Genomic DNA, 121896 nt, shown 5'->3' with positions numbered 1-121896 from the left:
TGAGCTCATTAAACAAACATGACAGGGATACTAAATCAATGTTCTACTCTAAAGAAAATACATTTCACGGGCAAGTGATAAAATCCTGGCAAATAAGTCTGTGAATACATAAAATGTAATCGTTGTACATGTAAATGTACTGAGCCGGCTGTGATGCAGACACGCATGTCCTCGTATAAAGAGACATTAATTTCCCACATACGCGCCGTAACAACCCCAGTGGTAGACGGCTCCGTCTTTAACACCTGCGCTCCCAGTTGCTCCCAGTTTCCGGGACCTCTCCGCCCGGCCTCCGTTCCCGCCGTTCCCACGCCTCCCCCTGGCGGACACGCGGGAACTGCGCGTTTAACCCCTTGCGGCTCTGCCCTCGGATGCAGGCCTCCCCGTTCGGTTGCCGAGAACTACAGGTGATCTGCTCGTCCCCTCACGCCGTCCCTCCACCAGACTCAGTACGGCTCCTGCGTCTGCGAAGAGACCGTCAGCGACCCGTTTCCGAAAGAACCACCCGGGAAGAAATCACCTTCGGTTCCGAAGGCACAACTGTCCCTGAGATCCAGCCCCAGCTGGGGTGCGAAGGAGATGACCGAAGCCCCCGATGTCGTTCACAAGCCACCGTCAGCTGGTTCGTTCCTGCGGCCGTCGGGGTCCCCGGGGCGGAGTCTGGAGGAGAAAGCACATCCCCTGCCGCGGCCCCGGGGCCCCAGCGTGGACCAAGCGCGGAAGTCACCGCGGGGGTCACGCTATCGGCTGGCCGGCCATCTCTCCCGTGCCACCGCTCTTCCAAAGCCGGCGGAGAGCACGGAGAGCAGTGAGACGAGGGTTCGGGGTGGAGGGTGGCCCCGGAGGCCCGTCCTCTGGCGTCCAGCGGGTGTGAGCCTGCTCCCGGGCGGCTCGGCTGTCCACTGGGGCTCCCGGGTCAGGACTCGCGCTGCGGAGGCGGAAGGAGGTTCGGAGCGCTGTCCCGACTTCCGCCCCGCCGGGATCCGCCTCCGCAGCCCGCGGTTCGGTTCCGAGTTCTGACGGCCGGCAGGATCGCGGGGCTCAGGCCGCACCCTTGACCTCCACCCACGGTCTTAGGCGCGTCCTCCGTGTCCCGCGAAGTGCCACGGCCGCCCTGCAGCACCCCGAACCTTCCCGCTCCCTGCACTGTCCCTCTGGGGGTTGGTTTCCAGCGCCTTCTCCGATCAGACCACGGAGCCGGCCCGGTAACCCGCCCCGTAGCTGTTCCAGCCCGCCCGCAGGAAACCGGCTCGGAGCAGCGGGCTCCCGACCTGAACCCGCCGCGTCCGGCGCTCGCGGTTGAATTCGCGGGCTAAGAGCGCGAGCCAATGGGCGGCTGCGCTCGTGTCCCCGCCCCAATGCCAGCCAGTCACGACCGGCGCTCGAAGGAGCGCGCATGCGCAGGTGGCGGCGGGTCCGCGGCGGTTTTGCAGTGAGGAGGTCCGCGTGCGTAAGCAAGGGGCTGGGGCTGGGTCCCGGCGGGGGTCCCAGTGGGTCTGGGGGCGCGTCCTGCTCCCGCGTGGCGTGGAGGTCCCCCTGGGCGGGGCCCTCGGGACCCGACGGTCAGCCTGTGGGGAGGCGGGTGGGCGGGCGGACGAGAGCCCGGGCTCGGGCCCCGCCCACCACAGAGCGGCGCGGAGGACCGAGACGCCCCTTAACCGGCCAGGGACTCGGCCGGGGACCTGCAGTGACAGCCTGTCGGAGCCAGCGGCGGCGCCCGGAGCGGAGGATGGGGCGGGGAGGGTGGACCGGACCTGTTCCTGACGGGAAAGCGCTCCCTCGACGCGCGGGTCCGCGATGCGCGGGACGGGTCTCGCGGTCCCGGCTGGCGCCGGGGGGCGTGGTGGGGGGCGGGAGGGGGGCGTGTGGGGGGCGTGGCTTCGGAGTGTTTGTGGGCGGAGCCTGGGGGCGTGGTGTCGGGACTCCAGCCCCTGCGAACACAGGCGGGGCCAGGGCCTCCCTCTGCGCGCCCCGGCGCTCCACCCACCCGCGTCCCCGCCTGTCCACCGCATCCCCGTGTCAGGCACCCGTGCGCTGGCAGACGCAAAACCTGTCAATAAAAGGCGTGAAAGGGGTTCGCCCGAGGCATCTGTCTGTCCTTCTCTGAGCGGAGACCGTGCGCCCAACCCCAGGCACTTCTGTGTTTCAGAGCTGCCCTTTTCCCCGGGCCAGCCCCGCGAGCCCTGAGCGCGCAGGGACCATGCAGAGGGCCTCGCGCCTGCGGAGAGAGCTGAGCCTGCTGGCCACCGAGCCTCCGCCCGGCATCACGTGCTGGCAGGACGCCGACCAGCCGGGGCTGCGCGCCCGTAGGTGCCCGGAGGGGTGTGGGTGGGGGGCGCCCATGGCCCCGCCGAAGGCTGTGCTGAAATGTGCACAGCTGTCCCTCCGCGAGCAGGGAACCCTCCGGCCTCCCGGCGCCCCCGCGGCCTCCGCCCCAGGCCGCCCCCATTTGTAAACTGTCTGCTCGGCATCTCCTCTTGGACCTTTGCTGTACTTTTGCCGATGGGTAACCGCGGTTGGGGCATGAGCGCCTCAACGCCCCGCGAGGCCAGACGGGGACGGAAATGACGGGCAAGTCTGTGCCCAGCGCTTCCCAGCTCGAGCCGACCTGCCCGGGGTGCTCAGGCTGGCGCCCTCACTGTCTGGGCATGGCCGTGGCGGCAGCGCATTTTGGGGACTGGTTAAAGCCCTGAGCGCATCGCCGTCCCCGCCGGCTCCTCCGGCTCCTCCGTAAGGCCGTACGCGTCAGTGGGCCACGCGGGGCGGTCATTCAGATGATCCGATCGTCTCTTCACTTTCTCTCTTTCCTTCTAAGAAATCGTCGGTGGGGCCAACACTCCTTATGACAAAGGCGTCTTCACGCTGGAGGTGGTCGTCCCCGAGAGGTTAGTGTGGGTCAGATTCTGCACCTGCAGGGCTGGGCTGAGCCCAGCGGCCAGAGGACGGAGCGGCGTGCGAGCTGGAGGACCTGGGCGTTAGTCTCTGTGGTCGGGGCTGGGTGCCGACTGTGAGACGGCGCAGGGCCTGCTCCAGGGGGTGGGGGCGGGGGTGCTGCTGCACCACCCTCTCACGTTCCCCGTGTTTGTCACCTGCCACGAGGAACATCTGGGGTGGGGGGGGGGTGGCCGTCTTTCCAAGTGGTCGCCGGGACGCCCTTCGTGGTGGATTGAGAAGCAGCGTTTTAATGAAATTCCTCTGTTGTCCTGTGCTCTCGAAGGTACCCGTTTGAACCGCCTCAGATCCGATTTCTGACTCCAATCTACCATCCAAACATCGATTCCGCGGGGAGGATTTGCCTCGACATTCTCAAGCTGCCGCCAAAAGTGAGTGAGCGGGGGTGCGGGGCCGGCAGCAGCGGCGCGGGGGCTGGCAGGTGGGCGCCGCAGCCCCTGGCCCCCGCTCACGCGAGGCCCTGCCACCTGTGCGCAGGGGGCCTGGAGGCCGTCCCTCAGCATCGCCACCGTGCTGGCGTCCGTCCAGCTGCTCATGGCCGAGCCCAACCCGGACGACCCGCTCATGGCCGACATCGTGAGTGCCCGTGCCCCTGCCCGCGCCTCCGACCCTGGCGGCGAGGCTGCCGGGCGCAGGGACCCGCCCCGGCGGGTCCTCTTTCCCTCCCCCAACTCCCTTCCTCGGGTTTGCCCCAGTCCGCAGAGTTCAAGTACAACAAGCCCGTCTTCCTCGAGAATGCCCGGCAGTGGACGGAGAAGCATGCGAGACAGCGACGGACGGTGAGGCGTTCGCTGGGCTCTGACTCTCTGCCGCCCCCCCCGGTGGGCGGGTGTGCTGCAGAGACACGGAGAGACGCGCAGGCGCGGCGGCATCCTCGCGGGTCTCTGCGCCGAGCACACTGGCCTCGGAGCTCAGCCACCAGCAGCTTTTCCCCGACAGTTGTCACCCATTAATGACACCAGGGAGCAGGCAGCCACTGGGTGATGCAGATCCCTGGGGTGTCGCGGCCAGTGAGGGGCGACTCCCACTCGGAGTCTTTCCCTGAGACTTCTTGCTGACACCGTTTGCGGGAGGCGGGCAGGGGTGAGGGTGCAGGAGGGAGGGGCGTGGAGTTTCTCATCCCGTTTGCGGGGGCAGGAGGACTCCCCACTGGAGTGGCGCTTCCTGTTCCCGAGCGCACAGTGCAGGAGCGCAGGGTGAGCACCCCGCTCCTGCCGAGTGGCAGCGTCCTCGGGAGTGAGCCGAGGGGTGGCGAGTGCCCCTGTGCGGCGGGAAACTTCCGAACAGGAAGCCGAGGGAGGGAGCGCGCGACCCGGAGGCAGCGGAGAAGGCCCTGCCGGCGCTGCCCGGGGCCCGGGGCCCGGTGGCTCCGTCCTGGCGCCAGCCTGAGCCTCGGGTGTTCCTCCTCAGGCTGGCGAGGAGGAGACGCCTGGAGCCCCACCAGCGGCCGGCGACTCGGCAGCACACAGCCCGGCTCAGAAAAGGAAGGCCGGGCAGCTGGGAGGCAGGGAGAAGAAAGCCCGCCCCGACGTGTAGGGGCTGGCCCTGGCCGTGGTCCCGGTCCCGGTCCCGGTCCTGGTCGTGGCCCGGCGGAGTCTGCACTCTGGACCAGGGCAGCCTGGTCGGCCCCCTGTCTCACCCGGTTTCCTTGTGCGTGATGACATCGTCGCGTCTGTGCTGTGTAAAGCAGGCCTCCTGTGTTTATGTATCCTGCCCGTTGCGGGTTCTCTGGTGGAGTTTGGTTTATTTAGCTTGTACACATGTATCCTGAAACTTTTTAAACCTGAAAAATAAATAGTCGTTTACTGTTGAGTGTGTGTGTCCTGAATGTGCGTCTGGGAGCCAGCTGGCCTGGCCAGAGCGCTGGCCACACGGCGAGAAGGCGGAAGCAGCCTCAGTCGCTGCCCTTCCTTCTGCCGACTGGCTCACCGTCCCCACCACTGTCACCGTCACCTCCGGGGCTGCGGGGCACAGGCTGCTGTTCACCTCTGCAGCGTCCTCGCTGCGAGTTGCACGGCTGGTCGGAATCACGGCGGGTGGCCTTCCGACAACCGCCCGCTGGACACTCACTGTGGCCCGCCCGGGTCTGCGCCAGTGTTCTGGGGTGCAGTGGGGAGGCATTCAGACGTGGACTAACCCAACAATTGTGAATTTAAGCAGGGTTCTCACAGCCCCTACCTGCCCCTGGCTCCGCGCCCTGCTCGGAACAGTGGGGCGCTGCACCTGCACCCCTGCTCAGGACTGTGAGTGCACCTGGCTCGTCCCCGTCGTCCTGTTAGGTGACAGAAAGCAGAGGGGACAGAGGTCAGGTGAAGTGGAAGGGGGTTGCCCTGCTGAGCGGAACTTGGAGACGTGGAGGACGGCAGGTAACAGGACTGCCGTGTCCCTGTGCGTGTCCCACTGCGGTGACTGCCTGGCGAGGTGCCGTCACGGCGGAGAAAGCGCCTGAGAGGGCAGCTCCGCCCGTCCCCGTGAGTCCCCTGGCCCCCACCCCCCGGCCGCCGCAGGACGCCCGCGGCACCGGCACCGGCTCAGGGACGAGAAGTGGGTCCACCGCGACAGCACGGCGGAGACCAAACACACCCGTTCCCTTCGCGCCCCGTCTCCTCGGCCCCCGACCTCCCCAGAGCCCGTTCCTGTTTCTTCCTAGAGCCCGGCACCCGCGGGGCCCCAGGCTCGTCTCCGCCCACGTGTGCTGCGTCCCACTCGGGGCCTGGACGCGAGCAGAGCCCCACTCGGGCCAGAGCTGCCCAGGAGGGTGCTCTCTGCTCTCCTGCCCGTGAGGCCTGGGGCAGCATGAGCTCCGGGGCTGGGGGCTGGGGGCTCCGTCTTCCCACCCACCGTCCACAGTGGCGACTTTCTCAGGCCGTCTGCTCCTGCTGTGCCACCGGCACCAAAGCCTTAGGGACTTCCCTCACGTGGCTGGCCGTGGACCAAGTCCCGTGACCATCGGGCCACACCAACCCCCAGCTCCGAGGCCAGGAAAGCCGGGCTTGCAGTGGCAGAGGGACTCGGGGGCAGGGGAGGAACAACACAGGACGGCGGGACAGACCCCACCCGCTGCTCCAGCCCGGGCAGCCCTCGGCTGCCATCCCTGCCCCCACCCCAGCACCAACCTCTGTCCTTGCGCAGACACAGCCACTACCTTGTCTCCTGGTCCCCAGTGTGGCCCTCTGCAGTCCACGTGTCCTGCAGCCACGAGATCGGTCTTTTAATGATGCAAAAGCCGCTTTTACTTCCGTCCTTGGAGTCCTCCCAGTAGCTCCCTGCCTGGCCCCTGCCCCTGCCCCTTTCTCCGCACACCCTCACAGAAGCAGCTACACCCCACACCCCACTCCGGCCACAGGGCCACGCAACCTGAGCACACCCGGCTCTCTGCCCCAGCGCCTGCACCAGCGCCATCCCCTCCGCCTTCGTGGCCGTGATAGTGTCGGCTCACAGGAAGGCAGCCGCCCAGGAGTCCTTGCCCGTCCCTTATGAAGAAGGCACTCTGGCCCTTGGCTGCTGCCACCGGGGTCGTTTCCCACGCCCTGCCTGAGAGCACGGCCAGGAGCTGGCCATCGTGGCTGCAGGGGCTTCTCCAGGCGTCAGCGACACGGAGCCGCCGGGTCTTCACGGCCGCTCGCCCACTCCGACGTGGCAGGCGCCAGGACTGGGCGGCGGAGCAGGGGAGAGAGAGAAAAGCCCGAGGAAGGGTGGGAGGGAGGGTGGGAGCCCTGGGGCGGCCACCTCTCTATGCCCCAGTTTCCCCTGCACAACGCGGGCGCCAGAGACCTGACCCCCGGGCTGTTGTGAGGGCCGGCCGAGAGGGAGCGCCCAGCAGGGGACAGGGGTGGGGACCTCGGTCAGCCCCAGGTGGCCCCCAGAGCCGCTCCGCACCCATCTTCTCTGTTTCTCGGACGGGTGAGCTGAGCGCCCCCAAGCCCCTAATTAGGGAGGAGAGGGGACACCGTGACCAGTCGCATAAATGCCGCGGGTTCCACGCTCCCTCCCCTGGGCCCTCCCCTCCCCACGCGGCACAGGAGCATCTAAACCAGCGTGGACTGTGACAAATAAAGCTCCTTCCGGACAAGTGTGTGTTTTCCCGTCAGTGTGTGCCCCCCCTATCCCCACCCCCCACGCTCCCACCCAGGCTGTCTTGTTTATAGGCGGGGCAGCCTGGGGGAGGCGAGGACAAGGACGGAAGAAGAGGGGGGCTGTGGTTCCGAACCTGTTCCCCAGGCCGGCCAGCTGCGGTGCAGCTGGACGGGGCTGCCCATGAGCAGGAGCAGGCAGAGGCTGGGGATGGGCACAGAGCAGCTACACCCAGAAACAACGCTCTCCGCTCTGTCCTTGCTTCTTGGGACATCTCCCCCACCCCCACCCTGGGCTCCTGCCAGGCCCCCCAGGACGCCCATATCTCTCCCCAAGTTTCAGTTTCTATCAGGGGTGACTGGTGACCCTTCCTTCCATTCCCGGCACCTCAAGCAGGACCTTACAACTGCACTTCAAAGATGTCCTGCAGGGACAGCTTCCCCCCTCCACTCCACCCCCACCTCCTCCCAGCAGAGGAGACCTCCTGGGGCTGAGGCTGAAGTCTGCAGGTCCCCTGCAGGCTTGGAAGTTGCCTTTGAGGGGCGCCAGAGCAGGGGGAGGCCCCTGTGGGGGAGCATCCAGGTTCCCCCACCTGGACTCACCACCGGCCTCAGAATGTGACCAGGAGGCTCCTCCTCCAGGGTCCCGTGAGCCCCAGGGTCGCCCACAGGCTCCTGCCTGTCTCCCCTGCTTGCCCCTCCGGGAGCCGCCCCATCTCACGTGCTGCCAGCTGAGCAGCTCCCAGACCCCACGCCGGGGGCACCGAGCCGCCCACAGCCCCCAGCACTCACTCCGGGCCCGGCACTCGCTTCTTCACGCGAGGAATCTCCTCTCCCGGCTTCAGCGGCCTGCAGAGTGCAGGAGCCGCCCCATCTCGGTTTTCCGCTGACGGCGCAGACGCAGAGGTTAAGGGAAACCCTCAGACGGACACGCCTGCCAGCACCGGCAGGTCTGGGGCTCCCGCCCAGGCCTGTCTGGGTCCAGGGGCAGAGCGTGCGGACCTCAGGGGCAGGGACGAGAGGACGAGGCGGGTCCCAGTCACCCGCCCACCTTCCCTCCGGGGCTCGCCCGTCTTCCACGTTCACACCTTGTCCGCAGTCACCGCGAGGGGCCTCCCCCCAGGACCCCTCTCCCCTCCTGAGGGCCCACCCCCACAATCCTCCCTGCCCAGCCACATTCCCGGTCAGCAGCTGCCCTCTTGGGCCTCACACCGCATGTGGGCAGGGGGAGGCAGGGAGGGGGTGTCAGGAGGCCTACCTGCCAGTGGCAGAACTCGACCACCTCACCTGAGCAACCAGAAATCGCGGCGTCGCTGCTGAACAAGCCCCGGAACTTTCGGGGCTTCAGCTTTTGGGGCTCCAGCCCTGCACACAGGGACAGGACAAGCCGTGGGGCCCGGGGCGCACCCGCCTGGGGGTGCCCCCTGCCTGGGGGTGGGCAGGGGCGTCCGCCCCGCCTGAGCCGATCAGAGAGCAGCCGAGGCGCAGGCAGAGGGCCCAGCGCGGGGAACGAGGGACCGAGGTGGGCGTGGGGTCCCGGAAGGGAAGGGACCGGCACAGGGCAGGGCGCGGGCTGGCGTCCGGGCCTCCGGGGCAGTTCTCCCGATCGCCTCCGTGTCGCCCAGGGGGAAGGAAGCTGCGCCTCCTGGCCAGGGGTCCCCGCCAGGTGGGGGAACAGAACCTTCTCGGACGTATTTGGATAGGCTAATTCCATAATCCTTTTTTTCCAGCAGAAAGTAACTGAGCACCAGCTGCGGAGGCCCCAGAAAGGGCTGTGGTCGCCGGTGGGAGAGGCACTCTGCGGGCCCTTCCCGCCGCGCCCACGGACAGCCCCGCTCTGCCGGAGCGGCCACCACGCAGACCTAGAGCCCCAAGGGCCTGGCCCCAGTGGCCGACCGCAGCTGGCTGCCGACCCGTGGTTCGGCCTCGTAGGGAGAAAGAAGCTGGACGGGGCGGGGGGGGGGGAGGGGGTCTCACCCAGTCCCTCAGGACACTGGCCTGGGACATCCTGAGAGGAACCACGGCCGTGGGCCGGGGGACAGAGCGGGGAGCTGGCGGGGGCGGCCTGAGGAAGACGGGGGGACCCCGTCTGCAGCAGCCGTGGGCCCCGAAGAGGCAGAGTCGCTTCTGCGGTTGCTTTCTGCATCCCAGGACACGGGGTCCCCAGGGTGGGAGCCTCCCGGGTCTCAGCTCCGACTCCCGGCTCAGGCCCCGGCGCCTCTCCTCCTGGGAGACCCGCCCTCCTGTGCCCGGGCACCTGAGTGTGCCTGTGAGAGCTGCAGGTGGAGGGGGCCAGCCTGGACTTCCCGCCACAGCTCTCACCTGGGCCCCCGGTGCACGCCCGCCCCTGCCCCATGGGGCACCCTCCTCTGGGAATTTATCTTACAGATATTCTTTTCAAAAAAGATTTTATCGACTTATTTTTAGATAGAGGGATAGGGGAGGAGAGAGAGAGGGAGAGAAACATCAGTCGGTTCCTGTCTACATGCCCCCAGCTGGGGACCCGGCCCACAACCCAGGCAGGTGCCCTGACCGGGAATCAAACTGGTGACCTTTTGGTTTTGGGGTGATGAACATCTTGCTGGGCCTCCCAAGCCCCTGTCCAGGGCCGTTTTACAGATGGTCTTGCTGTGGGTTCTTATCCTGCAAAGGGGCCCCCCTGTTGTCTTGGGACACCAGCCTCCTCTGAAGCAAGGCTTGGGGGAGCAGGCCCCCGAGGCGGAGAGTGGAGAGCAAGGGGACCCAGGAACAGGAGAGCATGCTGACCTTTGGGGTCAGGAGGCCGAAGCACAGGCCTGGGTCCGAGTCCTTGGAAGCCCACTGGCTCCTGCTTCCTCCACACGACTCTCTCCAAGCAGGTGCAAGCACAAGGGGCGAGGGCCGCTGATTCTGGCCCCTCAGAGCCTCGCCCTGGGCCCCCTCGGCGGGGCCCGAGGTGCCCGAGCTCAGAGGCCAGGCTGAAGAAGAGCCTTGACCCCTGACTGCTCCCCCAAGACCGCCCCTCAGGTCCCCCAGAAGCAGGACACGCACGCTACTTCATGGTGCTTTATTGTACAGAAAAATCCCAGTACGTACACTTTACAGTTCTTACACTTCACACAGCCGCGGCGGGGAGGGACCGAGGCCCGGGAGTGACGGGGGTGGGGTGGGGTAGGGGCCATGGCTGCCCCAGAGCAGAGGTAGTTACAGGGGAGCCAGAGAGGAAGGAGCTCCGGCCCCTCACTCAGGCTCCTCGGTGTCCACAGCCCCCAGTCCTTGAACCTTGCATGCCCCCCCCCACCAGAAGCAAAGTTGGGAAGGGGGCTGGGAGGCTGGAGTTGGGAGAGGAAGGCCCAGCCGGGGGCTCTGTTCACCCTCGAACCTCAGCACGGGGCTCAGGGTCTGTGCCCTCCCGGTGTGTCTGGGTGCCTCAAGAGTCCCGGTTTCTCCGCCTCAGGAAGTTCTCCGCCAGCCGACCTGGGAGGGGTCTCAGCACCCGGAGCCCCGGCCTTTGACGGGTCCTTCCCCTGCAGGATGCCGCCTTGGGAGATTCTGGGAACCAAACGAAATGGCCTTACAGGCGCTGGATTATTTAGTGTGCAGCTCAGCGTCTCAGCGAAGTCACACGGGATCGTCCTCGTCTTCTGGTCACGATGGAGATGCCGCGGGGGCGGCCCCCCTGCTCCTGGAGAGTCAGAGGCAGACACCCGCCCCGTCGCCGCCGCACCTCCCGCAAATGCGGGGCATCTACGAGGCCCTCTGACGAAAGAAAGAACTTCTGGGAAGATGCCCCTGCTCTGCCCGCGTCTTCCGACCAGAGGGGCCGAGGCCCGGGCACCTGCTCGGGTCCTCGGGGCGACGTGATGCTGGTGGCGCCCCAGAGGCGGCAGCCAAGGCGCACCGGCCCCTTCCGTGGGAGCGGCCACCTGCCTGGACAGTCCACAACCCCAGGACCTCCAGCACGCGGCCTGCACCCCACTCCCCGCGGCTTCCTGGCCCCGAGGGCGGGGTCCGGGTGACTTCCTAGAAGTCGAGGCTGCCGACGTCCCACCGACTTTGCAGCCCGGGGCACCTTGGAGAGCATCTCGCCACCCGGGAGCCACCTGTTCGCCGCGCCCAGACCGGAGCACACCCCTCCCCTTCGAGGCTGCCGTCCGCCCCGGGAACGGGCGCCCGGCATTCCCGAGTGGCCCGCCACCGCAGGAGTGGGCAGGCACACGGAGAGGGCCGGTCCCAAGGCCAGCACACCCACTCCAGGGCCTGCGAGGGTCCAGGCCCCTCAGCAGGTCGGCGGGACTGAGGGAAGGGCCCGTGCTGCTCCCGGTTCAGCCACATGGCTGCAGCGTGGCCCGTGCAGACTGTGGCCTCGGGTCAGCGCCTGCCCGGCCCGGGAGCAGTGGGGGGACCACGGAGCGGCTAGGCTGTGAAGCCAAAGGGCCGTCTCTGGGTCGTCTTGGCAGCGGAGCCCTGGGAAGGGGCCTGGGGGGCTGGCTGAGGACCGGGGACTCGGGAAGTGGGCCGTGTTCCCTCAGTCTCGGATTCCAGACCCCTGTCCTGATGTGGCCGATGTCGGGGTGCCCTGGGACCGGTCTCCTCCCGATTGTCTTCGTGTGTCTGCAGAGTGGTCCTGCTCTGACTGCCTCGTCCCGAGTGTGTGTGCCTGGTGGGAGGGGCCTCCCTGGGGTGCTCAGAGGCACCAGGCGAACTGCAAGGTAGGAAGGCGTGATGGGTCAGGCAGAAGGGTCCTGGCCTATTGGGCCCCCAGTTCCTGTAATGCTTCCTACAACACACACGTGCAACAAATGCCCCTCCAGTGTGCTGGCTGAGGGCCAGCCCCCTCAGAGAAGACGGGGCCCAGGATGTGGAGACAGGACCCGGCTCTGGCACGAGGTGAACAAGAGAGAGCCACAGGGTGGCAACTCAGGGCCCAAGAGCAGCCAGAGAGCCCCTGGCGGGCTGTGTGCGCTTGCTGGAACCCGGGACCCTCCCTCTGCGGACGCCGGGCTGGGGCGGCGGCGGGAGGCCGGTGCTGCCTGCCCCTGCGTCAGGGGCTGCGGCCAGAACCACAGGGCAGCCTCCTCCCTGCGCTTCGCAGGCGGAGACTCTGCCAGCGGGTGCCTCCCGCCTTACCCAGGTCCAGATCCTGGGACAGGGGCACCTGGTGGGGTCCCCGGGGAGCACGCGGCCCAGCCCCGGGAGAGAGCAGTGCTGAGAGGTCAGCCGTCCACGGACACCGAACAGGCACACGCGCCCTGTGTCCGACGGCCGGGCGGCTGGGGGAGATGGTGGCGGCGGGCCCCCTGCTGCAGGGACCATCAGAGCCTGCGTGGCCTAGGGCCTGTGTGCTGCCGGCCCTCACGCGTCTCCGCAGGGCAGGCGTCAGGGCAACGGGTCACAGGGCACGTGGTACGTGCGGCCCACGAGCGGCGGGGGCGAGGCCCACACAGCCCCTGGCCATCCCTTGAAGGGCTTCTCCCCCCGAGAGCCCCCTCCCTGAAGCAGAGGTGAGCGGGTGGCGCCCGGAGGACGACCCAGAGGAAGCCAGGCCACACAGCCCACGCCGGTGAGGGTCACGGGGCCTCCTCCTGGGCACGACGGGCTGCGTGCGGGCTGGGTCCAGTGTCCAAGCAGCCGCCGTCCCTGGGGGGCGGGAAGAAGCTGATGGGACACAGGGGTGGGGGGGGCGTTTACATGTAGGAGGCAAAGGCGGAGCCCGAGCACGGGCTGCCCCTGCCCACTGACGAGCACCCGCCACCCGGTGCGGCCCCCTCTGCTCTCAGCAGCAGCTCCCTGTCCATGGAGGGCTGCTGGTTCTCAAAGCGGGTTCCCTCTGGCTCCACACAGCGGCCGCCTTCCAGCCCGGTGGCCCCCTGGGAGGCCAGGGCCACTGTGGGGAAGCCGCAGGTCTCCGGCCCGGGGGAGCGCGCGGCCTCAGAAGCTTCCAGGGCGAGGTCCACGTCGGAAAAGGCCACCAGGGCCTGCGTGGAGTCGCAGGCGCTCTTCTGCAGGTGGCCGGCGGCGGCCGAGACCAGGGGCCGCGCGGCGCCCCCCCGGGGCCAGAGCCGCCCCAGGTCCTCGCGGAGGCGGGGGCTGGAGAGCAGGTAGAGCAGGGGGTTCAGGCAGGCGGGCAGCGGCAGCACCAGCAGCAGGACCGACTTGACGGCCTCGGGCGCCACGGGCAGGAGGCCCAGCGTGGAGGCCACGCTGAGGAAGGCCACGGGGCAGTGGAGCAGCCCGTCGGCCAGGATGAGCCAGGCCACGTGCCGCGCCAGGGCGCCGTCCCCGGCCGTGCCTGGCGCGCCCCGCGGCAGCTCGCAGTAGAGCCGGGTGTGGGCGCAGGCCGCCACCAGGAAGCAGAGGGAGTGCAGCACCACCAGGGCCACGGCGAAGCCCGGGGCGGCCGGCCGGCCCTCGGGCGGCGTGTAGGGCAGGCAGAGCGGCGAGGCCCCGTAGTCCCCCACCGAGGCCAGGGGCAGGGCGGCCGCCAGCCCCGCCAGCACCAGGCAGCCCAGCGCCCCCGCCCGCACGCCGCCCAGGGCGGGTGCCTTCCCGCGGGCCCGGGCGCAGGAGGCGGAGGCGCTGCACTGCAAGGCAGCCAGGGCCAGCAGCAGCGCCGAGGCCTCGGACCCGAGCACGGCCAGGAAGCCCGTGGCCCGGCAGCCTGGCCCCGACTCCCAGCGGGCCCCGTACTCGGCGAACCGGCCGAAGGTCAGGGCGTCCACGGAGGCCAGGAGGCCGCAGGAGACGCCGGTGACGGTGTTGGCCCCGGCGATGGCACCGACCACGAACTTGACCGGGGGCAGGGGGCCGGGCCCCCCCGTGAAGACACTCAGCAGCACCAGCGCGTTGCCGAGCAGCGACAGCACAGCGACGGCCCACACGGCCAGGCGGACGGCCCAGCTCTCAAACAGGTGCTCGCAGGGCTTGAAGGGGCCTGTGGGGAGAGGGCAGGCGTGGTCCCAGGCTGCGGGGCCCCCGCTGGGGCGGGGACGGCCCACGGGAGAGACTCACAGCGAGCACACGCAGAGCACACGGACACGCTGCCAGCGCAGGCAGCGAGAGAAGGGTGGGCACGCTGCCCTTCCGCGGGAGCGGCTTCAGGGAGAAAGGGAGGGGCAGGCAGGCCCCGAGGAGTGGACAGGCCGTCGGGATCGGGCGGGGGCTGGAGGAGAGACACCTGGGGGCAAGGGCTGCCCCAAGAACCACCGCCCTGTGGCCACGGCTCTGCTCGCCCGGTCTGGGCCCAGGATGCCCCTGAGGGCCCCGCTGTGGGTGGCCCTGACCCCCTGGTTCAGGGCCAGGGACACAGACCATGGTCAATATCCACAGCGTCTCCCCGAGGCTGGAAGGCACACCGAGGACATTTGAGGCCCCCAAGTCAGACTGGAGGGGACTTCGGGGGTCTCCGGCCTGGCTCTGCCCGGGGCCGTCAGACCCTCCTCTTCCCCTCTGGGCCCTGGGTCCTGGGCTCTGATCGCCTGGTCATTCTGGACGTACTGTGTCCCCATCCCTCCCAGCTCCAGGCCCCTTTCTGGCCGTGCATGGCTACAGGGATTTGAAAAAAAAATTTAGGAGCCATTTTTTTCCCTGATTACCAAGCAATAGATAGTAATTATAGAAAATCTGTAAACTACAACATGGAAAAATGAAAACTACTGATGACCCTACCTCTCAGAGGGAACTCATCTGTTCGGCATGTTTCCTCCCATTAAAAGATACATACATACACAGAGAGTTTTAAACTCCACTGGGGCTTTGCTGTGTATAGCTTTTATTCTTTTAAAGTTAAAATGTTGTTAGGTACTGTTCACCACGCCCCTCATATTCCTCTAAATACACGATCTACTTGGCCATTTGTACGAGCCATGTTAAAGCAAGTTCAAGTTGGACTTTGTCCTTGAAACGTCCTCTTTCACCTGCTGACTCTCGGTTTTCAGAGCTGAAGTTTCTGTCCAGGTGGGGAAAAAACAGCGCCAGCTTCCTGCGCTGCGTCGGCGCGCGCCTGCCCGGGCAGCCACTAGGGGGCGCGCGGCAGTCGCGGGCGCCGAGGGCAGGTGTGGGCAGGCGCGACTTCAGCCTTGGGGGAGGGGGCGGTGAGAAGCGCAGAGGGGCCAGAGCCACAGAGGGGCGGGACCGTGGGGCACGGGCGCGGGTGACACAGAGAAGCCCGCTGCCCCCTGCTCCTGGCTCACGCCGAGCAGCTGCTGCCCTGGCCTGGGCACTGCCTGGTGCACCCAAGGGTGATTTGCACCGAGGGGAGAATATTTTCCCTCTTTCTTTACGGAAGACGGGTTTAGGTTAAACTCTAGAGGAGCTTCCGAGGCGGTAAGGGCTGGCCGCGCCCCAGGTAGTTCCCTGGGGGCGCCGGGGTGTCCCACCCTGGGGCGCTGGGAGACACTCTGGGCCTGAATGGAGGGGCCCAGGGGGCGGGGAAGGTGACCCCGCAGAGTCCCGCCCCCTCCGGGGTCTCTCCGCGGGTCTCAGGCTGGGGGAGTGGTCAGGAGCCGCCCACACTCCCCCTGAGCAATGCTTCTCTCTTCAATGGGGGGGGGCAGCTCTTCCGGGATGCGAGGCCTCTGATTGGTGGATCTGGAAGGGTTTCTTCGGCCTCCCCCCGCACCCCTCCTGCCCAGGAGTCACGGAGGAGGCTGCGCTCCCCGGGAGGTGGGCTCTGGACGCGGAGAGCGCCCGCGCACACGGCCACACGCACACCCGGCTGGCCCCGCCTCCCCGCCCCGCCCCGCCCCGAGGCCCCGCCCACCTGGAACGGGGCTGCACTGGACGCTGGGCTGCGGCCTCCTGTCCTCCGCCTCCAGCTGGAGCTCGTCCAGGTCCAGGTCATCTGGCGGGAAGACCGGAAAGCGGCTTGGGCCCGGGGCTCCGAATGCCCACCCTTTACCTTTACGGAGTCACCCGCCTCACCCCGCCCAGCACAGCCCCTCCAGGCCCCCGAGCTCAGGGTCTGCCCCTTGCGACCCGTGCTGGGCGCTCCGCGTCCTGGGCTCTTCGCGGAGACCTGCCCTTCTGTGACCCGGCTCTGCGCCCTGTCCAGGCGAGAGGGTGTGCGGGTGCTGCCTGCATTTGGGGGGGGGGTTGCACGCAGCCTTGAGGACAGGAGCTGGTGACCCCAGGGCCAGCCTGGCACTGTCACTCCCGGTCCCGCTGGAAACCCTGCGCACTGCAGAGGACCGCTTCCGACAGCTGGGGTGCGGGGACCTCAGAGGGCGGAGGGGCGGAGCAAAAAGGAACGAGGACTCACGGGGGTGGAGAAGAGTGTGGGGGTTGCTGGGGGAGGGGTACAAGTGATCACGGGAAAGAAATACAGTGAGAAGAACGTCTTCTTAAGATGGAGAAGTGAGCCAGAGTGTGTCCAGAGGAGGAGACCCCGGGGACAGTGAGCGGAGGCCACGGGTGTGAGGCAGTCCGGCTGCTGGGACGGACGGTGAGTGGGAACACAAGGACTGTCCTCAGAACGCTAAAGGAGCCTGACCCCCGTGGCTCAGTGGGCTAGGCGTCATCGCGTAAACCGAAAGGTCGCTGGTTCGATTCCCAGTCGGGGCACATGCCGGGGTTACAGGCCAGGTCCCCAGGTGGGCACGTGGGAGAGGCAACAACTGACTGATGTTTCTCTCCCTCTCTTTCTCCCTCCTTAAAAATAAATAAAATCTTTAAACAGAACAGAACGCTGACGGCCTGTCAGGCACGAAGGAGCCGCCCTCCTGCTCTGTGTCCCCCAGGAGGGCAGATGATGCAGGACAGACGCCGGCCTGCAGGAGGCGGCCCTCAGGTTCCCGGGGAGAAGTCGCCGTTCCCGGTGACACACGTGAGTCCCACGGTTCGGCCGGTCCAGCCAGCGGCGCGAGGAGGTCCCCACGCGGAGCCCAGTGTCCGCTGCGTGCCCGGTGCGGGCACAGTGGACCCGACGGGGCCGGATCTCCAGCAGCTTATGGGCGCAGACAGGGAGCACCCTCACGGCTCGTGGGCCGGCCCCCTGGGGCATCGTCGCACAGACAGGAAACCCGGGCTCGTGGAAGGGAGGTGGCTGGCCCCGGCCTCGGCCGGTGAGCCGGCGAGCGGCAGGGCCGACTCCACGCCCAGGCGTGTCTGACCGCAGAGGCCGGGGCTGGACGGGACGCTTGCCCAGGGAGGGCCGATGCGGGGGGTGTGGGGGAGCTTTACAGAAGCAGGAGCTAGGGCCCCTTTCGCCAGAGACGCGGATGCAGGCCGCCCCTAGCGGGAGAAAGGGCAGGTCCACGCTGACCCAGACACCGGACCCCGCCGTCCCGCCCACCCTTCCAGTAGGGTTCTGAGCTGTCGGTCAGCGGGAGAAAACAGGACTAGAAAGGCAAACACATTGCTAAAGAAGGTCTGCACTGTGTTGGATACCAGTGGACTTTTTTCTTATTCTCTGTTACAATGTTTCCTAAATGGTGGCCGGCTGACTCCAGCAGAGCGGGGCCGGAGGAGGGAAGGGACGGACATCTCAGGGTCCACAGATTGTGTAAGGATTTTGAAACAATCTGAAACGTTTATGCAGGTGAAACTCCCGCTCCGTGTGCAGGTTTGAGAGCCAGTGCCCCGGGCCCTTCCTCTGTCTACAGGGGACGACGAACAGGTGACAGTGGCACTGGTCCCCATGTCTGGCTCCCACGGTTTCCTGTGCAGACCCTTCCGCCCCACCCAGAGGGTTCAAGTCTGCCCTGGGAGCGGTCCAGGAGGCGGGCAGCCGTGGAGCGGCTGCAGCCCAGACTCCGGGCGGCCCAGGCTGCCGTGTGCCCGGTCCTGGCATTTCCTTCTCTCCCCACCTTTCCTCCCGCCAGCGCCTGCTCTCCGGAGCGGAGCCCGGCTGCACTCTGAAGTCCAAGTGCATGAATGAAACACACCGCGGAGTCCGTCTGTCTGCGGCTGGGTGTCCCAGCCAAGGGGCTGAGTAACCGCTCTCCCGGCGCGGAGGAACCCGGGCCGGCCCCAGCCAGCGGCAGCCCCGGCTGTGCCACAGGAAGCGGAGCCCCACCCTGGCTCCCCCGCCCTGAGGTCCCCGCAGACCCAGGCCTAGCGGAAAGTTTCACCTCGAGCAAGAAGAGTTTCCATGGCTCCTTCCAGCGCCTGACGCCCGGACGTCCCGGGGACAGCCCAGCTGCCGGGCCTTCTGCCTGGCGCTCACCCTCCTCAGGGGGGGGGCCTTAGCACATGGTGGGGGGCTCCCGGAGCCCCCCGTCACCTGTCCACATGCTGCCCCCCTGCACCAGCTGGCACAGATCTCGGGAGCGCGGCGGCGGCCGGAGAGGTGGACCCTGGGCGCCACCTGTGGTGTCTGACCCGCCCAGAGGGTGTGTGAGGCGGGTCTCACTTCACGGAGCCGGAGACCGAGGCTCAGCCCCGCTGGGGGACCTGTCCAAGGCGCCCGGCTGCTGGCGGTCAGTCCGTCGGGTTTAGAGCCCAGATCTGCCTGCATCGCTGGGAGACGCTCTCCTGCACACTTAGCTTTCATCTTTCTGCTCACTTCTCCGTGTTGGGGGCGGGGAGGGTTGGAGCTCGGACAGGAACACAGAACTCTGCCTGTCACTGGAGCCGGGGGCTGGTCCCTGTCCTCACCTGAGACACCTTCAGGAGGTGGTCTCTCAGGTCCCCCTTGGCTGCCTGCCCCCACCTTTTTGCCTTCTGCCCAAATCTTCCAGAAATGGGGACCCATCTGGCCCCGACGGCCTCGGCTGGGGTCCCCTTCTCAGAGAGGCCCTCGGGCACCCAGTGGCCGCAGAAGGGTCCCGCTGAGACTCTCGGGGCTGGCTGGTGGGGCAGGACGAGGCAGACAGTGTCCTCCCTGTGCTGTTCTTTTGGACTGCAGGACCGAGGTGGGGACTTTTTCTGGAAGCAGGTTGAACTTAATCGACCTAATTCAAGCCTCCTCCTCGGGAGAAATAGGCGAGTTCCCGAGCATGCCCTGCAGCTGGAGGGCTGCGGGGAGGCCGTGTGGGCAGGGGACGGTGCCACCGGGCAGGGAGGCAGGGGTGCGGGATGAGGGGCTTTGGGAACACTAACGGCATGCCTCCATCACCGGTGTCTCCGGCGGGCACACTGCTGCCATGCGGCCTCGGAGAGACGGCCCCTCCCTGAGTCCCCTCTCTGTGTCCCCAGGCCCCCGGCCTGCCCGCCCTTCCCCACAGATCCCGCCTGCGCCTCCCAGGTCTCCGTCACTCACAGTGGCTCTCGGCTTGTCCCGCGAGAAGTCCCAGGGGACTCTTGGGAGCCTCCTCATCCTCTGGGTGGACGCCGTCCGCCTCCCGCGGCCCGGGGGCCTTAAAGAGGCCCGCGCAGAGGCCACCGTAGGCGCAGCACTGGTAGGCGTGTGGCGCCTCCAGGACCCTGCGGGGCGGGGAGGGATGCGGCTGTGTCAGGAACACTTGGGGCCTCATCCCAGGCTCCCCACACCCAGCGCCTGCCCTCCGACCCCAGAGTGCCCCCACGCCCTGCAGGTGGCTTCCTGGCACAGTGCTAGAGGGTCAGCAGCCTGGCTCCAGCCTTGCAAGGTCTGGGCACATTTCAGTCCGGAGAATGGAGTTGGGGCCATGGACTTGCTGCCCTCAGCAGGCACAGAGTGGGGGGTGGCCCCCCAAGGTCACACAGCACCGAGGGGCTCTGGTCCCCTCCCAGCGAACACCTCTCCTTTAAACTGAAGGAGACAGGATTCTCCTGGTGACCTCTGTGCTTGCGTTCAGGGGGGCCTGCCCCTGGCCCCCCCACCCTGGCACATTGAGTTGGATGGGTGCCCTGTGAGGGGACCCTGGGTGCCATTAGTGCCGGATGGGTGATGCACCCGGGGTTCTGCTCAGCAGCCTCGTTCTGCCCTGGCTCCGGGGGCCCAGGGGCAGCTCAAATGCAGGGAGGGGGCGAGGGGCAGGGAGGTGTGGGGGCCTTCCCATCGTCTTCCGTCCTCATGGGGTCCCTGGGCCTGGGGCTGGGACGGGGAATGCTGTGGGGGTGGGGGTGGGGCAGGAAGGGGAGGGGTGAGGCCTCTGCTCAGCCTGGACACCAGGCATTGCTGGTGGCCTCCGCGTGTCCCTCACGGCCTCTCAGCTGCCCCGGGGCAGACCTCCCTTGGGGGTGGGGGAAAGCCAGGCCCTCACCTCAGTTTGGGGAAACTGTCCTTGGAGAAGGCCTGAGACAGAGCTGGGTTCCCTTTGAGTTTGAGGTGCACCAGGCCCCCCAGCCCGGCCAGGGGCAGTGCGGTCAGCTGGTTGTCTCTCAGGTCCCTAGGACAGTGGGCGGTCAGGGTTGCTGGCCGTCGGGGGACTGCGGGGCCAGGGCCACGCTGAGGGTGTGGCCGGAGGGGAGGAGCGAAGGGCCGACGGTCACAGGCCGGGAGGGCAGCTCTGGGTGCTGGGTGGGGAGGGCGGCCAGCAGAGGCGCCGGGCACCACGCACTCGCTCGCTCGCTCATGCGCTCATCAAACGTGGGCGCTGACTGTCCACCAGGGGTCATCCCACCTCGGGGGTGACCGGGCCCCTCGGCTGCTGCTCTTGTGCCAGGCGGGAGTCCCATCCAGGAGGCCCTGCCCCACCCCTGCCTCTCTGACGACACTGGAGCCCAGAGCTGGGCCTGGACACAGCTGGCCGGCTGCTGGTCTGTTCCCTCTGCAGCCAGAGGTGAGGCCAGCTGTGTCGTGCCCCAGTCCCAGAGGGAGGGAGGGGGGAGGGGAGCCCTGCAGCCCAGGCCTGGGGAGCGCCGGACAAGAGGGACTGTGGGTGTGGGCACGGTGGGCCCCTGAGGCGGAGCCGGGGCTAGCCCCGGAGGGGTCTCAGTGAGAACCAGAAGGGGCCCCCTGGGGGCACGGGGGGGGGGCGCGCCTTCTGGACAGGCAGCCGGCCGGCAGCTCCCCTGGTGCAGATCGGGCCCTCTCCTCAGCGGGCGGCTGTGCATCAGCGGCCCTTCCAGCTCCGACTTCACCGCCAGCGAGGTGGCCAGCGCGATGCGCCACCTGCCGTGTCCTACCTAACCCCGAGGCCCGTGGCTCCCCCGCCCGCAGAATGGCAGCGCTCCGTGGGGATGCCCACGCTGGGGCCCTGGCTCCCCTTCTGCCTCCACCCTCCGGTGCGGGGAGGGGCTCGGGCCGTCAGCACCGGGCAGGGGCGGGGCAGGCTGGGGCACAGGGAGGCCCAGGCTCCCAAAATGCCGCAGAGCACCCCACAGCCTGCAGGGGGCGCTGCTCTCTGGGAACAGGCTCGCAGCCGGTCAAACGGCCGGTCCGTGCCTGATGAGGCTGGAGCCCTCGGCCCCGGGACCTGTGGTCAGGCACCCGCACCGGTGCCCGCTCTAGCGTGGGTCCTGCTGTCCCCCACCGGCCGGCAGCACCCAGGACGGGGACACGGGGGCACTCACAGCTTGACCAGGGAGCGCAGGGTCGAGAAGGCCTCTGGGTGGATGGACCGGATGGCGTTCCAGCTCAGGTCCCTGCGGGCGGGCGGAGAGGGTGTGAGCGGAGGGACGGGACCGTGGAGGACTCCCTGCCCCTCCCCCAGTTCTCCTGGGCTCACCCTGTCTGAGCTGCCCCTGCAGGCGAAGGCACCTGCAGCCTGGCTCCCGGCTGGCCGTGGCCCCCAAAACGGGCCATGGCAGCCCGACCTCAGAGCCACACAGCCCCTGGGGGACCCGCCGGGGATGCGGCTGGAGAAGCTGTCTGGGAGGGAGAAGCTGGGAGGGGGAGGGGGCACCTGGCCTGCTGTGTGTGTGCTGCGGCTGTGTGTGCAGGGACCTGTGTGCAGGGACCTGTGTGCACGTCACGAGAGCAGTAGCCCTGAGCCTCCCCCCAGACGCCCCCCCGCCCCCCGTGCACGGGTACTCACAGGGCCCGCAGGGAGCTCAGCTGGCGGAAGGTGTCGGCTCCAACCTCCCAGATGCGGTTGTGCTGGAGGCCGCTAAGGCGTCAAGACAGGCTGGTGACTGGGGGCTCCAACCCTGGCTGCACTCCAGGACGAGCCCCCCCCCCAAACACACTGGGCAGAGAAAGGACAGCCCCCACTCCTCCTGGCGCAGAGAGTGAGGGCCTAGCCCAAGGCAGCCGCCGGCATCAAAGGGATCGGTTGCTCTGGGTAAGTGGGTCAGCAGACAAAGCCACAGTGCTGGCCCTGTGGCCCAAGAGAGAGTCCGTTCCCAGGGCTCCCATCGGGCCTGGCGCCCCGCCCAGCGACCTCACCCTGTGGGTCCTCCAGACCCAGGTCCAGCACCAGAGCCCCTCCCTGCCCAGCCCTCGCACGGCCGGTGACTGGCCCCGGCAGAGCTCAGTGGACTGAGAGGCTGGGGCCTCGGCACCTGCAGGGGTACCTCGACAGGCCCTGACACCCTGCCCGGGCCCCCAAAGGCACCGATCGCCCCGCGGAGACCTGGGACAGACCCAGGAGGCCCTGCCAGCTGGAGAGCAGGGGCCGGGTGGCTGCTTCAGAGAGAATCTTTCACGTGACTCTGTTCCCTGTCAGGTCGGAACCCAGGCCCCCAGCGTGTGTGTGTGTGTGTGTGTGTGCGCGCACACACATTGCACGGACGGCGTGCACACGCGAGAGCGCACGTGTGGCTGGGGGAAGTGACAGTGTGCTCTGAAGGCAGGCCCTTCCCGGGTCCAGCTCTCCGGGCCGATGTGCTCTGGTCCCTCACTGCCCTGTTGCTCTCGACCCTCAGGGAGCCTCCTGCAGGCTCCCCGGGCACCGGCTCCTGGCCGGTCAGCTGCTGCCCAGGCCTCGGGCCAGCCCCCGCCCCCACCTCAGGGAAGGTCGGCACGCAGAGCCCTCCCCACAGACCATCTGGAATCTGCTCACGCCCGCCCCCGGCCCCACTCACATCTCCTCCAGCTTCTGGCACCTGTGCAGGCTGGGCAGCTCCTCGATGCGGTTATGAGACAGTTCCCTGGGGGAGGGGGTGGGGGCCGGCGTGACGCGGGGCCAGGGGAGCAGCCGGGTCAGGCAGCTGAGGCCGGGCGGGCCCTGCGGGGACGTGGCTGCCGACGCACGTCACTCCGGGACCCCTCCCTGACCAGGAGGGGCCTCTGCAGCCCAGGGGCACCAGGGGCGTGAGGCGGGGCTGCAGGGGGCTGAGCCGGGGCGCGGGGGACACTCACAGGATGCGGAGCCTGGGCAGCTGCTGGCACATCCCGGGCGGGAGCAGCCGGACGCCGGCGCGGGTCAGGGTCCTGCGGGGGAAGGAGACAGGGACAGGGAGGAAAGTAGGTGGTGGGGCCCTGGGAACCGAGTGCCAGTGTCCCCCACCCCCGTGCTGCAGGGGAGAGAGGACGGGAAGGAAGGGGAGGGCAGGGGCTGCCCGGGGAGGGGCAGGTTGGAGAGCAGCCTGGTGCAGGGACAGGGTGTCCCAGGAAAGACCAAAGCCAAGGTCATCCTTGGAGGACATTTTCTGGATGCCAGGGAGTCTCAGGGGACAACAGAGGCACAGGGAGCGTCTCTCCCACTGTGCCGTGGGTGGGCTGGGCGACGTGGGTGGGGAAGGGTGGGACAGGGGACCCCGAACTTGTCCCATTCATTGTCTCAAACGGTCTCAGGGTCTGCTAAGCCCCGCCCCCTGCCCCCCCAGGGGTGAGTGAGAAAGTTCAGGCTGACACTCAGCTTCAGAAGGCCAAGGAGGCAGCCTCTCACCCCCTCCCTGCTGCAAGGCCTCAGGCACGCACGGCTGGGGGAGGGGCCCTGCAGTCACTCACCCTGAACCACCTGCCCCCCGCCCTGCCCGCAGTAGTGCCCCATCCAGAGCCCCATCCAGAGCCCGCCGGGACCTGGGGGCCCAGCCAGGCGACCTCTGGAGCCCCCAGCAGGAGGCGGCCAGGTAGGGGCTAGCAAGACCAAGGACACCCAGGTGGGCGGAGCCCGGGCCGGGGGCGGGGCGGCCGGAGAGCCACTCACAGGGCCTCCAGGCTGGTGGTGCCTTTGAGGTCCGGGAACTCCTGGAGGTCCGTGGCTCCGTTCAGGGACCTGGAAGCAGCCACAGCCTGAGGGCGGGGTCTACCGGCGCCCGGCCTGGGGGGCGGGGGGCTCTCCCCGCAGAGACCTCCACACCCCGCGGGGGGAGTGTCCTCCTCCCCGCCGGCCCCACAGCCAGCCGCGCTCGGGCTCCGGCCCTGTTTGGACGGTGACAGCCCGGTGCTTCCGAGAAAGCTCGGGCTGCGGGGTTTGCTGCTCAGAGCCCCAGACAGGGGCTCCCCGAAACTCTTGCCTTCCGGGGTTTCCTCAGCACCCCTTTCTGAAGCTGCTCCAGACGGGAAGCTCCCCCCACCCCCACCTTGAGGAGACGCGAAGCCCAGGGACCCGCACTGGGAGAGGGGGCTTCAGGCCCGGGGCGGGGGCGGGGCAGAGTCCCGGGCTGCTGCCCGAGCAGGGCCTGCGGCTCAGGGGCCCAGGGCCCGGCCGTGTGACGTCCTTACAGCCTGCGCTCAGGGCGGGGCGAAGGGCGACACGGGACACCCAAGGGAAGCGCGTGCTTTACAGACGCTGCAGTGAGGCTGGGGGTCACCGTGGGCGGTGCTTCCACGAAGGGGCGGTGCTTCCCAGAAGGGGCGGGGCTTCCCCGAAGGGGCGGGGCCTGGGCTGGGAACGGACGTGGAGCGGGAGGGAGGAAGCGAGCGGTGCGGCCCGGGCGCTGGAGAACCTGGAGAACCGCAGCCTGGCCCCGGAGTTTTGCGCAGGTGCTCCCGGTGCGGCTACCTGCAGAGGCCGGTCCACGGCCCTGCCCGGGGACAGGCCCCGCCCACCCACGACAGAGAAGGGAAGAAGCCGCGGGGGCAGGGAGGCTGTGCAGTCCCCACATCGGGGAAGGGCCGGAGCAAGGGGAGGCCGGTGCGCCTCTGGGGTCTGAGCCCGGGGGTGGGGGGGGGGGGGTCCCGGCTGGGGCTACTACGCACAGCGTGTGCAGCTTCGGCAGGTCCTGGAACGCCGACCTCCCCACGGACTGGATCGGGTTGTCGTAGAAGTGGCTGGAAGGGCCCAGGCACCGAGCTCAGCGATCCTTCCGCCGGGACCGCGGCCGCTCTCCGCTGTCTCCCCCAACCACGGAGCCCGTGAAGGGCGCCCCCTCGCGCGGCCCCCCGGCCCCCGCCCGCAGACGCCGCCGGAGCAGCCGGGACTCACATCGCCTGCAGCAGCGGGTTCCCCACGAAGGCCTTCTCCGGGATGGCCCGGATGTTGTTGTTGTGGAAGCCCCTGGAAGACAGCGGGGTCAGCGGGGGCGGGGGAGGGGGCAGGGACGCCTGTGACCTCAGGGGGACACGCGGGCTCCAGGGAGCTGGCGGACCGCCCCCCAGAAAGGCCGGAGACCAAAGGCAGGGCCACCCGCGGGGAGACCCAGGTCCAAGTCTGCTTGGGACTTTTCTTCATCCATCCAACACCGCCCCCCACCCACCTCCCTGACAGGCGTGGGGGTGGGGCCTGAGGAGGCCCCAGAGCAGTTCAGCTGGGGGGGTCCTGTCCATCAGCACCACCACTGTCACTCACTGTCACCCCCTGGAGGGTCCCTGGGGGGACGCGGAGGGTGTGTGGGAAGAGGAGACCAAGGTGGAGAAAACAGGACTTCCAGGGGACCCGGGCAGGGCTGGGCCCCAGAGGGACGCCGGCCTGGCCTGGAGGCCAGGAAACCAAAGCACAGAGGAGGGGGCGGGGCAGGAGGACAGGCAGAGGGAGGGGTGTGGACAGGCTGGACACAACACAGGGCCGTGCAGACCCGGGCGGATGCCCGGGGCCCTGAGGCAGGAGCTTGTGTCTGGTTAGCTAGGGAGGACCTTCCAAAACACGTGCTCAGGAAAAAATGACACAAAACCAGTGAGTGCTGGGCCACGCAGCACAGAACCCCGACGGGGCAGCCACCCCCGTCTCCGCGGCGATTCCAGCTTCGCCGGGGCCTCTGGGTCACCTCCCCTCGCTCTCGGTCCCCCTGGGCCCCCAGCTGTCGCTGACCCTGGGCCTCCGGCCAATGCCACCACCTGGGCCGGCTGTGTCGGCGTGGAGCTGACGCCGGGGTTCGCACGTGTAGGGGACAGAGGCCCTGTCCCCAAGCAGCTGTCCCTCCAGAGTCACAGGGACATAAGCAGATGGACAGACAAGGAGGAGGCACGAATCCTCCAGCCCCTGACACCCCGGTCTCTGCTCGAGTGTGTCAGCCTCTCCCGTCCCCTCCACGCCCACACTCTCCTCTCAGTGGTCGGGACTTCACCCTCCTTGCCTGCCTGGCACTGAGCAGAACTCAGCCTACGGGAGACAGGGGACCTCCAGGGGTCCCCTCCGACCCGCCGGTCCGGCATGCATCTCGGACCAGGTGGCGGGGCAGCGTGAAGGCGCCACTGCCGTCCAGGTGGCCGTCGGCGTGGAGACCCTGCCTGAGGCCCGGGCCCCTCGGGTCGCCCTCGGTCTCTCTCTGGCTGCCCCCTCCCCAGTCGGTGCCCCTGTGCTCCTGCTCCCACCCCGCCCCACCCCCAGCCGCCCCGGCCCCCCGGCGCAGGGTGCGGCCCCCGGCGCAGGGTGCGGGGCGCGGGCGGCAGAGGCACTCACAGCTCCTGCAGCCTGCCCAGCGTGCGCACGGCGACGGGGAACTGGCGCAGCTCGTTGTGGTTCAGGTCCCTGGAAGGAAGCAGAGGCCTCGTCGGGAGCGGCCGGGGCGGGACTGCCCGGCTGCGGGTCCCGCCGGCCCCGCCGGGAGACGCGTGTGAGGACACCTGTGTGTGCGCGTGTCCTCCCGCCCCTCAAACCCGCAGCGAGCAGCCCCGCAGCGAGGGGACGAGGGGACAGGGAGACGGGCCGGCTGGCCAGGAACTGCCCCTGCTGGCCAAGGAAGCCCTTGACGCCTCCGGGGACACCCGTGGGGCAGGGGGACGGGTGACAGAGAGAACCCTTAACCCCTGTCACCAGCTCTTAAGGCATTGAGGGTGTCCTCCTCCAGATCTGGAGGCTGATGTGAAAAAGGTGCAGGGCGGTCCCGCGGGGACACTGTGGGGCTGGCTCGGGGCCACGGGGACCCTGGCGCGAGCCCCCCGCAGCCTGCTGCCAGACCCACGCCCCGTCAGCCAGGGCCCTCCTTGGCCGTCTCTGGCCGGGAGGCTGCCGGGCCCGGCCTGGCCGACGGGGGAGAAGGCGAGGGAATGCGCAGCTGTGTCCGTAGGGAGACGTGGGAGACCGGAAGCAGCAAATGTCAGGAGGCCCCCTGCCCGCGGCATGCCAGCGGGGCGGCCGGGCGGGCCCACGCGGGTGTGCATGTGGGTGTGGCCGGCGGGGCGCAGGCTGCGTCTGGGGCCGCTCAGACGTGACCTCTGCTCCGCCAGCCCCGCCGGGCACCTCGGGAGGCAGAGGCCCGGGCGAGAAGTTTCCCGTGGAGAACACGCCAGGGACTAGGACCCTTGCACACTGGAGGTCATGGGCAACCTCTGCATCGGCGGAGAAGGGAAGGGGGTGGAGCCGGCAGGGAGGGGTGACGGCGTCAGGGGACGTCTGTGCTGTGCAGTCGGCGAAGGACCGGTGCCGGCTCGGCTGAGCCGAGGCAGCGTTCGGGGGTGGGGCGGGACGGGTGTCTCCCTGGACCGCCGCCCTCGGAGGTGCCGGCCACGTGCCAGCCCCTCGGCGCTTGCCCGGGGCGGCGCCCCCAGCCTACGTCGTCAGGCAGGTGCCGCTGTCGTGCCCACTGCACGGGTCGGGAGAGCGGGGCGCGGCGGCGTCACATGTTCCCAGTCACACCCGTTCCCACACGGCCGTGACCTGGACCCAGCCGCCCTCCTCCTGTGCGGCGGCTGCCCCGCACCGGCGCCGCCAGCCGGGCGGCTCTTTTGGCTTCCGCTGTCGGCACATCAGCACCCTCAGCCGCTCCGCCGCCCTCCCGCCAGCTCTCCGTGGCTGAGGCCGGCAGCACCGACGGGAACGTCTGCACCGCCCAGAGGGTCCTGCTGGACGGCGGGGAGCCGAGCCGGGACGCAGCTGAGGGTGCTGGACCGACTCCCCGGAGGAAGGGGGGGCAGGGGGAGGCAGGCTGCCGCCGGCCGGGGTCGGATGGCCCGCCAGCCCGTCTCCTCCTCCACAGACTCTCTGCCCCCCCACCAGCTCTCCCGGGGGTGCTCTCCCGGGGGTGCTCTCCCGGGGGTGGCCAGGCCTGAGAAGCCTCGTCCTTGACTGCCCCGTGGAGGGGGGGCACCTGCCGGGAAGAAGCACCCGCCTTGGACCGTTCCAGGGCCCAGAGACGACCCTCTGCGGCTGCAGCCGCTGCCCACAGCGCGGCCTGTCGGCTCCGGCCGCTCAGCGGGGAGCCCGCCCCAGCCCTGGGGGTCCGGAGCCCACACCCTCAGCTGCTACACGTCGTCGGCCGGGAAGACCTTCCAAACGGCACCGGCGACTTGGCCGCTCTCCTACCGAAAGTCGGAGACGGTTCCTCCTGACGTCAGGGATGGGCTCCGGCGACCGAGGTGGTCTGTCCGTCTGTCTGTCCCCTGTGCATCTTCACGTCTGTCCCCGCGTCCTCGGCCGAGGAAACCCGACGCCCCCTTCGAAGCCCGGCTCCAGCAAACCTCCCCTCCCGCAGCCGCGTCCCTGCAGCCGGAGTGGCTCCCGCCCCCCCCCCCACCCCCGCCCCGGCCGGCCTTCTCTCCGGAGCAGCTCGCCTCGGGCGGGAATCAGGGTGGTGGTGGTGATAACAGCGCTGATAATCACCGTAATTACTAGGTAACTCTTGCGGTTCTAGGTGATCTGCGCGTACTAATTCTTCCCGTTCCTCGCCAGCCCTCGGAGGCAGGTGCTGTGCTTACCTCCGTTTTGCCCACGAGGAACTGAGCCAGAGAGAGAGGCCTGGGCTTGGCCCCTCGGCTGAGGGTGGAGGCCCTGGGTGTGCAGCCCGGGCGGCGTGAGGCGGGGGTGGGGGGGGCCGGGGGGGGGCCTCTGTGTGCACACTGCGCCCCGGCCGGCCGGGAGCCGCCGCCCTCAGGGAGCCCGTGGGCCCCCTTTCGGGGCTCCCAGGCCTGGGCGCAGGGCCACACGTGCGGGTGCTCACGGCCAGGGGCGGCTCCCCCAGCTCCAGGGCCGAGGCCTGCGGACGGGGCTGCTCGGGCCCTGTGCCCCCGCCCCACCCCCGCCCGGGGTCAGACTCCGCACGCAGAGCAGAGCCCTCCCTGCAGCACCCCCACGAGGCTCCCTCGGTCCGGCCCTCCTGCAGACGGGTGGTGTCCGACACCCTCGGCCTCAGCCAGAACACCCGTCCCCGGCTGCTTCAACAGCCCGGAACCAGCCAGGAGCCCGGGAAGCACTAACCGCTCCGTCGGCCGCCCTGGGGAGCTGGGGGCAGACGGCGGGGCCCCTGCCGCCCCGGCTCCGTCTGGGAGCCCCACCGCCGCGGCCGATCCTCCCTGCGTCTGCTCGGCCGCTGCCCGCCAGACCCACCCCAACGGGTGGCCGTCCCGCGCCATCGGGGATGCAGCTGCGAAGGCAGAGCCCTGAGCTGCCCAGGGCCACACTCCCAGCGTGTCCCCCCCGCCCCCACCCCGGCCCTGCAGACGCAGAGACGCAGAGACGCAGAGACGGCCGCCTCCCAGACTGTCTGGGGGCCTCGCTGGCTGCGGGCGCAGAGTGCAGAGCTGCGGGTCTCGCTGTCACGCTCGCTGGCCAGCCCCCGTGCCAGACCGGTAAGGGGACGCGGGCTCAGAGCCCTGGCGCAGTTAGGCCCGAGGGGCACGCTTCCCACACACGGCAGAGATGCGCGCTGGCAGGCGCCCCCTCTGAGAGGGCCGTTTACGGGACAGTGAGGAGGAGGACGGGGGGGAACCGGGGCCGCGTGACGGCCCCCAACTCTGCACGCTGCGCTGCACGGGCCGCACTGTCCCCTGGCCGGGGGACGCCGCCTCCCTCCCCTCCCCCTTTTACAGGACGTCGGTCACCCGCCTGGACTCTGCGGTCACTGGTCGCCGCACCAGCGGACACAGGAGTTGGCCGCTGTCACGGCCTGGACAGAGGGTCGGTGTGAGTTGCGGTGCGGGCCTCACGCCGATCCTGGGGGTCAGTTTGGGCTCATTCCCGGGTCACAGACGAGGGCCCGAGGCAGAGCGCTGTTGGGGAGGACGGCGCCGAGACCACGTGTCCTGCGCCCTCGCGGGCACACGGAGCCCCCGGCTCGAACCCGAGTCCACCCACTGGGGGCAGAGGCCCGGGGAGCCGGGACTGAGGGAGCCGACGCTCTGACTGACAGTGTCGTCCCGCCTCCAGCAGGGCCGCCCACGGATAAGCGCGGCGGTTAGTGAAGCTGCCGTCAGGTCCCCCGAGAGACACAGGCGCTGCCTCCCCTCAGCCCCCCAGCCCCGCGCTCTTCCTCGCCGGGAGACCAGCACCCGCAGCCGGCGCAGCGGGCTCTGCCGGGAGCACCCGGGACCCGAGACGCCGGGACTCGGAAGGGAGGGAGGAGTCTGCCCGAGGCCGGAGCCGGGTCCGAGTCTGCGCGGGGACCGCCTCAGCCCAGGGGCACCCGCTGCCCCTGCCAGGTGTCCGGGCCACCACCGAGAAACCCCCTCTTCTGCTCGCTCCCCGGCCCCATCACGTCGGCCCGGCACCTGCACGCCGTCCTCCCGAGACAGCCGCCGCGCTCCGCCTCGGGCCTCTCCAAGGCCTTTGAATCGGGGTCTGTCGACGCGTCCTACCCCCCCAGCACCCTCCCCAGAGAAGCCCCCGTCACTGCAGATGTGACGCCCCAGGACCCAGGTTGGGCAGCACCTGCCTCACGTGGCCGCCACGGCGACCTGGAGGCTGTGGGGGGGCGGTCCTGTCACAGCGCCGTGCCTCCAGGGTCTGTCCCGGTGACCCTGCCTCGCAGGTGTGACATCGGGACGTCAGGACGCAGGGTTCCAAGCCACGGAGCTCCCGGGGGGGGGGGACTCTCTCCTCGGGGGGGGGGTCGAGTATCTCCAGACGGTGGCCACGCACGCCCCAGAGACTCAGCGCATTCACAGGACGAGGGACAGCAGCGAGTGGGGGGTCGCCGATTCTGCTGGCTCCTCCCCTCCGACGCCGAGGGACAGACCCACCGGGGGACCTTGGCCAGCAGTTCCCACGGGCGCCCGCCGCCTCCGGAGCCTGCGCTGGGAAGGACTGTCGATGACTCGTCACGGTCACCGACTGCAGGACAAGCGCATCGGGCAGCTCAGTTTCCCGCCTGCAGGAGCCGCGAGGGCTTCCGTGGGGAAAGCCAGAAAAAATGACGTTTTACACGGAGCAATAAATTCCTCTACAGGCCACGGAGCCCCACAGATTTGCAGCTACTAAACCCGCACACGTGGGGTGATGACGGACTGGCGAGGAAGGGTCCCCTCGACCCACCCAGAGCCTGCGTAGTGTGGCCACGGGCGCTGGGCGGGAGGCAGTGACCCAGCCCCAGTCCCGGCCCCTGGACCGCCGGGTGACCTCGGCGAACCGTGCCCGTCTGCCCCGGTCTCCTCACCTGCGACACCAGGGGACACAGCTCCCTCCTGGACAGGCGGGTGGGAGGGGGAACAAGCGAGGTACGAGGCGCCACAAAGGCTCAGAGCGAGCCTTTGAGAGAAAAGCGCCTTCACTTCCCATCGCACCGCCTGACCCGCATGCTTCATTTCGGACCACGAGGCAGAGCCCCGAGAATGCCCACCCTGCCCTCCCAGGCCCCTGCATCACGCGGGTGCTGACTGCCGGTGCTGACGAGGGGGAGCTGGGCCAGAAGGCGTCCACCTGCCATGGCCCCAGGCCCCCTCCCAGAGAACGCCCAGCAGCCCGGGGCCCTGGTTGGTCGGATTCGCTCCACGAGGTGGTGGCGGGGCCCAGAGCCCGTGACCCAGGCCCGAGGGAGGGCCCCCCCGGGTTCCGGCCGAGGGGCAGATACCGGACGCCCAGGTCTGGGGTGGGGGGCAGGCCCATGGGGTGGCAGTGCATCTGCTTGGCTCTTTTCCGGGGGGGGCACCGATTCTATTGGCCGGTACAGCCGGGGACTCCAGGAGCATTTGCCTGCGGCACAGAACGGCACCCCGGTCTCCGGGCTGCGTGTCACGTGGACCGAGCACGGGCCCGGTTTCAGGTGGCCGAGGCAGAACCTCCCCAGAACCACTCTTGCCCGAGAACTCCGCTTCTCAGCCCAGGCGCGGGGGAAGGCCTGCGGCCGACGGGACCCCCGAGGCTCCAGGTCTGGTCGGAGCTGCCAGGTGAGGAAGCAGAGCCTCACGGGCGGCCCACCTCTGATTCCGAGTTTCTCCGCCAGGACAGGCACCCTGGTGGGGCTGGGGGCGGGGAGGGGTGCCTGCAGGACAGGACGGTGTCGCCCTGTGCACCAGGCCGCCCCAGAGCGCAGCGGGGCTGCAGCCTGAGGCTGCGTGCCTGCACGGTGCGCGGGGCACAGTGGTGCGCGGCCCCTGGGCCCTGCCCGCCCCTCTTGGGTTTGCGGGGTCTTTTGGAGCAAAAGAGAGCAGGGGGCACACTTGCCGGCCGACTCCTCTCCCTCCGAGGTTGCCCGCTGCTGGGCGGGTGGGGGGAAAGAGGCCCAAGGCCGCAGCCACCGGCTCCAGCCGGCCGGCCAGCAGGGACAGAGGCGGTGGCGGAACCCAGGGCGCCTGGCCCCAGGGCAGCGCAGGTCGCGAGCCACACCGCCCCGGGCGCTTTCACAACAGGTAGTGATGCTGCGCGTGGGGGGGTGGGATGGGGGGACGTGTCCGTGTCGGGTGGAAAACATGGCAGGCTTAGCTACATGGCATGGGAACTGCGTGTGTGCGTGACCACGCGTATGCTTGCCGACACCTGGCCCCTCCTGCACAGGTGGAAGGGCTGGGCGTCGGAGCCAAACCCTAGATGGGGCAGGGGGCGGGGGCTGGATCCTCCCTCTGCGGCGGAGATGAGAGCGGTCTCACAGGCAGAGATTTTCTGCCCGAGGCAGAAGCGCCCGGCTGGGAGGAGCGCACATGAAAAGCTGCACAGTAATAATGAGGCTGCAAAGCTCGACAATTACCCAACAATTAAAAGCTTTGACTCTGGCTTTCATGCTCCGGCCCCGCCCCTCCCACATCTGGCTGCCCCCGGGCTCCCAAGCGCTGCTCTGCGGACGGAGCATAAAGAACACACTTTCCCCTTTTTAATTGGGGATCAGGAGCTGGAAGCGGAGCTGATCCCTGGAGGGTGGGGAGGAAGGAAGGGGTGGTGCCCAGCCAGCCAGCCAAGGGGGGGCCGGAGGGAGGAGGGGTGCAGGGCGAGGTCCCCAGCGGCCACACGGCAGCCGGCCGCGGAGACCGGCGCCGTTCCTGCGGCCTCTCGGACTAGCGACCAGGGCGCAGGCCAGGGCCGAGGTCGCAGGCTGGAAGGACCCCCTCACGCCCCAGCGGCCCACCCCTGCTGCCCCCTGGCTGTGTCGAGGGGGGCGGGGCACCCCTCCACCCCTCACCTGGGCTTCCCTGCCCGAGCAGAGCAGCGGGAGCCGGCTTTGTGGGGCCCTGCGCCCGGCACATCAAACGCACGGCGGGTGCGGGGCGGCAGGCCGCTCTGTAGTGCAGCCAGCCCCGGCCGCACCCGGCGCAGCGTGCCAGGGGCTGGTTGAGAAAGAAACGGGCAGCGTGCCCCGCGGTGAGGAAACCGCTGCTGCCAGTCGGCTTCTCAGAGGCGCTGGCCCTCCCCCAGCACGCGGGCCCCCGCGGCTTCCCAGCAGGGCACGCCCACACCCGGCCCCGCCCGGAGCTCTCTCTGGGGTCCCCACGCACCCGGCAGGGCAGAGCTGCCCGCTCCCATTCCACGCGAGCGGCGAAGGACGGCCGGGCACCGAGCTGGGGCTGATGTCCATCGGGCCAGCGAACGCACCGCCCCGGGCCCGCTCGGTCCCCAGCAGGCGGCGCGGCCCCGGCGTCAGAGCCCTGGCTGTGACTGCCCGCCGCCCTGGGCGGCTGCGGGGGGAGCACGCGGTCCCATCTCTCGTGGGGCGGGAGACAGGTTGCGTTTCCTGCCGACAGGCTGGGCACCCCTGCACCCGCCCCCAGGCGTGAGGTCAGCAGCAGGGACAGCTGGGCCGGCTCTGACGTTCTCCCAGCATGCACCTTGGCTTCAGGCACGGGAGAGGAGGGGACCGCCATCCTGCCCCACTGCCCCCCGAATCACAGACACGGACGGCCCAGCCTCTGGGACACGCGCACCCAAAACCCCCCCACAGGCGGCCTCCCCTGGCCACCACCTGCCTCCCAGAACTCCCCGATGCCGCTTCAGCTGCTTGAGGACCTGTCCCTGGGGGAGGGGGGGGCGCCCAGGCGTGGGCGTGTGGAGTGCAAGTGGGGGTGAGCGGAGGGTGAGAACACAGGCCGCAGCCCAGGCACCGAGAGTCCTCCCCGACCCTGGTGGCTGGCTGGCACCCGGCGCTGGGGGCCTCCTCCCCGGGGGGCACAGTCCGCCTGTCCGAGGGGGCAGGGGGCATTTTTTCACTCATTCACCCAGGTGACACTGCCGGGGGGGGCGCGTGGGGAGCAGGCGGCAGCCAGGTGCCAGCACCCCGCCCCCGGAGCCCGGCCGCCGCGGCGGGCGCGGGCAGGACGGCGCACGGCCAAGCCCCACACTCACAGTGTCTCCAGGCTGCGCAGCCCCTCGAAGCTGTGGGTCCCCAGGTGCTGGATGCGGTTGTTGTGCAGGTGCCTGTGTGGGAGGAAGGAGGGTCGTCGGCCGGGGCCGCAGCACCGAGCCCGGGGCGGGGCAGGGCGGGGGCAGGGCGGGGGCAGGGCGGGGGCAGGCGGCGGCTCAGGGAGGACGCTGGAGGCTGCTGCACAGACAGGATGACCCCGGTGGTCCAGCCGTCCACCCCAGAGACAAAACAATTGACTGAGACCGACATCGGAAGTCGGAGTCTCCGAGGCCGGGCTGACCGCAGGCGACCCCTTTCCGACTGCTGGTTAAAGGGAGACGGAGTGGAGAGCCCTGGCCACAGCTGGTGCTGCTCCTGCCGCGTCTCGGAGAGGCCTAGTTCGGAGGGGGCTCTGGTCTGAGGCTTCCTCTCTGGTCCTGCTCCCCGGGACCCAGCCTGCCTGACTCAGTGGCCAGACGCACTGATGGCAGCCCACAGCCGACCGCGGCAGACAGCGTGTAATTAAGGGCCAAGTGTTCTGTTACAGGGCTGCAGACAGGCGAGTGCGGTGGCGGGGACTGGTGAAGCCAGAGCAATCAGGGAGGGCTTTCTGGAGGCGGTGACCCGGAGCAGGGCCTTGGAGGGAAGGAGATCTGGACAAGCGGAGGGAAGGGTGTCCCAGGCACCAGCGTCCGTAGCGACAAAGCGCAGGCTGGGGACGGGCCTGGCCAGGGTGCACACAGGCTGGGAGAGAATTCTACGATAAACAGCTAATTGAAAAGAAGCGACCGGATGCTCTTCTCCCAGTTCCTCATGAAATGAGTGGAATAGCAAAACCCCCACTGCGGCCCCAGATGCTGCGAGCAGCAGCAACAAAGCAAGGACAGATGTAACCCCATGAGAGCAAACTGCAAAACCCAGTGGCAAAGGGACTGCACGGGCACGAAAACAAAACCCTGAGGATTCTCCCCAAAACCCTCGAGTGCGCAGAGAGGCAGCTCTGTGGACGGCCTTCCCCTTGGCGCTGCTTCCTGAGCCACGCGCTGAGTCAGGGTCCGGGCGGAGGCCGTGACTCGGGCGTTTCACGGCTCCCAGACCTGCGGGCCGGCAGAGCTGGGGGTCTGGTGAGGCTGGACGCCTCCCCCGAGCACCCCTGCCTCCCCCCGCCAGGGCTCAGACACGTGGGGGGACCCAGTGTCCCCGCAAGACTGGCCCACAAACCGTCGTTGGGAGGGGGGACCCCACGGACCAACAGTGATGCCGCTGGGACCAGTAGGCAGCTTCCCAAGTGACGGCCCCAAAAGGGGGTCGCATGGCGGTTGCCAAACAGCAGGGAGGAGACACACGGACGCAAACGGCGGCAAAGGTCAGGCCTAGCAGAAGATGCCGCTCATGGGAGAGGAGCAGAGGAACACCCCCGCCGCCTTCTGCCGCAGACCGTCGGCTGAACGGCCGTGTCCAAGACGGGACTTTAGGAATGAGAGAAAAGTGACGTCCCGGGCCGGGGAGCCCATGGAGGGCAGGAACTACACCCCAAGACCCTAGTCCTCGGACCTGAAACAACCGCAGCCGAGAGTCAGAGGAAGTGGAGACCTCGGCGAACGGGGCGGTGGGGGGTGGGTCGCGGGCCAGGGTGGTGGGGAGTGGAAGTGGGGGATGCAGTGACTCAGCGCGGAGTCACGGGGTCCGGGAGGGAGGGGCCGGGCGGAGAGACAGAAGGTGCCTGCGGAGGTGGCACAGGAGAGGAAACTCCCCAAGATGAGCAAAGCCTGCAGCTGGAAAGCGTCCGTTGTTTCTGGGGAGCTGGATGCGGGGGGCGTCCCACGGGGGGTCCGGATCCCGGGTGAAAGGCAGAAAGGAAATCGTCTACTTGGGAGAGGCGGGCGGGCCTCCGGATGCCTGCGGGCAGACCCGCCCAGCAGAGGGGCCAGGGCTGGGCCTTGAGGGCCCCGAGAGTCCCCCACCCTCGTCACAGGCTCCACCAGGCCCCAGGGGGACAGACCCCTCCCTCGGGGAGTGTCCGATTTCCTGGAAACACACAGCCCCACCTTCTGGGTGGGCACTGTCCTCCCCACCCAAGGGGCGAGCTCCTCCCCAGCCCCTCCCCAATGCCACCAAACTCTGTCACTTCTTCCTGCCCCCAGTGGAACTCTAGTCTCTGGTCCCCACCCCTCCCCCTCCGCAGCATCTCCGGTCCAAGTCTCAGCTTTGCCAACACCCCCCCTGCACCCCCGCCTCCAGCTCCCTCCTCCAGACCACTTGCTCAGCCCAGGGTGCTGGGCCCCTCTGGCAGCCGCCTGGGGCCAGGCGCTGGGGCTCAAGGCTCAGGCGGAAGAGCCACTGGCGTCCCATCGGGTGCCGCCCTGGGGTCTGGCAGAGCAACAGGAGGGGGCTGCCTCCAGCCAGACCCCTGACCGTCCCCTGAGCGCCGCCCCGTCTGGCTCCCGGGCCTTCCTGCAGCTCATCCCCCGAAGGGCATCTGCTGCCGAAGCCTGTTTCCTCCACTCCCCTGAGCCGGGGAGGGGGGCAGGTGGGGGACAGAGTGGGTCCCTGGCCCCGCCCCAGAGAAGAAGGGGTCGTCTCTGCCCCTGGGCTGGGCTCCTGCGCCCATGGGCCCCCTCGCTGCCTGGGTCCCAGGCCCTCCTCGTGCCCAGCAGCACTCCCCACCCCTTGATCTGCGGCGGCCGAGCGTCCAGCCCCCTAAGGCCCCACACACTTCCGAGTCCTTGACTCCCTTGCTGGAAACCCCAGCCTTGGGGAACCTCTACACCAAGTCGATTCTTCCTTCAAACGGCCCCTCCAGGGCCGCCTCCCCTGCAGCCCTTGGCCACCTCCCCAGCCTGGCCTTTGGTTGGTCAGCGGAGCCTCCTGCTGACCTTTCTGTCTTCAGTCCCCCGGGTGCCCCCTCCTTCCCATTCACCTTTTACCCTCACTGGAAACCCTCACGCGCCCCTCGCCCACTGGCAGACAGTCACCCCTGATGCCCAGAGGCCCGAACCCCGTCCCCAGCCTTTTCTCCTGGACCCCCCCCCCCAGTGTCTTCACTGATACCGCTGGGTCTTCCTCTCTTCCCTGCGAAACCTCCTCACCTGTCCCCACCTGTCTGAGCCAGGACCGCCCCCCTCCGGGCCCCCTGGGCTCCGACGAATCTGACGGCAGGAGCTGTCCTTCCCCACCTTTCCTCCGCTGCTCCCACTGGACCATCGCCCTGGGGGGCAGCGGCTGTACCCCACACTGCGCCCCGCACCCGGGCGCTGCCAGGGACCGTCCCGAGGCCCTCACTTCCCCGTCGCCCTGACCCCACTCCCTCGGGGGGCTGCCGGGTGTCACGGAAGCCGCAGCCAAATACCTGCGGTGCCGGCCCTCTGCAGGGGCTGCCGCCTCCCAGGAGGGATGCGTGGCCGCCCGGTACCGGGGTGCGGCCCCCGGGAGGCTCATCCGGGGTCTCCAGTCGCCCAGGCCAGGGGCTGAGGCGGAGGGGTGCCGGCTGCCCCCAGAGCAGAGCCCCTGACTAACACACGTGTCCCTGCAGCAGCAGCGGTGGGTGTGGAGCCCACAGCAATCACGCACGACCTCGGAGCCCTCCGCAGTCCCCTGTGAGCCCGCCCACCACTCACAGCAATTAGCTGGGAGCTAATTTGCCTCGACAGCCGCCCCCCCCCGGGAGGCAGGTTTCGCCCAGTGCCCACTGCTGCCAGGGCTGCTGTCTCCCAGGTAATCACCCCTCGGGGCGGGCTAATTACCGGTGATGGCTGCTTCTCCGGGCCTGGGAGCCGTGTAAGTCCCTGGGCCAGAGCACCAGCCGCCCCGCCTCGCCACCCGGCCCCGGCGGGGTGGGAGTCCCTTGAGGAAGTCTGGGCCCAGGTGCCCACTCTCCAGGCGCCACCACCGAACACAGCGTCCCTCCAGCCTCTGGCCTCCGAGGACCTCCCCTAGCTCTAGTGGCACTTGGTCTCAGGACAGCCCCGTGGGGTCAGCGGGGCACAGAGGGCACGCAGAGCGGGAGGGCAGGGCCGCAGAGTGGGAGCAGCGCCCCCGGGCCCCCTGCGCCGGGCGTGCGGCCGGGCCCCTGGAGCAGCGGGGCGGAGCGCACTCACAGCACCACCAGGCTGCTGAGGTTCCGGAAGGCGCCGTCGGGGACGTGGCTGATGCGGTTGAGGGCCAGGGTCATGGCCTGCAGGGCAGGGAGGCTGTTGAGGGCCCTGACGGGGACCTCGGTGAGGGCGTTGTCGTCCAGCCACAGGTGGCGGAGGCGGGACAGCCCCTCGAAGCTCCTCTCTGGGACCAGGGAGATGAGGTTGGCGTCGAGGCGCCTGGAGGGAGAGAGGGAGACCAGGGTCAGTGGGGCAAGACGCGAGCCAAGGTGGGGGCCGGGCTGGGAGCACAGCCAGGACCCCGGCCAGCTCCGAGGAGATGCCCTGGGGATACGCTGTGGCCCAGGCCCCCGGGGCCCAGATCCCCTCTGCAGGGCCCCAGATTCTGCCTCCATCGCGGCCCGAGGTGCCTGACCCCCGTGCGGTGCCGTCCTGCTTCCCCTCAGGCCGCAGCTGAACGCACACCCCACGAGTGGGTGGCCCATGCGCCCCCACATCCCTGGCTCCCACCGCCCCCTGCTCTGGGGGGTCTCCGTCCTCCTGCTGCTGTCCACCCCACGGCCACGAAGTCCAGGTCCCCCCACGGACAGGGAGAATCCCCCTCTCCGGGCCGAATCACGACAGCGCTCCCGGGGACGCGGCTGCTCCCTGACCCCCGAGCAGCACGGCCCGGGCCTCGTCCCTCCAGGGCCCCGTGGTGGGACGGGGGCTCCCTGCGCAGCTGATCGGACACGCTGTGACCTGGTGGGGCCCGTCCTGTCCAGAGAGCCCCCCCAGCACGGCCACCACCGCAGGCGCGGTCCTCCCAGAGCGGCCACCCTCCCCTGGACGCTCTGGCTGAGGCTGGGTCACCCGGGGCTCTGGGCACACACGGACCCCTGAGCCCCCCCTCCCCAGTGAGTCTGGCTCGGAAGGGGGCACTGGGCCTCTCTTTGTGAAGACCACCCTAGGGGCGTCCACGCACAGAGGGGCTGGGTCGGATGAACACCAGGAGGTGAAGAGTGCCCCCGTCCCCCCCAGAGTCACCGCTCAGTGACAGAGTGGGGAGCAGGAAGGGCTCCAGGCCCAGGTGAGGCGGGATCGGGGGCCCAGGAGGCATTGGTCAGGGGAGGGGGCAGTGTCTGGCAGACGGAACCAGAGAGCTGCGCTGCAGGAGCCGCCGGGGCCGGGAAGGGGGCAGGCGGGGGACAGGAGGGGGGAGGGCCGGGGGAGGCGGGCCAGGCAGGTGGGCCGAGCTCTGGAGAAGGCCCAGAAACCGCCACTTGGGACTGAAAGAGCCTTTTGAGCCGCTCCCTCGCAGGTGGGACGGCGGCCCGGACGGCCGGGTCTGGCAGGAGGGAGAGAGCGGCCACACCAGTGAAGCCCTGGAACCAGGTTGGCAGCCCCAGCAGCCCCCTCGCCGTGCGTGGGCCCGGGCGCCCCAAGTGGTTCCTGGTGATCTCTCCTACCTGCTCGCACACAGCAGGTGAGCGGGCCTCTCGGGCCGGTCGGGGCCTGCCCGGGCTCCGGGAACCGCTTCACCCCGGGCGCCCCCCTCCCCAGCCAAACTGCTCCCCGCCCCCACCCCGAGGGCTGCAGCTGAGGCTGAGGCTGAGGTGGGGGTCCCCAGGGGCAGGTGGTCGGAAGGCTGGGCCACAGATGCCCCGAGAGCCGGGCAGGCGGGCCCCTCTTGACGAACGGGAGACGGTTAAGTGGAGCAGCTCACCCACGGGGACCCACAGAGCGGGGACGACGGAAAACTCGGGGCCCCACCCTCTCAGGCCCCGCCCACAGATAAGCGAGAGCACAGCCGGTGGGAAGACCCACGGCCCGACCCACCTGCTGGGGATGGGGGCGGGGGTCGGGGGGCGGCCTCTGCACCAGGTCCCCACGCCCGGGTGCCCCCGCAGCACGAGCACCCCACAGGGCCCCCGCAGGGGCCCCCTCTAGTTCCACCAGGCCTCTGCCGCCCCAAACCCTGCCCCTCCCCCTTCTGGGGCTCCCTTCCCCTCGGGGGACAGGGGTGGGGGCAGCTGAGAGCCGCGGCAGCGGCCCCCTCCACGGGGAGGGTCTGAGTTTCTCATTTCTGGTTTATGCCACCGAGCCAGACCTTGCCCTCTCACGGCCAGCCTTTCCATGGGTCAAAGGTGGGAGGTTCAGGCGGAGGCCACGCCGGGCCCAGCCGTCCTCCCTCCTCGGTCCCACACCGAAAGCCCGCCCTTTCTGCCCAGCAGAGGGGGACCCCTGAGCGCCCCTCCCCCTTCCCTTATGTGAATGGGCAGCCGCGTGTGAAAGCAGCTGGCTCCTGGGGTCCCCGCCGGGCTGTCCGAGAGGAGGCCCGGAGCTGGGCTCTGTGGCTCCCCGGCCCTGCCCTCAGCCGCGGGCAGCTGGCGGAGGGACAGGCAGACGGGTTTTCCCGGCGCGCCTCCCCAGGGAGGGCTGTGGTGGCGGAGGGGGCGGAGGTTCAGGAAACACAAGCAACATCCCCGGCTGTAAAGGCACTCAAGTGCCCAGCAGACTCTGCAGTGAGAGGCCCCGGGGAAAGCCAGCCCAGCGGTGACACTTCGAGCGGCGCCCCGGGCGAGGGGCGGGGGAGGGGGGAGCAGCCCCCCTCGGCGGTGGCTTCCCCGGCACGGGGCTCCCGCGCCCTCACAGTCGGTCTTCTCCGTCCCCGCCCCAGGCAGCTTCCCCGTGGACCGGAGCGAGAGCCGGGCGCTCACGGCCGTGTGGTGCTGACCCTCTGCTCCCAGGCTGCCGTCCACCCGCCCTCCATCCACCCAACCATCCCTCCATCCTTCCATCCGTCCACCCATCATCCACCCATCTGTCCGTCCATCCACCGGCCCACCCTCCCATCCACCCATCATCCACCCACCTGTCCATCCATTGTCCATTCATCGCCCATCCGTCCGTCTACCCACCCCTCCATCCGCCCGTCCATCCACGGGTCCGTCCGTCCATCCACTCACACGGACTACAGACCCCCACCCCCACCCCCACCCCCACCCCCAGCTCCGGTCTTGTCTCCCTCCTGCTCAGAGACACCCAGGCTTCAGACGACCCCAAGCCCTTCATCTTGGGTTTTGAGACTCGTGCCCCGAGCGACTCTCTCCCCAGCCCCCCCCTCACTTGCCAGAAGAACCCCCACTCCCCATGTCACCCAGGGAATGAGCCCCTCTGCCTCCTCCTCCCCCCGAGGCCTCACTTAAAGCCCCTCTCCTTCGGGAGCCCGCTGACCGAGCCCCACGGGGCGCGGGCCCCTCCCACACGCGCCCCCCCCCGCTCCTCACCCACGGAGCCACAGCGCCCCCCTCCCCCACCCACCCGCCCTCCCCGAGCTGCCGCCTCCAGTCTCGGAGGGAAACCGAGGACGCAGGCCCACACCGGGACACGTCCCCACGGGGGTTCGCAGCAGCACAGCCACGCCCAGCAGAGGAAGCAGCCCCGTGTCCACCCGCCGAAGGTGGACACGCCAGGGGCAGCCCAGCCGCACGGCACGGCGGGATGCTGCTCGGCCCCGGCAAGGAAGGAGGTGCACACGCGTGCGCGTGAATGCACACGCGGACGGACCGTGAGAGCCCCGAGCTCGGCGAGAGGAGGCGGACATGGAACGCCGGCTCCGTTTCTGCGACGTGTCCAGAGACCAGAGCTGTCGGGGGGCGCTGTGGGAAGGGGGCCAACCCCCGCGAGCCCCGGTTTTCTGGGGGGGCGGGGGGTGACAAAAACGTTCTGGAATCGGTCTTGACGGTCGCGAGAGTCTGTGAAGGGGCCGAACACAGCGGGCCGTGAGCTCCCCAAGGCCGCAGCGGCGTGGCTCCGTGGACGCGTCCTGAGGTTCCCGGGACCTGAGGCCACGAGGCTGGCGCGGGCCCCCGCGGGTGCGGCTGGGAGGGGCACTGAGCCGGCCGGGGTGACGGGGAGACTGCACGTGGGGGGGGCGGGGGGCCGTGTGGGCAGGCGGCCCCCCGCCCGAGCCACATTGTGTCTGGGTGGCACAACTGTGGGTGATTTTCAGTTTCCTCTTTTTGGTTTTTGTGTTTTCTAAATTTTCTACAATGAGTCAGAACAGAAATAAACATGTTGTTTTAAAAACAAATGGCGTCAGTGTGTAATTAAGGCCCAGACGTGGGAGCTGGGAGGAGGCAGCCGGCGGAGCTGGGGGGGCGCGGGATGCTGCCAGGGGGCCGGGAACGGGATGGGGGGGGCAGCCTCCGGGCGGCATGGAAGGACGGGCCCCGCTCTGGGCCCCATGTCGCCCTGGCTCTCCTGCCCGGTGGGGCGCCGGGTCCTGGTGGCAGAGTTGCCTGGCCGTTGCCGTGGTCCAGGCTCTCTCCTGCCGGGGTCCCCTCACTGGCCCCCACTCAGCTAGGGTCCCTGAGCAGGGCTGGACCCCATCAGACTCAGACACTTGGCAGGCCACACAGACAGCGACAGGGAACCCCTGCCCTGGGAAGGGCACAGCGACTTTTGCAGACTTCACAGATGCCAAAGGTCACCCCCTAGTGTCCCAGCCCCGACTGCTGAAGCCAGCTGTCTAGACAGTACCGAAAGGGACTTAAGGCTCAGGGTCAGATGGAGGCAGTCTGGGAGGACTTCCTGGAGGAAGTGAGTGCTGCACGGACATGGGAAGGCTTGAGGGTAGAAGAGGGTAGGTGTGGGGAGCTGAGGGGCATGGGGAAGTGGCCTCACTGGCATGCGTGGACAGCAGCAGGGGCACCACCAGAGACCGGTGTGACTCAGGGGGAGAGTTGCCCCAGCTGGGCCTGGGGGCAGGTGGCTTCCGGTCAGAGGAGCAAGACTGCTCACCAGGGGTGTCCAAGCCTGGGGCATCTCTGGGCCACACGGGAAGAAGAGTCGTCTTGGGCCACATGTTAAACACGTTGTGACACGTAACCGCAAACAAAAGCTCGTCAGGTTTTAGGTACATGTACGATTTCACGTGGGGCCGCACTCACAGCCACCCTGGGCTGCACGTGGGCCGCAGGTTGGACACCCCTGGCCCAGTGGTGGCCGGGTGGTGCCAGGACCTGGGGCCCCCTTGGGTGCCACCCTTCAGCAGGTCCCCAGGCCTGTTCACCCCCACACGGGGCAGAACTGGGCACCAGGGACACAGTCTCTCTCCACCACCCCACTCCCCCCTTCCCGCCCCTCTTCCAGGTGGCTCCGCCCCCCTCCAGGTGTTCTGAGGGGCTTTCACTGCTTGCCCCTTCAGGCCCTGGGCCCCTTCAGGCCCCCGGTAAGCAGATGTGCAGCAGGGGGGGCAGGCAGGGGACGGGGCTAGGGCGTCCCAGCCGGGCTAGGGCCTCTGGCCCCGTCTTCCTCCCCACCCCAGCCTGGGGCTCCAGAAACTACGGACACCCCAGAGTCAGCTCCAGCCTCCCCTTCAGGGACCCCTGTGTTCCCCACGGGGGCCCAGGGCCGAGGGGCTGCAGACAGGACCCTCCCTCAGGAGTGGGCGATGCCAGGAGGTGCACGTCTTGGCCTTGCACCGTGTGGCCTTTTAGAAGAAGAGTGTCACTCCGCACGGGCTGGGTGGCGGCCCCCGCGCACCCTGACGTGCGGACCCCGGCCGCACGGCCGCCCGACAGCGCGGCCCCCACCCCACGCCGCAGCCTCGCATGTCCCAGGCCCCAGTCCGCACCTCTCACCTTCGACCCGTGAGCCTCCCTCAGCCCTCACTGCCCTCCAGCGCCGGCTGCTGCCCCAGCACCCCTCCCCCGAAAGGGACAGTGGAGGCAGGAAGGGCCTCCCCACCACCCCATCTCAGAGCTTCCGGGAGGAGCTGATTCCTTAAAGGACGTGAAGGGAGGGAAGAGGGCTTTGTGAGGGGGCAGCGGTGACCTCTGCCCCGCGGGCCACCGGGGCCCCTCAAGGCCCGGCGGCCCGTCAACCGTGCACCCAGAGCAGCTCACCCCCAGGTGCGTGGGCCCCACCCTGCCGCGTCGCCCCAGACCCCGTCCAAGCGCACGGAGCCCAGCCCAGGCCTGGCCTCGCTCACGGGCGGGTGCAGGGAGGAAGGGGCCCCAGGTCCGAGGGCCAGCGCCAGGGCTGCCGAGAGCTGCAGGGACAGACCGACTCGCAGCACAAGCCACCTCGGCGCCTCCTGGGCGACGAGGTCACAGAGGCTCCTGAAGGGGTCACCCCTTTGGGAGGGGGGTCTCGGGTCTGCAGGCCGGGCTTGAGGTCCGCTGGCTGGGAGACCCCGGGTGGTCACTCCCGCCCCGCTGTCGGTCCCCTCCCCTGCAGGAGGGGCAGTCAGTCTCGGTGGCCACCCACGCCCTCCGGCTCCCGAGGCCGAGGTCCCGCGGTCTGGGGCAGGCTGCCTCCCACCTGGTGGCCTCGCCGGTGGCCGGAGGGGAGCCCGCATGCTGGCCGCCCTTCCTGGCCGCCGTGTGCATCTCCACACTCCAGCCGGCGGCTGGCACGCACCTGGGCCTCCCAGGCTCGCAAACGGGTGGAAAGTTACTCGTGGACTCGACAAGGACCACACTTTCCCGGCCCTGACCAGTCGGCTCTCCCCGGGACGGCGGCCAGCCTGGAGAAGGGGAGCCGCTGGCGGAAGGGGCCACAGGCCTGTGGGCGCTGCCCCCGCCCCTCCCTGGCCGTGGTCCCGGCCTTCTCTCACCTCCGCGCTCAGGTGGCGGATCGACAGAATCCTGAAGAGATGCCCTCGCCCCCAGGAGACTCCCAGTGGATCCGGGGAGGCGGTCAAGCCCCTCTCCCCACCCCCAGGCCAATGAGGAGCTTGTGTCTCTGAGGGACTTCCAGAGGAAAGAACTCTGGCTCCCTCCCCGGGGGTGCAGGCAGCTGGGCAGTTCTCCCCAGAGTCTAACCTGGGTGTCTACAGCCGCATCCCCAAGAGGCCACCGGCATCTCACGGCCCCTAGGCTGGTAGGTTTGGTTGCAACCAAACCAACCCAAACCTCGCCACCCTCCCGTGTCTGCGGGTGATGGCGGGAAAGTGGGGGCCCTGGCCTCTGTCCCCTCCTGTGGGTGGCAGCCATCCCATTTCCTGGCTCTGCCTGGGCCCCATGTGCTCCCAAACCATGCCGAAGCTATCAGCCCCACAGCTCTTCCCGTGCGGGAGCTCCGGCCTCTCAAAGGTCTCGTAGGCCCCGGCCTGCAGGAGCTTTGGGGACTCGGGGGGCCGGGAGGCTGGGGGACCCACAAGGAGCCGGGCCGAGGCCTTCCCGGCGGGGGGCACAGCACCACGCCGCTCCTGGAGGCCCACTCGGACCAACTCTGGCCCACACCAGCGTTTCCGGCGGGAAGCACCGCCCCGGGATCCCAGGGCCCAGCCCACCACGGACACGCTGCCAGCAGCGGCCAAGTTGCCCGTGTTCGGTCCTCCGTCCCACGCAGGGGCCGCCGCGCGCCCACCCACCTCGGGGCGGCCTCTGCCCCAGACGCACATAGCAATCAACTCCCGGAACCCGGGGATCCAAACGCAGCAGCATGTAATCACGGAGCCCGAAATAGCCACGCCGGGGAGCCATCTGCCACCTAGCAAGTCCCCGGGGACCCACCGCGTGGCGGGGCCTCGGGGCCCCCCGCCGGCGGGCAGGCAGGCTGGCCAGTGCTGATGGCACCCACTGGACCCCAGGGGCCGCTTGGGGGGTCTTCTCCACGGCAGACAGGGCATCTCCAGGGTGGGGCCTCGGACCAGAGCTGCCCAGACTCGGGGTCTTGCCGCCCCCTTGTCCTTCCACGGCCCCCTCCTCATCCCCGCACCCCAGAGTTCCGAGAAGTGCCTCCCGCAGCATTCCCCGCGCCCACGGGGCTTCTGGAAGGGTTTCCCCAGGAGGCTGTAAGCAGCGAGGGACTCCAGCTGGGCTCCGTGCTTGGCCCCAGGAGGCCCCGCTGGGTCCCGCCCCCCCACCCCTCCCTGCTCCATCTCCGACCCACGGGGGGTCCTGAGCAGGGCACTGCCCTCCAGGTCTGGGTAAGGTGGGCTGTCACTGCTGATGCTGCTCTCACAGTGAGAAGATGGACCAGCCGCTCTGGTGAAAAACTCCCCAATCACCCTCCACAGGGACATGCCAATTAGGCACAGCCAGCCTCCTGCCCTCACCACAGGGAGTCTTTGGGGGTCGTGATCAAGGCAGAGCGGGGTGCTAGGGATCCACGCAGACGCCCCCTGCCCCCCAGATGACCCACACTGTCCCTTTGTGTGGGCTGCACGCTCGTACCCCTCCAAAAGCCACATGTTTGCAGTCTACCCCTTGTGATGGGATTGGGCTGTGCTTCTGTCCCCTCCCCTTTATTAGGGTCAGACGAGGTCACGAGGGGTCCCCCTGGGGGGTCAGTGCCCTTGTAAGTTGGGGAGAGCTTGCTTCCCGGCTCTGTTCCCCTCCACCCGAGGGCCAGCTCGGAGTGGCCGCCTGCACCCGGGCACGGGGCCTCCCCAGAGCCCCAGCCCCTGGACTGCTAGGGATGAGCTTCAGGTGCTCTCAGGCGTTCCCTTGCGGAGGGCGGGCCAGTGCGCTCAGGAGCCCCACCTGACTCGGGGACAGCGCCCGTGCGCCCGCGGGAAGCTCTCCTGCCCCTCGGCTCGGTGTCCTCCCGGGACCCCGGCTGCCGTTGGCGACGGGGACCTTGGCCCCAGGGAGGGGAGGCACCTTGCTCGCAGCCTCACCGGGCCCGTGACAGCCCATCTGGGACCCAGGCCTGCAGAGCCTGGAGCCTGTGTCTTCAGGACACAGCGCAGGCGAGGTGGCGCCCGGGGCTCGGGCTCCCTGGGCCCCGGCTGCCTCACCTGCACGGCTCTCGGGACTCAGGGAGAGGCACGAAGAGCTTAGTGTTTCAAAGTGCCGTGCGTGGGAGCCCCCGGCCCCGGCCCCGGCCCCGCCCCCACGCACACTGCTCCAAAGCCGGGTCCCGGGGGGCGGGGCCCGGCTCGGGCTGACAGGCCATGCCGCCGGACCCCGGGCGCCCGCCCACGGGGATCTCAGCTCAGCTCAGCTCAGCGGCGGCGGGCCCCTGTGGCTGCCCCTTGCCCTCAGGCATGGCTCCTGGAGGGGACCAGGACCCGGCTGTGCTTCTGTCCCCTCCCCTTCAGTCCTGCCACTGTGTTTTCCCAATTCTCCAGGCCCAGCCCCGCCCCGCCCCCAGGCCTTTCTGAGCTGTTTTCCTGCTTCTCCCCCCCCACCCACCCCCGTTTCTATTTCCCCCCAGGCTTCCTGCGGCTTCCCTTGGCCTGGGCTCAAGCCCGGTGTGACAGGGCCGTCACTGTCCCCCAGCCCCTCCCACCGTGGGGGCTGGGTGCTGTGTCCCACGGGGAGCCTGGGCCCCCAGCCCAGCCCCACTCCCCACCCCCCTGACCTGCTTCCTCTTGCCCCGGGATCCGGGGCCAGCTGGTGGGCGAGGGCCACGGGACGGAACCTTCCCTGGGGTGCCGGGACTGCCCGGGGGGCCTGGCTGCTGGGGGTGGGCTGAGCGGGACGTGTCCCCTAGGTGCCTCCTGGGCTGCCGCTTCTCAGCGGGAAGGGGGACGTTTCTACCTGCCGGTGCTTGTGGGGTGGGGTGGCGCCCAACGCCGGCCACCCACAGTGGCTTCCCCGGCAGTGCTGGCTGGCGGGTGCTGGCAGGCAGGACCCGGGCGCAGCCCAGCCTCCCTCCCCACGGGCTCTGACCTTGGAAGGCCCCTGGGCCTGTCCGACGGCAGGGGTGACGAGGCTTCACGAGGGTTTGTGGGGATGGACGCAGACAACAGACAGAAGGCGCCCTGGGCCGTGCTGACGGCAGGGGGGGAGGGGGGCTCCAAACACTGTCATTCGCCCTCACGCTGCCCCTGGTGCCTGACAACCTGGGCTGGTTTCACTGTCACCGTCCCAGACGGAGGGGCCTGAACTCAGTGGGACAGCGCGTCACCTGAGGTGCCGGCTTCCGAGAGCTCGGGCTAAACTCCTCTCAGAACGCACAAGGCGGGGTACCACCCCTCCCCCCAGCACACGCCCCCCACTCCCACGTGTCCGGCCGGCAGGGCAACCTGCTCTTGTGTCCCCGATGCTCGGGGTCGCCCGGCCGCCGGGGCCTCCAAGTCGACTCGCCCAAGGGAGACGTCAGCACCTCCCTTCCCGTGGGCCCACCCTGCCCACCCCCGGGCGTCACTCCGGCTCCATCGCCGCGTTCCTGCCGACTCGTGCCAGGTGCCGGGCTCTCGGGGACCCCCTCGCGTCCGCCTGGGCGCCAGAGCCCCTGGTGTCCCTCAACTGCCACCTGCGGTCAGCGCCACCAGGGGCTGCTACAACGGGAGCCAGAGGGGCCCGTCTTCGACGCGTGGTAACTCACTCATCCCCCCCCACCCAGGCTTGGCCTCCGTTCTCCTGCTGTGGAAGCAGATGCCCGGGGACGAGGCGCCCGCCCCAGGTCGTCCGGGGAGAACGGACACGACTCCAGGCCTGACCGCCGACTCCAGGCCTGACCGCCGGGCTTCCCGACACTTCCAGAGTTGGCCGCTGCGCCCGCCTTTCCTTCCGCTGGTTTCCTTCCACTGGAGCCACGCTCCCTCGGTTCACAGGCCCCTACGCTGCCTCCGCCTCCAGGCTGTCCTCCAGGACTGCCGCCGGTCACTGTTCAAAGATGCAGATTCCACCCCACGGCTCTCCTGCCGAAATCCCGCAACAGCTGCCCCGGGTCCAGATCCGCAGCAGCGTCTGCGCCCACCTGTCCGGCGTCCCCTCTTTCCGGTTCCCAGTCTCCCTCCCCGACTGCCCGTCCCACCTGTCCCCAGCGCACACGGGCCAGCCCAGCTCCGCCCCCAGGCAATTCCCTGGACTTCGTGGGGTTCTTCTCAGCTGTGCCCTTGAACCTGCGGCTCCCTCTGCCGGGCACGCCCTTCCCGGCCACTTCCCTTCTCAACTCTCCCTGAGCCGTCGGAGCGCAGCTGGGTCTGGTCCACCCCCAGGGAAGCCTCACCCACACGCGGGCCAGCATGAGCCGTGACCAGTGGACACGTGGACACGCTGGCCACAGTGCCACCACTCCCCAGAGCTGTGTGGACCCCATTCCGGCCCCCCTCACGTCTGCTGCGTCTGAGCTCGGTGGCAGCCCTGGAGGGGGGCAGGGGAGACGGCCACCCCCAGTTTGAAGGTGGAGAAGATGGGGCACAGAGAGGGGCGTGACGGAGCCGTCAGACCACATCCAGGACGCGAGCCAGCCGTCCGCACAGGCGTGGGGGGCGGCCTGCGTCCCCACCCGGAGGCACGAGGGGGCGGGCAGTGCCAGGTGGGCACGCCGGGCGCAGGTGGACGGTGACGGTCCCATCCACCCACCGGCGGGGCTGCCACCCCCCAGAGCCCAGGGGTCCACCTGCAGAACCACAGAGCCCCTCGTGCGCCGAGGCTGTGCTGTGCACCCAGCACCACCTGGCCTCACTGGTGTGCGGAAGCCCAGTGAACGCCCCCTTCTCCCCGGGAAGGCCTCGTTGATGCTGTGGACAACACGGCCAGTTCTGCCCCTGCACCCCGTTTCCGGCTGCCCCTGCTCTGCTGGTGCCTAAGCAACCCTGCGGTCTTCCCTCTGGGGGTGGCGGAGGGGGGAGGCAGCCCTGGCTTTCCTGGCCTTGGGTCTCCTGACCGTGGCCTCTCCCCTGCCCTGCTCAGGGGTGGCCTTGATGGGGGAGGAGGAGGAGGCTGGGGACCGAGGTCCAGCTCTTGCTGGGATGGAGGGCGGGAAGGGGAGAGAAAGAGAGCCGGCAGGGCCCGCTGGGGGTCACGGGGGCGCGGACACGGGACCAGGAGGCGGGGTGGGGAGGGAGGCCAGCCGTGGGGGGTGGGCACAGCTGGCGGCCAGCGCCCCACCGCTGCTGGGCCCCGGGTTTATGGGTTCTCGGGGAGCCGCCTCCCCCACCCAGGGAGGGTCAGGACGGTCTGGTCCACACCCAGGGGCCGGGACCAGGGCAGGGCCCTGGGCTGAGCGACCTCGGGGCGGACACTCCATGCGGAACCGGGCTTGGTTTCCCCTGCAGATACGCCTCACGCCCAGTCTCCCACCTTCGGTTTCTCCCCAGGTGCCCGTACACTGATCCGTCAGACACCGATGCACGCACGGTCGCTCCGGCCCGGGATGTGGGCGCAGACCAGCACCCCACCCAGGGCGGCCGGCTGCACCTGCCTGGCTCGGCCCTCCCTCCGTCCTGCGCCCCCAGCACCCCTGCTGGGCGGGAGAGGAACTGCAGGGCTCCCTGGAGGGTGGCCGTGTCCTGGGTGGCCAGTGCGTCCCGGCGCAGCCCCACCCGAGCAGGGGGAGTGGGTGTCTGGGCCACCCCGCCCCAGAGCCCTGGGGGCTAGAGCAGCCTTTGTGGAGGAGACAGCCGCTTCCTGACAGTCCTGGGGGCGGCCGGCCCCACCCCCACCCCAGACTCCGGGGCAGAACGCCAGACGCCCCGGGGCAGCCGCCCTGGTGGCCCCACCTAGGGAGGTCCCGTTCCCACAGTCCCCGGCGGGGCCCGGAGCCTCCCTTCCCCGGATGCACCCTCTGGCGACAGCAGAGCCCCAGCCCAGCGGAGCCTGGGGCCCTGGCCGTCTGGACAAGGGGGACGGAGGGGGCGCGGGGCGGGGGGCGGGGGCGCGGGGCGGGGGGTGTGGGGGGCCAGGCTGGTACTCACAGAGACTGCAGACTCGGCAGCTGCCGCAGCGCCTCGGCCGGGATGCGCCCCAGCTGGTTGTTCTGCAGCATCCTGTGAGGAGAGGGGGGGCTTGGAGGACCCACGGTGGGCGGGGCGGGGCGCCTCCCTGCACCCCACCCCGAGGAGACCCCTCCCCGTCACCCCAGCTTCAGAGGCCGGAGGGGTCCCGGCCCAGCCCGGTCCGTGGGCAGGGGTGCCAGAGGCTGTGGGGGCGCTGGGAGGGGTCGCGGAAGGGTGCAGCAGAGCCAAAGAGGAGGAAGGCAGAGAAGCAAGGAGACGTATGGGCGGCACTGAGGTCGGAGCATGCGCCAGCCCCGGCTGCTGTGGCTCAGCGGACTGAGCGCCGGCCTGAGAGCCAGAGGGTCGCCGGTTCGATTCCCAGTCAGGGCACAGGCCGGCGTTGCGGGCCAGGTCCCCAGGTTGGGGCGTGAGACAGGCAACCACACCATTGATGTTTCTCTCTCTCTTTTTCTCCTTCCTTTCCCTCTCTCTAAAAATACATACATACAATCTTTAAAAAAAATTAAGAAGATGCACCTCTTGCCCCCAAATCACTCAGCTCACAGCCTTGGGGAAAGTGGCCCGTTTCCACTAAGTTTTAGCGCTAGGAACCGTGGACAAGTCGGGCACCGTCCCGGGACTGACCTGGGGTAGCTCCCACTTCCCCGAGGGTTTGGGCCAGGAGAGCAGCCAGCTGGGACCACCCGGGGCCTGTGTCGCGCTGGCAGACACAGCAAGGACAAGGGGCTCCCGCGTCCCTGTCCCCGCCCGCCCCCTCCGTCTCCCTGAACTCCCAGCACGGCGGCAGCAATGGGAGAAAGCCAGGTCTCCGAGGGTGGGGGGACCAGAGAAGCTCCCTGGGGGAGGGGAGGAGATGGGCCAGGGAGGGGGTCCCCCTGCGCCCGCCCCGTCGGGGAGGGCAGGCAGCCGTGGGCCTGGGAGCCAGGCCCCGCATGCCCGGTGGGACCTTTCCAAGGACAGTTTGCTCCCTGGCAGGGATTCAGACCCGTGCCTCTCAGGCCTCCTGAGCACAGGGCGGCCTCGCTGCGGGCCTGGGGGTCGGGCAGTGGCGGCGCCCTGGCCGAGTGGCGGTGTGCAAGCACTGACACTCCTGGTCCGTGGTCGGGGCCGAGGGCATGGTCCTCGCCCCTGAGGCCTCCCCGAGGCCTGGGAAGCTTGGGGCAAGGGGACAGATGTGATGGCACGCAGGGAGGGGACAGCCGCCCACCCCCAGGGCCCTCCCCAGGCCCCGGAGGGAGTCGCTCACACCAGACGCCCGCCCTTCCCTCTGCAGACCCCACACCTCCAGAGTCCCGCGGGGCCCTGAACCGTCCCCCCCGGCAGAGCTGCCGCAGCATCTGCTGTGTCGGGCCCCCAGAACGCCTGTCCTTCCCTGGGGTCACAGCCCTCAGCCAGCACTCGACCGCTGGGCCCGACTGTTTGCGCGGGAGCTGACCTCCTCTCCTGCAGGCGGTCGGATGAAAGGGACAACAGCCGCCACCACAGCAGCTGCCCGGTGTGAACGAGTCAAAATTACACGGGTTTTTGGTCAGACAGGTGAAAAACATGTTCTGGGGTGTGCCGTAAAATTTCAGGCGTCGGTTTAGGGGCCGTGGGGTGGCAGAAGCTGGAAACCGCTGCCCCATGCGAGGGGCGGCCTGGCCGCTGGCCCTGGCTCGGACCCGCGTCGCCGGCCGGCACTGCTTCCCGCGGCTCGAGGTCTGAAGCCCAAAGGGCCTTCACACGAACAGCCCCCCCGTTTCCCACGTGGGGGACACGGCGGCCCGGAGAGGGGAGGTGACTTGGCCCGGGTCACAGAGCAAACGGATGCAGAACCAGGACTCGGGCCCAGCCCTGCCTCCCGGGTGGCGGCTGCTGTGACGGCTGGTCTCACCTGGGGAGGGCGGCCGGCACCCCGGGGCTCCCAGCCCTGGCTGCGCCTGCAGTCGCCCGGGAGGATCTCAAGCCCCAGCGTCCTGGCCTCACCCTGCAGACCGAGCACCAGGCACAGAGGGGAGGGGCAGGGAGGCGACTGTCTCCTGGGGCAGAGAGGTTCTCTGGCCGATGAGAGACTTCGCTGCTTGATTTTCCTTGCGGGTCTGACCTGGGCCAGCCCCGCAGCCGGAGGGCCCGGCGCCGGACACTGAGGCGCTCCCGGCCCGGACGCCGACGGGGCCCCGGCTGGGCCCTGCTCGGGCGCTGCTCCGAGACCACCCAGCTCATCTCTAACACGGAGAGGCCCACGACCAGGAGCTGACGTGGGGCTGGGGGTCAGGGGTCTCCCAGGACAGGCCCCGCGGCGGTCATGGGCACAGAGGGCTGGGGTGGGGCGCGGGGGCGGGGGCGGGGGTGGCGGCTTTGCTTCACTGCCCGATGCCGGCGGAGAGGAAAGCCCAGCCTGCTCTCATCCAGCTGCAGGTCTGAGCCTGCACCAGGCGGGCGCAGACATGCCACCAGCGGGCCACCCGCCCCCACCCCGGGCTCGGAGGTGACGGGGCGGGACAGACCCAGGGCAGAGGGACAGAGGGCCGGGGCTTCGAGGAGATGAGGAGACGGAGGCCGGCCGAGGGGGTGCCCCCAGGGCAGAGCAGAGGGTCAGGGGAGGCCAGCGGCCAAGGAGCCCCGGGGTCAGGTGCAGAGGGAGGCTGAGGGCAGTGGCCCCAGGAAAGGGACAGGGGACGCGCTGGGCAGGGGCAGGGACGCCAACCAGCAGGAGCCCGGAAGCTGACGGCCACAGGCCCCCGCCCCCCAAACAACTTCGAGCAAACTAGACACACACATTCCTTCCGAGGGGGCTGCAGCCCGCGCCGGACACAGGGCTAAGTCCTGGCGCCTGTCACCTCTCGGACAGGCGGTCTCGTGCAGCGACCAGCCCACCCAGGTCGGGGTTGGGGGGCAGGGGGGCGGGGAACCACTGGCCGAAGCTCCAGGACCAGCCCCCACATGCTCGTCCCCCGCCCCAAACCAGCAGCCGTGGGAGGAGCCCTGCCAAGGAGACTCTCCTGCCCCCTCGGGCCCTGGGCACCCCCCTCACTCCCCACGCCGCACTCGCCACCAGCCCTGAGCACTCAGCGGGCTGGGACGGGGGGAGCCAGCGACGGCGCCTCCGTCCTCCCTTCCCTGACGGCCACCGGCTCAGTGGCCGGGGAGACCTCCAGCTGTCCCTTTCCTTCGGCTTCAAGGCCGAGTGCCAGGAGCCGGGACAAGGAAGCCTGATGCCCGGTGGAGGGTCAGGCTCGCACTGAGAGGACTCAGCACAGCAGCCACGGAGGCCTGGGTGGGGGCCCTGGAGGACGCTGGCCGAGGACTGCGTGTGGACACTCCCTCCGCAGACGGCTGTCCGCCCCGGCCGAGTCTCGGGGACAGCGCCGGGGTGGGTCCCGGCCGGCCCCATAGAGACCCTCACTCAGGGCATCGCTCACATCAGAAACCAGGACGGCCTGCTCTTCCCGGGGCCGCGGGGGAGACGCAGCCACAGACCATCCCGTCCGGCACAGACAAAGCCACGAGCTCACGGACGCACAGGCGGAAGCAGCGATTCGGACAGGAAGTGCAGACGGGGGGGTGCAGGCAGAGGTGACAGACAGAGGCGGGGCGGGGCCTCCCCGGGCCCTGGCTCCCCAGCCTCGCCTGCAGCGGCCGGTGGGCGGGAAGGCCACTCACTCACAGGATCTTCAGGCTGTGCAGGCCGGAGAACGCTCCTCCCGGGATGCGCGACAGACGGTTGCCCGAGAGACGCCTGCAAACCAGAGCGGAGGGTGTGACGCCGGCCGGGGACCCGCGGAGGGGGCCCGCCAGCCCGTGGGGGCTGCAGAGGGGGCCCGCCAGCCCATGGGGCCTGCAGAGGGGACGTGGGGCTAACTCCCGCTTTCCGGGGCGACGATGTCTACCCCCTTCACTCTCTCGGCCTCCCTGTGGGGTGCCTGTCGTCCCCCCAAATCTCGGTGGGGGGGGACTGTGACTCACAGGGGTCTGGCCCTGCCCTCAGGCCACAGGGCTCCCAGGGCCCGGGTGACATCCCCTCCACGGCCACCTCCTTTGGGGACCGGCCTCCCTGCCCCCCACAGCCCCCCCCCCCCGAGGGCAGCAGGTGGGTCCCTCTCTCGTCTCCTGTCCAGGACACCTGCAGCCGCCTGTCACAACAACAGGCCCCCTCTCGGCCCCAGGGTGAGGGAGACGCTATGTCTGGCCGGGGCTGGCCATGCAGGCTCCTGGGGAGGCCTGTCGGGGGCGGGGCGGATGTGGAACGGTGAATGTTTCCAGGGCCGGGAGCGGCCGTTTGCACAGTTGAAGCGAACCCGGTGGCTCCCCGGGGACCCTGCCGGTGCAGAAACCAGCCTGAGCGGGACAGGGGGCTGGGAGAGGGCGGGGCGGGGTGGGCAGGCCGGGCACTGCCCTGGGCGGGTCCCCTGTTCGTGATGCCCCGTGGAGGGGAAGATGGACCTGCCAGGTTGGAGGGGAAACCTGCTCGGGCGCAGGAGTGGCCCAGGGGTGGGGGCCGGGCTGGCCTGGCGGAGCCAGGCCGGCCAGGGGGGCTCGGAGCTGGTGAGAGGCGCCCCAGGTGTGTGCGCGGAGAACCCCGAGCGGGGCAGGGGTCTGCCGGCCAGAGGCCGGAGCGATGCCCGGAGGCGAGGGGCCGTCCGGGGCAGCAGCAGTGGGAACCGGGGAGAGGGGTGAGGGAGAATCCCCCCAGAAAAAGCCCCCCGGTCTCGGGAGCGGCCAGTGGCTGGATGGGTGGGGTGACCTCCCAGGCGAGGGGTGGGTGTCAGCAGAAAGGAGGGGGGGCACCACGAGGAGCCGGTCTCGGCGGGGTGGGGGAACCAACAGGAGTTTGGAGTTTCTACACCACGTGGCCCCTCATGGCCAGGCCATCCTCGGGCTCCCGCCTGGGCCGGGTGTCAGCAGACACCGGGCCCCCAAGGTCCACTTCCCGGCCCCTCGCTCTGGAGGGGCGCCCGGTCTGGGTCCCGAGAGCGGGCCAGCGGTCCGAGGTGCCCCCCCCTGCCCCCGGGCAGCGTCCACTCACAGCTCCTCCAGGAAGCGCAGGTGGCGGAAGCGGCCGGGCTGCAGCTCCACGAGGTTGTTCATGCTCAGGTCTCTGCGTGGGGAGAAGACGGGGCTGTGATGGCCGCAGCGCACCCCAGCGTGGACGCTGGCCCATGGCCGGAGCCAGCCCAAGTGGCCGCTGGCCAATTCGGGCCTTCGGGGCCCAGGGGGCATCCTCTCCCTGGTCTGTGTCGCCCCCGCGGCCTCCCGCCTGCGTGGACCTGGGCGCTGGCTCTGACCAGGGCCCCGACGGAAGCTGACCTCCATGCACGGGGGGGACCCAGAGGGACCCACAGAGCTCCAGGACGGGAGACGGGGGGCCACCCGCTGCACACAGGCCCTCTCTGTGCCAGGGGGGAAACCGAGGCACAGAGCTCCCTGCTGTCCCGACCTCCAGGGCGTGCCCCTACGGCTCCCACGCGTGGCGTGAGCGACCTTCTAGCCCAGAGCCGGGGCCGGCGCCGCCCTCCAAGGCCCCAGCCAGTCTCGGTCCTGTCGGCTGTCCCCCCCCCAACCTCCAACCGGAAGAGGCTGCGGCCTCTGGGCAGGTCACAGAAGGTGCCCAGTCCCCGAGGGGCAGGACAGACACCCGCCCCGCCCAGGTCACCTGTGAGCCCGGGCCGGCACCTGTGTCACACCTGTGAGGGCGTCTGTCTATGTCACACCTGTGAGGGCGTCCGTGTCACACCTGTGAGGGCGTCGGTGTCACACCTGTGAGGGCGTCCGTGTCACACCTGAGGGCGTCGGTGTCACACCTGTGAGGGCGTCCATGTCACACCTGTGAGGGTGTCTGTCTGTGTCACACCTGTGAGGGCGTCCGTGTCACACCTGTGAGGGCGTCTGTCTGTGTCACACCTGTGAGGGCGTCGGTGTCACACCTGTGAGGGCGTCTGTCTGTGTCACACCTGTGAGGGCGTCCGTGTCACACCTGTGAGGGCGTCGGTGTCACACCTGTGAGGGCTCGTGTCACACCTGTGAGGGCGTCCGTGTCACACCTGTGAGGGCGTCTGTCTGTGTCACACCTGTGAGGGCGTCCGTGTCACACCTGTGAGGGCGTCTGTGTCACACCTGTGAGGCGCGTGTTGCGGGAAACCCTCCCGCTGGCACCGTCTGCGCCGACTAGTCCGGCCGACCCTCCCCGGGGAACCTGCCGGTGACCCCCCCACGCGGGCGGGGCCGCTGCCGCCCCCGTTTCACGCGCGAGGGGACGGAGAGGAGGGAGCTGCGAGCGCTGCCCCCCGAGGCGCTGGACCCAGGCTCCCCTGCTCCTGCCCGTCCGGCCGCAGGCCGTGAGCCACTGGGACCCTCGGTCGCTTCGTCCTCGAAGGCGGGAGGAAGGGGCTCAGGCGCTCGGGGCCTCGGAGGGATCCCATGCACCGCTGCTCACGGGCGGCCGGACACTCGCACTCGGCCCGTCCTCCCGCCTGCCCCTGGGGGGCCATGGACGCCCGTCCCAGCCCGGCAGGCCCGGGAGGCGGGGGAGGGGCCGGGGCCACGGGGTTGGCTGGTCGGCAGTCCCGCCGGAGTTAGCGTTTTATTTTCCCGTGTGTGCCTGGGGGGCGGCGGGGTCTCAGGCCACACGCGTGTGCCCGACACCCGGGCCCTCCTGTCTGGGACTTTTGGCCACTGCCGGCCCCTCCCTGGGGGCCCAAGACCCCTTCTCCCCACAATCTCGGGGCCTCCCTCCCCATGAGAGACGCATGTGCCCAGTGTGCCGGCTCGGCACGGTGGGCTGGAGACGGCGGGACGCGCGGGAGCCCAGTTCCGACCTGCACCAGGACCCGTTACTCTGCGACGAAGCCCGCCTCGGACCGCACACAGCCCGGGGCCTGGCACGCGGAGCCCGGCTGCTTCGGGCCCTGGGTGCCCCCTGCTCCCCGTGCAGACTGGCCCCCTCGGAGGAGGGCCCGGGCGTGCCGGCGGCCACCCTTCCGCAGCGGCGCCCACAGTGGTCGCCGATGGATTCCGAGCCGGGGTTGGGCCCTCAGGTCCCGCCCGTCTGGGTCCTGGGGGGGTGTGGAGAGGCAGGGGCCCCGGGCAGAGCGGGGACGGGTGGCCCAGAAGAGCCGGTGCCTCGGCCCCGGGGTGTGCCAGGGCCTCCCCGCGCCAGCCTGGGCGCTGCACACGGATCTCCTCCAAGTGTTTGCCTCTCCCCAGCGCTCTGAGCGTGCCCGCACAGGAGCCGGAGGACGACAGCGCGGGCCGGTGACTCAGGGCTCCTCACTCAGCCGTCCCTGGGGCGGGGGGCACTCCTCTGATGTGGCTCCAGGCCCCGCCCCTGCACCCCCCAGGAGCAGCGGCCTCATTGTTCTCCCCTGGGGGTGGGGCCCTGCCCGGCCCACCCCCACATCCTGTCCCGAGACAATGCAGCCCAGCCAGGGCTCCGCGGAAGAGGGTGGGTTTCGGAGGGGCGGGGGCGCAGGGCGGGGCGCGGAGCCCCACGCAGCCTGGCCCTGTCACAGAAGGCGAAGGGGCGAGGCTGGTGCCAAGGGGGGCGGTGCGGAGGGGCGGTCGGAGGCTTCCCCGGGGGGCCTCCGAGGTGATGGGGGGTGCCTGGGGAGGAGGCTAAGGGCCCCACTGGCCCTGCTGTGGGGGGGCCTGCTGTGGGGGGCCGCGCCGGGGCAGGCTCAGGGGGGTGTCCTGCGGAGGTGGAGGGTCTGCGCTGGAAGGGGGGTGTCCCTGTGCGGCAGCGACCGCGGCTCGGACCTGCCGGCCCGGCCCGGAGCCGGAGCAAGAGGGCGCCCTGACCCCTGGGCGCCCTGACCCCTGGGCGCCCTGACCCCGGGGCTGTGCAGACGGGGCGTGTTTGTCAGGGGCCGCGTGTGGGGACACCCGAGCTCTCGGGTGCACTTGTGCTGTGGGGGCGGGGCGTGTGCGTGTCACGCCACACACGAGTGCATCTGCGCACGTGCGTGTGAGAGCGCCGGCCGGGTGGAGGCCGCGACCTCCCTCGAAGCGTCTGCGCGTCACTGGGAGACTGGTGTGGGCTGGGCGGGGTCTCGTCCGTGGGCCGGAAAGCCTAGGCTGCGCGACCTTCTCTTGGCCTCGGGTCCGCCCCCCCCACCCCCCCCCCCCCGTCCCGGGGAAGCAGTCCCGGTGGCTCGGCGACACCAGCCCCGGGCCCCACGTGTGGCTGAGCTGGAGCCGACACCGGGACACACGCCGGTCCACCACCGTCACCCTGCAGCCTCTCGGAGGCACACGCATGCACATACGTGTGTGCTCCCCCGTGTACACATGCACACACGGCTCCAGCCCTGCAGCCACACGAGGCCCTTGGTCCTCGGCTCAGACCTCTGCCGCTGCGTCTGGGTTCTTCCCCAGTTTCCGACGGCAGACGCCTCTCCACGGCCCGACCTGCGGTGCGAGGGTGGGCGGCTGCCCCGTCCAGCAGCCCCGGGTCCTCTGGGGGGCACGCAGCCCTGGGCGAGGGCCGGGCAGGGCTGGCGGGAGGCGGTGAGGCGAGCCGTGGCCCTGGGCGCGGGAAGTGGGGTTTCTGGCTGCGTGTCAGGAAAATGTTCTCGGAGTTTCGCCCTGTGAGGCGACCGGACCACCCAGGCGGCTGGGCGAGGCGGTGTCGCCATGGAGACCAGGAGCAGGTGTGCCGAGAGGGGGGGCCTGGGGGGCCGGGGGCAGGAACTGAGGGGTGGGGAAGGGGAGACCGTCCCCCACGGCGACCTGGCCCGCCACCAGGACCGCGGGGAGCTGTTCTGTGAGCCGCTCCTGTGGGTTCCAGGGCGGCTGTCCCCACCCGGCCGCAGCAGAGGCCCGGGACCCAGGCCCCCTGTGGGCTGCTCCGGGGGCCGACTCTGCAGCCAGCTGCAGGGCGGTCAGAGCGACCAAGAAGCCAGCCCCTGTCCCTGGCGTGGCTCTGCCCCAGGTCACCACGCCGCGAGGCCTGTCCCAGGCGGAGCTGGGCAGTGCCCTGAGTGCCCACACTGCCGGGTGCCCACTCCCTCGGGGACGGCGACGGAGCTCCCGCCACGTGCCACCCTGGTCACGCCCCCGACGCCTCCCAGCCTCCGTTTTCTGGCCTGTGACCCGGGGTGACAGCAGCACCTGCCTCAAAGGGTCGCGGCGGGAACCACCTGAGTTAACAGTGCACCCAACGGTGCTCAGGGGGATGCCTCAGGGTGCACTGGCCCACGGCAGCCCGCGTCAAAAGACCTGCGTGACCGCGACCTTCTTCAAGGAGAGGACTTACCCAGTGCCCGTTCGGTCAGACCCCACCCCCGACACCGTGAACACCCCACAGACGCAGTCCTGCCCTCGTGCCGCGGGGGAGGCGGCTCAGCGTCCCCAGGGAGCGGGGCACAGAGAGAGCCCAGCAGGGGCGAGGGGACGGGGCGGCCAGGAGGGGCGGGCGCCCGCCCCAGCCATTCCCAGACCTGAGCGCAGGTGGACGGCCCCGGAGAGACCCCACCTCACCCCGGGGAGGGAGCGTCCTTCCTGTGCGCACGCCCCCACCGCTGCAGGAGGCCTGGCGGCACCCGAGCTGAGGTTGCACCTCCCCCTGCGGTGCCCGTCCAGGCGGCCCCGAGTGGGAGGCACCTTCCTCTGGCCGCACGCCCTCAGGCTGCCCCAAGGAACCGGTCAGAGACGGGCACAGTCACCCGAGGGGTCGACCCCAGCAGGGGTCGGTCCCCCTGGACCGGGCCCTTCCTTCCCCACTGGCCCCCGCCTCTGGGCCCCGCCTGAGCAGAGCTGCCCACCCTGAGGTTCCAGACGGTCCGCTGGTGCCAGGTCCTCTCGGGCGGCTGCGGTTGCCCACGTCTCCGAGCAGGAGAGCCTGCCTCTGTCCCCACGCACACAGCAGCGCCAGGGGCTCTCCGGGGCTTTGCCCAGGGTGCCGTTTCTAACTCCCAATAGACACAGACACTTACTGGTTCCGGCGGGGGGGGGGAGAGCGGGAAACCCGGGTTGGCTGCCTCCTGCAGGCTCCCCAGCTGGGGATCGAACCCACAGCCCAGGCTCGAGCCCTGACCGGGAATCGAACCCACAGACCTTCGGTTCGCAGGCGGATGCCCCAGCCCCTGAGCCACACAGGTGGGGCCAGAGCTGCGCTTTACCTGAAGGAGCTGCCGCGCGACCTGGCCGCGGCCTGGCTCCCTCGTTTGTGACGAGAGTGTCCCGGCAGGCCTGGGGGGGCGGGTCATGGGGGGCAGCAAGCCAGACGCTGGAGGGGCGGGCAGGGCGGGCTGGCATCTGGACGGGGGTCCTTGGTGAGGGGACGGAAGGTCCCTCCAGTCACCGGGCACAGGTGAGGCCTGTGCAGGTCAGACCGAGCCAGAGGGGTGGGGGCAGGACACCGGGCGAGCCCAGAGCTCAGGGGCGGGGGGGGCACTCCTCAAAGCCGGGTGCGAGGGGAGAGAGGGAGGGGGATGCTCGTGGCCCTGGCCGGAAGACCCCCGGACTCGGGGACCGTCGCCCGTGGCGTGGCAGGTCCTCCCGTGTGTGCGATGCGGGCGCCCTGTCTGCGTGGGGCTGCGGCTCCAGCTGCCCCACCGGACGTGAGGCCCTTTGGAGGAGGGCTGCGACCTCCCCTCGGGTCAGGACGCACCTGAGCTCCCCGGGGAGGGGGACGGGGGCGCACAGGGCGGGCGGTGGAGCCCCTTCTGCGTGTGCGACCGCAGCTCCGTTTGTTCCGCCGAAGCCCCCGGCCCTGCAGCCTGTACTCGGCCAGACAGAGGGCCAGGGCGCGGGGCGGAGGCGGGGAAAGGCCCTCCCCGATGCCCCCACGCCCACGCCCCGGTGGGAGCTGTTCTCCCACGGCGGCCCGAGCCTGTCCTCCCCCCGCCCCGCCCCCGCACCCACAGAGCGCACACCCAGGAGCCCCCGTCACCCAGGAGCCCCCGTGCCACCCGCCACCCCTGGCAGCGCTCGGACGCTCGGTGCGAGGGCCCTCTTCACGGGACTGGGAGGCAGCGGGTGCGGGGGGCGCAGAGGGTCTTCAGGAGCTGCCTTGGGAGGGGGGTGCGGCAGACACAGAGCTAAAGGCTGCACCGACCCATTTCACAGATGGGCTCAGCCACATCGAGGTCCCACCCTGGCTGGTGTGGCTCAGCGGACTGAGCACCGGCCTGCAAAGCAAAGCGTCACGAGTTCCATTCCCAGTCAGGGCACAGGCCTGGGTTGTGGGCCAGGCCCCCAGTAGGGGGCGCATGAGGAGACCACACAGTGATGTGTCTCTTCCTCTCTCCCTCCCTCTCCCTCCTCACTAAAAATAAATAAAAATCTTTTTAAAACTTTTTAAAAAATCAAGGTCCCCCTGAGGCCCAAGCACCAGACGGCGCCCACCCACCGCTCGTCCCTCCGTCCCTCCCCCACGACCGAGATTTGCAGGGGGCAGAGCCCCGGCACCTCCTCAGTCTCTGTTCACCCCGTTTCGGGCCGGGGCGTGGAGCACCAGCTCCCACCAGCTGAAAGGGAAACGCGGGACACAGGGGCTGTGGCCCCATCCTCACGCGCCGAGAGGCAGAGACCCGCCGAACCCCAGGGGCGCACCTGAGCCCACAAGCGGCCCAGAGCCCAGCACCCGGGGCCACCAAGGACAGCTGCCCCAGCGCGGCTCCCTCCTGCAAGCCCCCCCAAGAGCACCACCCTCGTGCCCAGCTGGGCAGCCCCCCTGCGCAGCACCTCTGCTCCCCGCCCCACCCAGGCACCACAGCCCAGGCCCAGCACGCTCCTGGGGCCCCTCCCTCGTGCTGCCACCTCCATCCTCCCCTCTGGGTGGTGCCCCAACCACGGGCGCTGGTCCCAACCCCCCGCCTGTTTGCTCATGGGGCTGCAGGGAGACGAGGTCCCAGGTCTAGGGGTCTAGGATGACCTCCCCGCCCAGCAGGGAGCCCTGCCGCCCTCCAGTCTCGGCCCGTCCTGCTGCAGCTGGGCCAGGGCCTTTGGGCACTGCCGTGGGTCCTGGTCCGGGCGTCCATGGGCCAGCGTGCGGCCCGGCCCCAGCCCCAGCCCCAGCCCCAGCCCCAGCCCCAGCCCCGAGCAGCTGCCTTCGCTCCGGGCCTCAGCTTCTGCCCCCAGAAACTGTTACACACGTTCTTTGGGAGGGACCGGTCTCGAGGGCTACAGGGGGGCGCTAGTATGTGAGGGGGTCCCCGTGGTGCCCACCGGGGGCCCCTCCCCTGCCGTCGCTCCGCCCCCAGGGCCCTGCCTCGGGGTCCCACAGGGTGGGGGTGTCTCGGGGAGGGCGTCTGGGGTCAGCCCTGCCCTTGGAAGGTGCAGCTGCCGCTCCCGCTCCTCGGCGCCTCCCCTTGAATGCCACCTGCCCAGCCCTGATCTTCTGGGCCTTTGATCTTCTGGTGTCTGGCCCAGTCCCTTAGCCAGAGGCATGCTGTCTCCCTGGCCTCCTCCAAGGAAAGGCAAAGGTCTGGGCTCCCCGCCCCCAGCTCCTCCCCCCTCCCCCCGCCCTTCCTCCCCGGCTCTGTTTGTGTGGCACCCCCCAGCGTCTGGGGGAGAGAGGCCACGGGGAAGGACTGGCCCCTGGGCTGTCCCTGGGCACGGTGCCCTAGCCTGGAGGCTGCCGGGAAGGTGCCTGCGGCCGGAGCTCCTTGTCCCCGGTACCCTGTGCGCCCCGGCTGGCCGAGCTCCGTCCAGGGAGGGTGCGTCTGAGAGTGTGTGAGCGCCTGCCAAGGGGGGGAGGAGGAGACCCTGCCTGCCCCGAGGAAGCCGCCCTCTGAGGGCTGATTCAGACCCGCAGACACGGTGGGACAGAACCTCGAGTGTGGGGCTGGAGGGATCTCAAGTGCCTGAGGTGCACAGGCAGTCAGGGAGGGCTTCCTGGAGGAAGGGGGCCCGTGGTAGCCCAGAGGGACAGAGAGACCGTCAGAAAGGGGCCCGAGAGAGGGGTGCAGAGGGCGGGATGGAGCCGGGGTGCTCAGGATGACAGGAGGGGTGATGCCGTTGGCGGAATGGGCGTCCCCCCAAAAGGTGTGTCCTGTCCTAAACCCCAAACCTGCAACTCTGGCCTTGCTTGGGAAAAGGGTCTTTGCAGGTGTGATAAGAGCAGGTTCCAAAACGAGGAAAGCGTCTCGGTTATTCGGGTGGCCCCCAGGCCCAGTGACGAGGACTCTGACGGGAAACGTGCAGAGCGACCCACAGCGCAGGAGGCGGAGATGGGAGGGACGGGGGTGACGAGGCCACACGCCGGCAGGGGGCCTGGCCGCCGGCGGCGGAGGAGGGGGCCTGTGCAGAGCTCCCCACCCCTCCCGCACCGAGGCTCCGCCGTGGGCACCGCTGGGGGACGGCCTGGCCCCGGGCTTCTGGCCACCAAGGGTCAGAGAGTCCATCTCTGAGGCTTTCAGCCCCGGTTTGCCGTGGGCACTGCTGGGAACCGCGCGGTGACGGGCAGAGGTCTGATCCGTGTGGCCGCTCCTCCCACTCCAGCCCTGGCCAGCGACCTGGCCGCACCAGGAGAGGCGGCTCCCGGGTCTGGCGGGACCCAGGACTTCCAGTCCCGCGTCCATGACCGTCAGAAATGCACCAGGCGGCCACCAGACGGTCAGCCGCCAAGGCTCGGCCGTCTGCTTCGGGGCCCGGGTCTGGCTACACGAGTGTGCTCGGCCTCTGCGGCGGCGTCACGCCTGCACCGGCCACGGGCCCCCCTTCGGGACGTGTGTTCAACTAAAGTTCGAGGCTGGTCAGAAAAGCCGGGCGGGAGGGGGAAGGTCCTCTCTGCTCTCTGAGGACCGGGGCCAGCCGCCAGGGCCCCTGTGGACCACACTGCACGGAACCGAAACGGCTCGCTCACTGCCACGTGCCGCCTGCACCTCACTCACTGCTCTGTGTCTCTCGGTCTCGAGCACATAGTAGGTGCTTAACAAATGCCGGCTGCAGTCTGCCGGCTCGTCCAGAGGCCCTGGTGTCCTCAGACTGCCCTGCACCCTGCACGCCGTCACAGGGTTCCCGAGTGGTCAGCCCCTCCCCATGGTGCCCCACCCCCGAGCACATGCAGGCGGTCGCTCTCTCGCCTGCCAGCCTGGAACTCCCTCGACGCAGACCGCCGGTCTCCGTCCCCTCGGACCTACCTCGGGAGCCGGGCCAGCGCCAGGCCCAGGGGCCCCCGGAGCCGGCGTCCCCGGCGCTCTCCCCGCCCAGGCCCCGGACGGCCCCTACGTCCAAGCGCCTCCGCTTGTGGGAAGCTGGGTGGACATTTTCAAAAGGAGTGTTCTCCTTGGAAAAGTAAATAAAGAGCACGCACAGAGAAGGCAGAGCTCCTCGGGGGACGGGTTTACAAACAGACGTCTCGCTTTGAGGGAGCCCTGCCTGGCCGCGGGCGGGCGGGCTGGCAGCGGAGAGGCCCCCGGCGCGGCTCCCCCCTCGCCGCTGCCACAGCGGTCTGGGCCGGGGGCCACACCTCAGCCTGCCCTGGAGCCAGGTGAGTGCCAGCCAGCGCTGAAGGGGCCGCCCTCCGTCCCAGCGCGCCCCCACTCCCCCACCCCCGCAGGTGAGCGCCCGTGCCCCAGCCCGGGCCGCCCTGCTCCGCACGCCCGACCCTGGCCAGTCCTGCACTTCTTCGCTCGGGCCCCCACCCCAGTGAGCGCGCCCTGCCAGGCGCGTGGGCCCGCCCTGAGGACCCCGGGGAGCCCTGGCCTGGGGTCCTGCTGTCCTGGGGCTCCCAGCCTAGACGGGAGACAGAGGGCCAACGGGAGCTGGAACCCAGGTGAGCCCAGGGCCGAGGGGCACACGGCGGGCCACCCTCCTCAGGGTGGAAGCACCAAGGAAAGCTTCCTGGAGGAGGAGGCATCTCAGTCAGCCCTTGTGTTCTAAATCAGGCTGGGGCGTTCCTGGCTTCCTCTGAAGAGGCCCCCAAGGGGGCTGCTTTCTCTGACTCTTAAAGGCCTAGTTTGGGGGCAGGGAGCGGGGGGGCAGGGAGCGGGGGACAGGGAGGCCACTGCGGTGTGGGGAGTCCCGTGCACACACCCAGCCCCCAGGGCAGGCAGACGCTCCCAGACCCCTCGGGACCAGGCCCAGGCGGAAAGGGAAGTGGAGCAGGCAGGGGCAGCTGCCGGCTCGCTCCCCTCCGACCGCCACAGGGCGGAGCCTCAGGGTTGCCACGGCCTGACGGGCGGACCCAGGGAGGACAGACCCAGGGGGGGCCTCCCGGTGACCACGCTCCCGAAGGGCCAGACGCTGAAGTGCGTGGCGGGGTGCGGCAGGCCTTGGTCTGTGTGCGGGGGGGGGGGGCGTTGCCTGGGCCGGTGCTGCGGCAAGATTCAGGGGGCCCCACACCCAGCTCCTGAGCTCGCCCCACCCTCACCCCCAGCCCCGGAAGACCTGGGGGCTGTCCCCCGGCACCAGGCACGCCGGGGGCCTCAGGGCTGCCCGAGGTCGTCCTGAGCCCCAGCCCCAGCCCAGCAGGTCCCCAGGCCCCACAGCGTGATGCCTTTGCACCCTCATGCCGACCCAGACAGAGAGGCTAACAGTTCCTGGCAGGTGGAGGCCGGGCGGCGGGGGGGGCACCCCAGCTTCTGCGTTCGGAGCGGGGCCGCCAGCAGTGAGGCTGGCGGGGGCCGGCGTGGTGTCCGCTGGCGGGGGGCGCGTGGGCATTCCTCTTTCCGCTGGCTGCACACAGTTAATGGGGCCTTGTTCCGGCCGGACACCCGGCCGCGGAGGCGCCGGCGACAGCCTTGCCTGTCCCCGCCCGGGGCCGCCGGGCTTGCAGGGCGGAAATGCACGTCTCGGGGGACCCAGGCACCGCCCTCGTGAGGTCGCCCCGGGGCCTCCCTCGGGCCCCTTCTCCAGAGGCAGACCCTCGGCCTCTCTGTTCGCACAGGGTCATTTGTCTGCAGGAGACCCCGGGGTTGGGGACAGTCAGCCCACAGGACTCAGTGCCAGGGACGCCGGAGGACCCGTCCGGAGATACTCAGCCACCGGCGGCAGAGGCCGAATCCTGGCCTCAGTCTCCGGGCCCAGCCCGGCTGTGCATGGCCCCGAAGAGCCAGAATAGGCTGCCACATGTTTCAGACAAAACCGGAGAAGATCTACCACGGACACCCCCCCCCCGCTCCCCCCAGGACTCTGCCGCCCCCACCGCACCCCAGCCAGCCGCTCTGCAGGGGGCCGTTTCCGAGTCTGTGCCACCTCCCCCACCCCCAGGGGCTGCATCTGGGTCCCCAACACCAGCGCTCGCTCGGCACAGCTGGGCCTGCTGCTAAGGATACAGTCAACGATACATTCAACACTGGAGCGGGTACACGGATACACGAGCCCGAGCCCGGGCTCGCCCACGAGCGTTACTGTGTGTCAGGCACCCGAGAGAGAGATTGGGGGGGGAGAGAGGGAGGGCGTCCTTCTGTAGGTTGCCTCTCCCGCCCTCGCAGCAGCCCCCTCGGGCCCTTGTCGCCCGCCTGCTCCGCACGTGAGGGAACGGAGGCACCGAAGAGTGAGTCCGCCCGGCGGCACACCGGCATCTAACACCGTTCTGCGTGTGACTGTAACTGGAAAAAATTAAAAAGTCTGCCCTTCCCCACGGTGAGCAGAAGGCGGGGCCCAGTGCGCCCCGGACGGGGCAGCCCAGTGCCCACGGGCCCCCCGAGCCCCCCAAACGCAGGATACGGACACGCCCCGCCCACCCACAGTCAGGAAGTGCCCCCAGAGGCCTCGTCCCCACCGAGGCCACCCTCAGGCCGAGGGGCGCCCGGCCCAGCTGCCCAGTCTCCTGCCCAGCGGTGGGGGCGCCCTGGGCGCCTGGGTCGGCGGCTGCTGCCTCCGTCCTGCGGGCTCTGAGAAGGCAGTGGCCCTCCCCCCACTGCCCGCACCCGTCGGGGCTCTGACACGGAGGGACCACAGGGCAACCCCGAGGAAGCGCCTCACTGGACAGTGTGGCCCGTGGACGGGAGGCCGGAGAAGAGATGGCCACTCTCGCTGAAACACACGAGGCTCAGGGAGGGGGAGGACGGGCCCGGCTCGGACCGGAAATGGGCCCTCGTTCAGGCAGTTCCTGAGCACTTCGAGACGACGGCGGCAGAGCAATGACCCCGGGACCCTTCTCAGCCCGGGGACCCCAGGCAGCCCCGTCTCTGGGGCGGCCCGGCTCACGAGAGGAGCGGGCACCGCGGGGCAGAGCTGGGGTGCGGGCCGCCCGCGGCAAGCTGGCCGCCGTCCGGGTTCCTGCTGCCCAGTGAGCGAGGCTGGACCCAGGCCTCGTCCCAGTTCCTCTCTCGGCCTCTGTCCCAGACGAGAGCCCCCCCCTTCCTCGTCTCCCCCGGCCTCCCGGCCGGCTCTGCCGCCACAAAGGCAGGGACTGGCTCACAGCCCTTCCTGCCTCCCCGCCTGCATCCCCGGGCACCTGATCCCCGCCCCACCCCGCTCGGGCACCCCACCCCACTCGGGCACCCCACCCCACCGGGGCGCCCCAGGTCTGGAGTTGGGGAGGCGCCCTTGCACCTGGTGGGGCCCTGCCGGGAGCAGGCGGAGAACGGCCCCAGGTGCGTGCGCGTGGGTGAGCGCGGGTGGGAGGGGCGTGAGGAGCCCCCGGGCGCGCAGGCCCTGACCCTTCAGGAGGCTCCCAGTCTGCAGGGGCCAGCGTGGCCCCTGCCCTTGAGGGGCCCCGGGTCTGGGGGCAGAGCCGGGTCAGAGGGACAGGCAGGGGCGTGCCGTGCTAACTGGCAGGCGGAGGGCTTTGCGGGGTGACCCCCTAAACTCTCCCAAGAGGACCAGGATTAACTTGTCCACTTCAACAGGGAGAAAGGATGGTCCCCACGGAGCACACGGGCTCCCAGGGCCCGGCCTGTGGCTGCCCCTCACCCCACGGCCATCTCGGGGTCCGAATCAGCTGGGCGGCGGCTCCTGCCTTGTGCCCGGACCCCCTTGCCGCACCTGCCCCTGGAGCAGCCCCCCAGAGGGACCGCAGAGGCCAGAGCTGGCAGACGGGAGGGGGGCAGGGAAAACCACCGGCTCCTGCCCACCTAGACAGGCAAGGAGGAACCGGCTTTGAGTGGCTGTCCCATCTGGAGATTAACAGCCTGGAGTGTGGCCCACCACCCCGGAGCTCGGGACCCCCAGAGCTGAGCCCCCGAGAGGCAGCGCAGTCTGCTGGTCGCGGCTGGTGGCCTGGGGCCGGCTGCTTCGCCCCTGAAGGCCTCGGTCTCCTGCTCTGCACGGTGGGGACGACCCCGGCACCGCCCTCCCAGGGTGGACGGGAGACGAAGCCGCCGTGGGCTCGCGGGAAGAAGTCTCGGGGCTGCAGGCGCCCGTCCCTGCGGCCGGGCCCAGCCCCCACCTGCCCGCCGGCTGCCAGCCACCGTGCCTGCTCTGGCGCGGCTCCGGGGGGGCACGCTGCCAGCCCCGGCGCTGCCCCGCCAGGTCCCTCTTCTGCTTCCAAAATAACTCTCCGCTCGCTGCCCACGTCTGGCGTCCTGGGTGTTTGCCTCCTCCCGAGGCCAGTCTCCACGTCTGAAGGGCAGAGAGGCCTGGATGGCCGTGAGAAACCCTTTCTTACCGAGAGAGCGGTCAGCACCCAGGGGTCCCCCCACTCCAACAGCCCCTGCGTCAGAACCAATGACAGTTTGGCTAGAAGAGTTGTCACACCCCGCACGGTAGGGGGAGCTGGACCTTCCCCCGCACCCCGCCTATCCCTGGGCCTTCCCAGGTGTCCCAGCCCCCACAGGGCCCCCTGCCCTTGGCCCCGCTCCCAGCCCATCGGGGATGAGCTCCGAGGGGACCCTCACTGGTCCCCTTGGGGACCCCATCCCGGGGCAGGCACGGACCCCAAACGCAGGCACCTGGCTGCGTGGCCTCTCCTGGGGCCACCGGAGGAGACTCCGGTGCCACAGAACCAGGGATCCTGCCTCTGGGGACGCCCCGGACAGAAGGGACCGGACGCCCAGACTCGTCCTCTCTGAAGCAGCTCCAGCACCAGGGGCCAGGCCGGCGGGGCGAGGAGGGGCCCGTCCTGCATCCTGGGCCGGGCGCCCGCAGACCCCCTCGGGAGAGGCCCTCTCCCCCCGAGGTCAGTGGGGCGGCTTCAGGAGCAGCGACGGAGGGCGGGGGGCGGGCGGACGCCCCAAGGAAGCCCAGGAAGAGGGCCTGGCAGCCGGAGCCCGCCGGTCAGGGCCGGCCCTGTGGCTCGTTGGCAGTGCAGGTGTGGGGGGGACGATACCAGTCGTCGGCACCCGAGAGCGGGGCCAGGGCAGGGGGGCCAGGTGGACGGCCCGGCTCCGCTGTGTGGCCGCGTCCGCCCCTCCCCTATGCCCCCCAGTACCCGCGTCATGGTTCCCACTCCCAGGCGAAGGAAGGAGGCCTGGGCGGGTGAAAGGACGACCCCAAAGGCGCACAGCTCCTGCGCCTGGGGCCAGGACGGGGGCCTCCCCGCCGGCAGCGCCTGGCGGGCACCGGTCCAGATGGGGGTGGGGGTGGGGGGGCTCAGCGTGCGCGGGGCCGTCGGGGTTGAGCGCCCAGGGACCGGGCGGGCGGGCGGCCGGGCCAGGTGCCCGCTCCGCCCCGGGCATGGCTTTCTTCTCCCCGCCAGCCGCCCCGCCCGGCCGCGCCCCGCGCCCGCCCTGCCAGAGTGCGAGGCTTCCCTTTTCTCTGGCCCACGGCTGTTTCCTGCCGTTCCTTTGAACTGGGGTGCGGGCCCCGCCCCCACTCTCCCTCCACCAGCCGCCCCCCAGGCTGCCCTCTGAGGGGGGCGCACAGGCCCCAGAGGATGTGCTCCTGGAACTGGCCCTTCCCTCCCTGCCTCCCTCCCGCCGCCCGGTCTGGGTGCCGCCCCAGCGGCTCCCTTCCCGGGGGCTTCCTGTCCCCTGCCCGGCCAGGCTCCGAGGGGGCCGCTCCCCACCTCTCCCACACTCGCGTCCCCCGCCCCCCCACAGCTGCGGGCGGGCGCTGAGGTCCAGGAGAGTTTGGGAGCCGAGCAACCAACACGGGGAACAGGAGCTGGGCTCACAGACCCCCAGTAGGGGGTGGGGGCGCTGCAGCTCAGGCGTCAGGAATGGGGGCAGCCTCAGCGGTGAAAATGGACACCTGCACATCGACCCCTGGACACACCCCGCTCCCCAGGTTCCTCTGCTCCTTCACAGGACAGGCTCAGCGGGGCCGTCTGGGCGAGGGGTGCAGGCCAGGGTCCGCTGCCCCCTGCTGCCCACCCCCACACCAGCCAGGACAAAACCGAAGCTGCTCTGTGGTCCCGAAGGAGCCCCTCGGTCTCCCTGACCCCCTCGCCCCCACAGCCCAGCCCCACGCCCTTCACAGAACAGGGCTCCTCCAGGAAGCCCGCCGGGACTGACGCCCCGGGCCTCGGCCACCTCGATAGGGACACTGACCGAGCTCGCCCCAACACTGACCAGACCCTCTGCCCAGCCCTTCACTCCCCTCCCTTGGCGACCCACACAGCCCAGCTCCTTGTACAAACCGGGAAACTGAGTCCCAGGGGGCAGTTACCTAGCCAGGGGCGCACAGCTCTGCTGTGGCCGGGCCCCCTGCCTCCGTCTCGCCGGTCCCGGCACCCCGGGCAGGGTTGACATCAGGCCTTCTTGGAGCAGGTCGTGAGCAGCCTGCCGGGCGCTGGAGTGGCGCCCACCTCTGCCCCGCGCCTGACGGGCAGGGGGCTGGGGGTCACAGCGAGTGGACGTCTCAGGTCTCGTCCAACCGGCGCCCAAGACGCGGCCTGTCTCACACCATCCGCCTCCCGACACTGGTCGACGTGGGGCCGGGGGGACCCGACTCGACCGTCCGGCCCGAGGACAGCCCTGCGTGCTTGTCTCTGTGCCCCTGTCCCTCCCCGTGCGGACGCGGGTGGGACGCGGGGAGGGGCCTTGTCACCATCAGACGGGCGAGCCCCAGGGCCGGGGCTCCCTGTCCCCCAGGGGCCCCAGACGGGCCCCCCCCCCAGGGAGGGCGGCCCAGCAGCCCCACGGAGACGCCCTTCCGGCAGGAGGGCTGACCCGAGAGAGCCCCGTGCCCGGCGGTGCGTCTCTGCGGCCCGTCCTCCCGCCCCCACCCAGCAGGGAGCCAGGCTGCCACCTCTCTGGACCGGAGGTCGGGGCAAAGGCCGGCCGCTGGACCCAAAGAGACGTCCTGCCCGGAACCAAGGTGGGTGAGGCTGAGGTCGGCGCCCCGCGAGAGGAGCTGGAGACGCGGAGGGGTGCCAAGGACCCACGGGGGACTTCTGGGGCCCCAGGTCCTCGGTGCCCCGCGGCACCGTCCATGGCTCCTCGAGGGGTCTCCCCCTCACCTGCCACTTCCTGCGATCCAGCCCATCAGTCCCACCTTTCACCTCCTTGACCCGAGTGCCCACTCCCTCCCTCCCCATCCCCAGTGTTCACCAGCCGGTTGGACCCCCACCCCCAGGACAGCCCAGCCTTGGCCCAGACCAGGGCCTGGCAGCCCACCCCTCTCTCCCTCCAACTGGGGCCTGTTCCCTGGAGGGCCGCCCCCGCCCTGGGCTCAGGGTCCCTCCCTCGGGTGGACCCCAGGAGCTCCCTTCTCCGGCGTGGGACACCCCGCAGGAGGCCTGGCGGTGGCGGCCACTGCTCGAGAGTCACCCTGACTGACGTGACCTCCCGTAACGCCCCGAGCACCCGCTTCCCTCCGTGGACCGGGCGAGCGGCTGAGGCGCCCAGGGGTTCGGTGACTCCCAGTGGGTGGCAGAGCTGGGAGGGACCAGGGTGCGGGTGGCCCACACGGCCGGGCACTGTGGTCGCACCGTTAAACGTGAACCTGCATGACACTCGGCGGGTGCTGCTGGCCTGCCTGGTGCGGGGCCCGAGCGGGCACCTCCGACACTCCCACAGCCCGACCTCACTGAGCGCGGGAAGGGCCCCGGGACCTCCCCGGCCGGGCTCTTCTCGGGGGACCCCTCTGCCACGCCCCGTCCCCGCCTGTCCCTGGGCTGCTCTCCCAGGGGCAGAGAGAGAAGGCCCCTCCTCCGAGCCCTGCTCCGGCCGGCCGGCCGGCTGCCCAGACACCCCTGCATCCACCTCGCAGAGGGGACCCCTCCACAGCCCACGGCAGGGGACCGGCGCTCTCCCGCCGCCCCTCCCCCCGCATCCCAGAGCCCACGGCAGCATCCCCCCATGGCCACCGTCTGTCCCTCTCCCACCCCCAGAAGCACAGGCCGTGTGCTGAGACCGAGGGGCCTTCCCCAAGCCCCAGGGAGGCTGGAGACCGGCTCGGTGGAGGATCCCACCTCCAGAGACCCCGGTGCGGCCTTCAGGGCCCCGGGGGGTCGGGGGGATGAGAACGAGCAAGATCTCTCCTCTTCTACCAGCTTGGGCCACGGGGCCCTCGGACCCCCAGGACGGCCATGCACCTCCCTGCCCCAAGCTCTTCCTGGAAAAAGATGGTCCAGGAAGGCAGGTGCCGGAGGGGACGGACCCCTCTGCCTGGAAGGTGTCCCCCGGCCCCCTCAACTCAGGAAAGGGGTCTTCGGCCCCCACGCCGGTTCCCAAACTCTCCAGCCACAGGACCGCTGTCACACGCCCCGGCACGTAACGTGGGCGCAGGTGGGGCTGCCCTGGGGGGCGGAGCCGGCCTCTGCCGGCTGCGTGGGTTCCCCCACCTCCCGGGCTTGGCCCACCGCGCACCCTGCCTTCAGCGCCAGGACCAGAAGGGCTCTCCTCCCACTCCCGCCCCCGGCCCCCACCTTGCGCCCAGAGAGGGCCCCCCAGCTCCAGGCCGAGAGGCCGGGAGGACAGTCCCGGCAAGGACTGCCCTTCAGGGCCCTCCACGCCCACCCAGGACGTGCCCGTGCCGAGCGCCTTGGTTCCGTCTGGTGCAGCAGACACGTGGGGCTCTCGTGCAAACCTCCCCAGCCCCCCTCCCTCACAGCGCCCAGGTCCCGCAGCCCCGAAGCCAGAAAGCTGCAGGGGGTGGGGGCAGGGACGCCGCCCTGGCCTGGTGGCCCTAGCCTCCCACCTGCCCGGTCCGAGGAGAAAGGGTGAAGGAGCCGGTCCTGGGGACAGCTGCCCCAGCAGGGCCCCTTCTCCAGGCGTCTCACCCCAACCCGGACTCTGGAAACGGTTCTCTGGTTTCCAGCCTCCAGCCTGCCCGCAACAAACCGGCGTCCCCACCAGCACCTCCCATGGCACCGCTTCAGGGAGGCCCCCAGGGCAGCCAGGAGGCCTCCGCGGAGGGACAGGGTGCTGGCAGGTCCCCTCCGGAGCGGGCGGGAGCGGGTCGGGCCCCTCTGCCAGCTGCAGGGACACTCCACCAGGGCCGCCCAGCCTGCGCCATGTCAGCCCAGCTGTCCTGGACACTCAGAGGACCGACCCTCCTCCCCGCCGGGACCCCCCTCCGCTGTCCTGCTCCAGCGCACAGCGTCACCTTTACGCACCCTCCGGGGCACTCTCGGAGGACAAGGGCCACACGGCCCAGTCCCTCCAGCTCTGAGAGCTGCGGGGGATGGGGGGGGCACCCCTGCAGCCTGGGCTCCCTCAGTGAGCTCACAAGTCGGGGGTGGGGTCCGGGGCGAGGGGGGGACTGGGAGACGGGGAAGAGAAGCCCAGCGCTCAGCTTGCCTGAAGTTCAGTCTGCCTCCCCCCCCAACAAATCCCCACCCCGGCTCCGGGGGGCAGTGCACTGGAAGGGGAGAGCCCTCGCCAAGGACCATGTGCAGGGCACCCACCTGGCAGGTGCCCCAGAATGGGGCACGGCAGGCACAGGAGGGAGCCGCAGGGGCGCGCGCGCGCGGCGGGTACTCACAGGTAAGCCGTCAGGGGGGCCAGGTCCCGGGGCACGGCGGAGAGCCCGAGCTCCGAGCAGTCGGCCGACAGCATGACGCCGTCCTCCTGGCAGTGGCAGGGGGCCGGGCAGGCGGCCGGCGCCGGGCCGGGCTGGGGGGCGCACGGGGAGGCGCAGAGCGCGGCGCACAGCCACAGCGCGCGCAGCCCGGGCGCGCAGGGCATCGCGGCGGCGGGGCCGGGCACCTGGCGGCGGGCGGCTGCGGGCGCACTGTGTGCGCGGCCAGGCGGGCTCTGCTCCTGGCGGCGGCAGCGGCGGCGCGGGACGGTGCAGTCAGCGCTGCGCAGGCATTGGCGAGCGCGTTACTCCTTTTCACAGGCTGGGCTTGGCGAGGGAGGGAGACACGGCGGAGGAGGAGTCAAGGAAACTTGTCGCGCCCGACTCGCCCCTTCCCTCCTTCCTCTGAGCTGGCAGCGCTTCCACCCGGGGAAGAAAACCCAGCGGAGAAACCGCGGGACGGCGAGCTGCGCGGGCCGTCCGGCCCCAGGGCCTGGGCGCCGACCCTCCGGCTGCAGGGACAGCCACGGAACGCAGGGGGCGGAGGGTGGGGTGGGGCGCGGCGCTCGGGAAGTAACCTCGAGCGCCCTCAGGCCCCCAAGCCCTCCACCCCCGCAGGAGGAAACGGAGACTCCGGGGGGGGGGGGGCGGTTTGGTCAAGGTCACTCCAAAGATGGGCGACAGCCCGCGACCTGGCTGTTCTCCCTCTGCCGCCTAGGGGAGGGAAGTGCGGGGTCGTCCCTCCCCCAGGGCTCCCCTGCCGGCTGGGATGGGGCGGTGGGCAAAGGACCCAGGAAATGGGCGCGCATTTCCACCCAATGAGCGTGCTTTGCGTGCGGCGCAGCCCGGGACCCCCCGGATCCTGCTCTCAAGACCCCGCAGAAGGCGAGGCTGAGCCCGCGAGGCAGCGGGTGGGCGCCACCTGGTGGCCAGAGCGGCAGCTGCGGCTCAGCCACTCTGAGGCGGGAACCCAGGGGCCTGGGCTCTCGGCTTGGAACCGACCCTTTGCTGAGCCAAGGCCCGGGGCAGGGTCGGAGCCGGCTCGGGTCTCGCACCTTTGCCCTGCCTCCCCGGGGTGCGGCCGCAGTGCACCCCGGGAGCCGGGGACCTCCTTCGGCCCGGACCTGCACACCCCAGACCCCCGCATCAGCCCCCTCCTGGCCTCCCCAGGTTGTCCGCCCTTCCGGCCTCACTGCCCCATAGCCCTGGCTCCTCCCTCACCTGTCCTCAGCTCCTGCCGTCCAGGCGCCCTCCCTGGCACAAGGGGCCGCGCCGCGCACTCAGGGCTGCCTCTCCGGCCTGCCCTCCTGAGACCCATCGCGGCCCCGGCCCCCGGGCTCCTGATCCACACAGAGCGAGACGGGGACTGGACAACCCTCACCTCGCTCTGGGAGGGTCCTGATGGGGCAGAGCGCCGGCCCTCTGCTCCCCCCTCTCCGGCCAGGCCTGCCAGGGCCCTCCCTGACCTCTGCCCCCCCCCCCACCGTGCACTTCACCAGGAACTCCCGGCTCAGCCCCTCCCCCTCTGTTTGGGAGTCCAGGGCCCTTCCAGGGCCCCCCCGCTCGGATGCGCCCCAGCGCTCTGGGGCTCCCCTGGGGCCCTCCACAGGCACAACCGGTGTCCAGCCGCAGGCGCCGCCACAACCGAGCCAACTGACGGGGAGGCAGGCGGGACCTGCTGAGCCCCCCCCACACACCCCGGTCTCGTCCCCTGCCGGTCCGTTCAGTCCTGAAGGGCCTGGGACCCCTGCTTCTCCCCGGCCGTCCCCCCCTCCCCGTTCTCCGGCCTCTGTTTCCCCTCCTGGCACCCCTCCCCCAGGGCGCTCTCCGCTTTCTCTCCCCCCTGCCTCAGGTGTGCAGGGTGGGGGTGGAGGAGAGACATCCGGAGCCACGAAGACCTGGCCCCTCCTGCCTTCACGTCGGCGTGACGGGGTTCAGGGAGCCCCGCTGGCAGGCAGAGGGGGCCGGGACGGCCGGAGAGGAGCGCGGTTCGTCTCCCTGCAGAGGGGCGGGGGCAGGGGCCGGGAGTAACCCAGACGCCAGAGACTGAACACACGGAGGGGGCGGGGCGCGGGCTGCCCCCGGGGAAAGCGCCCCCGTGCTGGGCCCCGGGTCCCGCGATCCAGAGGCCGGCCCCTCCTCCCGGGAGGCGAACGGGCAGGACGCGCGCAGCCTCGGGCTCGGGTCTTCCCGGCTCCGGACTCTGCCCCGAGCGCAGGCCGCCGCCCAGGAGCCCGGCTGCCCTGCCCGGCCGGCACAGACCTCTTCTGCTCCTGCCCAGCGCGGTGACCGTGCGGGGTGGCCCGGCCGCCAGTGCGCTGCTCCGACGGTTGTGGGGGCGGACCGGCCGCCCCTGGGGGCCGACTTAGGTGTCCAGGAGCAAGGCTCCCTGTGGGTCCCAAGCCCGGGTCGCTCAGAGCACGCCGTGGTCCGCAGCGCCACCTGGCGGCTGGCCCGGGCACTGCCCAGAGGCCGCCCGCAGCCCGCAGAACCTCCCCTGAGTCCCCGTGGCTCCCCGCAGCTGGGCCACGCCCTGGCGGCTAAGGACCTTAGGTTGGACGGGGTCTCTGGGACAGGGGACGGGGCCCAGGCTCCCCAGGCGGGTGGGGAGATGCACCCGGGCCGGGGCGGGGCAGGGCAGGGAAGGGATGCTGGGCGGCGGAGAGCCAGCCAGCCAGCCAGCCAGCCAGCCTGCACCCGGCCAGGGAGGGGGCCGTTCCCGAGGCAGCACATCCCTGGGAGATGTCAGGGCGCCGTGGAGGGGAGCCGGGAGGCCGTGTCCTTTGGGCCCACGACCCACGCAGGAGTCCTGAGGTGTGGGCCCCCCACAGAGTCACTGGGGAGCCCAGGGTCCGTCCCCTCCTCCCCCATCCGAGCCTCCTGCAGGGCACCTGCGGGGGCTGAGCAGAGGGCCTGGTGTCCCTGTCCAGGGCCCTGCCCCCGAGGCTTGTGGAAAGGCAGCTTTGATGCAGAGCCCCCATCTTTTGCACTCCAAACCCCCGCAGTCCGACCTGACTCCTAACCCCGTCCTGGCCTAGAGCGAGACCGCGTGGACACAAGGAGAAACAACAGCGCCCAGCTGGGGGCTTGAGGACCTGGTGCCCCTGCTTCCTCAGCCTGGGCGGACCCCAGGATCCCCACCTCTCTCGGGCCGACTGGCCTCATCCCTGCGGGACCTGACCCCTGGCCATTCCTGCAAGGAGAACGCGTGCCACCTGGTGGCCGTCCTGAGAAACTGCAGCCGTGCTCAACCCTCCCTTCTCCGCACGGTTTCAGCCAGACGGTGACAGCACCTGCTGCCCCCTCCCGCGCCCCGCGGCCAGCCGCCAGAAGTCCTCCAGGGTTTCCTGGAGAGGCCTCTGGGTGGCAGTGGGTTCCTACAGTGCGTTCTGCCCCTCGGGGGCAAAGGGCAGGGTCATGTGCACTGGGGACCCCTCGGCCCCCCAGGCCCCACCGAGCACACCCGTGTCTGATTGCCAGGGCGAGGGCGCACACATGCACCAACACACACACACACGTGTGCCCTAGGCGCTCCAGCCAGGAGGGGCTTCAGAGACGCCACCGTCACCGCCCAGCCCGCTGGAGGGGCAGCCTCCCTGAGGCCTGGCCGGCACCGGTCTGAGGCCCCACTTCAGCCCAGCCTAGAGCCCCAGGCTGCTCCCCACCCCCCACCCCGGGACCGTGGGACAGTGGGGAGACCATGGGCATGTGGGGGGGGGGCCAGGGGGCGGGGCAGGAGGAGGGAAAGTGGGGAGGGGACCGTGCAGTGAGCAGGCGGGTGTGGGGGCCTGCAGACCGAGGCAGCTGGGGAGACGGAGCCCGCCCCAGACCTCAGAGCCGCCCACCGGACCCTGCACCTGGGCCGGGGGCCGGGAAATGGAGTCCTGCAGACGCATCAGATTTCCAGGGCTGCGTGTGCATGCGTGTGTGTGTGTGCACACACGTGCTCTTCCTAATGAGGTCAGGGGAGGGCCACTAGGGAAGCTGGTGTGACAGGAACCCTGCCCCCGATTGCCCCCCGACTTGTGTCACCGCCGGCAGAATCTCCGCGGCAGCGGAATGGGGAGGAGTGAGTGGAAACACCTGGATTCAGAATCCAAGGAGGAAAGACAGTGCAGACGTGGTCGGAGGGGGGGAAGTGTCTCAGACCCCTCCCAAGAATCCCCACGGGGGGGCCTGCTGAGGACAGCACAGGCCCTCAGCAAGTCCTACTGGGCACCTGGCCACAGGAGGCACACCTGCCAGCCCCCGCCAGCCTGGGGCCGCTGCAGAGGGGGCAGGGGGCTCCGGAGAGGTGGCAGAGAGAGAACAAGCAGCCTCCCGGCCCAGCCTCTCCATTCAGCAAAAACAAGAGCTGTGCCTCGCCCCACAGACAAAGCCACATCCTCTCCTGAGAGAGCCCGGGGCCCAGCCCGGGGCCGGAGCACCTCACTGTCTCCCTCCGGAGAGGGCCGGCCGGGAGGCCAGGGGAGCCAGCCAGGCCCCTCCCAGGCCGCCCTCTCCGGCCCGCCCCTCCCACTTGAAGCCAGGCCTCAGGCACCCCCCCCCCGCCGGAGCTGGGGGAGCACAGTCACCAGGGAGGAGAGAGGCAGGTCTCCCGCTCCTGCTCCCACACCCGGGAGGTCACGGTGGGGAGACCGGCTCCCCTCGGTTCCCCTGACCAGGCTGTGGACAGGCAGCCCGGGTGGACAGGCAGCCCGGGTGGACAGGCTGTGGACAGGCAGCCCGGGGCTGCGGGCAGAGCCTGGCGGGGGCTGGGCAGGGGTGCGTGTGTGGACCTCGAGGGTGTGCGGCGAGCATCCAGGGATGCCGGGGGGAAGGGGGACAGGGCCCTGGGAAGAAAGGGCCACACTGTGGGACGACGGAGGGACGACCATTCCACAGGCTCTGGGCCTTGGGGAGAGGGAGGGGCTCTTCTGTCCTGAATTCGGCCTGTGGGAGGCAGGCTGGCCCTGGGTCCCGGGGCCCAGATGGCCTGATTCGCTGGTCCTGCGGCTGGGGGTGACGGGAAAGTCCCTCCACAGCAGGCCCCAGGGTCAGGGGACTGGGCCGGGTTGGGGGCCGGACCGCAGGACAGGCCTGGGGGCTCCCGGCCACACGCCAGCAGCCCCGGCCAGCAGCACCGGCGCCACTGCCCACCACGCGTCTCCCTGCCTCCTCTGCAGGCCACAGTCCGACCCTGACCCTGACCCCGGGGGTCCGTCTCCCCCACACAGCCGGGAACCGGCTGGCCGGGCCCTGAGGCTGGCCGGGCCCTGAGGCTGACCCCGGACTCCTGCAGAGGGGAGCTGAGGAGGGCCAGGGAGGGGAGGGGCCCGTGGAGCGTGCAGGACAGGGCTCTGGCAGGGGGCCCAGTCCCCGAGACCCTGCTCTGGGCTCTGACAGGATGGCCCCTGCTCTGGGCTCTGACAGGGAGGCGGCCTCTGACCTGGGGGCTGGCAGCCGCCCGCATGGCTCCGGAGATGCTGCCGGGAAGCCAGAGCTCCTGGGAATTCCGGATGAGAGTCTGTGACTCGGGGGCTGGGGCCGGCGGCCCTGGAGTTGGGGGTGGCGGGAGGGGTGGCAGTGTGGCCCCCAGAGTCCGGCTGGGAGCCGGGAGCCAGAAGCCTGGCTCTGACCCAGGTGCTGCACCTGCCCCGGGCCCTCCTGTGCTGGCTTCTCCCCACCCCCACGCCCCCCCACCCCGAGGGCTCAGCTCTGCACGGGGGCTGAGCCGGACTGTCCTGCTGGGGCCGGAGCCTGAGGGGGACCCTGTGCCCCCGCAGGTCCCTCCAGGCACACGCGGGGCCTCTGGCTCAGCTGCAGCTCTGCTCGCTCCGGAGTTAGGGAGGCTGGAAGATAACCCCCACACCAGGGGGGCGCGGGGGCAGGCCGGCGGTGGGGGGGGGGGTTCACGGACCTTGCAGGCAGGTCCACGGATGCGGGGAGGGGAAGGTCTCGGGGCAGGGTCTCTCCCAGGGGCCTCCAGCCCCACCCCCAGCAGCCAGGGAGCAGTCGGGGTGACCCAGGCCCCCAGGTGGGGTTTGTGGGTGCCATTCTCACCCCACACCTCCCCGACACCCCGGGCTTCTCAGCAGATGGGGAAAAGGAGTGGGCAGGGTGCAGAACTGACTGACCCCCCAGACACACCCGAAGGGACCTGAGAGACCCCCCACGCCCCCCACCTTGTGCTCGCCCCAAAGCTCGGCCCCCAGCTCCTCCCTCTGCCGTGGGAGCAGCCTTGTGGGGTTTAGGGGGGTGCTCACAGCCAGTGGGGCTCGGGCCATGGAAACCAGGGGCACTGGCAGCCCCGGGGGGAGGCTTTGCCCACTTCCTCCTCCCCCTGCGCTCCCCCAGCTTCCTGTTCTCGATAACCATCGCCAGTGTGGCCCTCAGGGGTGGCCCTCTTTCCGATCCCCTCCTGCTCCTCTTCGGTCTCAGGGCCCCCCCGTCGGCCGCCCCGTTTGGGGGCAGCCTCATGTCAGTCCCCACAGGTTTCAGGGACCCCCGGGCTCCTGCCCCTCCCTCGGGGTCTTGGGCACCAACGACCCCTGGCTCTGATCAGCCCCTTGGGAAACTCACCCCCAGAGGGGCAGGAAGGGGCCAGGACCACCGGGCCTCGGGGGGAGCCCATCCCGCTGCCCACCGCCTGCAGCCAGGGCCGTGCTGGGAGGCCGCCAGCTCCAGGGGCTGCCGGTTCGTCTCCAGCCCCTGGGCCAGCGGCAGGCCAGCCCGCCCCCCCCACCGCCCCCTGCGCACCGCCCCTGTGCCCACTGCACCTCACTTCTTTCTGTCGGTCACCGTTTGACGGCTGAATCAGAGGGGTGGGAGGGAGAGAAAGGACGGAGCCGTGGAGGCCGGGGGCCAGGAAGGGAAGGGCGTGTGCCGTGTGCAGGTGCACGGAGACCAGGGTGCCGGGAGCATGAGCCGGCAGGGCCTGTCGGGGCGAGGCGGGGCTGGGGGACCGTGGAGGCCGGGGCGGGGGGCCACTCCCCAGGCCCCCGGCGCCTCGGGAGCAGAGGTGACACGGGTGGGCCCTGCAGTGAGGGTGCAGACTATCCGCCACCTGTGAGTGCGAGTCGGTGTCGGCGTGCGGGGGGGGGCCCGGGGGAGCCTGGGGGCCTGGGACGACTCCCAGCCCCTCCAGTCAGCCATTCCAGCCGTCTCCTCCCCGGTGGCTGGCCCGGCTGTGACCGGAGGCGGCCGGGAGCTGCCACGGGGCTCAGCCCCGGGGTGGGGGACGACCCCAGTGGGGCCCTGCGGCTGCCTCCTCTGCTCCCCGCCCACCCCGTCCGCGCCCGCCCCTGCCCTGGGAGCAACCTGGGCTCGGACCGTGGACCCCCCACTCTGGGGTGGCCCGTGGAGCCGGGGCCGGGTGCTGAGGCAGGAGCAGAGACATGGACGCCAGCCTCTGCCAAGGTCAGCCTGAGCAGCAGCTCCCCAGGGGCCCGCTGAGCTCTGCCCAGCGAGTAGGCAGCTGCTGGATGTGACCATCCCGGTGGGGGGACGGCCCGCAGGCCGGTCTGGAAAGGGTCTGGGGGGTCGGGAATGTCCGGCCTGCCCAGCCCCAGCGCCAGGCCTCGGGCCCGGGGCGGAGGTGCGGGGGCACTGCCGGGCCAGCGCCGCAGGGGCACAGGCAGGAGGCACCCGACCCCTGGCGGCGGCGAGGAGGGCAGCCTGCAGCTGGGTGTGCGTGGGTGGCGGCGAGGAGGGGCGGGGGGAGGAAGCTGGCTTCCTGAAGCTTCCTCGGTCTCAAAGACAGACCGACAGACAGACAGACAGCTGGCTGGAGGCGGCCCTGGGGGGCGCAGCTGCTCCGGTGAGTCCAGAACGGGGGGCGGGAGCGGGAGGCGCTCCGTGGCCCCGGGGCAGTGGGAGCCACGGGAGGTGCACGGCATCCCCAAGGAGGGCGCACTGGGTGCCAGCGTCTGGCTAGGCAATGGGTGCCGACCTGGCTGGTGTCCCAAGGGCGCAGGGCCAGGGCCGCAGGGGGTGGCCCAGAGTGGAGGGCTGCTGCGGAGCCCCTCCAGCTGCGGAGAGCCCCCCCACCGTGCGACCCACTTCTGCACGGGCCGCCGTCCTCCCCACCTCGGTCCCTGCGGCCTTAGGAACCCTAACAACCCTCACCCCCCCCACACACACACACCATGGAAGTGGGACCCTGGCTCTGGACGATGGGGACCGTCCCCCAAGAGGAGATGGCCCCCCACCTCCGTGCCCCTCTCCTGCCCCCAGCGTCTCCGCACCATGCGCTGCCGCTCAAGGGCTCGGTGAGGCCATTTCCTGTGACGGTTGGGAGGCAGGAGAGGGGGGATGGGCAGAGGAGGAAGGAACACCCCAGTCTACCTCTCTGGATGGAGACCCCGGGAGCCCAGGCGAACTTGGCAGGCGCCTGCCAGCTGTCCAGAGAGGGTCCCACTGGGCGCTGGCGGGCGGCGTGCCCCGGCCCCCACGGGCAGTCCGGGGCCGCAGGGTTCTGCCTCGGAGAGGGCCCCTGGGCCGGGCTCGCAGGTGCTGCCTGTGAGCTGTCCCCTCCCTTCTCCGCGGAGCAGTCGCTCCGAATGTCCTCCCCGGCCTTCTCTCTGAGCCCCCCGCCTGGGGCCCGGCCGTGACCTTGGGCCCGTGAACCTGGATCCGGGGCAGCCTCTCTCTCTGACTCTCTCTGCACCTTCTGAATTCTTGTCCATCTTCACCCGCAATCTTCACCCTCATCTTGCCCTTCCTCTAACCCCAGACTGCCAGCCACCCCAGGCCCCCCGGTGCAGAGCCTGGCCTTGCTGAGGCAAACGACACCATTTTGTGGGGAACAGGGACTCCCCCCATCCCCGGCGACGACAGGAGGAGGAGGAGGGAGGCAGGGGCGGCCTGGGTCTGGGGCCCCTCCGCTGCCCAGCAGCCCAGAGCTCGGCAGCCCAGGGCTCTGTCTTCCAGGCAGACCTCACGGCTGAGTGAGCCTCCCCCGGGCCCAGCAGCCCCCAGCATGGTCCAGGCCTGTGGGGGGCGCTCCGGAGCACAGCCGACAGCCTGGTCTTTGGGGACAGCCATGACCCAGCCTCCGCCCGCCAAGGCGCCGGCCAAGAAGCACGTGCGGCTGCAGGAGAGGTGAGGCCCTTCCCGGGGGCCGCGAGCCCGCTGCTGACCCCCCGCCCCTCCGACCACCCCTCCACCCCAGACCGCCCAGGACGCCCAGGGGCCCTCAGCTGCTGACTGTAGTCTGGAGAGGAAACCCCATGCCCATTTGCATGTCATTTGCATGCCCTTCACAATTTGGGGCACAGAGTTTCATGTCAACCTTGTCCCTGCTCCCAACTCCGTGCTCAGGGCCCCGGAGAAGGGCCGTCTTGAGTCCGAATGCAGGTCCCAGCTCTGGGGGCCGGGCCAGGGGCGGGGCAGGCGGGCGGCCAGAGCCGGCAGCTGGGCCCACGGCTGCCCCGTTCTGGCTGGGAGGGGACAAGAGCCGGAGAGGGGCCCGAACCCTGGACTCAGGGGGCCGAGGGTCGGGGGGCTTCGAGGGCCCCCGAGTCAGCGAGTCCGCGACGACGGAAAGCAGGGCCCAGGCGGCAGCGGGCGCCCGCTCACCGGGCCTGGCCGCCGTGCCCGCAGGCGGGGCTCCAGCGTGGCGCTGGTGCTGGACGTGCGCTCCCTGGGCGCCGTGGAGCCCATCTGCTCGGTGAACACGCCGCGGGAGGTCACGCTGCACTTCCTGCGCACCGCCGGCCGGCCCCTCACCCGCTGGGCCCTGCAGCACCAGCCCCCCAGCCCGCAGCAGCTGGAGGAGGAGTTCTTGGTGAGAGCCTGGGGTCCCCCGGCCAGCCCTTCGGGGTCCCAGGCTCCGCCCCGCCCTGGGCACTGGGAGGGGGCCTCCCCTCCGGGCCCCCCCGGGGGAGGGGACCCCGGACTGCGGGGAGTGGGCGGCCCCAGGCTCCTCCTCTGCCCCGTCCACCCAGGCCTGCGAGCCGTGGCCAGGAGGCCGACCACCAGGGCCTGGCTCCAGCAGGAAAGGGTGGGGGGACCGGTGGGGGGCCGGACAGGGGTGCCGGCTGCTCACTCATGCCCTCCCCCCACTAGAAGATCCCCCCAAACTTTGTCAACCCAGAAGACCTGGACATCCCCGGCCACGCCTCCAAGGACCGCTACAAGACCATCCTGCCCAGTAAGGACTCCGGCGGGAGTGGGGCCGGTGCAGGGCTGTCCCGGGGTCAGCACCGCCCAGGACGTGCGACCTCAGCCGGGGACGCGCCAGGGAGCCCACGTGGGGTGCATCTCAGCAGCAGACACCCCGACACCGCATGGCAAGAGCCACGGCCACACCCGCCTCCGGGGGGGTCAGCCCCCCACCCGTGGGGGCCTCGGGGCCAGGCTCCGCTCCGAGTCCCTCGGAAGGACCCCTGACGTGGGCGCTACGGTGTTATCACGGTGTCCTGTTTCGCAAACGGGGAAACTGAGTGGCATAGCCGGTGCACAGCCCGGCCCAAGGCGACGCAGCTGGTGGCACCGAACCTTCTCCTTCCCCTTCCCTGGGGGTGCCGTGGGGAGCGCGCAGAGGAGGGGCTTGGAGAACCTGAGGTGGGGGCGGAGGTCGGGGGCCGTGAGCTCCCGGGGCCTGGGACCAGCACCTGCTGCGCTCCAGAGGGACCCGAGGCCTGGGCCCAGTTCCCTCCCCCATGCTGAGCAGCCTCCTCCCGCGCAGCAGCCAGCCTTGAGGGCCCAGCTCAGGTTCCTGGCCGTCCTCCTCCCCAGGCCCAGGGCTCTGGGACTGACCACCCAGCCCAGCCCCCAGAGCTGGGAGCCCCCTCCGCCTGAGGTTCCCGGCACCCTCTGCCCAGAGCCGGGGGCACTGAGAGCGCACCGCATCCCTCTGGAGTGGCCTCCGCGCCCCGCGGGGCCGGGGGCTGGGACGGCCGCCCCTCCCCACTTGGAGGAGAGGCTGGCCTTTGCCCCGGAACCCTGCCTGCCCCTCAACAGCATCCGCTCCGCCCTCGGATCCAACCGCGTTCCCCAGCAGGACACAACCCGTCAGTGCTCTGCTCTCCGCCCCTCCCCACTGCCCGTGCCCCGTGCACCCTGCCCTTGCCGGTCACCTGCTGACCTCTGACCCGCGCTGACTTGACTGCCTAGATCCGCAGAGCCGCGTCTGCCTTGGCCGCGCCCGGAGCCGGGAGGACGGGGACTACATCAACGCCAACTACATCCGCGTGAGTGCCGCGCGCGCCTGGGGCGCTGGCCGGCGTCCCCAGGGCCATCTCCCGCCCCGACGCACGGCTGGCCCGCCAGGCGGGCCGGTCACTGAGTCCCCACGACGCTCCGAGAACACAGAGCGTATGTGAAACGCGCCGAAAGAAGGGCCCCGAACCCACCCCTCGGCGCACGCCTGCCAACCGTGGCGGGGGCGGGAGGCGGCAGTGGAGCCCGGCCTCTCGGGGCCGCGCGGGGGGCGCTCGAGGTCTGCCCAGACGGCCGTCTCGCTGCCTCTGCCTCTCTCTCTCCCCCTCCCACCTTCACCTGTCCCCACGCAGCCCCTCCGCCGTGGACGTGGTTCCCATCAAGCCACCCAGGGACCCGTAGCAACGGGGGGCGGGGGGGCAGGCCTGGTGGGAGCCTCCCACCGCCCCGGCCCCGGAGCTGCGGGGAAACAGCGCCACCTAGGGCCCTGCAGCGGTGGCACGGCGTCGGGCGCCGAGAGCCCGACTCGAGGCCCTTAGTGAGCCTGGGACGCCGGGGAACAGCATCCCCACCGGCGGGCAGAAAGCAGGGAGCAGAGGCCCGGGTTTCGCCGCCGCGCTGGGCAGCCGGTGGCGGAGGGCTCTGAAGGGAAGACAGGAGGGCTGGCGGGCTGGGCTTCCCCTGCTGCTCAGTGTGTGAGAGGGGTGTGGGGCGGTGAAACGGGGGTCCAGACCTGCAGCAGACGGTGGGGGGGGGGGCAGCTTGGCACCTGGTGCCAGGAGAGCGCAGGGGAGAGGGAAGCAGGTCTCTGGGGACACCGTGGATCCAAGCTGCGCTGTGTTCCTGCCAGGCAGAGATGGTGCCCCCTTCACAGACGAGACAGCGGAGGCCCCTGGGGGGCAGGGCGACCGCCTTCGGGGCCCCGCCGGCCAGCCAGCCCCAGGACAGGGGTCCAGGCCCAGCGGGCCTCACTCCAGAACCCCTGTCCCTCCCACCGTGTGCTTCTGGCGTGTGTGTGCGTGCGTCTACATGTGCATCTGCGTGTGCACACGCCTGTGCACACTCATGGCTTCAGCCCGGTCCTGGCACCTGCGGAGCCCGGTCTCCCCAGAGCCCTCCCCTCACCGCTGCCCCCTTCCCCACGTGCCCCCCCCCCAGGGCTACGGCGGGCAGGAGAAGGTCTACATCGCCACCCAGGGCCCCATGCCCAACACCGTGTCGGACTTCTGGGAGATGGTGTGGCAGGAAGGCGCCTCCCTCATCGTCATGCTCACTCAGCTCCGGGAGAGCAAGGAGGTAGGAGGCAGGGCCGCACCCCCCCACACACACAGCCCCCTCCTCGGGGCGGCGCAGAGCCCCCCTGGAGGCGGAGAGCTCCTGCAGGGGGGCCCGGCTCACCCCACTCACCCAGAAAAGTTCCGGGGATACGCACGCCCCGTGGGGGCTTTCCGGCCGGACGGGGGGCACCTCATCTGCGGGTGGGGAGGGGTGGGGTGGGGTGGGGTGGGGAGGGGAGGGGTGGGGACTTCCTGCTGCCCCGCCGGCCCGGCTCATCCACGCCTCCCTGACTCCCAGCTCCCTCCCTCCTAGAAATGCGTCCACTACTGGCCCACGGAGGAGGACACGTATGGGCCTTTCCGGATCCGTGTCCAGGAGGAGAGAGAGCTCCCGGAGTACTCCGTGCGGCAGCTCAGCATCCAGGTGCGCGCCCAGGGCCCCCCAGCTCCTCTGGGGCCGGGGTCTGCTCCTCTCACCGTCCTCGAACCCGGGTCCGCAAGAAGCCTCCGGGGCACAGAAGACAGAGGGATGCGGGGGGCCGCTCTCAGGGCAGGGCCTGGGGTGGCCGGGCTGCCCGGCGAGGGAGGGAGGGGGCGCAGGGACGTGCTTCGAAGTGCCTCCTGATACTGGCCAGCGCCGTGTGCTCGTCACGGCTCTTCCCGCTCAGCCCGCTGCCCCCCGCCTCCCGGGGCGGGACCCGGCAAGATGTCCCTGTCCCCGTTTTCTCGATGAGGAAAGTGGGCTGAAGGGACTTTCCCGGAGTCACATGCTGGCTAGAGGCACAAGGGGACAGTCCCCTCTCCCAGCCCGAGCTCCTTCCCGGCACGTCGGGGTGGGGGGTGGAGCGTGGCAGGCGGGAGAAGAGCTGGCCTTCCCGGCTCGGGGTCCCTCCCCCTGCACCCTGGGCTGGGGCGCCCCCCGCCCCAGCCCCTGGCCTCAGGCCGCCGTCCAGCACCGTGTGTCCCCGCCAGCACCAGGAGCAGTGCCGGTCGGTGAGGCACATCCTCTTCTCGGCCTGGCCTGACCACCAGACCCCGGAGTCGGCGGGGCCGCTGCTGCGCCTGGTGGCCGAGGTGGAGGACAGCCTGGAGACGGCAGCCGGCACGGGGCCCGTCGTGGTCCACTGCAGGTACGCGGCCCGCCCTCGCGCAGCCCAGCCCGGACTGGGGCCAGAGGGGGTTCCCCAGGACACGGGCCGTCCCAGCAAGCCCGGGCTGAACCAAGACCTGGAAGACCACCAGGGGAGGGGCGCCATCCAGGCAGGTGGAGCGGCGTGCGCAGAGCCCCAGAGACGCGGTGTTGCCGGCGGCATCAGAGGCCGGTGGCCCGGAGGTCACGGGGAGGAGGAGTGGCGAGGGGGGTGATGGAGGATCCCAGGGTGAGGGGCCCTCCCGGCACCGGCCGAGACGTTCAGAAGGAGTACCCTGGCGACAGCGTCCGAGGCGGGTTGGGGTGGAGTGGGGGCCGTGCAGGGGGCATGCTTCCAACAAGGACGCCCCGCGGGAGTGCGCTTTCTTAATGAGCAGAATGCAGCCCCCTGTCCCCCCACAGTGGTCCCGGCTGGGGAGGGAAGGTGGCAAGCGGCTTCTATCAGGGGTTCCGAGAAGGAGCCCCAGGATGATTTCAAAATCAAGGGCGAAAGAGAGAGTCGTGGGAGGCCCGAGGTGGGGACGGGCGGTGTCCGCCGCTGGGAGGAAGTCACGGTCAGATAAGGAGGCCCCCGGGTCAGCAGGCCAGCGTGGGCGCAGGCCGTTGGAAACCGCTGTCCCGAGCTTATCACACACCCACAGGGACCTGCGGGCGACCCAGCCCGGGCTCAGAGCGGGGTCAGTAAGAAATGCCGCTCGTCCTGGGCCGGCTGTGACCTGCCAAGGCCTTGCCGCCCCCTGCCCCCACGTCCCCGGGGGCCGAACCGACCGCGTTAGTTCCTGGCACTTTCCCTATGGTTCGGGGCCTGCCCCCCACCCCCCATTCCGGTCACCCGTGACCTCCCGCACCCCCCCGGCCACACCCAGTGCAGGCATTGGCCGGACCGGCTGCTTCATCGCCACCCGGATAGGCTGCCAGCAGCTGAGGGCCCGAGGGGAAGTGGACATCCTGGGCATCGTGTGCCAACTGCGGCTGGACAGGTGGGCCCGGCCGTGAGGGGGGCGAGGACGCTGGGTGGGCCAGAGCCTCCCACAGGTGCGCGGCCAGCGAGCACTGCCCGGGGGAGAGGGAGCAGGCGCCCTCTGCTGGCGGAGCCGTCCCTCTGGCCCCCGAGAGACCGTGTCTACGCAGAACTTCCGCTCGGGGACCTGGGATGAGCTGTGCCTCTGGGGGTCCGCCCCGGCCTTCAGTGATGTTTTGTTGGTTTTTGACTCTGCTCTTCCCAAACCCCCGCTGGGGGGAAAGGTGGAGGGATGGGGTGGGCCTGTCCTAGACGCCAGGCAGTGGCAGGGTGCGGAGAAGGCCCCGGGACCGGCAGGCCGAGCCGACTGGGACGTGCGCCTCCCTGAGCTCTTACTCCGCCCTCCTGGCCCCTTCCACAGAGAGGGGCCGTGGGCCCGAGTTAACCTGTGCCGAAGTGGGCTGGGGGCGTGAGAGCCCGCTGCACACCTGCGCGGGGCTACTGCTCTCCCGTCTCAGACGGCTGGGACGAGGAGGCCTGGGTTGGTGCCCAGGAATGTTCCTGGCCAGGCCTGGGGAGTCTGGGCCTGCTCTGCCCCAGCAGCCGATGGGTCTGACATGACCGTGGCCAGCAGGGGGCGTCCTCTCTGCACAGCCCCCAGGCTCAGTCCTGAGTAGGGAAGGGGCAGGGGGCTCCCCGGGGGGGGGGCAGGCCTGAGGGCAGCAGGAAGGAGTAGGAAGCAGAGAGGTGGGGGGGTGGGCTCCCCAGCAGAGTGGGGGCCCCTGAGGGACTCACGCTGTGTGCTGTGCCCACAGGGGCGGCATGATCCAGACGGCGGAGCAGTACCAGTTCCTGCACCACACCTTGGCCCTGTACGCTGCGCAGCTGCCGGGGGAGCCCGGCCCCTGAGCCCTGGTGCCCTGCCCCGGCCCGGGCGCCTCTCCCCCGGGCCTGGGAAGGTGGGCCTTCCGACCTGCGGACCTCCTGGATGGCCACGGGAAGGGGTGGCCCCCGCGGCCAGCGTGGGGTCACAGGACACCGATCGGCCACGGCCACAGCCAGACACCAGGTCCTCCCCACTGGCCGCCCCTCTGCTCGCCCTGGTTGCCCCAAGCGGACCCCAGGGGAACCTGCCCGTGCCTCTGACCGGAGGACGGGGGGCTCTCAGCACACCTGCGAGAGCCGCCCAGGCGCCCTGTGAGCGGCGGCCTCCACGCAACCGGCAGGGACACCTGCGCTTTGCTGCCGCTCAGGAAAAACGGTGGGAAACGGCTCGTGGCCCCGCCCTCCCGGGCCGTCAGGACCGCCTGGCCCTGCGCCCTGCCCAGGACAGACCGGATGCTGGGGCCAGAGGCCTGTCCGGACCTCGGTCGGATTGCCCTGCCGGGACGCACCTCCTCACCCCACACCTGTGAGGGCGTCAGCCTCTCGGACGCCCTCTGAGCCCACAGGTGTCCCGGGGGTGACGGGTGTGCGGAGGAACAGGCCGGGCTGCTGACATCTCAGGAAGAGGGAACGTGTGGGGACCCCCCTCCCAGGCCCAGAGGCGCGGCCCTGCCTCCGGAGCTGCCTACTGGCCACTCACCCCGGCTCCTCCCGAGAGAGGCCCCGCACCCCCGGCGGGGCAGAGACGGAGCTGTTTTCTTCACGCTTCCGCCCGGCCCTGCTGGGGAAGCCCACCTTCCCCACAGCCCTGCAGGGGGCTGGGCGCCCTGTGTGCCCGGGCAGCTGGGCCCTGTGCTCCCGGGGGCCCTGCCCGGACGCAGACGGCCCCAGTGTGGAGGCGGGCTCCCCCGCCCCGGGCCCTCGGCCCCACCACGGTCGGCGCCCACAGGGGGTGCCCGCAGGGGGCGCCGCTCTGGAGAAGGAACCGAGTGAGAAAATAAAAGCCTCGAGCGGCCAATTCTCTCCATCCCTCCACCGACTCCTCGGGCCCCTGGGATCTCTTTGTAGCAGCACAGAGAAAGGGAAGCCGCAGACCAGGGCAGGCCGCGGCTGTCCAGGGACTTTCCTGGCCCTCCCGGGGACACGTGCACGGAGTGAAACCGCGTCAGTATAGGAAATGGGCGGCGTGCACCCGGCGAGCTAGAGAGGGGCCCATGCAGGGCGGAGTCCAGGGAGGTGATGCTTGTGCCCCCAGAATGCTGTGCTGGACCGGGGCCGGGGCTCCCACGGGCCGATGCCTGCTCCTCTGGGGCCCTCTGCAGCGGGAGTGACAGATGGCCGACGGCAGCTTATGCACCTTTGACTGGAGTGGCCTGCATGTGGGAGCACCTGGCAGGGGGCGGGGGTGGCCGGGAGCCTGGGACCGCTGGGTGCGGCAGCCCTGGGGTTGGGCTGGGCCCCCAGAGGCCCAGGGGCGTCCTGGCAGGACTCTGGGAAGAAACTTCGGCTTTCACCCAAACAGGCCACTTTTTCACTTGCTGCCAGCCTTTCTCACTGTACACCGCCCCCCCCGCATGATTTTTTCCTAAGTATCATGGTGATATTAGAAAAGAAATCAGCACCGACCTCAAACATCCACACCTTGGGCCAGATGGCCCCACACAAGTGGTTCTGGGTGAGCTGTGAACAAAACAAGATGCCTCGGAAACACCCAACCCCCGTGTGACCCCTGCTGGGCCCGCGCCAGGGGAGGGGACGCGCCCCGGGACGCTCGCAGGCCGGGATGCGGGAACAAAGCCCCCGCGGCCCCCGCCACAGAGGCCCGGTCCCCGTGTCCTGGGAAGTGGGTGAGGCACCCTCTCCGCCCCCGTCACGTGCTCCCGCTTTCTGGGGACCTCACGTGCCCGGGCCCACCACCCCTCAGGAAGGAAGGAGGTGCCAGTCGGGCGCGGCCGCGCGGGAAGGGGACGAATAAACCGAGTCCTCCCTCCCCGAGCGGCCCGGACGCCGCAGCCCGAGGGCCCCGCGCTCCCCGCGCACCCCGCCCCGGCCCCGCTCCGGCAGAAGGCGCGCGCGCTCGGGCGCGAGCAGGACACGGCCCCGGCTCGGCTCCGGGAGCGCGGGGGGCGGCGGCGGAGGAGGCGCCGAGGCCACACCCAGCAGCGAGCGGATCCGGCCGCGAGTCGCCCCGCGCCCGAGCCCCGCGCACCCCCGCGGACCCGGCGCACCGAGGCCGCTCTGGCCGAGCGCGAGAGCAGCGACCATGATCGCTTTGTTCAACAAGCTGCTGGACTGGTTCAAGGCCCTGTTCTGGAAGGAGGAGATGGAGCTCACGCTGGTCGGGCTGCAGTATTCGGGCAAGACCACCTTCGTCAACGTGATCGCGGTACGGGGCGCGGGGCGCGGAGGTCGGCCTGTGCCCGCCTGCCGCGCCGGTGGAGGGGGCGGCCGGTCGCCGCCCGGCCCAGCCAGGTGCCGCGGGGAGGAGCGGCCCGGCGCCTGGGGCCTAGCACGGCCCGCGGGGACCCGGGGGCGCGCCATCCGCGCTCCCGCCCGGCCCGGATGGCACGGCAGGGGCGGGGGACCAGGGACAAGGCTGGTGCCCGGGACCTGCGGCCCCGAGGGGTCACGAGGCCGGAGGGATCCCCCGCCCGGCGCGACGGCCTTTCCACCCCCCGCGCAAGGGGGCATGACGGGGCGAAAGCGCTGGGCCTGCCCACCCAGCGCGCCGACCCGGTGGCCGCAGGGCCTTGGGAGGGGGCCTGGGCCAGCCGCACCCTGATGCTTTAACCCCTTCTTGCCGGAAGAGGAAGCCGGGGCGCTGCTGAGGGGGAGGGGAGGTGTCCCCGGGGTTAGTGGAATCGGCAGCTGAGGCCCTGGGCTGGAGCCCAGAGTCCGGTCCCAGGACGCCCTCGGCAAGGGGCGCGTCCGGGGGTGTCCGGGAGGAGGGCATCGTGAAGGGAGTTTGGAGGCCCCGCCTGGCTCAGAAGTTGCAGGAGGAGGTGCTAGGGGCCAGGGATGAGCCAGAGGGGCGCTGCCCACTCTGGGGCCTGGGAGGCCGTGGCCCCGCTGGCCCCCCGCAGTCAGGACGGGGGTGGGAGATTGGGAGGCTCGGTGCCCGGGCAGCGGTGCGGCAGGGGTTAAAGCCTCTGTCTCCGGAGAAAAGGGGAAGATGAGCCCTGCGGTGTGGGGGCCCAGGCTGCGGCCTGCGTGGCCCAGCCCCGCTGGGTCCAGCTGGGGGCGCGGGAAGGTTGGGACCTGGTCCCGGCCCCCGTGTCCCCATGCTGGGGACCATCAGAATTGTGGACTGGCCGGAGACTGGCCAGGAATGCCGATGAGGTAGGTCAGCACAGAAGTGTGGCCGGCCAGCCAGCCTGCTTGACAGGTCCCTGGAAGAAGCGTTCCCCAAGACCAGAGGCTGGAGGAGCGGGCACCCTGGGGCCCCACGTCCTGGCGCCAGCTGCCTTCCTCAGACTCTGCGTGGCAGCAGAGCGGTGTCTGGGCAGGACCTTCAGGCCCGAGCTGGCTGTCTGGGCACCATGGTTCCTGAGTTCCTGTCCACCCAGCCTCGGGCCCTGGGGCCGGACACCACTGGTTACACTTGGCTCAGACCTGGGCCCCGGGCTCCGTGAGCGGGAGTGCAGGGCCGGACCCGGATCCCCCAGGCCCGGGTGGCACGGCTTCCCGGCGTTCGTAGCCAGGGTTCGTCTCCAGGAGACGTCTCCAGGGTATGGCCGAGAGGGGAAGTGAGTGGCTGCCGCCCTAGAGGCTGAGCCTGGGTGTCCCCGGGGACCTTTGCGCGCAGCATCACGGAAGCCGTGCTCCCGGGCCCCGGACCGGCCTCCGAGGGCACCCCAGCGGTCTCTGTCTCCTGGTCCGAAGGGCGTCCGAAGGGCCAGCGTCGCGCCCAGAGCCTGGGGTGCCGGGGCGGGGCGGGGGCGGGGGCAGAATTCGACCGCAGCAGGTTCCTCTGTCAGGGTCGGGTGCCGGGAGGTGCAGGCACGGCCCCCCCCAGCATGGGCCTCCCCCTTCTGATATGAAATGTGTCCTTCAGTGCACAAGTCCCAGCATGCAAGCGAGTGTCCCTTTGGGGAGCCACCCCCGGGCTGCGAGGGGCTGTGGGTCAGGATCGCTCGGGGCCTAGGCCCTCCAGGGCCCCCCACACCCCGCACGCACGCCCCACACCCCGAGCACTCCCTCCAGAGAGGGTCATTCCGAGGGAAGCGGAGACTGGGACCCAGCCCAGCAGCGATGTCCTCAGTGTCTCCTCCCAAGCGCTTGTCTCCGCTTCTTGTCCACCTGGTTTTTCTCACCCCGGGAGGTCTGCAAAGGCAAACCGAGGTGAGGGGTCCAGCTGGTGCGACCAGCTGGGAAAGAATCAGAGACAGTGTTTCTAGGAACCTAACGCTCATCTTTGAGTTCCGAAAAGGTGTGCTGCTAGAACGGAGGCGGTGTTTTGCCCGAGGGAGGGGAGAGGGCGGTTCTCAGATGGTTAAAGGTGTGCCTTGGGGTGGGAGTCACGGGAAGGGGCACTGGGGGAGAGCTGGAGCTGACCCACCGTGGAAGGGCCGGAGGGGCTTCGGGCTGGAGACAAGGGGGTGGACTGGCCGGCCTCAGGCCCACAGTGGTCTCCCCTTCTCTGTGGGGGAAACGAGCCCAGGCCCCCGTGAGTGCCCGACACCGGGGATAGCACGGAACAACCCTGCGCCAAAGTTTACTTTGTAAACCGGACACAGCGAGAGACTAACAACAACGACTGGTAACAAAACCGAACCGTTGTAACAACGTACCTAAATCAGAGTTGCGGGATGCGGTCTCTCGCTCACAAACTGTCTCATTGTCCTGCGCGTGCGTGTGTGTGGGGACCGGACAAAGCGGTGATTCACAGCTCGGCCGTCACAGCTCGGCCGGCGGGACAAGTGGGGTGGTGCGAGATTCCATCGCGCTGCTCAGAATGGTGCGCACTTTAAACTTATGAACTGTGTGTTCCTGGAATTTTCCACTTAATATTTTTGGACTGTGGTTGACCAACCGCAGGTAACTTCTTTTTTTTTTTTTAAGATGATAGTTATTTATTTTTAGAGACAGGGGAAGGGAGGGAGAAAGAGAGGGGGAGAAACATTGGTTGGCTGTCTCTTGTAGGCCCCCCCACTGGGGGCCACAACCCAGGCAGGTGCCCCAACCCGGAATCCAACCGGTAACCTTTCGGTTCGCAGGCGGGCGCTCAGCCCACTGAGCCACAGCAGCCGGGGCTGCTCCTGACCTTCAGAAAGGAACTTGGGAGATCGGGAGGCGTGAGCACGGACAGGAAGTCTGCACAGGGTCCTGGTCAGCGCGGTTCACAGCTGCACTGGCAGCCGGCAGGTGCTCTGGGCACCCTGTTGGCCCGAGGTCACAGCGCCCAGGCTGGGCTTTCCATCGCACAGGGGCCCTGAGGGTCCCCTGGTTCCCGGGGAGCGGTGACGGGTCCTCGTGCCGTATCCACCACATCCAGGCTTGTGTGACCCTCGCCCGCCAGCTTGGGAACAGAAGCCCTGTCCCCACGTCATAGGGCACAGGTGGCAAACACAAGACCATGCCCTCCACCTGGTTTTACCCGGCCGGGCCCTTGTTTCGACCCGGCGGCAGCGCCCGGCCCCTTGCCCCTGGTTAGGGAGCAGTTACATCTACGCAGTCCTGAAATCGCATTCGGCCCTTGGAAGGCAGCCGCCAGGCTGCTGTGGCCCCCGGCCACAATGACTTGGACACCCTGTCCTAGCAGGAGACCCTGAGGCCCGGAGGCTCGGGCGTCCTGCCCCACCTCCTGCAGGACGGCAGGTCACCAGTGCCTGGGCTCGATGTCCCCACCAGCCAGGATGGGGGTGGAGTGGACACTGGTCCCGCAGACGCCTGCCCCCACCCCGGCAGGCGCCCCGCTGGGGCTCGAGTGGCTGTCTCTACTCCGCCAGAAAAGGAGCAGCCCCTTGGGGCCCCGCCTTTCCTCGGGGACTCCTGACCTGGGGAGGCTCTTGACCTCTTGACATCAGACAGAGCTTGGATGCCCTTTCCCCCGAGACCACACACACGGGCAGAAGCATGAGCACACAGCTTGCGCGGTGCCGGGGGGGGGGTGTGGGGGTCCCCCGGCCCTCGGTCCCATCTGGAACGGGAGTCCTGGGCTCCCGGCCTCCCATCTGAGGGCCTGAACGGGGTGGGGGTTCCTGCAGGTCACCGGGGATCTGGGTGCTCTCGGTCAGAGGGGCCTCAGTCTCGGTCAGGGGGCAGTCGCACAGCTCGGAGGAAGACACCCCATCTCCTGCCAAGGGTGTCCAGGCTTTGGGTGTCTATGGGCCACGCCGAAAGAGGAAGGGTTGTCTTGGGCCGCACGTTAGATACACTGCGACACGTAATCACAAAAACATCTCATAATGTGTTTAGTAAATGTGCAATTTTGTGCTGGGCCGCACTCACAGCCCGCCTGGGCCCCGGGTCGGCCGCCCCTGGGCACCTTGCTAATAATGGTCAGAACCCCGGCCTCTCCCTGGGGCCCGAGATGGCTCACTCCTGCCCCCCCGATGGAGGAAAGCAGGGTCTGTCGCCCTCAGGGACCAGGTTAAGTCTGTGTTCCTCTGTGAGACCTGGACATGACCCTGAGTTTGGTCTGCCCTCAGTCGAGGCCTCTGGCTACTTGGGAACACACTCCAGAGATCTCGGAGACAATTTACAGAGGAGAAACGGAAAGTATTAGGGTTTGAAAATGGGTGCTGGGGAGTAGACGCACAGTCAAGTCCTCATGGCTCAGCAACACTTACCGAGGCCGTGGGTGTGGTTGGGCAGGGGCGTGCGCAGTCGCGGGCCACCCAGGGCGTGGGGGTCCGTCCTCACAAGTGCAGGGTAGGGCAGAGGTGCAGGACCAGGGACAGTCCAGAAAGTGCTGGGTGGGCACTGCATTTGGGGGTGGCTGGATTACCCCCCAAAACGCGCGTGCTGCCCTGGAGACCCCTGACCGCTTCCTGCGGCCTCTTCAGGGCTCTGCGGCTGGCAGGGGACTGTTGCAATGGGGGAGCCGGCTCGGAGCTCCGGAAGAGCTCGTTGTGGGTCTGTGCAGAGAGGCCCTTGGTCACGGGAGACCTCCAGGATGGGGGGCGGGTGCCTGCGACGCTCCCGAGCTGGCCCCGGAGACCCGCAGGGGGACGCCAGAGGCGCTCGGACCCGGCCTCTGCGTGGCGCTCGCAGGCTGCCACCTGGGAGGTGCGCGGGGTCTGGTCGACTTTTGCCCCTTTTCCGATTCTCGCTTCTCCCTCCAGTCGGGACAGTTCAACGAGGACATGATCCCCACGGTGGGGTTCAACATGCGCAAGATCACCAAGGGGAACGTGACCATCAAGGTAGCGGGGAGGGAGGGGAGGGTGGGAGCGGGGAGCCTCTGCAGGCCATGGCGGGGTCGGGGGCGGAGGGGGCGGCGGTGCCTGGGAGGCAAGAGGTTCTGGTTGCCTGCCCGCTGCTGAGACCGCGGCCCCCTCTTCTTGCGCAGCTCTGGGACATCGGGGGACAGCCCCGTTTCCGCAGCATGTGGGAGCGCTACTGCCGCGGCGTGAGCGCCATCGTGTGAGTGCGCGCGGGTCGCGGCCCCGCCTCCCCGGCCGGCCCCGCCCCCCAGAGGCCCCGCCCCCCAGAGGCCCCAGACTCAGAGCTGGTTAGAGGTGATCCCCTGCGTGACCAGCTGCCGCCTCGGCCTGGCCTGCCGCTGCTCCGCAGGGCGCTCACCTGCTGGGGGCGCCTGTGCGACCCTCCTCACGGCCTCCCCGCGCCCCCCCATCCCCCACCCCCCCCCCACTGGCCTGAGTTTTGTGTGGTTTAAAGGGTTCATTCCCCGGCTTTTTAAAAGTGATGTGCACACTCTGTGTGCAGACGCCCAAACACAAGTTGAGTCCCCGCTCTCTGTGACCTGACTGCTTAGAGCAGGACAGCGGGGCCTGCCCTGGCTCTGTTCCCCGACCCGACGGGTCTTCCCGCGAAGGCCTCAGCGGGTCGCTCTGGGCGGGGTGGGGGGGTCTCCCCGCTGACCCTGAAGGCCCGAGCTTAGCCCCGCGGGGGGACTTCAGGGCACGGGACACCGAGGCCCAGGAGTGCCTGCAGGTTTCACCTCCGTCCACCCAGGAAATGCGCCCGGGGCCCCCGCCAGGCCGCAGCTCCCGTCCCGCCTTCATGCGCTGTCCCGCCGCCTCCCGCAGGTACATGGTGGACGCCGCTGACCAGGAGAAGATCGAGGCCTCCAAGAACGAGCTGCACAACCTGCTGGACAAGCCCCAGCTGCAGGGGATCCCGGTCAGCCGCGGGGACCCCCTGGTGCACATGCGCGCGCTGAGGACACGCAGGGGGGCGGGCAGAAGCCGGTCCCCCGCCCTGAACCCGGGCCCTCCCTCCTCCGCAGGTCTTGGTCCTGGGAAACAAGCGAGACCTCCCCGGGGCGCTGGATGAGAAGGAGCTCATTGAGAAAATGTGAGTCTGGGGACTTGTCCCTGCCTGCCCCCTCGCTCTCCAAACCCCTGGGCTGCTCCCCAGCACGGGTCTGCTCTCGGCGCCGGCCGCACGGGGGCAGCAGAGCCCACCTGCCCGGGAGCCTCGCGCTCGGGCCCCACCCCAGGCCCCGCGCAGATTCCTCTCCGGTTCCCCCCTCCCCAGGAATCTATCTGCCATCCAGGATCGTGAGATCTGCTGCTACTCCATCTCCTGCAAAGAAAAAGACAACATCGGTGCGTGGGTTTGGGGGTTGCGGGTGTCCTGGGCAGTAGGGGGTGGGGGGCAGTTCAGCCTGTGGCTCCCAAAGCCTCCCCCCCGGCCGAGGTTCTCCTGGGGGAGGCCCCCATCCCGAGCACCTTCCCAGCTCTGCCGGCCACTCCCGTGTGGCCTCAGGCAGAGGGCCCCGCCCTGGGCCTGGCCGCCCCACCTGGAACACCCCAGGGTCCGACAGGGCGCTCCCCGGGACCCGCCTGCGCTGTGACGCCCCGCCTCCCACCTGGGGCCCTTCGCAGCCTCCGGCTCTGGGCTCCGGTGGCCTGAGGGTGGGTCCGGGCCGCAGCGTGGGGAGCCCTGGGCTCCCGAGTCGCTCCCCGCGGTGTTGCTGGGGGGGGAGGGGCCCCCCCAGGCCCAGCCCCGCATGCCCTGTCACCCTTCCCTTGTCCCCGCCCAGACATCACCCTACAGTGGCTTATCCAACACTCGAAGTCTCGGCGGAGCTGAGAGCGCGGCCCCGCCCCTCGGACCAGCGACCCCCCTCCGGACCTGAAGCCGAGCTCCCCGCCCACCTGCTCCCCCTCCCCCAAGTCCCCCCTCGTCACTGGTGTGGGGAGGGGCCCTCCGGGCACCCGAGAGCCCTGTTCTGCTGAGGTTTGAACTCCTGTTTTTACTGTAAAATAAATCGCGCCCTTCTGGTCCCCTAACCGCGCCCCCCCGCCCCTGTCCCGAGGTCCCCGCACCTGCCCTGCTTCCTCCCCTCCCCCCAGCCGTGGCCCCGCCCCCTGTCTCCTGCCCCTGCCCGGTCCCCCTCCCGCCCTGCCCTGTCCCACACTCTTCTGTTATTGTCCTGTGTGTACAGTATATATATGTATATATATTTTAATTTTTTAATTTAAGCAAAGACTAAAATCGACCATTCGATGCTGCAGGGGCCAGTGGGGGTCTGGGAGGGGCGGCCTGGCGGGGAGGTGGGGTGCGGGCTGGCTCAGGGCAGGGCCAGGGCGGGGGGGTGGGGGCCGGGGCTCCAGGCAGGGGCCAGCCTGGGCACCGGCGGCCATCCCGTGTCCTGGGCGGCCCCACCTCCTGCTCTGGCTGTCCCTGCTCGCATGTCACAGGCTGGCAGAGTCCCGGACGAGCCCCTCCCGCCCCAGCCTCGTAGGGCCCCAGCGCAGCCAGCTGCCCCGGACCGGCAGGCCCCAGGGGCAGGAGCCCAGCGCCCGTGTGGGGGCCCCCCACCCCGCCCCGGTGCCCTGCTTTTCTGTCCTCACCTCGCAGTCACGCGAGGACAGGACTCCGCAGGGGCGCGGCTCTCTGGGTTTCGTGTTTGCTCGTCTATTTAATTTAATGATTTGTAAAGTGACGGTCCTCCTTCTTTTTTTTATACTTTTCAGCTCATTCTTAACCTCTGTTTGGAGAACGATTCTTGTAACTGTACATTTTTTTGCCTCCTAACAACACGAATAAATTAGCAATTTTGTGCCGGGAGTGTGTGGTGCCCGCCCTTCCTCCTCAGAGCGCGTGAGGGGCTGGCCGGGGCCGGGGCCGTGGCGCCTCCGCAGGCGGCGGCAGCAGCCGCAGAGACGGGGCCACACAGTCACAGGGGGCCCAGAGGCACCTCACAGGGCGCGGGTCTCACAGGGCGCCCACTCGTGCGTGCCGGGCCCTCGCCAGCCTCCTCCGTCTCCGGTCGGACCTTGTGGTCCCAGCTGGGAGCTTACAGCTGTCAGTGCCACTTGAGCTGCGGAAGGGACTGCCCAGGGCCTGGGAAGTCGTGGCTGGGGGGTGGGCCTCGTTTCCTTACAGCCAGGACCTCACCTGCAGCCAGCTCTCCGTCCCCACGGCCCGCCTGGAGCCAGCCCACTGTCCGCAGGGCGGAGCCTGGTGGCCTCCCTTCCCGGCTGCTGGTTTCCAGGGAGGGGCTGTGCGCTTACCCCCCTGCCCACTTCCAGCGTCTTCCTGCCCACCGGCACCTGTGAGCCCTCCTCCCCGCTCACAGCCGCTGGCCCTGCTCACCCAAATCCGAGGCCATCTTGACCCAGTTTCACAGCAAAGCTCCGCCCCCACTGCTCCACCTCCCCCAGCCCCCCCTTCACCCTGGAAGTGGAGCCGGCGCATCCGCATTGCACGCAGCACACGGGGACCCCTCACCGGCCCCTCCAGGGAGACCCCCTCACCTGCCCCCGCAGGGAGGTGGAGCCACGCTGCTCCCCAGGCCGGCGGGCCCTGGGCCTGGGCGGCCCTGGCGGCTCCCAGCTCCGCCAGCCCTCCCCAGAGCTCCATCTCCCCGGCATCCGGGGCTTCCTCCTTCCGGGGGGGGGGGGCAGGGGGGGAGGATGCAGACGGAGGCGCTCACCACCACCAGAGGCGTTCAGGGAGGGTCTGGGTGGGATTTGGTCCACAGGACTCAGTGATTTCCCAGTGCACCCTGCACCCCCATGAAGAGGTTGGAGGGGGGGGGTCAGGCTGCCCCCTGCCCTCCCTGGTGACAGGCCCTGCCCCTGGCCTGGAGCCGGGGGAGCAGGTCAGGGAACCGCCTTTCTTGGGTCCTGCGTTCCCCCCAGCCCCGGGGAGGGGGCGGTGTGGGAGGGGCCACAGACAGGACAGGCGGCGGGGCCCTGACCTGGCCGTGCACGGCGCTCTCGACGCTGGACGGGGAGGGGAGGAGCACCGTGTGAGCCGCTGTCCTTGGGGGGGTCCCGGGGTCCCCGCCCGCACCCGAGGAGCGAGGGCTGCGGGGGCCTGGCCAGCTCAGCCCTGCAGAGCGGGGCTCTCGAAGGGAAGGCAGCTGCTCTCAGCGCCCCCCCCCCACGTCCCCTTGTGGCGACCAGCCCTGGGGAGGGCGAGGCCGCGAGGGGACATCCATGACTGCCGTGAGGCGACCGCCACCGCAAAGCGCAAGGTCCCGCACGGCTCCCCTCCACCAACCCCGGGCCCGAGGGCTGCCCTCCAGCAGCCGGCCCCGCGGAGGGCGGGGGTCCATGCCCGGCTCAGGCCCACCGCCCACCACGGCCAAGCCTGGGACCCCGAGCGACAAAGGCCACATTGTCCCCCAGCCGGGCTGGGCGGGGGGACAATGGCTCTTTCCCAAGGCCTGGCTGGCCCGCTGGCGGGCTCTGCGGGCGTCTGCGCTGGCCAGTGGGGGTGGCGCTGGTGGCTGGTGGCCTCGGTAGGGCCTCAGAGCCCCACCACCCACTGGGCATGGAGCTGGCCGGCCGGCCAACATGAGGAAGAGACCCCCCAAACAGGATGCCGAGGGGCACCCCCCGCCCGGCCCCCGCCCTCCGTCCGCAGCCCTGCCCGGTGCCCAGACTTCACCTCGGCTCACCCGTGGCCCCTCCCCCTCACTGGGCATCCAGGATGGGGTGGGGGAGGGGATGCCCCTCGTCCAGCCTGCCCCCCATCCTAAGTTCCTACAGACAAAGCTGGGGCAGTGGTCGCTGTGGCAACAGGTCCACTGAGCGAGGGGTGGGTGTCCCCCCAGCGAGGGTGTGCGCTAGGCAGCCGTCACCCGGCAACAGCCTCCCGCCCCCGGCCGCATCGCCGCCCGGGGAGGGTGCCAGGGAACGAGAACAAGGCTGCTAAGATGCCCGGGAGAGCTGGGTGGGGGGAGGCCTAGGCCCAGGGCAGGCTGAGGCCAAGGGGTGTGGGAGGGGCAGGCCAGGGAGAGGGGGCCCAGGGTCCCCCCGAGAAGGCCTCGGTTGGGCCCTGTGGGCAGACCGCCAGCAGGCCCTGGTCCGAAGGCAGCCCAGTGGCTGGGGCAGCGAGTGGTGGGTGGCCTGGGCTGAGTGGCCCTCCTGGCGTCCCTGGTGCCGGTCCGCCAGGCCCAGACAGGGCCAAGGCCCCCCGAGGAGGTGGGGTGCCCAGGCAGGACTGGCGGGAGGGGCTGCAGGGCGCTGGGAGGAGGGAGGGGGGAGGGACGGGGGGCACGCAGCTGCAGCACAGTTGTCCTAAGCGACAACAACAGGGGCTCTCAGAGGCAGAGGCGGGACACCGGGGGCTCCCGGGGGCACGGCTGCTGGCGCCCCTCACACGGAGCTTTGTGCAGAGGGGAGCCGAGGACAGAGCTGGCAGCCCTTGACTCCCCGGGGACAGCTGGGCTCCGACCCGGAGGAGGACTCGGGGGCCCCCCATCCACGCGGCCCCCCATCCACATGGCCCCTCTGTGGCCACTGGGCCACAGGGCTGGCGGGGGACACCAGCCACAGGCCAGGAAGGGCCCGAGGGGGTCCGGAGCCCGGCCCCCCGGGTGGGTGGGGCGCAAGGAAGTCGGCGGCGGGCGGCGTGTTCTACCTAGTTTATTGTTCTCCGTGGAAGGCCGCTACGGGGGAGCACCTAGCGGGGGGGCGTGGGGACGGGGGACCCGGGACACGCCGGGGGAGGGGGAGGAGGAGGAGGGAAGGAGAGGCTTCTGGGAGAAGTGGTGGGCCGGGCGGAGGAAGGTCCAGTCTGGGATGGGTCAGGCCCAGAGAGGAGCTGAGTGGGGCTGGTCCCATTCCAGGACGGGGGGGGGCGGGCAGGGGGCGCTCGAGGGGGCACGCCTGAAGGGTGCGAGGGTCCCAGGCAGAGGGGCGGGGCGGGGAGCAGCCGCACTCCGGGCCCCCCGCGGGTGGGACTGTGTTTCCAGAAGGGCGGTGCTGAGGGCCCACAGGAGTCCCCGTGCTCCCGTGGCGAGGACAGGAAGGCCCTGCTGGGGGAGGGGGCGCGGACGTGCCCAGACCTCGGCCCGAGGGGCCCAGTCCACCTCCGGCCAGCAGGCCAGGCAGGAAGGCCAGCCCCCCGGGCACGGAAACCCCAGGGCCCTCTCTCGACCCTCCCCCAGCGGCCCCCGGGGCCGGGCCTCAGCAGGGCGTGCCCAGGGGCAGCAGCGGGGGCGACTCCCTGGGCTTGTGGAAGTAGATGGAGGGGGACAGCTCCGTCTTGACCTTGCCGTCCGGGCCGGGGGCGGCCGCGGGCTCCGAGGGCGCGCTGCACGCCTCACCGCACTCGGCGCAGCAGCAGCAGCAGCAGTCCAGGAAGGCCTGGCCCAGCGGCCGGGAGACGCACAGCAGCAGCACCGGTGTGGCGGCGCCCTTGAAGAAGGCGGAGAACTGGGTGACCAGGCCCAGCAGGCCCAGGGTGTGGCGGGCCAGCTGGGGGGACAGGTAGGCCAGCACGACGTTGCAGACGCTCTCGGGCAGCGTGCACAGCGCGTACACGGCAGCCAGGCCCACCACCGTGGCGTTGAGCTGGCGCTCGCAGGGCTCGTGCTTGCCCGCCCGGCACTCCGGCTGCCTCCCCGGCGGGCCCCGCACGCGCCAGGTGACCAGCTGGCAGGCGACGGTGAAGAGGACGGGCAGGCAGAAGTAGCAGCCGAAGTACCACCACATGCGGGCGTTCTGGTAGGTCATCACCAGCGAGTAGAGGGACTCGGGCAGGCTGGCCGAAGGCTTCATGACGCATGTGTCCACGGCGCCGGCGGCGGGGCCCGGCTCCTGCGCCAGCTGCCACAGCAGCAGCTCGGGTGCGGCCAGCATCACGGAGCCCACCCAGATGACGGCCAGCTTGGCCAGGATGGACCGGCACCGCTCGACGGGCCGCAGCCTGGGCAGCGTGCTGGTGGCCACATGGAAGCGGTCGATGCCCAGGGCGCAGAGGCTGAAGGTGGTGACGCCCAGGGAGCAGACCTGGCAGAGACGGGAGGCGGAGGGCCGCGGGTCAGACCGGGGCCCGGCGGCCGGGGGCGAGCGGCGTGTGCGAGGGGCCGCAGTGACAGCCCGCGGGCACGGACGCCAGGGCCTCCCCAGTGTCACCGGACCCCACGACCGGCCGCCTTCAGGAGAGGCTGCGACACCTGCAGGAGCGGCGGCAAGGTCCACGCCCCGACGGCCTGGCGCCTCCGGGGGCCAGGGCCCGAGTGTGCACCCCTCCGAGCCCCGTGCTCCTGGGGCGTGGAAGGGGTCGCCATGGCCGAGTCGGAGCGTCGACGCAAAGGCCTGGACGGCCCGGGGTCCGCAGGCCCTCCCCCCCCCCCCGCAGCACGCGGACGCGTGGTCTCGGGTGGCACAGCTCACACACTCACACTCGCCTGCTCGCAGACATGGTCACTCACACGTACACACTCACACGCACACCCTCATATGCTCACACATGCATAAACACACTCACACGTGCGTGCTCACAAACATGCTCATTCACACTCATGTGCTCACACACTCATACACGTGCACACACACTCATGCTCATAAACACACACACTCACATGTGCGTGCTCACAAACATGCTCATTCTCACACACACACGCTCACACGCTCACACGCACGTTCATGAACACACACACTCACATGCTCACAAACACATGGATAAACACACTCGCGCACACGCACACGCTCACGCTCACCCTGTCCAGAGACGCCGGGCTTGGCTGTGTGGGGCCAGGAACTCGCCCTCCCCCCGGGGCTGCCGCTGTGCCCGCGGGAACACCGCCCTGTGAGCCAAGAGGAGGGTGCCAGGGCGCCGGGGAGAGAGCGGCTGGAGGGGAGGAAGGGCGGGGATGCAGACCGCACAGGGACTGGGCTCGGGGGCCCGCTGTCCGCCCTCTTCCCTCTCTGGCCCAGGAGCAGGTCCCCAGCTGCGAGCACCGGTCCCTGGACCTCCTGCACGGGACGTCCCCACCCCCGGCAGGGGCACCCAGCCCTCTCCTCTCGCCCTGCGTCTCACAAAACATCTCCGGTGTCATTCTGAGACCACCCCCCTCCCACAAAGGGCCCAGCAGCCTGGAACTTGGTCCCTGTCACCCACCCTAGAAGGAGGGGGGTGGCCGAGGAGGACCCAGGGCGGGGCCGGGGGACCAGGTGCCCTGTGTGTGCCCCCTCCGTGGGTCACCCCCGGTACCAGCCACCACCCACTGAGCTCTCTCCACCCCCAGCGCCGCGGGACCCTTCAAGGGCTCAGGCGGTGGTCACTGCGACTGTCCTCCCGGTGCACGGACGAGGACACGGAGGTCGGAGCAGGACGAGCGACTCCCTGGCAGGTCACTCCGCACGGGAGGGGCGGGGCCCGGCCCCTGCTCTTGTCTGCTGGGCTCCAAAGTCCTGTCCAGCCGCCCCTGCTGGGCCCTGCTGGCCGGGAGCTGACCACACACATCGCCCAGACTCCAAGGCCCGAGTTCCAGGGTCTCCTCTCAGGCTGGGGTCCTCAGGGCCCCCCGGGGGCCTCCCTGGGTGGGGAGGGCCGGAAAGGGCCATGCCGGCGGCCGAGCCCCAGGGAACCTCTGCGAACACGGAGCTCTCCCCGAGGCGCAGGGACCAGGGACAGAGCCGGGGCAGCAGCCGAGTTCTGACACCTGGCTCTGACCCTTCACCCCCGCCACCCCCAGGCGGGTCAACATGTTACACGTGGCTCTCGGCCCAACCCCCGACTTGAAAGGCTGCTGGCCCCTGCCTGCCCCCGTGCAGGCCCGGGGCCCCCTGGTGCCTGTGTGGCGGCGGTTCTGTCCTGATGGAGCCCGTGTCCACCCACACCCACGGGCTTGTCTCAGCGTGGGAGGTGCGGGGAGGAGGGCAGGGGCCTCTTAAGGACAGGAGCCCCGGCCACTCATGGCTGGGGGGTACACAGGCGGACCTGTGGAGTCTGCAGGATCGTGGGGGTCTGTCTCCCTCCGGACGCCACTTTGGGAGACAGGGTGATGGGGGGGAAGCAGGAGCAGCGGCCTGGGGCAGGAGGGGGAGGAGACACCCCAAGGGCAGGGCCCTTGCGGCCGTGCAGAGTGTGGGGGAGGGACGGCCCCTGGAGCAGCTCCCACGGCGGAGGCCGGGCGGGGCCAGAGCCCGGGCCCCGCACCCCAGGGCCTGCTTCCCCAGGGGCCCCCCCAGAGCCATTCCCTGCGGGCCCAAGTGCCCGGTGTGTGGGAGAAAGCACTGAGGCCGAGCTCCGGGCCCTGGGGTCGGGGCCCACACCCCCCCTCCGGCGGCCCTGGCCCCCCGCTGAGCCCCGCGGACGCTCACCTCCAGAAAGGGCACCGCCCGGCAGGACACGGCCCCCAGCAGCCTCTGCTTGGTGAGCTCGTCGAAGACCACGATGGGCAGACAGAAGAAGAGCACCAGGAAGTCCCAGAGCGCCAGGCTGGCCAGGATGGCGTTCCAGGCGCTCTTCAGGTGGTAGCTGTGCCACACCACGCACATGACGGCCAGGTTGCCCACGATGCCCACGGCAAACACCAGCAGCGCCAGCAGCAGCACCGCGTAGGCGCCGTAGGAGCCCTCCGTCACCGGGTACAGGGGGTTCTGCATCCGCAGCCTCTGGCCCGGCGCCCCCGTCACAGGGCCACGCGGCTCCGGCCCGCCGCCGGGGGCGTCTCCGTCCTCGCCCGGGGCGCGGCTGGTGGCCGCCGAGGGCCCGGTGGGCTGCAGGCCAGCGGGGCGGATGGGCCGAGGGAACTCGGCCCACTCCTGGGGCACGTACTGCTGCACCCCCTTGGCCTCCTCATCCCCCGTGCCTCTCTTGGGCCGGCCCACCTGCTCCGGGACCCCAGTTCGGTGGCTGCCCGTGGCCGACACCACGGTGAGAGCGATGGCCAGCGGCCACAGCCACCGCATGGCCAGAGGAGCGGGAGGCAGCTGCCCCGTGGAGAGCCGCCGAGGGCCAGGGACCCGGTGCTGCGGGCCCGAGCGAGGCAGCTGGCCGCTCGGTCCGCCCCCAGGCAGGCGTCTGGCATTGCCAGCTGCTCCAGCGCCCTTGAGCCGCTCCCTCCCGCCCCGCCGGCCTCGGGCCGGGCAGGCCCTCTGCTGGACACTGGGCGCCCTTGCTGCCCTGCACTCTGGGACGCTCCCTCTCAGCCCTCAGGGCAACCGCACGCCCTCAGTGGCCACCTGCCGCGGCGCCTGAAGCCGGGCGGGCCCTGGGGCCCCACCCCCGCAGGTGCTCACACAGCCGACCCCAAGTGGGCCTGGCGCTCGGCCGACTCCCCCGCCAGCCTCACGCACGGCAGCGCCTCGGGGTGAGCGGTGACGTCGCCCCTGTTCGGACTAGAGGCCGCAGAGCGAGGCCGGGACATGGTCTGCGTCCAGAGCCCTTCAACTTGACGCTGTTCGCAGTGGGCGGGCGTCCACCTGCGGGCCTCCTGGCCACGCGGACGCCCTCGGAAACCAGCGCCACCCCCGGGTCTGGACACCGCACCCAGCCGCAGGCCCGGGCGGACGGCCGCCGGCGGGAGCGAGCGGCTCCCCGGCACCTGCTGCGTTCCCGCCGCTCCGCGCACGGGCGTGGGCAGGGCCTCGGCCGCCGGGAGCGTCCAGTCCCGAGGGGGACAGCCCTGTAGGACGGTCTTCTCGGCCCCGCCTGCTGGGCACGCTGACGGGCGTGGGGCCTGACGCCGGGGAGCCCAGGGAGGCCTCCCGGGAGAGGTGACTCTCGAACTGACCCTGACCCCGACCCTGACCCTGACGATGACGGGCGAGCTGGCCGGGCAGACGACGGGAAGAGGGCGCCCCGGACAGAGGACACAGCGTGGGCAAAGGCCCGCAGGGGTGGCCGTGGGCGCTGGGCCTGGCAGACCGCGAGGGCGCGGGGGTGCTGGGGTGGGGGCCCGCAGGCCGGCACCCGCAGGCCGGAGCGAGCCAGAGGTGGCTGAGCACAGGAAGAGGACAGACCAGGCGGGCGGCGGGGAGCGGGCGCACAGCCGGGGAGAGGAGGCCGGGGGGTGGGGGCGTCTCAGGGCCTTGGCTACACGCGGGAGGGACAGGCCCGGGCTGACCCCGGCGTGCGGTGGGGACCTGGGCTTGGCTCTCCCGGAACACCCCGCGTGCGGGTCCGAGAACGGTTCTCTAGGGCTCGTGCGGAAGGCCGCGCCGGGCAGCCGCCCAGCCCTCAGCTCCGCCGCCCCCCCGCTGTCGGGCACGGGCCACGGGCCACCCGGCGCAGACCTGGGCTGGGGAGCCGCCGGGGACGTGCCCCCCTCTGGTCCTTCCCGGTACCGGTGACGGTGCCCCTGTCACCCTGTGCCACTCGGGGCAGGTGCTCGCTGAGACCGCCGAGCCCCACCGGCCCCTGCCACGCTGGCCCTGGGCCCCCGAGGGCCGTCGGAGGCCACCAGGTGGAGGCAGACACTCAGTGACGGGCGACAGGCTGGGGGAGGGGCCGGCCCAGCTTCTAGGAAGGTCCCTCCCCCTGGGCCGGGTTCAGGCAGCAGGCGGGTGGGAGCCGGGCTCCTGCCCTTGGGAGTCTGTGTGGGACGCCAGGAACTCCCCGTCCCTCTCCCTCGGAATTCCCCAGCGCCAGTGATGGAGAGGCTGTAGGCGGCTCGGGCTGGGACAGAGGCTGGGGCCCTGGTGGGACACACACGGGTGGGAGGAGGCCCCGTCACCACCTGCATTTGCAGAGAGGCAGGCGGCCGCCAGAGTGGCCCAGGGGCAGGTTCTGGGCAAGTCTGTCACCAGCCAGAGTGTGGGCCCAGACAGGGGCGTCCCTCTGGCCTGCAGCCGGCACCAGACTCTGGGGTGCGGACACCGGATCCCAGCGGACCCCCACACCAGCCCTCTGCGCCCCGGGCTCCCTGTGGGGGTGCCCCGGGTCCTGCTCTGGGGGGGGCACGCCAAGGCTGCTGAGGGGACGTGCTCCGGAGCAGCGGGTCAGGGACCCGGCCCCAGCTCTGCAGCCAGCAAGCCCTTGGACGCCTGTGGCCACTCACTCACTCAGTTTACCAATGCCAGCTGAGCACCTACTGTGTGCCAGGCATCATTGGGGGCACTCGGGGGGCGGGGAGCCAGCCACGGCCACCGCTGTGCCCTCCCCAAGTTCACGTTCACCGGCCGTCGGAGCCGCTGAAAAACTGAGCCTGGGCAGCAGGACAGGGACCGTGGGAAGGGCAGGGCGTCGGGGGGCCTTCGGTCTCCCCGCCTTCCCTGCGGGGAGGGGTGTGCGGGCTCTAGCCGGGCCGAGCCTCCCACGGACTCTGGGCGGCACTTTCAAAGGTGAGACTTCCGTGGCCGCCCGGTCAGCAGTCCTCCAAGCACGGCCCTGGGTCCCCACAGCTGGGGCTTGTTTGAAAGACACATTCTCAGTCCCCAGCCCAGACCTGACGCTCAGCAAGGTGGTGGGAGCTGCAGCCTGTGTTCTAGAAGATTCCCCAGGGGATTTAGCTGCAGGCGAGGGTTTGATGGTGCTGGGAATGGGGGTGGGGGGCGTTCCTCCCCAAAGCTCTGCAACGGCGGAACTCCTGGGAGGGGCCAGAGGAGGGGGACAGGGCCCCAGGGCTCACAGACCCCGCTCTCTCTGACCTCAGGTGGGCAGGGCCCGCCTCCCTGTCTGGGACCCCGGTGCCCGGCGTCCAGCAGGCTCTTGACACTCGTGTTTGCCAGACTCAGAACCAGCCAGTGACAGGCACAGGCGGCCCACCAAGTCCTCCCCGGTCCACGGTCCCCGTGTCCCCGCGGCGGGGCGGGGGGAGGCCACCTCCGGCATCCTCAGCGGAAGGGAGACTGGCAGCTGCCCCGCTGCAGCAGGAGGGTCCGGCCAGCAGGTGCCCTGGGCTTGGGGGCGTCTCCCAGTCCCTCTGCCCAGCTGTGGCGGCCGGCTACCCCAGTACCCAGGTCCCAAACCTATCTCGCCCCTTCTCACTCCTGGCCGCAGGGTCCGGACGCAGGAGGGCCTCTGGGGACCACCCTGCCACACGCACAGCCGGTGCCAGGGAGCCCGAGCGTCTGGCCTGCCGGTGCCAGCCGCCTTCCAGGGCCCGGGACACCCCCACTGCGGCTCCGGGGGAGGGGAGGCTCGGTGCAGACACCCCACCCCCCCCGCCACGGGGTGGCAGGAGGGCTCCAGACTGCCCTGGGTCAGGGGTCCCCAGACAGCCCCCTCTCAGCACAAGATCCCAAACTTGTCTGCAGTCAGCCCACGGCAGGGGTGGAGGACGCCAGGGTGGTATTTGTTGAATGAATGTTTATTGATCACTTTCTGTGCCAGACAGGTAATGACTGCTCCCGAGCCTGGGTTACTAATGAGCGAGTGGCCTCTGTTTGCACGCCTCCACTGATGGAGAGCTCACTACTGCTCGAGGCAGCCCCTTCCCGGGTTAGACCCTGTAATGGTGTGGATGCGACCCCTTTCTGAGAAAGCGACTCCAGGAAAACCCGCCCATCGGTTCTGGTTCTGGTTCTGGGCCCTGGACGGGACTGGTCACACACGTGCGCACACAGGCTGGGAGGCGGTGAGGGAGCCGGTCTGGAGGAGGGAGGGCGGACGGGTCCCAGGCAGGAAGGTGGCTGGCGGGCAGCTTAGGGCGATTCCAGGAAGACGCAGCTGCTGGGTGGGGAGCGGCGGCGTGTCACCCCCTGGAGGACAGCGCCTGGGCCCCGGATCGGGGCGTCGGGGGTGGAGGAGCCGGGCGGGGGTGGGGCGAGGCTGCAGGCGCCTGGGAAGCCCTTCGAGGGTCATCTCCATCCCTCCCTGTCGCCTCTCCCCAAGGGACCCCGGGCAGGAGGGCCTGGACGTCCCTGACGCAGTGTCTTCCTCTCTACGGAAACCTCTAGTGGGCCATCCCCTCGGGCCGCTGCGGGCCCTCTGGGCCTGGGACCTGGTCCTGAAGCCCTCGGCCAGGGGAACAGCCACCTGTCCAGGGGGCGACCGTCTTGGAGGGGGGTAGGGCCAGGGTCCTACCCCAGCCCCCACCCTCAGGGGCTGGCCCCGCCCGCCTCTGGGACCGCAGCCAGGACAGCAGGGCATTCACGGCCAGGTGCCCTCCCCAACTCTGCTGTCCCTGTCCCAGTGGTCCCCACCCGGCGGCCAGCCTCAGTGGGAGGAATGCAGTGGGGGCAGGGCAGGGGTCGGCCCCCCTGAGCCCTGAGCGGGCGGCCAGGGAAGGACGGCTGGCCTCCTCCTGTCCAGGCCCCTGAGCCCGAGAGCAGCACCACCATCCTCCCGCCTCTGGAGCCGGCGGGCCGGCAGTTCCGAACTCTGCGCCAGACGGCTGAGAGGCTCTTCTGACTCAGAGTGGGGGCGAAGGAGATCGTCCCCACCCCCTCCTCTGTCCCCACTGCTCGCCCGGCCCACCTGGAAGCACCGCCCACCATGGGCACCACCCACGGCAAAGGGCTTTTGTGCTCAGGAAGCCCCCGAGGCCAGCAGTGTGACCCTGACGGGGACGCTGGGGACCCCAGACCCCACGGCCCAAACCCTGTTTCTGCTCTCTCTCCCTGGGTGAGCCGTTCTCGGAGGCCGACCGCCGGCAGCGCCCAGACTGGGCGGAGCAGAGGGGGGACATTCCCAGGTGCAGAGAGGCCAAGGGCAGGCACAGAGACCCCCGCCCGGCCGGCCGCCCGCCCGGGTCTGGAAGCTCAGGCCCCTGGGCGGAGAGGAGGGCTCCTGGCCCCAGGTGAGGCCCCGCCCACCCCCGCTGTGCCGGCCGCAGGGCCCAGGGCTCGCCCTGAGTCCACCCCGCCAGTTCAGGGCCGCCGCTCCCGCAGAGAGTCTGCACCGTGGGCACAGTCTCTGTCGTGTCCCCAGTGAGCTGGGCGGGGCCAGGCCCAGGGGCCAAGCGCCGGAGCCCAGGCACTGCCCTCAGAGGGCTGCAAGTGCAAGGGCGATTTCTCTGGGCCCCTCCAGGGGACACTGAGGCAGGCTCACATTGTCCCCAGCCCCCTCTGCGGGGGTCCCTGTGGCCCACGCCCCGAGCCCCAGCGCCTGGGGCCCGAACACCCCGGCTCAGCCCAGGCCTCTTGTCTGGCCTGCAGGCGGGACCCGCAGGAGCGCCCAGCCGTCCCGGCCCTGTGGTGGGTGCCAGAGGTGGGGGTGGGGACCTGGGGGCACAGCTGGCCCACCATTACCCCCTGGGGCACCCACCCAGGACATCCTCCGGGGTGGGCCCACGGGCCAGCATCTGGCCTGGTTCCTGGGACTCGGCCGGTTCTTGCTGACCAGAGGAGACACCGGCACGGAGCCGTCCCACGCACACACGGGGAACCCGCCCACCGCGTCCGTAACCAGGGGCCTTTGCTCGGGGTCCCTCAGGCCCCTCCAGACCCGCTTCCCCCAGGAGCTTCCCTGGCCCCCCCCCCACGTCAGCGTTTCTGAGCGCCCGCTTTCGCTCTCAGGGCTGCCCTGCCCGCCTGTGGCCCGGGGGGATGCTCGGGGCAGCTCTCGCGTGCTCATCCGTGTGGCGTGTGTCTGTGCGTGAGTGTGTCTCCGTGCTCAGTGTGGACCTGGGGGCCCCCACCCACCCGCAGGGCAGGGTCACGGAGCTGGCCCGGAGCCGCTGGGAGAAGGACGTGGCCCCGGGGATGGCTGTGGCGGGGCCTGTCCAGCAGGGGGCGGCAGATGCACCTGCTGGAAGCGCGGCGAGGCCCAGGCCTCCCGGTCAGCTGTCGGTGACTCAGGGCGGCGGCGGCGGGACTGCAGGGCGGCCCGGGAGTCAGGTTCACGGCCGCCTTATCACCAAGGGCTTCTCCTGGCCCAGATGGACACTGTTCTCTGGAAGGGCAGGGACGCTTGCAGGCCGCTGCTTCTGGGTCAGTGGGACGTGCCCTTTGGCCAGCATTCCCGGCAACGGGTGGGTTCACCTTGACCTCGGCGTGCCCTGACACCCCCGCCCTCCCATGTCCAGCGCCCCGGCCGCGGCAGTGACCTGACGGCCCAGATGGCGGCCGGCTGTAACCTGCGAAGCCACAGGGGCCTCCTCTGCTCCGAGTGCCCCCCCTGCATGGACTGGGAATGCAAAAGTATTTGTGGGTGAGCGTTTTAGGAACCAGACTCGGGGAGGGGCGTCCAGGGACACGGCCAGGGAACTGTTGCCGTGGTAACTCGGCAACCTTCTGAGGGTCAGGCAGAGGGGAGGGGCGAGGCTTCAAGCCCTTCCAGTAGTGGGGGGCTCAGACCCTGCCTCGAGTCCCAGACGGATGAGGCGAGGCCCCCTCGGGGACTCCTCTGCTCAAGGTCACGATGCCGAGGCCACGGGAGTGGACGCAGGGCCCTCTGCCCCCTGCAGCACCTAACGGAGTCCACTTTCTGCCCAGTGGCTGAAGGGCCGCAGCCCCCACCCCCTGGCACTGTCCCAGGGACCCCTCAGCTCAGAACCGGAGGACCTGCCAATCACCGAGACTCGGCTGCCGCTTTGGAGGAGCTGCAGGCTTTCAGCAGACGCCCCTGCCCTTCCCGTTGCTGCTGTTGTCTGCCCCGGGCCTCCGCAGCGTGCACCGCCCATGTCTGGGCGGGGGGGGAGGCGGCAGAGTGGGCAGCTCAGCAGGCACCCCCCCCAGCTCCCCGGGGCAGCCCGGCTGTTGGTGCCCTGGACTTTGGGCCCCTGCCCGCCGGGGCCGGCGCGGTTGCACCCAGGGTGCCCGGGCAGAAGGCCAGAGGGAATTTTCCACCTGCCTGCTTTGTTGTCTGCTCTGTGGTCTGGAGCAGGGCCCGGGGAGGGGCGGCCCCAGGGGGCCCTGGCGGGACAGCCCCCCGGGTGGTGCTGCTGGGCTGCCTCCCTGGGAACGGCCAGCTCCGGCCTGGGTCCACGCCAGGCCCCCGTGCCCGCCCCTCCCTCCTTCAGAGATGCGGGAGCGTGAGCGGGGCGGGGACGGCCACCGGGGTGAGCAGAGCGCCAGGGTCAGAGGGGGACTTGGCTCATCTGTCCAAACCCCCGCCTGGCTCGGACGGGGATGCCCAGACACCGAGAGAGCGATGGACACGCCCAAGGTCACGGAGGGGCGTGGTGGCCGAGCCAGAGCTCAGCACCTGCCCGCCTCCGCAGCGCTCTGTCCCCCGACCCCAAGCCCAGCCCGACCCCTGACCCCTTACACACCGGCCTCTCTGCCTACACAGCGTTCGTGGGGCCGGCCAGCCCTCCACACCTCCTCATGTGAAAAGCAGCCCCGGTCCCCCCACTACCATCGGGTTGCACCCCCAAATCATCCCAGGCTGGCTGAGCAGCCACCCAGCGCCTGGGGCTAAGGGTGGGGCCACGGCTGCAGGGAAGTGACTGAAACCAGATGGCCACTACCACTCCCGGGAGGAGCTTAGAGGCAGGGAGCAGTGGGGCAGGGGGTGCGGAACGGGCCTCCAGGGAGGGGCCAGGCCTGGCGGCTGAGTGAGGGGTACCCGCTCGGACGGAGCCTTCCGCTTGCCCCCAAAACCCCCACCTTGCTGGGGAGCCCCCGGACCCCTGGCCTGGCCTTGAACCCGCTGCAGAGGGTGGGGCCAGAGTGTCCCCTGGTCTTCGGGTCTCACGCCTCTCCCCCCTCCCGCTGAGATGACCCAGGTGCACCTGCTCTGGGAATAAACAGCAAAGTGGAGCCCGGGGCAGGGGCGGGGCTGAAACTGGGTGCCCGCGGCAGCTGAGTCACCCGGAGGAGAGGGGCGTGGAGGAGGGGACACAGATCCCGCCACAGCACAGGCCGTGCCAGGCCCCCAAACCCGTCCCCTGGCACCCCTGGTGCTTGGCAATCTCACCTCCCACCTCTTCCTTTCACTGAGTTACGCACTGTGCCCCAGAGCTAGCCCAGGGAGGGCAAGGGCCCGTCTAGGGACACACAGCCCATTACTGCCTGGAGATTCCTGAGCGCCGGCCGCAATCCGGAGCCAGGAACAGCGGTCCCCGCGGGCTCGCCCTGCCCGGTCCCGCCCTGCCTGCCGGGAAAAGACCAGTCACCCCAACCTGTGCTGAGCCTGCGGTGCAGTCAGGCCCAGAGCTGCCTGGGGACCGGGGACGTGCGCCCCTCAGCCTCCCTGACGTCAGCGGGCGGGCAGTCCCCGGAAGCCCTGCTCAGCGGAGTGACATCACCATCACAGGGCCGGACCGGCTCCGGCGGCCGGGAAAGTTCCGCCCTGGGGAGCGGAGGGCGCGGAGACCCAGCACCGCCCGCCCCTGGGGGGGCCGCCGACCCGCTCCAGGGAGACCGAAACCCCGAGTCCTCCCTGCCGCCGCCTCCCGCCCCCTGAAACCCGGGCTGGCGCGGCCCCCAGGGTGACTGAGTCAGCGCCCGGGGCCCGAGGAGCAGCGGCACGCCGGGCCCTCCCCCGCCTCGCAGCGTTGCGGCGGAGGGTGGAATTCACAGAACGTGGAGTTTCGGGTCATCCTGGCAGATCTCGGCTTGTCCCGGGTCAGCTGAGACCTGAGCAGGCTCCCGGGCCTGAGCTGCGAATCGGGGCGAGTGCTCACCCCCAGCAGGACCACAGTAAACATCTGACAGGCGCCCTGTGGACAGCCCCTGGCCCACCCCCCGTGGGCTGGGTCCTCGGAGGGTCAGATGCAAAGACTGTGGAGAAGACGCAGGTGTTGACAAGTAGGCGCTCCATGCCTGTCCTGTGTCCCCACCCCCCAGTCCCCCTTTTGTTTGTTCGGCAAACGAGGGGGCTTGAGCCCCACGCGGCCCCCCTTGGGCAAGCGGAGGGTCCGGGTGGCACTGAGAGGGAGCCCAGGGCGGGCAGGCTCTCGCTGGCGGCTCTGAGGCCAACGTGCGGCCCTCACCGCGCCGCCACCCCTGCCCGCTCACCCCAGACCCTCGGGCAGAGAGCCGGCGCCTGCTTCAGTGCCCCCGGGGGGGGCCCCCGGACCCAGGCCCGCCCCAGGGCCAGCGAGGAGCCTCCACGTGCACAGTCTGCATCCCCCTCGCTGCCCAAGTCACCAGGCTGGCCCAGGCCCCACCTGCTCGTGGGCTGGGCTGTCACCTCCCCTGTTGCCTGTGAGCGTCCCCGGGCCAGGGACGCCCTGTAAGGCCTCGGGCTGCCTGGGTGACCTGTGACCTGTGGTTCTGGCTGACCGCACCCCCAGGGTGCCCAGGATAGTTGAGGTTTATGCTGTTGTCTCATGGCAATAGTTAATAATGACCCCACCCCCCGCCCCCAGAGTGTCTGGGCTGGGGGATACATTTCACAGTCGCCTAGGGCAGAGGACCCAGGACAGGAAGCCCGTCTTGGCCCCTTTTCCCAGCCACACTGGGGGTGCAGGGGACACTGGGGATGCTGGGGGAGCTGGGATGCAGGGGGGACTGGGAGTGCTGGAGGAGCTGGGGGTGCTGGGGGAACTGGGAGTGCTGGAGGAGCTGGGGGTGCTGGGGGGACTGGGAGTGCTGGAGGAGCTGGGGGTGCTGGGGGTACTGGGGGTGCTGGGGGCGCTGGGGGTGCTGGGGGAACTGGGGATGCTGGGGGAGCTGGGGTGCAGGGGGGACTGGGAGTGCTGGAGGAGCTGGGGGTGCAGGGGGTGCTGGTAGTGCAGGGGGTGCTGGGGGTGCTGGGGGTGCTGGGGGCAAGCTCTGCCCGGCCTGGGCTCGGGCGGCAAGGCGAAGGGACAGCGATGACGAGGGAAAGACCAGACGGACGTTGAGGTGCTGCAGTGCGCCCCACAAGGACAGCCCCTTTCCCGGGCACATGGGTGCCTGCACTCAGGTAACTAAGGCAGCTGAGCATGACGGCAGCGAAGCTGCAGAGAGAGACCAGGACACCCCAACACGGTGAGGCCCTTTGCGTCTCCAAACCCCCACAGTCCCTGAGCCCCAGTGAGTGCCCAGCCCCACAGCCCCGGGGGGAAGGTGTGGGGACCCCAAACGCTGGTCCCCAGCACCAGCAGCCATCAGCCCTTGAACCATCGGGGGCAGAACCAGCAAAGGCGAGGAGCCCCCAGCGCAGAATGCGGCAGAGCTGTGACCGGGGAACCATGGCGACCAGCCCTCCCAGGAGACCCACCGCATCTGGAGGGACCCGGAGGAGGCATGGGGCCAGAGCCTCCTTCAGTGCGTTCGGCAAACATTCCTCCCAGGGCTCCAGGCGCGGGGCCCAGCCCCGGGGACACAGGGACGAAGGACCATCCTGCCGTGGGAGCCACACTCCAGGGGAGGCCACCAGCTGGGGCGGGGGCAGCCCAGAGGACTGACCCCTGGACCAGGCCGTGCCCACACCCGCCGAGACGGCTGGGGCCTCTGACCTCAATGAGGCGAGACAGGACCTCTGACCTAAAACAGGAGACGGACCTCTGACCTAAGCCAGCCAACAGGGGACCTCTGACCTAAACCCACCCAGACAGGACCTCTGACCTCAGGCTGAGGGGGAGGTCAGCCCAGCCCAGAGGAGAGCGAGACATTGATCGAAGCTGGAGCATCTCTGCCTGCGTGCTCAGGAAAAGTTACCCCGAATTTGTGAACCAGGAAGAAACGACAGCCTGGTCTTTGGAAAGCGTCCAGCTGACCCGAGGACCACGGGCGCTCTGGGGGAGGGGGCGAGTCCCACCCAAGTCTCCCTGAAGGGCAGGCCAGCAGCCCCGAGTGCAGAACCGACGCATCGCGACAGGTTTTTATCCGGGAGAAATGGTCGCGCCGAGGTCACCGCTCGACAGTTTCGCTGGACGCTGACCAGGGGCAGCCAGCTCTGTCTCCTCCGCCGGCTCACCGGTGGGGTCCCTCGGGCTCTCCTGGGACCCAGCCCCGCCCTTGGCAGTGGACGGAAGCCTCACTTCCTGCGTCCCATTTAATTTGCCGAAAGGGAGACTCTGGTGGGCGGCTGCGAGGTCCCGGTGGGGAAGGGGGCTCTGTGTGACGTCGACACACAGGTGGCGGTGTGCGTCTGACCCAAGAGGACACTGCCCGACCGTCTCAGCCGTCTCTCGGACGCGTACCCTGTTACCCTGCCCGGCCCCGCAGCCGCAGACCTGCCCGGGAGCACCGGACGGGAGCACGGCCACCCGCGCGCGTGCCCTGCGGCCAGGAAGGGGCCTCGCCCGTGCCAGCCAGCCCCCGCATGGACGCGTGCAAGGACGTGGTACGGCTCGCACCGGAACAGACTCGGCGGTGAGGAAAACATAAACCGCCTTGTGCAGAGCATCACGGCGGAGCTCGGAAGTATCACTCCATCGACCTGCTAGAAAAGGCTCAACTGGGGTGCCGGCAGGAAGACCAGCGGCTGGCCAGGGGTGCGGGGAGCCAGGCACGAGGTCGGGGGGAGGGGGGCAGCTCCGGGAACTTAGGGCTTCTACACACTGTCTGGTCGCTTACATGCTGATCCCTAACCCTTTGGTGGGGCTCCCCTCCGGCCTCCACAGCACTGTGATACATTGTAACCCTCGGCAAGAGCAGCACCGAGACCCGCTCACCCAACAGGTGGGACCTGCAGCGGCTGCGGGCGGGAGGGCTTGGCCTGGCAGGTCCCAGCTCCTGCAGGATGCAAACACCCCTGAGGGTGGCTTCCCATCTGTCCCCTGTCACCACTATGCCCGAATCCCAGGGCTCTTCAACCAGAAAAGTGCGTTAACCCCTTCCTTGCCTCCGGTCACAGGGGATGAAGTCGGAAAATGTCCCCGAAAGCCCCTCACTGCAGGGGCCGTGGGTGGGCAAGGTGAGGCCACCCCGGTGCTCTGACCCACCTCACGCCAGCTCGCCCTCCCCGGAGACACAGAGTCACTGGGGCGCCCTCGCCCTGAGGACGGTGGGGGCCCCTGGCCGATGCTTGGGGGTCCTTAAGTGCAGGATGCAAACCTTGAGGCCTCATTTTGGTGGCCGTTTCTGTTTCTCTGGGCTACTGATAAAAATTGTGCAGAAGAGGAAAAAGCTTTCTCTCACCCCTTGTGTTCAGTGACTGGGGTGGGTGCACTAAACCCACAGAAGACAGATTAACGGGAGAAAAGGCAAACAGAGGATTGACATTTATTTGATGTTGATAGCTTCATTTTTCTGTGCTCTCAATGCAGGCAGCACCTCAGGTAGGGACTGGGGCCATCTGCCCCCCATCAGCCCCCAGAGTGCATTCGGAAGAGACCCACCCCAGCTGGGGGCGTGCGGCCGCGGCCGCTCCACCGACCCAGCCAGCCTGACCCGGTATGAGCCGGAGCCTGCCAGGGAGCTCGGCCTCGACTCTGTGTGTGGGCCTCCCAGCAAATCCGGAGTTTTCTTTACCCGCCTCTCTCTCTCTCTCTCACACACACACACACACACACACCCCCTTTTGCTCAGAACAGAACGGACTCCGCTCTCGGCAGCTGAGCACACCTAAGGCGTATGCACAGGGGCAGCGGGAAGGCAAGGGGCCGGAGTGGCAGGCTCATGGGTATCAGCTTGGAGGCGACCGGCGCAGAAGGCAGCTGGCGGCCCCGGCCGGCGCGGCTCAGAGTGTCGTCCCGCTGAGCAGCAGCTCGAGGGTTCGGTTGCCGCTCAGGGCGCAGGCCTGGTTGTGGGTCTGATCCCCAGATGGAGTGCATGCGAGAGGCAACACACTGGTGTTCTCTCTCCCGTTGATGTTTCTCTCCTGTTTCTCCCTTCCTTCCCCAATAGAAAGAGAGAGAGAGAGAGAGAGAGAGGGAGGGAGGGAGGGAGGGAGGGAGGAAGGGAGGGGAGAGAGAGAGAGAGGGAGGGAGGGAGGGAGGGAGGCGCGGACAGATGGAGTGACAGGCTGAGGCCCCGCGGACCAGGGGTTAGCAAGAAGGACCAGGAGAAGCGGCGGGGGAGGGGCCAGGGGCTCCGTGGATTTGAGACGCCAGGGGCAGGGCGAGTCCCAGGGGCGACAGGACGCAGGCTGTGGTCCTGGACGTGGGCGGCTGACGTTGTGTGGGGGAAAGAGGCCTCTGGGGTTGCCTTAAGGGTCAGAGAGGTGACTGGCTCAGACGGGGTTTCTCCAGAGCCTTTGAAGTCGCCCCACAGTGTCAGGGTGACGGAGCAGGCGCAGGTGCAGGGCCCCCCAACCCTCAGGCAGGGCTGCCGCACTCACGCTCAGCAGCAGCCCCGAACGTGGGTGCCGTCGAGGGGCCGGATGCGACCTGAGGACTGTGTAAATGCAGCTGCTCCTTAACTGGAGGCAAGGAGCTCAGTGCTGCCGCTGGGCAGAAACCAGGTGCCAGGCCAGCAAAAACCGGCCCTCGGGCCTTGTGACTGCCACCCGTGCCAGAGAACAGGGCCAAGCACCCGGTGGCTGCTCAAGGAGAGCGACAGACTCAGGAGGTGGCAACGTCAGGGGCCTCAGGGGGACCTGGGGACCTGGGGACCTCGGGAAGTGGCAGGGCTGGGCACGGCCTGCTGCCCCCAGGCCCTCCCGGAGCAGCCCTCCCCGCCGGAACATGCCCCATAGCCTGTCTCCCTGGCCCGGGCAGCAGCCCGCCATGGCCGGCCCGAGCAGGCCGGGCCGGGCCCCGAGTCGGCTGCAGGCCCTGCTGGGGTGGGCGGAGGCGCACACGGGGCTGCCAAAGTCAACACCGTCTCACGGCCCCCGCAGGCCGGGTTCCCAGCCCGCTGGCCGGCTCAGGCCTGTGCCGGGTCAGCTGGAGCTCCTCTCCCCCCGGTTCCCCTCCCTCGGCACCGCGGCCCAGCCGCCACTCTTCAGGACCCCAGACAGGCCCGCAGGGGGACGGCCCTCTGAGCTCTCGCGGGGGACAGGGGCTGCCGGCCCCTGCAAGGTCAGCGGCCACGTTCCCCTGCCTTCTCTCCTGCTGGAAGGAGCGCCCCCGGCAGCCCTCCCCTGCCGGCCCGAGAGCGCCCGCCCGAGTCCCTACCTGTCCCGACTGCTGCGTGTGGTGGCCCTCGCCCACGTCCCGTGAAGACCCCGCCCTGAAAAGCCTGTCTTTCCCCAAACTTCAGTCCCCGGCACATGCCAGCCCTCCCCGTTGGGAGCTGTGATGCCCCTGTCGGGGGCAGGGGGCGGGGGCAGGCTCTCACGCCCAGACGGGACCAGTGACCTGGCTGGGCTATCCGGAGGCCGTGCCCTACTGTCTGGGGAGTGGGCATTTCTGCAGGTCGTCCCCCCCGTGAGCCGTTCCGGTGTCCTCGGGCGCAGCCCCAGGAGGGCCCCACACCCTGGCCCCAGCCCCTGCACGGGGGTCTCCTGGGTTCCTGGCTGAGCCCAGGTCCC

General features: G+C 70.1%; 5 protein-coding genes across 11 annotated transcripts; 3 read left to right on the top strand and 2 right to left on the bottom strand.

Annotated features, from left to right (window-relative positions):
- The first annotated feature begins 1353 nt into the window (after positions 1–1353).
- On the top strand, positions 1354–4762 carry UBE2T (ubiquitin conjugating enzyme E2 T). Of its 2 annotated transcripts, none has more exons than XM_045861632.1 (7): positions 1354–1450; positions 2150–2306; positions 2816–2885; positions 3218–3323; positions 3430–3528; positions 3648–3731; positions 4363–4762. In XM_045861632.1, the coding sequence occupies exons 1-7, from the start codon at positions 1397–1399 to the stop codon at positions 4486–4488; spliced, it is 696 nt and encodes a 231-aa protein (XP_045717588.1). In that variant the 5' UTR covers positions 1354–1396; the 3' UTR covers positions 4489–4762. The 2 variants fall into 2 exon arrangements, with proteins under 2 accessions (XP_045717588.1, XP_045717597.1); XM_045861641.1 differs by having other exon boundaries at positions 1400–1440.
- A 5348-nt stretch (positions 4763–10110) lies between these two features.
- On the bottom strand, positions 10111–75375 carry LGR6 (leucine rich repeat containing G protein-coupled receptor 6). 4 transcript variants are annotated; one of them, XM_045860848.1, is made up of 18 exons: positions 74949–75375; positions 56278–56349; positions 54919–54990; positions 51231–51302; positions 38648–38863; positions 34553–34624; positions 26534–26602; positions 25121–25192; positions 24895–24966; positions 23900–23968; positions 23110–23181; positions 22833–22898; positions 21845–21916; positions 21381–21452; positions 20129–20254; positions 19204–19367; positions 15766–15846; positions 10112–13938 (listed from the first exon to the last, which is right to left on the bottom strand). In XM_045860848.1, the coding sequence occupies exons 1-18, from the start codon at positions 75149–75151 to the stop codon at positions 12692–12694; spliced, it is 2889 nt and encodes a 962-aa protein (XP_045716804.1). In that variant the 5' UTR covers positions 75152–75375; the 3' UTR covers positions 10112–12691. The 4 variants fall into 4 exon arrangements, with proteins under 4 accessions (XP_045716824.1, XP_045716814.1, XP_045716804.1 ...); XM_045860868.1 differs by lacking the exon at positions 20129–20254 and having other exon boundaries at positions 10111–13938; XM_045860858.1 differs by lacking the exon at positions 24895–24966 and having other exon boundaries at positions 10111–13938.
- A 7310-nt stretch (positions 75376–82685) lies between these two features.
- PTPN7 (protein tyrosine phosphatase non-receptor type 7) lies at positions 82686–91422 on the top strand. Of its 3 annotated transcripts, none has more exons than XM_045818014.1 (10): positions 82686–82782; positions 83895–84065; positions 84567–84750; positions 85035–85116; positions 86082–86158; positions 87285–87422; positions 87717–87827; positions 88376–88533; positions 89420–89533; positions 90330–91422. In XM_045818014.1, the coding sequence occupies exons 2-10, from the start codon at positions 83944–83946 to the stop codon at positions 90421–90423; spliced, it is 1080 nt and encodes a 359-aa protein (XP_045673970.1). In that variant the 5' UTR covers positions 82686–82782; positions 83895–83943; the 3' UTR covers positions 90424–91422. The 3 variants fall into 3 exon arrangements, with proteins under 3 accessions (XP_045673970.1, XP_045673951.1, XP_045673961.1); XM_045817995.1 differs by having other exon boundaries at positions 85032–85116; XM_045818005.1 differs by having other exon boundaries at positions 82734–82782; positions 83899–84065; positions 85032–85116.
- Positions 91423–92320: 898 nt separating this feature from the next.
- ARL8A (ADP ribosylation factor like GTPase 8A) lies at positions 92321–99844 on the top strand. The gene is made up of 7 exons (XM_045861335.1): positions 92321–92785; positions 97686–97766; positions 97913–97986; positions 98613–98706; positions 98813–98880; positions 99064–99134; positions 99572–99844. The coding sequence occupies exons 1-7, from the start codon at positions 92663–92665 to the stop codon at positions 99619–99621; spliced, it is 561 nt and encodes a 186-aa protein (XP_045717291.1). The 5' UTR covers positions 92321–92662; the 3' UTR covers positions 99622–99844.
- Positions 99845–103476: 3632 nt separating this feature from the next.
- Positions 103477–107788, bottom strand: GPR37L1 (G protein-coupled receptor 37 like 1). The gene is made up of 2 exons (XM_045816457.1): positions 107100–107788; positions 103477–104780 (listed from the first exon to the last, which is right to left on the bottom strand). The coding sequence occupies exons 1-2, from the start codon at positions 107688–107690 to the stop codon at positions 103956–103958; spliced, it is 1416 nt and encodes a 471-aa protein (XP_045672413.1). The 5' UTR covers positions 107691–107788; the 3' UTR covers positions 103477–103955.
- Positions 107789–121896: the final 14108 nt, after the last annotated feature.

Source organism: Phyllostomus hastatus, unplaced genomic scaffold (genome assembly GCF_019186645.2).
Source record: "Phyllostomus hastatus isolate PE091 unplaced genomic scaffold, TTU_PhHast_1.1 phas_contig_148, whole genome shotgun sequence".
NCBI classification, from domain to species: domain Eukaryota; kingdom Metazoa; phylum Chordata; class Mammalia; order Chiroptera; family Phyllostomidae; genus Phyllostomus; species Phyllostomus hastatus.
Note: the sequence above shows the minus strand (reverse complement) of the source record. Positions and strands in the feature narration are given on the sequence as shown.

What these genes read in the sequence shown, in the direction of transcription:
- UBE2T (XM_045861632.1), top strand. Translation starts at nt 1,397, where the DNA reads ATGCGCAGGTGGCGGCGGGTCCGCGGCGGTTTTGCAGTGAGGAGGTCC. An exon ending in CAGTGAGGAGGTCCGCGTGC is followed by an intron (nt 1,451 to 2,149) that starts GTAAGCAAGGGG and finishes TCTGTGTTTCAG; the next exon opens with AGCTGCCCTTTTCCCCGGGC. An exon ending in CCAGCCGGGGCTGCGCGCCC is followed by an intron (nt 2,307 to 2,815) that starts GTAGGTGCCCGG and finishes TTTCCTTCTAAG; the next exon opens with AAATCGTCGGTGGGGCCAAC.
- LGR6 (XM_045860848.1), bottom strand. Translation starts at nt 75,151, where the DNA reads ATGCCCTGCGCGCCCGGGCTGCGCGCGCTGTGGCTGTGCGCCGCGCTC. An exon ending in CTGCCGAGTCTGCAGTCTCT is followed by an intron (nt 38,864 to 51,230) that starts GTGAGTACCAGC and finishes CTCTCCCTCCAG; the next exon opens with GCGCCTCGACGCCAACCTCA. An exon ending in TGCCAGAAGCTGGAGGAGAT is followed by an intron (nt 21,917 to 22,832) that starts GTGAGTGGGGCC and finishes TTGACGCCTTAG; the next exon opens with CGGCCTCCAGCACAACCGCA.
- PTPN7 (XM_045817995.1), top strand. Translation starts at nt 83,944, where the DNA reads ATGGTCCAGGCCTGTGGGGGGCGCTCCGGAGCACAGCCGACAGCCTGG. An exon ending in AGCTGGAGGAGGAGTTCTTG is followed by an intron (nt 84,751 to 85,031) that starts GTGAGAGCCTGG and finishes TCCCCCCACTAG; the next exon opens with AAGATCCCCCCAAACTTTGT. An exon ending in TCAACGCCAACTACATCCGC is followed by an intron (nt 86,159 to 87,284) that starts GTGAGTGCCGCG and finishes CCCCCCCCCCAG; the next exon opens with GGCTACGGCGGGCAGGAGAA.
- ARL8A (XM_045861335.1), top strand. Translation starts at nt 92,663, where the DNA reads ATGATCGCTTTGTTCAACAAGCTGCTGGACTGGTTCAAGGCCCTGTTC. An exon ending in AGGGGAACGTGACCATCAAG is followed by an intron (nt 97,767 to 97,912) that starts GTAGCGGGGAGG and finishes CTTCTTGCGCAG; the next exon opens with CTCTGGGACATCGGGGGACA. An exon ending in CAAAGAAAAAGACAACATCG is followed by an intron (nt 99,135 to 99,571) that starts GTGCGTGGGTTT and finishes GTCCCCGCCCAG; the next exon opens with ACATCACCCTACAGTGGCTT.
- GPR37L1 (XM_045816457.1), bottom strand. Translation starts at nt 107,690, where the DNA reads ATGCGGTGGCTGTGGCCGCTGGCCATCGCTCTCACCGTGGTGTCGGCC. An exon ending in GGGCGGTGCCCTTTCTGGAG is followed by an intron (nt 104,781 to 107,099) that starts GTGAGCGTCCGC and finishes CGTCTCTGCCAG; the next exon opens with GTCTGCTCCCTGGGCGTCAC.